The sequence below is a fragment of the Juglans regia genome, chromosome 7 (genome assembly GCF_001411555.2).
Source record: "Juglans regia cultivar Chandler chromosome 7, Walnut 2.0, whole genome shotgun sequence".
Classification (NCBI taxonomy): Eukaryota; Viridiplantae; Streptophyta; class Magnoliopsida; order Fagales; family Juglandaceae; genus Juglans; species Juglans regia.
In genome coordinates, this window is record NC_049907.1 from 8,185,937 (window position 1) to 8,330,115 (window position 144,179).

At 34.6% G+C, this 144,179-nt stretch overlaps 11 protein-coding genes, 1 non-coding gene and 2 pseudogenes across 13 annotated transcripts; 3 read left to right on the forward strand and 11 right to left on the reverse strand.

The window, feature by feature from the left end:
• Window positions 1-3,365: 3,365 nt before the first annotated feature.
• LOC108987429 lies at window positions 3,366-7,460 on the reverse strand. Its single transcript, XM_018960349.1, has 7 exons — window positions 7,326-7,460; window positions 6,538-7,249; window positions 6,112-6,237; window positions 5,728-6,027; window positions 4,852-5,622; window positions 4,521-4,750; window positions 3,366-4,325 (listed from the first exon to the last, which is right to left on the reverse strand). Exons 1-7 carry the CDS (start codon window positions 7,458-7,460, stop codon window positions 3,366-3,368), a joined length of 3,234 nt encoding a protein of 1,077 aa, XP_018815894.1.
• Window positions 7,461-24,617: 17,157 nt separating this feature from the next.
• Window positions 24,618-26,893, reverse strand: LOC109008385 (annotated as a pseudogene).
• A 1,046-nt stretch (window positions 26,894-27,939) lies between these two features.
• LOC109020603 (neurogenic locus notch homolog protein 1-like) lies at window positions 27,940-29,984 on the reverse strand. The gene is made up of 4 exons (XM_019003103.2): window positions 29,651-29,984; window positions 28,937-29,220; window positions 28,474-28,538; window positions 27,940-28,380 (listed from the first exon to the last, which is right to left on the reverse strand). Exons 1-4 carry the CDS (start codon window positions 29,833-29,835, stop codon window positions 28,162-28,164), a joined length of 753 nt encoding a protein of 250 aa, XP_018858648.2. The 5' UTR covers window positions 29,836-29,984; the 3' UTR covers window positions 27,940-28,161.
• Window positions 29,985-40,170: 10,186 nt separating this feature from the next.
• Window positions 40,171-40,946, reverse strand: LOC109020777 (E3 ubiquitin-protein ligase RHA1B-like). The gene has a single exon (XM_019003298.2). It carries the CDS (start codon window positions 40,806-40,808, stop codon window positions 40,257-40,259), a length of 552 nt encoding a protein of 183 aa, XP_018858843.1. The 5' UTR covers window positions 40,809-40,946; the 3' UTR covers window positions 40,171-40,256.
• A 9,477-nt stretch (window positions 40,947-50,423) lies between these two features.
• LOC109020778 (pentatricopeptide repeat-containing protein At1g80150, mitochondrial) lies at window positions 50,424-52,466 on the reverse strand. Its single transcript, XM_035691606.1, has 2 exons — window positions 52,290-52,466; window positions 50,424-52,039 (listed from the first exon to the last, which is right to left on the reverse strand). Exon 2 carries the CDS (start codon window positions 51,876-51,878, stop codon window positions 50,679-50,681), a length of 1,200 nt encoding a protein of 399 aa, XP_035547499.1. The 5' UTR covers window positions 51,879-52,039; window positions 52,290-52,466; the 3' UTR covers window positions 50,424-50,678.
• Window positions 52,467-54,216: 1,750 nt separating this feature from the next.
• On the reverse strand, window positions 54,217-60,085 carry LOC108982480 (signal peptidase complex catalytic subunit SEC11C-like). Of its 2 annotated transcripts, none has more exons than XM_035691608.1 (8): window positions 59,938-60,085; window positions 59,073-59,185; window positions 58,633-58,704; window positions 57,523-57,558; window positions 55,917-55,962; window positions 55,346-55,433; window positions 54,668-54,725; window positions 54,217-54,536 (listed from the first exon to the last, which is right to left on the reverse strand). In XM_035691608.1, the coding sequence occupies exons 1-8, from the start codon at window positions 59,948-59,950 to the stop codon at window positions 54,486-54,488; spliced, it is 477 nt and encodes a 158-aa protein (XP_035547501.1). In that variant the 5' UTR covers window positions 59,951-60,085; the 3' UTR covers window positions 54,217-54,485. The 2 variants fall into 2 exon arrangements, with proteins under 2 accessions (XP_035547501.1, XP_035547500.1); XM_035691607.1 differs by having other exon boundaries at window positions 59,881-60,085.
• A 682-nt stretch (window positions 60,086-60,767) lies between these two features.
• Window positions 60,768-65,241, reverse strand: LOC108982482 (annotated as a pseudogene).
• Window positions 65,242-66,437: 1,196 nt separating this feature from the next.
• LOC108982481 (pentatricopeptide repeat-containing protein At1g52620-like) lies at window positions 66,438-71,206 on the reverse strand. The gene is made up of 3 exons (XM_018953876.2): window positions 67,624-71,206; window positions 67,340-67,511; window positions 66,438-66,538 (listed from the first exon to the last, which is right to left on the reverse strand). The coding sequence occupies exon 1, from the start codon at window positions 71,204-71,206 to the stop codon at window positions 67,856-67,858; it is 3,351 nt and encodes a 1,116-aa protein (XP_018809421.2). The 3' UTR covers window positions 66,438-66,538; window positions 67,340-67,511; window positions 67,624-67,855.
• A 17,414-nt stretch (window positions 71,207-88,620) lies between these two features.
• On the forward strand, window positions 88,621-109,913 carry LOC109010009 (guanine nucleotide exchange factor subunit RIC1-like). Its single transcript, XM_035691548.1, has 23 exons — window positions 88,621-89,012; window positions 89,233-89,340; window positions 91,344-91,492; window positions 92,101-92,182; window positions 92,332-92,747; window positions 93,563-93,995; window positions 94,087-94,310; window positions 94,572-94,767; window positions 94,889-95,034; window positions 95,114-95,288; window positions 95,419-95,472; window positions 98,037-98,216; window positions 105,026-105,138; window positions 105,560-105,736; window positions 106,473-106,530; window positions 107,411-107,470; window positions 107,592-107,633; window positions 107,715-107,842; window positions 107,947-108,082; window positions 108,168-108,245; window positions 108,519-108,635; window positions 109,234-109,296; window positions 109,397-109,913. Exons 1-23 carry the CDS (start codon window positions 88,866-88,868, stop codon window positions 109,481-109,483), a joined length of 3,369 nt encoding a protein of 1,122 aa, XP_035547441.1. The 5' UTR covers window positions 88,621-88,865; the 3' UTR covers window positions 109,484-109,913.
• On the forward strand, window positions 91,037-91,102 carry TRNAN-GUU. Its single transcript has one exon. It is a non-coding gene; the product is annotated as a tRNA-Asn (tRNA).
• Window positions 109,914-112,506: 2,593 nt separating the features above from the next.
• Window positions 112,507-117,870, reverse strand: LOC109010007 (ferric reduction oxidase 2-like). Its single transcript, XM_018990703.2, has 8 exons — window positions 117,612-117,870; window positions 117,162-117,267; window positions 116,788-116,982; window positions 116,331-116,565; window positions 114,431-114,758; window positions 113,757-114,006; window positions 112,940-113,649; window positions 112,507-112,843 (listed from the first exon to the last, which is right to left on the reverse strand). Exons 1-8 carry the CDS (start codon window positions 117,826-117,828, stop codon window positions 112,704-112,706), a joined length of 2,181 nt encoding a protein of 726 aa, XP_018846248.2. The 5' UTR covers window positions 117,829-117,870; the 3' UTR covers window positions 112,507-112,703.
• Window positions 117,871-128,766: 10,896 nt separating this feature from the next.
• LOC109010008 (probable receptor-like protein kinase At5g24010) lies at window positions 128,767-130,630 on the reverse strand. The gene has a single exon (XM_018990704.2). It carries the CDS (start codon window positions 130,514-130,516, stop codon window positions 129,122-129,124), a length of 1,395 nt encoding a protein of 464 aa, XP_018846249.2. The 5' UTR covers window positions 130,517-130,630; the 3' UTR covers window positions 128,767-129,121.
• Window positions 130,631-132,763: 2,133 nt separating this feature from the next.
• Window positions 132,764-134,940, reverse strand: LOC109010006. Its single transcript, XM_035691399.1, has 3 exons — window positions 134,047-134,940; window positions 133,166-133,732; window positions 132,764-132,868 (listed from the first exon to the last, which is right to left on the reverse strand). Exons 1-3 carry the CDS (start codon window positions 134,938-134,940, stop codon window positions 132,764-132,766), a joined length of 1,566 nt encoding a protein of 521 aa, XP_035547292.1.
• Window positions 134,941-142,618: 7,678 nt separating this feature from the next.
• On the forward strand, window positions 142,619-143,801 carry LOC118348869 (protein FAR1-RELATED SEQUENCE 8-like). The gene is made up of 3 exons (XM_035691400.1): window positions 142,619-142,679; window positions 142,752-143,411; window positions 143,500-143,801. Exons 1-3 carry the CDS (start codon window positions 142,619-142,621, stop codon window positions 143,799-143,801), a joined length of 1,023 nt encoding a protein of 340 aa, XP_035547293.1.
• The last annotated feature ends 378 nt before the right edge of the window (window positions 143,802-144,179 follow it).

The window sequence follows — 144,179 nt, forward strand, 5'->3', positions numbered from 1 at the left end:
TTCAGGCAGATGCATTGACAGTAGATCATCTTGCCTCCTTGGAAAAGGTATACAAATAGCATTCCCTCTCGAGTTCATAATGACCATGTTGTCTGTAGCTTTGGCTTGAGAAGTTATTGTATCAATGTTATTGAATAAGTTACAAAAAAATAAATGTTACTGAATAGGTTACTGCAACTTCTTGTTTAAAATTATTTTTATTGAATATTGACCTTGTCCATATGCATGATTGCCCTTTGTAAAGATAGATACTTGGATATGTGTATGCCTTTTTTGAAATCTTACCAGTTCTTTCCTTTCTTTCTTGGTATTCCAGTATTCTATCACAGCTATTATGCCTCAGGCTTCTATTTTAGAAATGGAAGCAGCATGGCTGAACTCCATCAAAGCTGACTTAGTGGTACTTAGTTTGGGAGGTGACCGAAATTTTCTTTCTCATCTTTCTATTTATTATTGAAAGAAGTATCGTCAATTGTTAATTGCATCTTATTTAGTTTGGTTTTATTAGGCCATATTTGATTTGATTTGGTATAATTTCTTATCTCATTGTCAAGACAGAGACACTATCTTCATCAAGAAAATAGCAAAACTACTCCAACAATGACGTGCTTTAGGTGCATTGAGTTGCGACTGATGTTGACAAATTTCCATGAAAATCATTTGGAAAATCAGATAAAATACAAGTATGATTGTTTTGGGTCTTGCATATTCAATTCTTTTGCTATGAGCAAGAGAAACATTAAATTAGAGGGTAGTGCAAACGGTGGAGGTGGGGGACCCTAACAAATACCCCAAATAGGTTAATCGAGAATTAAAAAGAAAAAAGAAAAAAAAAAAAGGAGAGATGGCTACACTAAGTTGTTCCCATGTTTCTTGGCACAAAGCCATAAAAATGTCACTGCTTGGGTATTTTTAGTGCAACCCTGAGTTGGAGTGCCATGAAGTGCGCTTTGTAAGATCCCATATGAGATGGTTGTCATCGAACACTAAATCCACATTGCATACTCATAATTAAATATTCTTGTGGAGCTTCTTGCATGTTGGTGTGGTTGTGAGGTGAGGAAAGATGTTGTTGCCGGGTGGAGAATGATTCATTTGTGTTTAATGTGGTGTCTATGGCCGGAAAGAAATGTGAGATGTTTGAAGACAATGAGCGCTCTTTTGAAGATCTTTAAAACTATATCTTTTCTACTTTGAGTTTGTAGACTAAGATCTTTGTAAGGAATGATGAGAATGTACTAAATCTGTTTCTATTTTAGTTTTCCTATTTCCTGTAGTAGGAATTTCCTTTGTACATGGGCTATGCCTATTCGTGATAATAAAATTCTTGTGTATTATATAAAAATATTCTTGTTTTTCATCTAAGTCATAAATGTAGAACGAAGTGATACCCAAATAAGATCATAAACTTGATGTCTATGTTCGGTAAGTAACGCTGCCATACTACCAATTTATTCTAAACTTTAGGAGTCTTTTTAGTAATTGGGGAAGGGAGTTTTTGTGTACGTAAACACTTATTTTTTGTCATTTTGGGAATTTCTTAATGACCTTACCTTAGGAAGACATAAACCAAAATTCTAGACAATTACTACTTTACTAGCCTCTTGGCATCTATTTACCTTCTCCATTGTTGAGGATGTCTACATTATACTGGTGAGGATGTCGACATTTTACTGTCCTCTCAATGGCTGGGTTAGAAGATCAGGGAAAGTAAGTGCTTGTGGTGGAGTAATTTGTTACTTGTTCTTGAATTGAATTGGAAATCGTTTTCAAGTAACATGCTCAGTATTACTAACAGGGAAATTGGGAGTTAATAACATTCAGTAGATTTCTTTCTTTTTTAAGAATAGTTGCCAAACTTAAATGCTTTGGTGGCAGAGTGAAGGAAAAAATTGGGACTTTGCGGTTTGTATTTAACATTGAATTGTTCCAGGATTCCAGTCCAAGGATGCTTTGGTTTTTTTACCAAAGTTCATTTTGATTTTTCATACACCTCTATTTGTCAGCAATTGGGCTGTGCATTCCATATTAATGTACCCAATAATGGTTTAAATTGTATTTTTTAAAGAGCTCATACTTTCTTAGAAAATCTTGTGGAAGAATATTATGAGATGGTATACCTTTTTCTCAAGTCCTATGTTCACCATACTAAACAGTCATTGTTAACTCATCTCCAACGCTCGTGGTTGAGGCCTGTCCTCTACGGTACTAAACATGACCAAAAGGACTATATTTGCGTAAATTTACTTTTTGTTTTCATTCATTAAATTATTATTTTTAAACACATATTATTTTTATAAAAAAACTGTTTCACTCAACTAGGCAACGTGCTTTGCACGTTGTTCCTGACCTAGTATATATATATATATATATATATATATATATAGTAGGGTTTTCTATTTCGATTTACCTAGACTTGTTGTTTCTCTATAAATAGAACATAGTCCACGAAAATCACACTTCTTTGGCATCATAGACATTTTTGTCTTGGTTCTTTAAGAGAGGAGAAAAGGTAGAAGCTCATGGTTGAGTTGTCTCTATCAAAATAGAGAAACATTTCCAGGATAGTAGATCTATATTAGGAGATTTTGGTGAAACATGCCCTATACTTTGTGGTACCTATGTTCAAGGAATCAGGACGCTATGCAATTGTTTTTTTTTTTTTTTTTGAGAAATATCCCTTCTCATATGGCTTAATTGGTGTCATCTTTGAATTTTTTAGATTATTTAGAATTTAAAAATATTATTTTTATCATAAAATACGTTATAAATTTAAAAAAATGTATTTAAAAAACTTGGCATGAGTAGCCACCACGAGGCGGCCACATGTTTTTTGGTTGATGTTGATTAAGAAAATAATTAACAATATTAGAACTTTCACTACAAGAAATATAGGATTTTCCCACGATTTTTATATTCCATGACTACTGCTAGTGGGAAATAGTAGACTTATGGCACAAAACGCCCCTGTCGCAATAAGTTTTGTCATATATGACGAGATTTCGTGCATCTTTCATTTGAACTCCAACAGTAGCAACTGCCGAAGGATCGTCTAAGCGCCACCAAAGGATAGATGTTGAATTCCAGCAGCTGCAACCGCCGAACGTCGTCGACTCCTACAATCGCTACCGTAGCCACTCCATTTTTTCTTTTTCTGTCTTTTTTATTTTTATTTTTATTTTTTTTCTGGTCTGTTGATTCCATTTTCTATGATGGCATTCACAGAGTCTGAGAGATCACAAGCATGGGTGGGTTTCTTTTTTTTTTATATATAATGAAATACTTCTGCATACATGCATAGAGAAAGTATTCAAATACATAATACACCAAACAAGGTGAAAGAGACAAACAAAATAAAACAACAACTAGGGAAGGACACGCCCTGCATCCACTTCAAGTCTACTTCGAAGAAAATCTGGAGGATCATTCCACCACTGCAGCGTATCATCCACAAACTTTGCTTGACGAGCTAGAATATGTGCAGCCTCGTTACCATGTCTTCCCACATGCAGAACTTCAAAAGACGCAAAAGTGAACAGCATCTTCTTCACCTCATGGATTAAAATACTGCACCTATCCAAAATCTCCCCCCTTGAACATATAGCTTCCATCACAGCAAGTGAATCCCCTTCTAAAATCAGATGAGAAATACCCAAGTGAGAAATTAATTGCAAACCCCTAAGTGCTGCAAGCGCTTCTATATCTTCTACCTCATGAATACCCAACTCCCTTCTAGACATTGCCAAAACCATGCAACCCTTTTCATCCCGCAGTACAGTACCCACCCCAGAACAATTCAAGGCCTTAAAAATGACTCCATCTACATTCAGTTTAAAAGACCCACATGGTGGAGGTAACCAGCACAAAGTTGAAATCTGATTATGAACTTTAACATGCTGTCGAAGTAACTGATAGTTCTCAACATAATCAAGACAATTACCCACCACAACACACACATCAAGAGTACTGGTTTGCTGGAAAAACATCAGGTTACGAAATTTCCACACACCCCAAGCAATTATCAAGAATCGAGTCAAAATAATATGATCATTAAGGCGTATAACTGCTTTAACAGTAGTGACAAACCTAGAATAGCCAAATATCAACCTCAAATCTCTTCCAAAATACATTTCCCACATTCTAAGAAAATAAGGACACTGACAGAGAATATGGGAAACATCTTCACAAGCATCATGGCAAAAAACACAAGTAGAAGAACCCAGAACATGCCTCTGAAATAAGAGCTTTTTAGTGGGCAAACTATCCTTACAAGCTCTCCATATAAAATTTTTAATCTTATTTGGAAGCTGTAAGTTCCACAAAACCTTCCAAAAAGAACAAGGGTGATCTTGATTACTAGAACCATTCCCCAAAGCAGATTTCAAATTAAGGGCAAGATGATAAGCTGACTTCACAGAAAAAATTCCAGATCTAGTGCCACTCCACACTAATTTATCAACACCCCAATGTAGGAATAAATGAGTTTTAAGAATAGTTTGAGCCTCAAAAGGAAGAAATACCTGTTTGACCAAATCTAAATTCCACCAACTAGGAGTAGAGGGATCCATTAAATCAGCTACACAAGCATCCTCAGCAAGGGTATTGCATCTAGTAACAACATGTTTGGAATTCAAGTCAGTAAGCCAATTATCTCCCCAAATCTTGATGTTATCACCCTTACCAATACGCCATAAACTCTCCGCTTTGATAACAGGTTTTGCTTCAAAAATGCTACGCACACATATGACGGCTTTGAGCCAAGCATCGAAGATAGAAAATCAGTATTAGGAAAATACTTTGCTTTAAAAACTGAAGCAAAAAGAGACCCTTGTGATTGAAGTAAGCGCCAACCTTGCCTTGCCAATAATGAGATATTAAAAACTTCTAAATCCCGAAATCCCAGTCCACCCATAAATTTGGACTGACACATTTTTCGCCAATTCAGCCAATGTATCCTTTTTTCTTGACCTCTTTGACCCCACCAAAACCTTGCAATCATCCCCTCAAGTTCTTTACAGAAACCCCTTGGAATCTTGAAGCAGCTCATTGCGTAAGTGGGAATAGCTTGAACTACCGCTTTGATCAACAGCTCACGGCCAGCTTGTGACAATAATTTTTCTTTCCACCCTTGTAACTTTGCCCAAACTCTGTCCTTAATTACTTTAAAAGTCTGATAATGTGATTTTCCCACAAAAGAAGGAAGCCCAAGATATTTAGCATGGTGCTGAATATCTTGAACCCCCCACACATCTTTAATAGCACTTATCACACTTGGCTTTGTATTGCGGCTGAAAAGCAATTCTGTTTTACCCATATTTAACTGCTGACCCGATGCCACACCATAACAACATATCAAATTTTTAAGATGCTGATTTTCTGAAACAGATGCTTGAAAGAAAATGATACTATCATCCACAAAGAACAAGTGACTGACTCGAGGAGCATTATGACACACACTAACACCCTTTGGAAGATGCTGCTCTTCAGCTTGCTTCAATAATAAAGAAAGTGCCTCCGCACATAAAACAAACAAATAGGGAGAGAGGGGACACCCTTGACGTAGACCACGGGTGGGCTTAATAGGCTGGGTGGTAACCCCATTCACAGTAACTTTATACGAAACTGTAGTAATGCACATCATGATTAAGCAAATAAATTGGGAATTAAAACCCATACGCAGCATTAGTTTTTCTAAAAAAACCCATTCAACTCTATCATAGGCTTTACTCATGTCTAATTTAATAGACATATAACCCTTCCTCCCCCTCTTCCTCCTTCTAATAGCATCCACAGTTTCAAAGGCCACTAAAACATTGTCAGTAATCAACCTTCCAGGAACAAAAGCTGATTGGTTCTTAGAAATACCTCCAGGTAAAGCTAATTTCAGCCTATTAGCTAAAACCTTTGCAATGACCTTGTAAATCACATTGCACAAACTAATCAGTCGAAAATCCTTCAAATACTCAGGCTGTTTGGTCTTTGGAATCAAAACAATATTTGTAAGGTTTAAATCAGAAGGCATAACTCCTGAAACCAGTACTTGTAAAACAGAATTAATAACAGTATCACCCACCAAGTGCCAATATTTTTGGAAAAATAAAGGAGGCATACCATCCGGACCCGGAGCTTTCAATGGTTGCATTTGAAACAAGGCTCCCCTTATCTCGGACGCTGTGAACTCATGCACTAGATCGCCATTCACAGAATCAGAATTACAAGGCTGAACAACCTGTAAGACTGCATCAAAATCAAAAGGATTAGAGGTACAAAACAAGTTTGAGAAATAGCCATGTACCATTGGAAGCATTTCAGATCCTTCATGCAATACACCCACATCATTCCTTAGCCTGGGGATAAAATTACGTTGCTGCCTTTGAGAAGCCTTAAAATGGAAATACTTAGTGTTTTGATCCCCCTCTACCAACCATTGCACACGAGATCTTTGTTTCCACATCAATTCTTCCTTCTCCAATAAATAATTAATGTCATTTTTAACACACCTTATCTCATGTGATGGGTAGGATGAACAAGAAATACTCTGTAATTGTTCCAACTCCCTTCTCTTCATAGACAACTTCTGTCTAACATTGCCAAAACACTCCTTACTCCATTCAGTCAAATTATAACGACAATGCTTTATTTTGTCAATCAAGGAAGCATCAGATTCTATCGACCAAGCATTAGCAATAGCTTCCTCACAACCCCTTGCACCCACCCACATTGATTCAAACTTAAACGAACGAGACTTCCTGGAGATATTTTGCGTAGAAACATCCGTACTCAAGACCAAACAACTATGGTCTGAGACTGGTGTAATAATATTACAGACTCTACTAGTGGGAAATAATTCAAGCCATTCCACATTACTAGCAAATCTGTCCAACCTCTCATGAATAAGAGCATATCCCTCCCTCATATTACACCATGTGTACAAAGACCCTACAGTATCCATGCTGCGTAATTGACAATAATCCAAAGCATCACGAAAACCTCTCATCTGGCTAGCAGGTCTCTCCCTACCCCCGAATTTCTCAGACCTTTCCAAAATCTTGTTAAAGTCACCACAACACAACCATGGCCCATCAAATCGATCTTTCAATAGATGTAACAAATCCCAAGTATCCCTTCTAAGATTTACTTCCGGATGCCCATAAATTGCAGACAAATGCCAAGAAACACCAGAAATTGGGTCCGAAACAAAAGCATCAAAATGAAATTGAGAATAAGACTGTAAAACTAAATTTACTTCCTGTCGCCAGAAGAGACAATCCACCCGAACGACCAATGCTGCCCACTGTTAAGAAGCAAGAAAACCCCAACTGTACCTTAAGGAGTTCCATGCGAGAATGGCTAGATCGCGTCTCCATAATGAAGACGACATCGGGATCTTCCCTCCGAACAAGATCTCGAAGGGTTCGAACTCCCCGAGGGTTCCCAAGCCCTCGGGAGTTCCAACTCATGATTTTCATGAGTAACGACGGGGCTGGATCTCAGCCTACGCCGATGAGATAGGGACCTCCACCAGAGAATCATCTTCTCTTGATTTCTGCTTCTTCACCTGGGTTAGACCACCCGAATCAACAAAAGCCTTCGCATTCAACTGTCTTTTAGAAGGAGTCAAGTGGAAACGAGACACTCGCGCACTAGAGGCACGGTCCGCCCTTGATTGTCGCTGGTTCTCCTTACTAGAAGATGAAGACGCTGCTGCAAGAAGATTATCCTTCAAATGCACAAAAGGCATATGAGTTAATTTTGAAATGGGCCCCTGGTCCATACGAGGCTGATCCTCCTTCACAGCAAACAGTTGTTTAACCGACCCATTTCCAATAGTATACAGCAAATCATTGTCCGAAACCGTCAACGGTTTCAATGGCTTTTCGGTAACTGCCATTGGATCTTTCGCCAGCAAATTACTCCGATCATCATCTACGGGAATCGAGTTACCAGTACTTCCTTCAGTCGACAGACCCAAATAATTGTGTGCATGCATAGAAACGCTCCCCACCCGCATCCATGGACCGTAAGGAAATTCAGAATCTTCAGCATCACCTTTAATATTAATCCATTGCAGACAGTCGCGCTCCCCGTGTCCCAGTAGCCCACAATAATAGCAAAATTGTGGTAACTTCTCAAACTTAAAACGGACCCATACATAATCATTTTCTCCCACAGCAACCCGTTTGCCACTTGGCAAAGGTTTACTTATATCCAAGGAAATACGCACACGAACATATTCCCCCCACCCCGGCCTCGTCTCAATGAGATCAACATCTTCAACATCACCCAGAGTTCCTGTTATCTTTCGAACTGCCCGTGCATTCATCCCATCCAGCGGTAAATCATAAATTCGAACCCAGAAAGAAGCAAATACCATAGTTACTTTGGTAATCTGTAAAGTCCCGTCATAATCAGTACAAATAACTAGACTATTCCCAAACGTCCAGGGACCGTTAGATAGTATCCTCTCTTTTTCACCTCGCGAAGAGCAGGCTGCCAAAAAGAGATTTTCCCCCATGTCATAAATTTGAAAACTCCCCGATGGATGCCACAAATTCTTCATCATCCTTTTGAAAGCCTCCTTATTATAAAACTTCACAGACAAAAGCTTAAACAGGAAGCACTTTGTGGTATCAAAAGCTTTATTTAACTCCGTGGAGTCAGACAAGCGTATAGTTGATTTCTCTGCTTCAGATAAAGAAAAAGAACTCCAACGCTCCGTTAGATCATCCGTCATTGCAAATAACATAATATCACAAGCTGAGATACTAGTAAGAATGGAAACCCCACTCAAAATGAAAACAGAAAAACCTTTGCACTCACGACAAGATAAAGACTCTCATCATCACGAGAGAGAAAAATACACAAAACCAGAACCCAAATACGATTAATAGCGGTTATACAGAGAGGAGTCTCTCTTTCTTCATGGGTGGGTTTCTGGCCTCCATTTTTCTGGCCGTTGGTTTCTGATGCTTGTTCTCCTACCTAATCTGATTAGTCATGTTGGCCATGGGTTTTTGAAAGATAAGTGTCTGAAAAAAAAAATAGAGCATTGAGGAACATGGGAATGCTCTCATCCCAGACATGGCCATGGACTCCATTTTGCGCACTCATCTGTATCTGTGTGGCATCCAGGAAGGATTAGTCATGCCTTTTGTCATCTTTTGGATCGACATTGTTCGACTGCCTAATCTCTTTCAATCATCAAACTCAACTCTCAGCTATGTTATACATCATATGATTGTATTAAGTTATGCACATTTTCCTCTATAAAAAAAGGGCTTAATGAAGTTTGAATGGTCTTTGAGTGTTCTAGATGTTCTTATGCTACTGGCATTGATAGGAGAGTTCTTGGTGTTCATAAAAAAATTTTGTATGAAGATTTAGAGTGCGTTTGGATGTTGAACTGAGTTGAGTTGAGTTGAAATGATAAAATATTGTTAGAATATTATTTTTAAATATTATTATTATTTTAGAATTTGAAAAAATTGAATTTTTTATTATATTTTGTGTTGGAATTTGAAAAAATTGTAATGATGAGTTGAGTTTGGTTTAGTTTCCAAACGTACCCAGCTCAATGCAAGAAAGCCTACCAACTGTATGATAAAATTATAATTAGAATCTACACATGTACTTTTTTAATAATAAATAAATATTCAAATTAAAATTAAATAAATGAAAATGTCAAAATCATTATTTTAATAAAATAATGATAGATTTGTTGAATCTATTATTTGATGTTGTTGAAAAATAACTAGCTAAATTTATAAAAATGAATTTCCTAGCTGAATTTTGGCCAAAGTTTGTTGAGGCTAGTACTAGTGCTCTTAGTAGCACCGCTCCATTTGACCGCTAGGTCAAATTAGTCTATTTAGTTTTTTCTAATTTTTTTATTCATATTTTTTTTATCATTTTAAAACATTTTTAAAAAATATATAAAAAAATATCAATATACAAATAGTCACTTCCTTAATTATTAAATAAAGAAAAAAATTAAAATACATTAGATGTCAAAATGAGGAGCAAATTGAGTGGACAAAGTAATATTTTTCAATGAAATATTACACCCTAGAGGTCGCTTTGCAGGACACAAGATTACACCCTTGACTCCCTTCCAATGAAACACCATTTGAAAAAGAATGGTTAGAACAAATTTATAAATTCATTCTGATAAGAAGATAAGGTTATGGTTTAATTTTGTAAAAATTTTTATGTGTACTTTTTTGTAGAGAAAGTTGGTCGTGATAGAACTTATTTATTGAAAATTTGTTTCCAAATTTTTTTACGAGTAATGTTACTTACAATTATCTTTTTACCATTTCAAGATGTGCTATTAAATTATTAGAAACTATTTGATATATTTTAATTATATATCAATCATTTGATGTCATATAAAAAAATACTGAGAAGATGATAAATAGAATTGTTCAAATCGTTAAATATAAATGATGAAACGATTAAAAATACCAATAAAATTGGTCTTTAGGCTTTATGTATGGAATCAAGATCCTGATCCTTTCTTCCTCTCTCTTTCTATTTGAATAAAAATGGATTCTCATTCTTGATCAATTACAAAAGGCCATTTTATAACTTTATATTAAATGGATATTATATATTTTAAATACAGTAATGTTACATGACGCATTCTTATTTCATTTTTATTCCATTATGTAAAATGTGAAACTTTTATCACCTTTCGATTATCCTTTATTTTTTCTAAATAAATACTCAAAAGTTGACGAACAATGTGATCTCATCATAGAGTATGTATTCTAGTTAAAAAAGGGTGGGGTGCAAAAATGTGATCTCATCGGAAAACTCTCGGTCGGTCCGATTAGTAACCAATTCGGTTGATTTTGGTTCTTAAGAACTTAAACCAAATTGAAACCAGTTTTCAAAACATGAAAACTGGTTTATACCGAACCGAAATATACCCATATATTTTTAATTTTTTATATTATATATAAATATTTTTTATTTTATATTATATATATGTTATATGCTAATTAATATAATATGAAATGTTACTAATATAAACTTACTTTTGATATATATATATATATGTGTGTGTGTGTATATATATATATATATATTTCGTGGATAAATGCATTTTTGGTATAAGAAATTATAATATATATTCTTTTTTATAAATATATTTGATCATATTTGATCATATATACTTATATATTGAGCCTAGAACTTAGACTATGGTTAAATTTAATACCATACTAGTATGTGTTAATTATTATAATATAAATAGACTAATAATTTAGTACATATAAATATCATAGTATTACTACCATACATAATCAAATATACAAATAAGTTAGACACTAATATAATAATGTGTAATTAGACACTATACTCTTGAAATAAATTAGACTAATCAATACTAACAATTTAATTTAGTGTTGAAAAAAATTATAAGTACTGTTGTGGGAGAAATGGGAATATTCAAAAGGCCTCCAAAGTATTTTTAATATCCACAGGTGTCGTTGGACTTGTGACTCTTATTTTTCTTTGTCGATATATCATATTACATACACGACTCTAATACAAAAAAGAAACAATTTCCCATGCAATGTTTAGCATCTTGTCTTTTGTCAAATACTCTTTAAAAGTTTTAATATTGTTAATTATTTTCTTAATCAACATCAACCAAAAACATGTGGCCGCCTCGTGGTGCAGGCTACTCGTGCCAAGTTTTTTAAATATATTTTTTTAAATTAATTTATAACGTATTTTATGATAAAAATAATATTTTTAAATTCTAAATAATCTAAAAAATTCAAAGATGACGCAAATTAAGCCATATGACAAGGGATATTTCTCAAAAAAAAAAAAAAAACAATTGCATAGCGTCCTGATTCCCTAACATAGGTGCCACAAAGTATAGGGCATGTTTCACCAAAATCTCCTAAAATAGATCTACTATTCTGGAAATGTTTCTCTATTTTGATAGAGACAACTCAACCATGAGCTTCTACCTTTTCTCCTCTCTTAAAGAACCAAGACAAAAATGTCTATGATGCCAAAGAAGTGTATGATGTTCGTGGACTATGTTCTATTTATAGAGAAACAACAATATATATAAATATATATATATATCTGCCTATACTTAAAAATCGCTATAATATTACTATTCATTACTGTTCATCGTGAACAGTAAATTTAAATCAGTTTTTTTTTTTTTTTTCGTATGAATGCTAATGTGCGACGTAATACCGCAATCGTGCGTAGGGAATGAGAGAGAGAAAGAAAGAAAAAGTGAAAAAAATATTAATTTTTGAGTTTTAAATGATCAATAAAGAAGCTGTTTTTTTTTCCTCACATGGCTTTTTCGCATATCCTATTACTGTTTATTATATCATACACTAAAAATCAACTTTAATTTATAAAATACTAATGTTTTATCATTAAATAAATGATGAAATTTTACTGTATATTTTTAAAAGAAAAAAACTATTTAATTAATTTGAATTTTTAATATAATTTAAATTTCATAATAAATGATGAACATAAATAAATAATAATTTTATTCTTATACATTAGACTATTTTAATATTTGAAATTATACTTTATTTTTTTCTTCAATTTGACAGATGTGGCAAACGTGCTTTTTTTTATCAATTAGAAAATCTTACGCCATACAGGATTTTACACAAGTACCACTAATTTCAAAATAACCAAGCCATTTATAAAATACTAATATTTCATCATTAAATAAATAATGAAATTTTGTTAAATATTTTTAAAAAAGTATAACTATATAAATAATTAGAGTTTTAACATAATTTAAATATGATAATATTCTTAATTAACTAAAGAGAACTGCTACAACTAATAAAAAAGTAACCTGAAAATATGTCATGAATGTGTATTTCATTTTTTTATTTTTTTTTCTTTTTTTCATGTATTTTTTTAATCATCATAAACATTTTTAAAAAAATAAAAAATTTACAACATCATTGGGTCAGGAGGGAATTGACAATCTATCTCTTCCCAAACAAAATTATTGAGTTCGAGGAAGAGATTAATAGATTCTTAGGTTTTCATAAACTTTTATATATTTTTTAAAATATTATTTAAATATAAAATATTTTTTAATTTATTAATCTAATCATTACAATTTTCTTAAATATAAATTTTTTAAATTTTAAAACAAAAACTACATTAAAAAATTATATTTCAATAATATTTTAACTTTTATAATATTTTTATTTTAACTTTTTTTCTCTCATTTTCTAAAATCAAATAAAACATCTTAATCCAAATAATTTTATATATTACTATTCACAAACCATGTCACTACTATTAATACATCGATTCAAATCATATCTAAGGATATGATGTCTACGTGTGTTGTTTTTTGAAGAATGAGGCTGCTGCTGGTACATTAAAATTTTTAAGATTTAAATCCAACCCTTCATTTTACCACTTCTCATTTTTTTTTCTTCGGTTGGATTGCTTCAATTTATGCAATGAAGTACTATCACTATCACAAAAATTCTCCACATCTCTTTTCACTTGTTAGGTGCAGAAATTAAGTTCATAAAAAATTCTCTATATACTACTTATTTTACTTATGATTACGTTTTTTTTTTTATTTTTAACCCAAAACATATTTATATTTTATAAAATAAGTTGTTTTTCAACCGGGTAAATGTGCCTCGCACATTGCCCAACCGCTAGTATATATATATATATATATATATATGATGGCGACAGTTGACCGATATCTAAGAGACAGTCAATATATAGGGTTTCAAATCGATATACTGTAGTTTGATCATTCAATACCCATTTATGTTGATTTGACCTTTCATTTAGAATGATCGAGTGAGATTACAATTATATACCAACAATTGCTTACAAGAACTACTACTAGGGAGCGATCATGATCCCATAAGACATGATAAATTAAGGCTAATTCACCTTAGTGATAGGTTGTGAACCAGCTTATACGTACGCGAAAGTTATCAAATCATGATCATTTAGGCTTAGTTTGGATATCAAAATCATCTTAATCTATTTCATCTCATCATTATAAGTTTACAATTTTTTACATAAAATAAAATAAAGAATTCAACATTTTTAAATCCTAAAATAATAATAATATTAAAAAAAATATTTTAAAAATATTTTATTCTACTATCAATTTTCATCTAAAATCATTTCGTTTCATCTCATTATCCAAATCTCACCTTAGAGTCATTAAAACTTCAAGTCCCACAAATAAACAGCAACGTCCTAACATCATAGAAAGTCTTTCTAACTATCTAAGCCTATGAATGAATTAAGTTTATAAATCACTTATCATGGCATTACCATTGTCACTTGGAAGATTTACTTCATGATCATCGCGATGTATAAAATATTCTTCATAGTTCAACATGTTGACTATCTTTTGACCAATCCAAGATAAAATCACCCTGCAAAGTATTGTACAATTTCACATACACGTGTCCACTAAAAAAATCACATGCATAATCATAAATAATAATTACTAGGTTGATATATTAAACCCATACTCTAACACGATTGATGAGCTCGTGCTTCTCCTTGTCGTCTACCACACTCTAACTAGTATGCTGTATTTCAGCATGTACTCTTATAATCCAGCTCACTCGACTATTGAATATAGTGGCATTTTCGCATGATGGACCCCTATGCCCATCCATTATATGTAAAGGGATCTTACTAAACTTTCTCAACCTTTCAAATGTTGTATCCTTTGTAGGCCCTCGGCCTCGTTTTTTAATGGGTGGAATTGTATTAACGACATTAATAAACTTGTTAAATACATAGAATCATGGCTAAGGATTAAACAACAAAACTAGTAATCATACATGTGGTGAACATCATAACCTTTACCTACCAAGCCTGTGATGTTATCCCCCTCATTGCCGTCATGTTGTACATCGTGATTGGACTCTTCTACGCCCACCTCGGGTACTGCTTCAGTTGAGGCATCAACTATGGGATCTTCCTCATCTCTTAGGCTCCTTGTTGAAGGCACCAATTCTGGAACATCGTCAATAGGGGTTGATGCGATTAGCGGACATCTGTGTCGAAAATCTCGGCCTCTTTTTACTCTAATCACCATTGTTGTATCTCCTGTAATTACAATGCAACAATCAACATAGAATATGTAACATACACAAATATGACTAGTTATATTCCCACGACTACCAAGTTGTGTTATCTTTTTCATAATTACTATATACTCATAATTCCCCACCAACATCATTGTGTGAATGTTAATGAAAATATACATGGCTTCCTCAACTTACAAAACACTTTGCTATTGCATTTAAAGTCAGATTTTCACAAAAACAACAACATTTTTACAAATTTTCCAGGGCCCTAACACATCTCATGTCTTCTATTTTAAATAGTTGGTAATTCCATGCCATCTTAGCCGGCCCATATAGCATAAATATATCTACTATTCACTAGTCACCAATTAATATGATGGTTTTCACATGCAAATCCAGTGAACCCTCTTCAACTTATGTTCAACCTAGAGACGACATTGTATAATCACAATATCATTAACATTCTGGCCTCTTCCCCTTTGGAAGTGAATGTAAAAAACATTAAGGAAGTTATCACATTTTGTTCCCTTGTTAAAAAAAAGACTTCAGCTTTTTTAAAAAATGTGGAAACATAAATATCTGATCTGAAGCCCTCTACTCTAACAAAAAAACATAAAGTAAATATGAGATGTTTGCAACACACCATCCAGCGGGGTCTTCGACGAATAAAATATTTAAGCAAATATTTTCTACTATTTTCTTCTAATTAATCCTTATATTAAAACCCCAGTATCAATTTTCATACCTCAATATCTGTCAAAGTTCCTACCATATATGAAAAATTAGTCTTTAGAGTCAATATTCAGAAATTTAGCAAACTATATGCCTCTAGAAAATTCCCAGATTTTTGCCATTGTTATATCACATAGCAAAACCATGAAGAAAGTGTGTCTTTGCTCCGTAAAGGCAAGAATATGATTGTAGGGTTACAAAAAATGTACCTTTTCTTGTCTTTGTTGGTTAGTTCTTCAGCCAAATGGGTGAAAGAGTGTGGTGGAACTTGGGTATTATCAGAAACTGTGGTGTGCGTACTTGGAGTTTGGTCTGCAGATTCAGAACCCACTTCTAAATCTCCTTGCGTAATCACTCAGCCTACTGGAACCCAGAGCACCTTGTATGGACTGTCCTTTGGAACCCACAAAATACCCATGCACAACTTCTGTCACTTCAAAGGTCATAGACTGGCGCCAGTTCACCCACTCTCTAGGCTTTAAAATCCCACCTCTTCCAAATATTACTTTCCCGCGTATGCCTCAGAATGCATGTGGTCATATCTCACATTTTCTGTGATGCATATGGGGCATCAGAGGTCTTGTTAAGGGCTGGGCCAACCGTGAATTCGTGTACATTTTTATATTATCACAACAATCTCTTTAATTTGAGAAATACATTAATGAAGACAGCTGGCGTATATTTGGTACACATGTTAAGTATATGATAGAAAGTAACATGCAATTAAAAAAGACATTAACATTTCTATTACATGCACCTTCATATAAATCTTGATTTCTCTGCCCAACATGTATGTTTGTATCCAAAATGTGGGGAAGTATTGGAAAATGAATAGAATAAAGTGGGACCCAATTTCATAAAGATTTGGCCAGCCTGTTTTGGACACTAGATTTTAATTCTAATTTGTTAAAATTAAAAGTATTATCAACGTTAAACTATGCGACCTGTAAAAATCTTTAATGGGGAAGCTTTCTACTCATTCCGTACATTAGCTTTTTAATCGTTTACGATTACAAGAAAATAAGTTTGTTGATGTGTTAGTGTGTAAAGTATAAAATGTTAGTACTTTATACTGAATAAAATTTACTATATTTTTATTAAATTCATAAACACAAGTAGAAATTAGTCTGCCAAAAACATTTATAATTTTTTCTCAAGGTAGATTATATAAATAGTCCTTTCATCCGGCAAAAAGATTACCGAGGAAAAAAATTACTACCCAAAACATATATGATTTCGAGGGGTTCTTCCAATTTTGATTACCATAGTTTAGTATTGCATTTTCGATGTTCATCTCACATGGGAAATACTCAATATGATTGGATCATTACTATCTAACTGGATGAAAGTCACTTTGATAGAAACTTCCTGCATGTTGCGGTAGTTCTAAAAAATAGAGTCAAACTTTTTGTTAGAGTACAATCAAGAATTAAATTGCCCCATTGTTCAAATTCGTGTAACAGTGCCGAGATTGATTAAATGTATAGCGCCGGATGTGAGATGCGTACAACTCAATGTAGATGGTGGATCTTCTGGTAATCCCGGAATGTCGGGTGGTGGATCAGGAATTATTCTGGATGCACAGGGATGAGTGTTGATAGGATTCTCTCAATTTTATGGCCAAGCAACGAACACAATTCCCAAGTTATTATGCTTTACTTGATGGGTTACAATTGTGTCATTTGCTTGGAGTGAGATTTTTTAGTGGAGTCTGATTTGAATGTCGTCGTTGGTGGCCTCTTATCTGTATTGGTTTATGCCTTCCTTTTAACATGTCTCGTTCATGCCCTTTTACGCAATTATGAGTGCAAAATATTCTAAAATATACCATATGCTCCATGTTAACTTTTCATGAGTTAATAATACACACTTTGGAATATCTTTATTTGATCTAAGCATGAACATTTTCACAATTATATATTCCAATCCGCTTTATATTTGGCTTCTGCTCTGACAAAGTTGGTAAATAATTTCCACCATTGTCTTACAACAAACTGTAAACTTATTCCTAAATAGCATAGGCCTCAAACATTCCATTTAAAGCGTAAAATATCTATGTTTACCACCATTGCTTTAATACTTGAACTTCCCATATATAAAACTTTCCATATGAAATGGTATGGAAATGAATGTGTCTTTGCTTTAATACTATATAAATGGAGAACACCAATTCTATATTCCCATTGAGTGGCTGCAACTCCCTTATAGAAATGTTTAGGTCATCATTATTGCCCAATGCAGCAATAAAAATGGGATTACATGATTGACATCAATTCCTATAAAGTACCAATTGTGTACATTGGATTCATGTAAGAATTTGATGGACATGATAGACAGCCTAGAAATCCACACCAACCCATATAGAAGAAAAGAAAATTGATGGGTCTGATTCAACCATGTATATTTTAGACCCAAGCACAATATTATTGAAATCACAATTTCAATAGTAACTAAATTTTGTAATGTTGCTGGTGCTTTTAAGTTGTTATCGAAGTCATAAACTACTTGTATGGACTACTCAATGTGGTCCATTTGTAGATAGCTGGCTGCATTTAACTGCCATTCATGACTAGAGTTCAAGCAAACTAACAGTCAGCTAAAGCTGTAATTGTACACAACTATCTTCCATTGTTGGTATTATAAAGTTGCATCATTAGTCCATTTTTTTTATGTATCATATTCGGTTTTTCATTCATTACCAGCACTATCATTTGTTAATTACTAAATTCATGACTTGAAAATAGGTGTTCTCATGTGAACTGGATGATAGGTTGTAGTGATTGATATGTAGTTGTATCAATCATGTGTATTGGGTTGCTCCCCTTTTACTCGTGTGAAAGACATTTATTGTTAACAGAATGTGATGGTTGGAGTCATTAATAATTTAATTCAGTAAATTATGTTGGGTTTCTAAAATGCAAGGCAAGTCATTAGATTAAAATTTAGGAGCAAAGAGAGTATGGCTAGCATCCCAATATGCTAGCCATGCCATCCACATTAGAAACAAAGGGGTGCTACTCCAATAGACATGAAGACATTAGAAACACCTTAGTAGAAAATAAAAAGAAAAATATTTTGACATTGTATAATCACTATGTGCATTTCTCTTCCCGTGAATTAGCAAACTATAATCACATTGTAATCTCGCAAACTATGATAGCATGCATGCTGCATAGTCTTTCACTATTTGCTATCTTTTATTTATGTACCAATAATTTAAAAGATGATATATAAATATCCTTTTTCCTTACATTAAATACAAATCATGATTGTCAACTTGTAAACATGTTGACATTAGTTACTAAAAGTAAATTGAGATACCAATTTTCTCAGTTTACATATATCCCATTTTCCATGGGCAAAAACAAGCCCAGAACATGTCTCCCTACGCAGGTGTGCATAGAAGATGATAATCCATAGACACTTGCAAATGTGACATACAACAATGGAAACATTATAACAGTTAAATAGATTCATACCCAGGGCATTGGTTGATGATTTTAAAAAATCATTTAAAAATGCAATGCAAGTCATTAGATTAAAAGTCAGTATAGCTTAATATCATGTGTTATGAAATAATTACTATGTTTTTTAAATCATTGATTACTACTGTTGGTTGCCTGAGATGCTATCACTTAGAGCTCAAAATTGGCCAGCAAATTGTTAATTTTGTTAATTATGAAATCTTGATCACACAATGAAGTTTTGAGTTGCCAGAGATAGGAAGATATGACAATATTGGCCAGTGGATTGAACCTTGTAAAAGTGACGTGATACTACTTTTCATGGACCAATCTAATTACCATTCTAATTCTATATCATAACCGAGAGCACTAACAGACCACACCAATCATAAATGCCATCATGATAGAGGTTTCTAGGAAGTTATCAATCTAAAAACAGCTCTTTCATGGACCAATCAAATTACAATTATATTCCATAATATAATTGAAGTTGCATTGAGATACCCAAATAGAGGCCATTCTTGAATGCTTGAGAACAGTTTACACCTACAGTCCCAGAGAATGTTTCTTAGACAGTAATGAAGAACCTTTAGAATAAAACCGGTACAATCTAAACACATCAAATGTATAAGCAAGATAGAATCATTGAACTTTTTATATAAGCCCTATTTTTCCTATCCAAAAACCAATGCCAAAGCCATATATCCATGCACGTAGATGTTTTGATATTGCAGACCCCTAAAAAATTACAGAAGGGTCTCTATTTTGCTTTGTTCTACATATCTTGATTAAAGGACACTTCATGAAAAAGCTAGTGACGTCCACTAAACCTTATCTCATGGAGTTTCTTTGATTACTTTACATAGTCTGATTAATTAGTTTAAACAAATTTTAATAATCATGTCGATGTTGACAAGTTTTGGTTGGTAAAGTTCTCAAGAACCCCTGATATCAGAAGCTGTATTGTAGCCTAAAAATGCATACCTTATTTCAAGTGAGCTCCTAATTTCTAAAGCCTAGCTTTAAGTAATGATTCTCACACATGGAGCAAACGGTATACCTTTCTTCTCAACTAAAATAAAATTACTACGTTGATATCAGAAGCTGAATGCAATAAGTTATTTTTTTAGGTTACTTTTTTGCAAGTAATACTTGACATGTTACTACAGACCACTTGGAGTCATTCTAGTACATGCATGAAAAGGTATGTGAATAAAGTGTTTCATGGCACTTGGGTTTTGGAATTCTGCTAGCGATCGAGCTAGTTAGCTAGCTAGATTGATATATATGTCTCTCTCACTTGACAAATGATCGGCCACATGCTTATGCACGTTCATGGGAAGTCTTCAGATTTTACTGGTGTTTGAGTCATGAATTTATCTCCACAAAATTCATTATCTGCTGGTTTTTTGTCACTTTTTTGTGCTAAATCCAGTTTTGTTTTTTCTCACCTCATAAATCCCTCTTTACATTTTCTTATCCCTCTGTGGAGAAGTTTTCAAACCCAACCCAACCTTTCTACATAAATACTATGCTTTATGTTATTTTAATAATAGAACAATGTTTCTTCAAGGATAACACTTGTATTCTTATTATAAGAAGCTTGGTTACTTGTGTTAATTATAATTGCATGCTAAATAACTTAGAGATTTTATTTCTACTCGTTTCTAGCCATACTTCCAGAATCTCCTCAAGGTTTTAGATCAAAAAACCATTCTTCTCTGAGGCTAACAGTGGTGGTGTTTTGGTTAAAATCCACCTTTAATTCTCAATTTCTTTGCATCATGAATCATGATGCATTTAAAGGCGATGATGTTTGTATTTCTTACATAAACCAAGTTATATTCAACCAACTCTCACTCTCCAATGAATACATATAAGTACCTTTGAAATGAATAAGGTTTGAAAACCATATTCATTCATATATTACTAATATATTGCAACTTGCAGATTTCACTATATGGACACATTTGCTTTATCATTGCAAAGGTGCAATATAAGACTTTATTGGTTTAACCTTAAGGGCTAGAAAACCATTCTTTCTATTGTTGTATGTTGTCCAGTCTATTTTGCTATTTGATAGCATATTTACTGGAAGCCTTGTAGCAACTGCATGCAATATACTGTATAAACACCAGGCATGTTAGATAGAGAACACTCACTAAATTCCAGAGACTAAACACCAACATCAGAATTTATATATACTGCATGCAATAATGTCTTATTTCATCTTCATGCTTAACATTGCAGAGAAATTGATCTCCTAACTCCCTCCTCCAAAATACATGAACAAATTTAGTAAAGCTATAGAGAAGCTATTGTAGCAGTGCACATTTTGCACACTTTACGTGGTTTTTTTTTTTTTAACAAAACATGCTTTTAGTTTTGATATTCAAAAATGAGTTTTCTTCCTCATTTGAATTTGCCCCGCGAAAAACCTTCTCCCTCGCCCGTGTCTCCCTCATTCCAGCAGTTGCAACCACCGAACGTCGTCGACTCCTACATATATATATGTATATGTATAAATCTATATATATATATATATATATCTATATACATATATAAAGATTTATATACGTATATAAATCTATATACATAAAAAATAGTAATCTCTCTCATTCTCTCTCTCTCTCTGATTCTATATACATACATATATATATATATATATTTCTGGGTTTTAGAGAAGTGCACATAACTTGTAAATATGGTCTAATTAGCTATAAATCTCAGTATTTATGGACTTACTAATTTGTTCAAAAACTTATCGGGAGAAACTACTATTTGGCAGCAGCCACTACACACCCTAGCAAAATTACCAACTACTCCCTGCAACAAAACTCACGTGTTTCTCAGATTTTCACCCATTTGAATCTTGTCATCCCCATCTCCCAGCAGACCTCTCCCCATCCCCAGCCCGTTCCCGTCTCACTCTCCCCCCACCCCTCGTCTCGCCTATCCTTCCTCCCCCACCCAACCCAACCCAACCCCCGCGTCGCCCAATCTCTCCCCCAACCCTCCTTCTGCTCTGACTCTGCAACCATCCCTCTGCCTAGCACCTCACATTCTCTCCCCCAACCCTCCCTCTGCCCAGCACCTCCGTTGTCTTCGAATATCCCTCTACGCAGCACCCCCTCCAACAGGCTAAAGTATTTATTCTTATAAAATGCATTCAAAAAGGATTATATCAAATTCTAAGGTATGAAATTATAGAGTTTGATTATATGATAGCTTACGTTTAATATTGCATTCACTGTTACCACCATTGTTAGAGAAATGTTTATTACGTTTAGCCTCTGCCCTAGTTGCCCCTATTACCACCATTGTCTCTGTCTAGTGATAGATAATGACTCTTTTCTCATGTTTTGAGAAAAAAAGATTTTGGTTGATACTAACTCTAAACTTGCTGATATTCTAGAATGATTGGCAGGATAAACATTTCTGGCATATTGGTTTTTGAAAATTCTGATGCTTTAGGATGTTGGTAGATTCTTATCATTCGTACACATTTTTTTAAAAATTTTCTCATATATATCATAATGTGGAAGGCACCATGCAGTTGTGGTTTTGATCAACCTTCTAGGCATATTGAATAGATACAAAGAGTCTAGAAGTGCTACTTCATGATTAGGATCTCTTGGGTATCTCACTAATGCAATTAATTAACAAAAATGTGAAGTATATTCATGCCTAATATTGTGTATCAGCCCATATTTTACCATCGAAGCCCCTGAAACTTGTGTATGTGCTTCTTTTTCACGATTATAAGTTTACCCTCAAGATGCCAGCTAGCTGCTGTGAGTGTATGGTGATGAAATGTGAGGCTTGATTAATACATTTTTTTTAGTTTCCTTGCTTGTGACACTAACAGCCACATTGACATTTAATTGTCCATTCTCATCATTTTCACAAGGCCGTGGGAGGCATGTAACATTGCAGTAAAAAATGCATTTTTTATTCTGTAGTTATATTTTGGAAGCTTGCTCCCAAAAGGGAAGAAAAGCTTCCACTGGATTTTGATGAAGATGCATATAATTTTGTTTGATTGTACTTATCAAAAATAAAAATAAAAATTGTTTGATTTGTGTTGGTGATTTAGCTAAGAGCTGTAAGGTTTGGAGGTCCTGGTGGTGGACCATTTGACTAGATAAGGCTCTTATAAGCCTGTAGTTATGTTATGTTTGGAAGATGTGGGAAGATGTATTGCTTCGCGAGCATGAGTTTGTAAAATGGAAGAATGAAGTACAAGAGAGAGACAACTCTACGAAATTAAAAGCAAAAATTATTGTGTTTGTACTGGATTGTCACAATTGTAATAGTTTTTACTTCAATCTAATAAACTGCATGTAAATAGCATGTTGGAGTATATTGTTTTTTAATAGATCAATTGTAATGGTACTCCCCCTATGTAGGTTCATCATTTGAAATGAAAAATTGTGTAATGAAAACAGCTTGTGCACATCTCATGAATGATTTCAGTTTTGATTCCATTTTTGCTAATGGTGCAACATTAAGCTTGAGTGTGAGTGTTGTCGTAGCAGCCAAAGTCATTTTTTTTAAGTAATAACAAGATTAATAGTTCTGCATCATAAGAAGGAAAGGAAATCCAACTCCAACATTGAACCAAATTGGTGAATTCTTAATAATTAAACTGAGAATGGAAGTGAACATATTTCACTACGAAGACATAATTCTTAATAATGTCCAAAATAGACATCTGAGCATATCCTAAGAGTAACACATACTTCTACATTATTATGGAAGACACACAACTCAACAAAAACTAGGAGCCCACTGCCTGGTTGCATCATCAACATTCTTCACAACTGAATCTTTCTGATTCTGCATTATATTGAGGAGTTCTGCAACTCGAAGATGGGGCTGTGAGCCCATCTTTCATCTTAGCCAGAGTAAAGAAGTTCTCCGGTGTTATCCTACTTCAAATACCTAGTTTCTAAGTATCAAAGAAGTCTTTGACATGCTGATGCATTTTCTCCCATTGAAAGTGCTGCACAATGAGGAATAGAGCTGCATGCACTGAATCTGTTGCCCTCCCAAACCCCGATCTGGGCCTGCTTATATTTAGGATCTGTAGATGCTCCAATTTGCATGATTTTGTGTGTCAAAATCTGCAAATTGCTAAAATGAGTCATATTCTGTAACAAAGTTATAACCTAACTGGTTTGCAGACTTTATGCTTAGCAGATGCAATTATAACTGTTTGCCCAACTTCAAGTCCATTCAGACCAGCATGGATATTTATAGAGTTTGTGCAGAAAATCGCCAAAAGCCCCATATATAGCTTGTATATCCATCCTGTGACATCAGAAGATAATGGTAAGGTAGACTAGATGGTTAAACAACTAAAATAAAGCTAACAACTAGGATTTCAAATGTGACAAGAATCTACAAAGTCAGGCAGAAACTGCTTAACATAGTTAAACAACAACAACATTTTCTTCCCTTGGGGAAGGAGGAGATAAGTCACTGTTTAAAATCCATGCAGATGATGTATCTAATTGCTGAAGTTTGGTATAACAATAGTTGTATGCCAGCATAAGCCATCAACAAAGGAAGATTAGCAAATGATGGCAACAGTAATTTCCTGCTCTTCAAAGATTTCAAGGAAACACATAAGAAATTGAATCTAGCAATAGTTCAAGAGAATGCAGAGGAAACAAATGCATACAATTACAGAGCAGAAGCTATAGATGACTGGATGCTCACACTTTCCAAGGGACATCAAGGACATTATTGACAAATCCAAGTAATGTCATGAAGCAGATGGATCCAATGCTGCAATATTGTACTCAACAAGCCACTGCATCATTGATGTGGTAAACACATTTTTTGTAGTTGAAGCACTTCAAAATCAATAGATGTTAGAATAAGGGTACCATGAGCTTAAAGCCTCATATCACATGTTTCCCAGAGATTCTGTGTTTTTCTAGTGAGCCTCCTATAGTTCACCCAAGGGGACCACAATGGTCTCTACCTGAATATCCTGTACAGCTCAAACAAAACCAAAATTATCTTTATTTATAGTTATGGACTAAGAACATCCCAAGAGATAGTGAACTTACATTGGAATCGGATGTGAAGTTAGAATACTGAAATAAGATGGCCAAGACCAAGAAAACAATTCCAACAACAATACCCAATGACTCAGGCCTGCAACAATTTCGAAATACTATCATCAAGTTTAATAAGAGAAGTTAAACAGATAATTATGATATAGAGCTAAATGAATGAAAATAAAATGAGAGAACAATTAGAAGATAACACTAACTACACAGTAATTTCTTTCCATTGAGCTTTGCATTTTCCTACGGCAAGTTTTGGTGTAAAAGTTTTGCCCCTATGGGTTAACTTTCATAATCACCCACTATTACTAATAATAAGAAAAACCATGCAATCAAAAATTGATTGATTATTCATTACATCTTAAATTTACGCTAGCAACTCCCCAAACTATTAATAGCTGAACATAATTAGAACTGTTCCCTCAAGCTTTTCTTTTTCGATTGATAAAAAAGGAGAAACAAAGACACGAATACAAAGCTGATTCTAAGATCATTGTCAAATTAAAGAGCTCGAACAGACATATGAAATCCAAATCAAAAAATGGGTGAGGAATCTCATATAATTTCCTTCACACATAACTTTGGGATATAGCACAATATCAGCTAAAAAAACTATATTGAAAAGATTCAACTGCACTTCACATTAATAATGATGGAAAAGTGATACAAACCTAGAAATCATTAATGTTATATTTTTACAAGTAAAATCAGTAATATTATTGAAAAAATAATAGAAGGGAAAAAATTTGACACTTCATTAAAGTTAAGAATCCAACGGAAACCCTATTCATAAATTCAACCAGAATGGAAATTTAAAACATACCCAGCCGAAAAATTCAGTAAAAAAATCAATCTACAATGCATCCAGATGACAAAGTGAACTTACAACGAAAATCTAACATACTCCCGGATAAAAAAAAATAAAAAATAAAAAATAAAAAGAAGACACACGAAAATAGGAACCCAAAAGCGGAAAGCACTCACACTTTGAGAGTGCCTCCATAGGTACCCTTCTTGTTAGCATCGTAGCCAAAAAAAATTGCGCTTGAGGACGTATTTGGAAGCCACAGGGATCATCTTACGGGTGAGAAGAACCCAGCGAGGCTGACCCCCGCATTTACGAGGATTGACTTCTTGAGGTCCCTTTCGATCTTGTAGTGGTGGAAGATGAGGTATAAGTATGGGCTCAAAAGTAAGAGGGAGAGCTTCAGAATGAAGCCTGACTTTAAATTTAGTGGCGCAGTTGGAGGCTCCGTTGGAGTGGGGTCTTGAGATTTGTGTCCTGTGTTGGATGGTTTGCTAAAGCTCTCTTGCGAGCTGCCATGGCAGGCTGCTCCCTCTCTGTGAGACGTTCCTTCTCTGAGCTAGCACATCTCTGTTGTTGCTCTTTCGATTTCTACTTTTTAGGACCAAGCCAAAACGAAAGAGGATAGATTTACGTCGCTCGGTTTTGCTAGATAGAGAGACGGCGTCGCTGGTGGCAGTGGGCAGAGGAAGGTGACTCGACACGGGCGAGGGAGGAGGTTTTTCGCAGGGCAAATTCAAATGAGGAAGAAAACTCATTGGCGCCTGATCAGGAAGCTTCGACGCCTCCTTGGCGCTGGTTCTACCATTCGAAAGTTCTGAACCTACCATCTGGTGAAAATTCGGCGACTTTCCTGCACCTCCATAGAGCTGGAGTTGGCTATCGGCCGCCACCATTTTTTTAAAAAAAATTTAAAATTAATTAGTTTAAAAATTTAGTTTGGATATTTTTAGCTTATCGTTTGCTAAAAAGTTGATGGGTCATGTTCTTGATTGAAGCGCATGACTCATGCCCTGTAGTGAACTGGAGAAACAGTGCAGCCACCCAAAGAAATTCCCAAATGAGCCGAAAAAACGACAGAAAATATGCATATATTAGGCTAAATAGAAACAAGCACAGAAGAAGCTAAACTTGGAATAATTATGGGGGCCTTCTTCCAAAGAAAACAGCGAAACAACCTTAAATGAAAAGAAATCCTTTGTTGAACAAAGCCTTCCAATTAAGCAGATGAAAGAGACCCTCGAGAAAAATGGAAAATATTCGGGTGGGAGACAATCTCTAAGCGATCTGATACCATGTAAAGAAAGAAAATGTAGCAGTCCAGCAGAAATCAAAAGAATGAAGCATAGTGTTTCGACTTACAGCAATCTCTGCATGCTTTCTTCTGCATATTTCATTACTCTTCTTTATAGACCTACAAGAAAGAATATAGGCTATAGGCTATAGGCTATAGGCTATTACTCTTCTTTATAGACCTCAAGAAAGAATATAGGCTATAGGCTATATATAGCTGTTGTCTTAGAAAGAGCTGTTCAGCAGTTTCAGTGGCTTTGGACAATGGTCAGCAGGTTTGCATAAGGGTTCAATGGTGGTGATCACTACTAGCATCTACTTTCTTTTTATAAAAAATTTTCTGTTCATTATTAACAGCTCCATATTCTACATTTTATATCTTATAAAAAAATATTCATATATTCTATAAAAAAAACATACTCAGATCTTATAAAAAAGGTATAAGTATGAGATGTGAAAGTGAATAATAGTTGATGTAAGTAAATTTTTTTTCATTGAGTTATAGTGAGCCTAAGGCCCTAACGGATGAATTATTTGGATTTTGAAACGTTTAAAATCTCAAACCATAGCTAACTCAAATATTAAAACCAACTGGAACAAATAAAAGTCCTCAAGTACTATGAACTATAAATGACCCTAGGTGAATTTGAAACTAGTGTTGATATGCCGAGAAAAAAACATGATAATACAGGTTAAAGGTGTGAACGATCATTGTGAGTCACATCAGGGCCAATTGAATCATTATCATTATCGTCATCGTCATCCAATATGCCTTGAGTCTGCATTTGTGATAGTTTCTGGAATCTTGCTTTCTGTATGATCTCTTTCCTACTGCTTAATTTCTTTGCATAAATAGCAGCCCCTGCAACTGCTCCTGCTGAACATGAAATGGCCAACACCACCACTGTCCACTGTTTATATACAAAAATGCAGGGGCAGTCAGCTCAGAAAGCAGTAAAACAATGGTGAAGCCAATAAAAGGAGAGAGATGCCATGATACTCACATTTGTACTATTGCTGCTGATCTTTTCCCCTGGAAATCTGGGTGCTTTCGAATCTGTAGAATTATCTGCAACCATTTCTAGTATCTATAAGAAAACAATCTCTACCTTTTATAAAGATTATTATGCTTTTTTGGGCATAAATATCCTCATGCTCTTTCCTGTTATGTTGCTCTTGTTTACTGTCAATGCGTGCAATACATTTGAATGAGAATTCTTTACTTAAATGAAACATAAATGACAGCGTTCTGCAGTTAAGCTCGCTAAAAAGTGTCTGTCAAACAGTCAACTAGACACATTATATATTCAGGAAATTCAGACAAATTTTCTTTCGATTGAAATGACTTGTTAAAATCTTAAAAGGTTGATCCAAGGAATTTACATCTTAAGAAAACAAAACTATATAGAGTGAAGGATGAGAGGAAAAGTATGCCAAATGGATAGAGTAGACAGAGGAAAGATGTACCTGTTAGGGTTTTGGTAGTGAGAGAGCAATCAGTACTTCCTTTCCAATCAGGAGGGCACTGGCAAACATCACCTTCTGCTTCAACCAAGCATTCAGCCTCATGAAAACAAAAAATCTGACCACAAGGTGCCCCAGAATGCTCACAATGCTCTCCAGTAAACCCAGGAAAACATTTGCAGGTATAATTCTCACCCTGCACAATTTCCTCGCAATTCCCCCCATTTTCACACCAATATGAATTCGACCCATCACACATTGTCATTTCCTCCTCACAAAACTTACCCCTATAATCCAATATATCATAGAATTGATCACCCAAGTCACTTAGCTTGAAAAACATCCAATATTAAGCTCTATGTATATATAGAATTATATATATATGCATAGCCAATGCAAAACAAGAACTTTAAGATATGTTACAACCAAAGAAGATCAACTACAGACTAACTTGGCGATTGAAAAATGACTCGTAAATCACTTCATTTGAACACTCGATATCTTTTTAGGTGGTGGACAGAAACTAAGAAAGAATTAAAGAATTATACGCTTTCTATTTCTAAAGAGAGAAAAAAATGAAAAGAAACTCATTTATCTTTATTCTTTTATTTTTCCTTAAAACCTACCCAAAGTAAAAGCATTTCAGATATCTCCTTCCTATTTAAATCAATCAATAACCATCTCAAAGAGAATGGAGATAAATATCAAACTTTTTACCCGAGGAAGGTACGGTCACCGTCTAAGATGGTGGAAGGATCCGGAAAATTGCAAAGGCAAGCTCCAGTATTGTTGCATATCCCGGTTTTGCATCGACTGTCCTCGCATGGCAATGAATTCACAGTGAATGATCCAAGAAACAGTGAGAGTATAACGATCTGCAGAAGTTCTATTCCAATGTACATTTCTAGTAGATTGTGTCTGTGTACGAGAGAGAGAGAGAGAGAGAGAGAGAGGGTCTGGAGATTGTTCTTTCACATTTTGCTTATATTTGGTGATAAAAATGAGAAAGATCACTGACAGAGTCTTAGGGTTTAAGCAAAGGTACAGAGAAAGAGAGATTTCATTTGCTGTGAGCTGCAACTTTAAAGGAAAGGAAAGGGACGTTGAAACTGTCAAAGGGAGTGTCAGTTAAATTTACGGATTTGGGGCTTGAGATTTTTTTATTTCCATCAAAGGACGTGAGGGATTGAGAGTGGGAATCGGTGGTACTGTAAAGGATATTTCTGTCAATTAAAGAAAGTGGAGATTTCATTTTGGTGTTTTATATGAGAAGTCAAACGATGCATGTGAATAGTTTATCACGGTGTATGATTTAAGAAAGTCATCGAGACCAACGACTTCCGTTTCTCATGGATGAAAAGAGAATGGGTTGGGAGAAAAAGATAAATGTTTTAGTCACAAAGAGATTCCATAAAAGTAAACATAAAAATTGACGTGACTTGATATGTTACATCAGATTATAAAACTACTTTTATTATAAAGTAGATTTAACATATCATATATATGAAACCACGTCGGCTGAATTGTATAGGCTTCGATCCAACTCCAACTTCGACTTGTCGGAGCAGAATCGGATATGAGCTTTTTTTAACTTCATATTTAGCTCATTTTTAGAAAAAGAATTTTTTGTGGGTTTACAAAATTCAAAATTTTCAAGAATTAAAAATTAAAACTAAATAAGTTTTGCTACATATGAGTTGGTGTGTTAACTAGTATTACATATTATTATATTGTACTAATGTCTAACTTATTTATAATTTATTTCTACACTAGACTTATTTATAGTGTCTAATTACATGTTATTATATTTTAGGAAACTAGTAGTAAGTGTTAACTTATTATACTAAACTTATTTCAATACTAGTTTCTAACTAGTGTCTAACTTATTTCTATACTTGATTATGTATGATAGTATGATGTTTACATATACTAAACTATTCTTAGTCTATTTATAAGTATAATACATTATAATATTAGCTTATTCTTAGTCTATTGAATTACCTGGGATGGTTGATGGAGAACCTTTGTTCCCATAACCAAGTTTTGAAAGCAATCATTGGTCCCAACCTTTAAAAAAAAAAAAATGGAAATTTCAAGCATTAATATTTTATGCATAATAGTTACCAACAAACCAATATTCACTATCATATAACATTAAGATTACAATTAAACAAAACGGCAGGCACTCTTTATAAACAAAGGTTTGCTTCTTATTGTGAATTATTGTAATTGAATGATGATTGAAGCTTAAGCCGCATATATGAGTCAAGTAAAGTGCATAATCATCAGTATTTATGCTCAACTTAAATATGAAGCAACTGCCAAAAATGCCCCACACAAAATGAGCACTTTGTACTCTAATATTATGCTCAAATGTTTTCTTATGATACCTACAAATGACTCTTTTAAACAAAAGTAAAGGTCCATGGCCACTATTATTCATAGATTCATAGATGTAAATGCAATTATTAAACAAACTCAATGAGTCATGGTTTCATGTCATGATAATGTGAATTATCAATATTCAAAGGCTTTACACATGAAATATATTCATAATTTTGTCTGTTACAACAAGTAAATTGGATTTTAATACCAATCATCCTCTATTCATTCACAAAAAACCTAACAATATGCAAGCCAAAAGGGTAATTATTACTTGACCCGTTCCAAGCTTAAACTCAATTGGAGTCTCTTTCGAAGCTAAAGTTGAAAACAGTTTCACCTGTGAGCTGTGTTCCCTACAAATATAAGTGGCAAGTGGTAAGTATAATGCAAGTTTCAAAGTTATAATTTAACCATAGAGTAATTTTGAAATAAGCCCAACTAATTGTAGACCTTGCAATAAGAACCGAAAAATTTAGTATATGTAAACATACGAGCATATACATATGTGAGTGCATAAGAAATAAACAAGTAAACGTTTCTCATTATACTAAAGTTCCAACAAATAAAATTTATTCTATTCACCAGACAAATCTGCTGAAAGTAAACCTCAGCCTCAGTTGTTCAACTCCACCAGTTCGTGGGACAATTAACTAACTCAAGTCCCACACAGTGGTGTCTTGCGTGGCTGGTTGGCCAAAGAGAGAGAAAAACGGAGGTTGTGGCCGAGACGTGAGATAAACAAAAAGGAGAGAGGCGTTAGGGCAAGGTCTCACAGCGTGGGTGGTTTGGGGTTGCTAACAGTGATGCAGCTATAAATGTCTACGTCGATAGCTAGAGGCAATGCTACTGCTACTTGTTGCAAGCATGGGTTGGGGGAGGAAGAAGAGGGATCAAAGAGGGGGGAAAAGAGAGAGCTTTGGGATGAGGGTAAGGCCAAGGGGAGAAGGGGTAATTGTTGTCGAAGAGCAAAGATGAAGGTGGGGCTGCAGATGGTGGTGTGGCACAGGGGAGGGTGAGAGAGAAATCGGGATAAGGAGCGGGGGACGACAATGGGAAGGAGAAAGGAAAAGAAAGAAGAGGAATGAGAGAAGGAGAATTAGGGTTTGAGAAACAGATCCTAACCCACTTTAATCGAAGGGTGGAAATAAGAGTTCGAGTGCATCGAATGGATTCTCGTACGGTGATCTATCCGAACGGGAATAATTGTTATTTGCGAGGAAATTAAAACTCATTGCTAATCATGTGGTCGTTCATTTGCAACGAATTAGAAAACTCATTGCAAATAAGTTGTCCCAACGATAGACCTTCATTACAAATAATTAATTACAACAAATTATTAAGCTCGTTGCAAGTGGTTTTTGTTACCCATTTTCAAAAAATTAGAAAACTCGTTGCAAATTTATAAACTGCAATACCCTTTTGCAACGAATGTAGTGCCGCTGGTAATTATACATTTACTTGTTGTAATTGCAACGAAGGTATTTTAATTGGTACTGCTAGAAATAATTTTTTGCAGTGAAAGCTAAGCCGCTGCTAATTTGTATAAATATTTCATAATATGTTTTGTGATGGAAGCTTCAAGCTTGTCGTTGCTAATACCATTTTATTTTTTGCAATGAACAAGTGTCGTTGCTAACTGAAGTTTGCCTTTTTGCAACGGAACTATTTGTCGTTACTATTTGAGAAATTAATTTTTGCAACAGATACTTGTTGTTGGTAAGTGAGGAATTAATTTTTGCAATGAAAACTTGTCGTTGGTAATTTTATCTGTCTCTTTTGCAACAGAATATTGTCATTGCTATGGACATGAGGATTTGTTTTTTGCAACTGAAAGAAGTCATTGCTAATTGAGAAATTATTTTTTTGCAGTCGTTGTTAATTGAAGGGTCCCTTTTGTGACAAATAAATTTTTGTTTGTATTGTAATTAAAATCGTTGGAACTAAGTTATTATATCATTGGAAGAGATAGAAAATGACACTAATTTCTTGGCCAAAAATATGTTTGGAGGAGATCCACTACAAAAAAAAAAAAAAAAAGAGGCATTTAGGATAAATTATTCGTGACGAGAATGATCATTTGAGACAAAAACATACTCATTTTAGCAGGAAATAACAGCCAACAAATAAATTGTTGCTTGTAGTGAGAGAAGATCGATGAGTTTTAAAATGATCAGTTTCATGTATGAAAGTGTGGAGATCACTCTTGGAATTAGATTAGTAAACAAAAACCATCATTTCAAGTTCTTACTTGAACTTGAAGGTCTCAAATAGGAGAAAGAAAAATATATAGAATATATGGACTACTTTACACCTTTTTTTACTGTGTACACAGACAAATTTAGAAGTACTTTTTGAATATTTTCATCTTCCAAAAGAGGAAGTTATCATCCACGTCCTCGTTGCGTATATATGATATCATGTGCGTAATGTATTTGTATCTCTTATAATATATACTTACTACTTGCATTATTTAAAGAATATTATAAGTTTTTTAGTCAAAATAAAAGCTCGACCAGATCATCATATCAATCGGGTCGCATAGGTTGGTTAAAGCAATTCTAATCTATAACCTTTCAGTTTATCTTATCTAATCGCTCTTTATGCTCATTACCCTATCAAATAGATCATATATATTTCATCCATAACATTAAGATCAGGTCGAGACTCAAAAGGGCCCCATCTATTAATTTATTTGATTCTTTTTCTTTATTTTATTAATAATGGTCCTTCAAAATCATCCCACTAGTGTGATTATTAAGTAGTAGTACTTAGCTCCCCTTTAATTATTAAGTTTGATTTCAAGCATTTAAGAATATATTTTTTTAAGTTTCTATTCGGATTGTGGAATTTTTTTTTTTTTTTTATAGGAAATAGACGTTATTTCATTCATGAAATCGAAGTTATAGCTGTGACTAGTCAATACAGAGAAAAAACTCAAATTACAAGCCAAACTACTCATATGTGGGGAGCTTCTCCGTATACAAATTTCTTTGCGACAGACACTGTCTTAACTTTTAGGAACTCTCTACTGACAACTGGTTTTTCTGAGAATACCATTCTCTATAAAAAAAATATATATATATATAGAGATAACCATCCCCCTTCGAAGGAGGAAAATGACACAACCACCCCCATCCTCCAAAGGAGGAGAAGGACAAACCACCCTCATCCTCCTCCTTTGGAGGAGAAGGACTAGACCACCATCATCCTCAAAAAGAGGTGGAGATTCTCTTGCTATGGACCAAAGTCTAATAGCCTATTTATTTTATTTCCTAACACAAACAAATATCAAAACTACAGACACTTAAAAACACTGCAAAAAAAATGAAAAAACACTGGCCAAACGGCTAAAGTGGCATGTGTCTTACATGCGCCACTCTAAGAGGATGTCGGATAGTCGATCTTAAGGATACCAAAGTCGTTGGCCCCAAAATCACTGCGCATGGTAGCATCGCAAGCCTTCTCGCAGTGGCGCATGGAAGCCACGCGTTCGCAATGACCCACACGTGTGTGCTACGTGTCGCTCCTTTTTGCGCCGTATTTCGTGGTCTTGAAGATCGGCAGTTGATGAAACTCATGGTGGGGCACGTGTAGTACGTTGGTCATCGAAAAACCAAAGGTGGGCATTTCTCCTTTATTTGACTTGAAAAAAAAAACAAAACAAAATAGAGAAAACAAACATGGGAAGAAGAAGGGGAGGAGACACTGGGCTGGAAGGAGAACCACCCCTCCCCAAAGCTGATTTTGGGGTAAGAAAGAGGTTGGAGGTTCTCTCTCTAGAAGAATTCTAGGGCCGGCTATCGTGAGAGAGTGACATATGAACTATATATGTATATATATAATGTATTGGTGTTTTTATTTTTCTTTTTAATAATGAAATCGGATTCCTTTTTTTTTCTTAATTTTTTCAGGTGTTGCAGCATATGAGCCTTGAAAAAAACGTGTTAAGAGTTTTTATTAAGAGTTTTTTCTATTTATAAACTGGTGCATAAGACATATAATTTAAACCGGCCTATAAATAAAACTTTTCTTTTGCTCAAGTACATTTGGTATAATATATATTGAAAAAGAATACCCATAATCCATCGAACTCTTTATCAGATTCCCCATATCCTACACAAATTCTAGGAGGATTAGCTCTAAGATTTGTAGATAAGTGGATGTGCAAGACCAACTTGATGTTGACTAAATGAAAAGTAGGGCATGCATCGAGTTAAATAAACTGATTTCCATATCTAAAACCTTCTTAAAAATCCTGCTTTCCTTTTGCAGAATGATTCGCATAAGATCTCTCCATCTTTATCAACTTAATTTTAATTAATCATTTTTAATCTGTGCTTAGTGTTGAGGAAAAATCTCATATTGTTTATGAACAAAGTCTTGGGCATGTTTATAAGGAATGAGTAATTCTCTCTTGAAAAATCGGTTTTATGATATGAGTTAGGCACATGTATTTTTCATGGTATCAGAGCTGCCACAGGACGAATTGGGGCCCACACTACTTACCCTGTGACAATAATTAGGAAAAATATTGGCCAGCGCATGAGGAAAAGTGTTGAGGAATAATCTCACATTGCCTATGGATAAGGTTTTGGGCATATTTATAAAGAATGAACAATCCTCTCTTAAAAATCCGATTTTATGATATGAGTTAGACTCATGAATTTCCTCACTTAGTTGTTTCAAAGCTCATTGTAAATGTGTTTTTAAGCTTGATTTTCCATCCATCAATATCTTTAATGCATCCCCCTCTATCTGTAATGTGTGCAGTCCATTTCTCTCAATTTCTTAAACAATTAAAGCTTGAGAAGATAAAACTAGAAAGGATTTTGTTAAGTTCTTGTTTGAATTTGAATATCCTAAGTAGAAGAGAGACAATCATATAAAATGGATTTCTTATATTAAATATTTTAACACCAAACTATAATTTTGTAAGGATTTATGAAAATCTATATTTCACAATATTGAATTTGGTAATATAATATGAGACGTTGAACATACATATTTCTATAGCTATTTGTTAGAAATTTGAGATCTAAAGAAGGAACACGCTAACAACTCTATCTCAAAGGGTCTCGATCTGGATAGTTAGAGGCACAAATTATGTTGTAGGTAAAAATAATTAATCCTCTCATTAGTTAAATAAGTTTTCTAGCCATCATGAAAATCATAAGGGCATTTTGGTCCCATTCTAATTCATAATTTTAATCTTTTAATCAATTTAGACCTATATAAACTCATAGCTTCAATAGCGTATATGAGTACGTGTGACACTTGAAAGAATTAAAAATCTAAAATTATTATATTTATTATATATGAATTGTTAGAACATATTAAATATTGAGCAATGCTACGTACAGTCTCTATTTGGAGATTGCAATGCAAGCCTAGGCAATTTTATCTTTGAAATTTTTTAAAATTACAAAAATATCTCTCTTAAAATAATAATTTTTCTCATTTAATAAAGGGTATACACATACATTCCCCAAGTGGGGACTGCAAATATAATTTCTTTTAAATATTTGACAAATACTATTATCTTATGATAAATGATATAGCCACAAACTAACATAATTTCATATAATACACTAGATCTATTTTATAATAAAAAAAAATTACAATTTAACAAATCATATCAAATCACGTCAATTTATAAATTTAGTTTTATGTAATAGCTAAAATATTTCTCATATTTTATATAGGATTTTACTATACATCAGCCACTATTCATCTCCATATTCCATACCAGACAACTTTTTTTTTATAAGGTGTGAGGTGTTTTTCATAAAGTATAGGGTGTGGGATAGTGAATAGTAGTTGATGAGAAAATTTATTTTTTTATAAAATATTTCTCTCATTTTATTTAGGATTTTACTATACATCAGCTACTATTCATTTCTACACTCCATGTCTGACAACTTTTTTTTTTATAGAATGTGAGGTGTTTTTTATAAAATATAGAATGTGAGATAGTAAATAATGACTTATGAAAAAATTTATTTTTGTATATATCCATCAGTCTTGCTGCAAAGATATCACATTTAAATCAGAATTAAAAAGAATATTGATCCAACAAAACCTGCACAACCAAGATAAGTCATTCGAAGAGGTTTCCTTCTGGTTTATTAATGGCTAATTTTTGTGTATCTTATTACAGGTATAAAAAGCAGCAAAGGGGTTGTTCCATCACATGGCTTCTCTCTCTCTGCTGTCTGCTGTAGCTCTTAATTCGGCAGAAAAGCAAAATAAAAATGTATATTCAGTACCAGGGCTTAGATTCTACTGCTGACAATGTTACCTCGTTTTAAGAAACATTGGCAATGATATGAACAATCAATGCCTTACTGTAAAAAGGAAAAACAATCAATGCCTTACTGTAAAAAGGATAGAGATATCATTAGTTAGTGAGAGAAATGATATTTATAATTATAAATGTATAAATATTGTATAATTATTTTAAAAAAATAAATAAATATAAAAGTTATATAAAAATAAATTAATTTTTTAATAATAAATTATATTTTTTTTTTAAACGATTGTATAATATTTACATATTATACGATTATATGTAACATTAACATTAAACCTGGATCGTGTCAGTACCATTCAACAATAAACACGTCACATTTGATAGGAAGTCATGTTAACTAGAAAATTGATTGCATAAAAATAAATATATAAAATGACTTAATTTTAGATCTATTTTATTATTAAAATAATTTTATAATCTGACATAATGCATAAAGCTACATCACTTTACGAGTTTACTTTTATATAATCTATTTATAGTTAAAGTATTTCTCATTCAGAAATCTATCATGGGGCTAATTATGTTTAGTGTTATGGTTATCACAATTCATTTGACATATAACATGACAGATGTTACTTTGTTGTGAAATTACTAACATAGTAATCCTAGATATAGTTATGAGTTATGCAAATGATGCACACTCCTTTTGAAAAAGAAAAGTCTAACATTAAAAACTTCATTTTTTTTATATAAATCTTATATTTATCTTTTTTTTTTCAAAATGAGTGTACATGTTTGCGTATTCTATAACTGCAAATATCATTTCTCTTACTAACATGGTTTTGTTTTAATATTGTGATAAACCTAAGCAGTAGAAAAATATTGACAATGTCTAAATTGTTGTCACCAAAGAAGTACTAAAAAACTTGATCTTTGATCATTTGACAAATTATATGGTGCATTTAGGACTAAGATCCTCTTATGATTGTTGTGAAAAAACATATAAAACCAATAATTAGGAGAAATAAACCAAATGCATTCCATAATATTTATAATTATTTGTAAATATCTCTTCAACAGCAATGCAATTTTGTTGTTCACCCATGGTTGTTTTTTATGGTAATTCAATATAAATTGAAAAACTTCAAGATTTTGGCCTTGTTTGGTTTCACGTAGGGTTTGAACTAATCTCATCTAATCTCAACATGCAAATCCTATTCAAATACAAATATTTTTCAATTTCAAATTTTTAAATTTTCAACGTCTTCATCTAATTATTGTAACTTTCTCAAACTTTCAAACAAAATACAAAAAATAATTTAACTTTTTTAAATTCTAACATAAAAATTATATTATAACAATATTTTAACTTTATAATATTTTTATTCAATTTTTTTCCTCTTATTTTTCAAAATCCTATAAAACATCTCAAACTATTTTATTATTATTTATAAATTATTTCATTACAAATTTTTCATTTCCAACCCGTTTGGATACAAAAATGAGATGAAACTATCTCATTTCATTTTATTTCATCTTATTTAATTTTAATTAATAATTTTATTATAATTTACAAAACATCTCATCTAATATCCTATCATCATACTGGTGTAATCCTTGAAAATGATTCGAGTGGTATCATTAAAATCAGATCAGCTTGACATATTAAATCAACTGACACGGACCAGATCCGAAAAAACCGTCATTTGCCTGCCCCCATACCTCAATATTCCACAATTGCCAACAGCCCAACATCACATTATTTTTCTATAAAACTAACAAAAATAAATGAATAAATACTCTGTTCGATTATTCAGTACCCATCTATACTCACAACACTTGCCAATTATTTAACTTTGGGTTGTGCAGAATTATTTAATCTTGAGAGAAAAATATAAACTTTAATAGTTCATAATCATATTAATTATAAACTTATTAAGTAACATTAATGGAGTAATAATTCTGTCCATTGAGGATGATTTTTCAAAATCATATAGACATTCTAAGAATTTATTTACTTATTTTTGGTTTTGAATAGATATATCTAAGAATTTAGTCCAAAAATAACTAATTTTCATAAATTTCTTGAAATTAATTGATCACATCCTGAGTTATGATAGGGTGTTACCCGCATGGTGCGGAACCAGGTGAAAACATTGATTAACGTGAGATCTAGATACTGTATTTAACTCTTCCTTGATCAAAAGAAACATAATATTTGTAATTTATTAATTTTTTATTTTTAAATTCTATTATCAACTTGGTGTGTAGAGTATATATAATAAAATATTTATATGACATAATTTAATATAAAAAATAAATTTTAAATTTTATAAATTAAATCTTACTATTTAGATTATGAATGGTATACAAGCCAAACTTATATGAGAATAATTAATAAATTTGAGAATCTATGACACTATTTGCATGTTCATGTCATATCAAATAAAAGAATAGAAGAAAATCCACAGAAATAATTTTCCTACAATATAAGACCGTTTGTTTCATGAGAAAAATTCAAGAACTGTTTGGAATCTGAATTACAACTAAAAAGAAAAATCAACCGACTCTTTGTGAGAGCAAAAATCAATAACAAAAGAAATTCTAAATTCTCTAATTTCTTTTATTTTTTTGAATATTACCATTTTCTCATGCATAGATGTATATTTACATTACAAAATGTTCAATTCAATGACCCCCACCGTACAAGAAACCCTCGAACCGGACTGTATCATGACTGTACTCACTGTAAGGATCAGGCACACCGGAAGCAGCCCAAAGCCGTTGATTGATTAACTCATCGTTCATCTCCTCAGGCACAAACTGGGTCCTACACAGAGGACAGGTTTTCTGATCATGGTCCATCCATCGGTCCAGACAAGTCCGGTGGAAAATGTGCCCGCAATTCCTCAACCGTCTGATATCTTCCCCTCCCTCGAACTCGTACAGACAAACCGCACAGCTTTCCGGCAGGTCCCCGGGACCGGCAGACTCCGCGAGGTCCTGGAACTTCATCACGGGCAGAAATTCCTGGATCAGGAGCGCGGACATATGTTTGGGTTTGTGTTCGGGCATCCGGGTCGCGTCGTCCGGCCAAATTGCGTCGGTTTCGAGGAAGTCCGAGAGACCCAAGAAGTGAAAGAGCGAGAAAATAAGATTTCTTATGAAACCCAGAAGGGAAAGTGCCTGGAGAAAGATGTTTGGTAAGAAAACCTCACTGTACCCGGCTGGGAAGCCCATGGAGCTAGCTCGGAGGTAGAAGAAAATGGACCTTTTTCTCAACGAGAGAGAACTTTAGCTAATTCGCTTCTGTGAGAGAGAGATTTTATAGAGTTTTCACAGAGAGAGAGAGAGAGAGAGAGAGAGAGAGAGGGGTTGGAACTTGGAAGCTTCTGTTTCAGCTGCGATAATAAGAAGCTACAATTACAGGCTGTGAGTTACGGGAGGAGAGTGATATGACTGATGATATGCACGTGGCGGAGAATGATTGGTGGAGTGAGTGAAGGAATCTGAAATTGGTTTGGTGAGTTTGGGGAAGGCTGCGTATGCCGCAGCTAGTACGGGTGTATTGAGTATTAGTTGAGAAATTAAAGTAGAACAGTAGAACGTAGAAAGCAGCCATTTCTTGTACAAAGAAATAAAATAAAAAATAGAGGCAGCCAGCCATCATGGGCAGACTGTTTATAAACTCGTGCATCACGTGGTGTAATTGGGAAATTGTGAGGAAGTGGGTGCTAATTAATCATAGCCTATCATCTTGGTAATCATCTCTAATTGAGTAATTGAACTTGTACAAAGGATTTGGTTAGGTTTGTGACATAATTTCCAAGTTGTTTCTTGGCTTCAAAGTTACAAATATTTATATATATATATATATATATATATATATATATATATACTAGCAGTAGGTAACGTCCGAGCGACGTTTGCCCTTTTTTTTTTTAATTTTTTTTTTATCTAGTGATTGAAGAAGTGTTTTTTTAATAATTTTGTGAATTTTTTATTTTTTTAAAAAATGTTTATGATGATTAAAAAAATACATGACAAAAGGAAAATGAAAATAAAAAAGTGAAATACACATTCAAGACATATTTTTAGGCTACTTCTTCATTAGTTGTAGCAGTTTTTTTTAGTTAATTAAGAATATTATCATATTTAAATTATGTTAAAACTCTAATTATTTATATTGTTATACTTTTTTAAAAATATTTAACAAAATTTCATCATTTATTTAATATTCAGTAAAACTTTATCTTTTATTTAATGATGAGAAATTAGTATTTTATAAATTAAAGTTAATTTTAAGTGTATGATATAATTTTTAAAATTTAATTATCTATTTTATGTTAGTTTAAATTAATATTTAAACTTCTATCGTTTGATTAAATCTGAAAATTAAAGATGAAGGGTTGGAATTTAAAACTCAAAAATCAATATTTTTTCCTACTGTTCATAATTACTGTTTATAAACAGTAGCAAACGGCAAAAAACCATGTGAAAAAAAAAACTTTTGTTACTATTCATTTCATTACTGTTCATCTATGAACAGTAAATATTAAATACTGTTCATAATTACTGTTTATAAACAGTAGCAAACGGCAAAAAACCATACGGAAAAAAACATTTTGTTACTATTCATTACTGTTCATCTATGAACAATAAATTTATAGCCGCTTTTAAGTATAGGCCGTGATATATGTGTGTGTGGATGTCATATAGTAATAACTTGTCCTGTTTAAATTTAAAGATGAGTTGAAATAATTTGTGAGTAGTAGAATAAAATATTATTTTTTAATATTATTATTATTTTGAGATTTGAAATTGTTTATTATATTTTGTGTAGAAATTTAAAAAAATTATAATTATGAGATGAGATGAGTTAATGTGAGTTTTGAATCCAAACAGGGCATAATGTCTTCCACAATATTAAAAGTTTTTCTAATAAGTGATTCGGCTTGAGACAATGAGAGTTTAGGGTAAATGAGATAAGACGAGTAATTCTCAAAATTTCTCACAATTTTCTTTTCAAACATCACTGAAATATAAAATACTTTTCAATTTTAAATATTTAATTTTTTCATCTAATCATTATCTAATCATTATAAATTTACAATTTTAAAATAAAACATAAAAATCAATACAAATTTTTCAAATTTCAAAATAAAAATAATATTAAACCATTTCTTTCTCATTTTTTAAAACTCAAGAAAATATTTTAACTCAAACCATTTTATTAACTATTTACAAACTATTTTAATATTATTTATAGAATTATGAGATACTCCAAATATCCAAACAAGCACACTATTATTGTGACCATGAGAAACTAATTCTTTAATGCGTATTTAAAGATGTACATTACGAGGATCAATTCAATAAGGCTTTTAATTTACCAACTTTAGAATCCTAATATCCTGTCGAAGATAGTCTGACTGCCCCTCTCTCTCTCTCTCTCTCTCTCTCCAATTGATCTATTGCGAAGGAAAGAATTCGACTAAATTTGATAGATCCGGATTTTATAATATTCTGACCTAATGAACAATCAAACTATATCGATCATATATGAAAAATGAAGTTAACTAGGTTACGTTGATGTCTCACATACATTCAATTTAAAAAGTATAGTAATATTTCAAGCTTTAGAATAAAGATACTATCACATTATGAGAAGCTAGCCTTCTTTATTATTATTTAAACTTTATAACCTCAATTGAATTCTTTAATGAGTTTAGGCTTAATATCATTGATGTTACAGATATATTATATTATATGATTGATTTTTAAATTTTAATATATATTTTAAGACACTTACATGATCAATAATATTATATAGATCATCATGTTACGTACACTAATGCATTAGAAATAGTAAATAATCTTGCGAGATTATCTCGTTTATTTTTACAGATGAGATGAATTAAAATTAAAATTAAAATATTAAATAAAATATTTTTAAAATATTTTTTTATTTAAAAATTTAAAAAAATTAAATTTTTTATTTTATTTTATATATAAATTAAAAAAAATTATAATAATTAAATAAAATTAAATGAACTGTAAAAGCAAATTACCCATGTCTTACTTGGGGAGGTAGACTATATTCAATTGATTACTTCATGAGTTGAGTAATCAATTGAATTGAGGGAAACTTGCAATTATGATTTCAGATGTTGCGTGTCCATTTTCTATTGGCTAAGCTACTCTTTCCCAAACATAAAGCAACGATTTGTTCAGAAAACAAGGATTAAAGGGTGCATTAATTAGTGTGTGCAATTATTATTTGTTTCTGTCCATCTCACGCCTAATTATTATTGTTTGTACCGTTTGGCATCTTTAGATTCTCTATCATTTCACTTTAATAAAATATAAAATATAAAATATAAAATATCATTTCTTTCTTTTCATTAGATTCCACTATATATATATATATATATATATATATATATAAGAGCTTTGCTACACAACCTCCACCACACTCCATACTCCATACTTTTTTAAATTTTTTAAATTTTTAATATTTTTTTTAAATTTTTTTTTGAGTTTATTCTTTTTAAATTATTTTAAATTTTTTATTCATTATTTATATAATAAATATTTAATAAAAGAAAAAAATAATAAAAATTAAAAATAATGTGGAGTATGGAGGTTGTATGAATAGTAGGAGGTTGAGTAGATTTTTTGTATATATAATATCACATCTTTCGAGTGAATATATTGGTTTCTCCTATTAGTAATTTTCTTTTCTTTTTTTTTTTTCTTTTAGAACTTTTTAAAAAAATGATATTAAACCGTTTAAGTTCATATTTTTAATTTGACTATTTATATATTTTTATTTTTATTTTTCTACATAATAATTAAGAAATTGACTATTAACATATTGATATATTTATTAAATTTTTTAAAATTATTTAAAATAATAAAAAAATATAATTTACACTGGAGAGACACTAAGTAAACAAATTTGGATGATATAGTAGCACTACCCTTTATTCTTCTATGCCATCATCCCATTAATCTTCTTTTTCTTTCTTTCTCATCATGGGCAAATTCTTTATAATTGAACAACATATTAAATCAACAAACCCATAGCCTAAACATCGGAGAGATGCATAACATGTGTGTATTCTACAAATTGACGCTTCACAATCATTTAATATGGATAAAGTATTTAATACAATCACATAATTTTTTTAATAAAATAAATCCACAAAATAACATGACTTGATATGATAAGTTAGATTTATTTTATAATAAAAATAGCTTTACAATTTAACGTATCACATCAAGCTACATTAGTTTGTGGATTTATTTTTTTGGCTAAATCATTTTTCAATTAATATTGTTTGATCCATAAAATATATCGTTTGTTTTCACAACACTTCTCAACTCATCTCATCTAATAATTATAATTATTCTAAATTCTCACACAAGATAAAATAAACAATTTAACATTTTCAAATCACAAAATAAAAATAATATTAAAAAAATATATTCTAACAATATATTATTCAATTCTCAACTCTAATTTTAGCCCATCTCATCTTATCTACAAAAACAAACCAAGATCGGTAATCTAGCTAAGTCTCGAATCTTCCTCGACATTTTAGATAATCATATTTTAATTTAGAGTATAATGAGAAAGATCATGTGTAAAGGTTTTTTTATTAGTCATTTATTCTTAATTTTTACCATTTAAAAAAAAAACATTTTATTTTCAAAGATATATCGATCGATTATAGATGGAAGAATAGATGCAAATTTAACTTGATTAATATTGAAACTATCTTGAATAATGAATATTGGATATATATATATATATATATAATATGTATATATATACACACGCAAGATTCTCAGACTTGCCATTCTGCTACTGGTCTGGTCATTGCCATGCATACGAAAAACCCACGCTAAGGGAAAAATGAAAGGGAAAAAGATAAGAAATTAAAATTGGATCACCAAGGTAATAGATAACAAGGACCCGAGTGAACAGGGTGGGACATTCCCACTTCAAAGAACATGATGATGGAGGAGGACAAGGCCAAGAATCCAGGGTCCCCCATGAGACTAGGCCGGTGAGAGAAAGAGAAGATTAGACAGAAAGGACAGATATCGTCTGTGCATGTGGTGCCGCTAACTAATCCTGGCCAAAACAAGTGAATTAGCATCGTGCACCAGATATATATATATATATATGGCTGCATAGGAGATCCACATAGTCGCCATAATTCAATGTAAATAAATAATCAAATCTATATCTTCCCGTCGGTATTAGAACAGAAGTTTTGAGTTCAAAGCACTAAGCGCGAGCCTGACTGCAGTGCCAAAAATTTTGCTGGTGCCGGGCCATGCTTGGCCAAGACACTTCGAACTTTAGTTCAAAGTAGGTGTTGTTGTTTTCTGTACTAAAATTGGTCGAGCAGTTGTATTGATTAAACAAGGACAAAGCGGGGGTCCTTTCTGTTTCATCTCTGTCTTCTCCTCTCTCTCACTCTCGGGTCATGCATCCAGACCCACTGGCTCAAAACATTATCTTATCTGATCTCATCAGTTTTGTGGTTTCTATCTTCTCCATTGACCCTTGATTTGGATCTTCTAGATGGAGCCCTTTGGCTGTCCTCTTTACCTACCCTCAATCTCTATCATAACTCCCTTCTTTTCTTTACAAAAGTTGAAGTTGTGATCTTGATGCAGACATGTTTCCGTTTTGTGTCCATTCAAATGTCTATTAATTATATTTGTGGGTTTTATTCTCATGATTTTGCCAAAAAAAAATGATAACTAGCTAATAATATGTAAACTCATCCATCATGTCAACTCGTATCATGTACATATCATCATTTGATCTTTGATCGTTTCAATTCTGTTCCAGATGCATGCATGCAACTCATATGCAAGTAATTAAACCGTTCTTTTTGTTTATGGTTTTTCCTTTTGAGCATATTTATTGAAGAGATCGAAGTGACAACTTTATTTTCCAATCGTACTAGAGTCATCAAAAATTGTTTCTGTAAAAGTTGGCTGAATGAATTGGGGGTATGGGTGGGGGGTGTGGGAACAGGTTGACTTTTTTATTTTTTTTAGATGAGATAAGAGTTTCGAATTCCAGATCTCTATTTTGAAGACTGAGATTATGACAATCAGGTTAACTTTTGACAGTTTATAACTTTATACATTGATTTAGAGTTATTTTATTTCTTATATTTTATTGTATTTTTATAAATAAAATAGCTGACTCGGTAGCTTCCTGACGTGGCAGCTGCTGATAGGTCTGCCAAATCAGCAATCTTAAAAAATAAAAGAAAACGAAGAAGCAAGAAACAGAGCCATTCGAAGAAGCAGCAGTCAAGTTACTCTCCGGGTGGCTAAAGAAAAGAAAGAAGAGGAGTGAAAAACGTGAGAGAGACGTTGTGGTGTAAGTGATCGCAGAGAGAGAGAGAAGACTTTGGAAAAGAAAAAAGAAAAGGGAAATGAGGTGAATAGCTAAGTGGACGATGGACTCTATCAAATCCCTTCAGATCCTCACCAAGGCCATCACTGTCGGTTCTCTCTTTTTCTCCCCCTCTACACCCATATCTATACGTATTTCTGTAAATATACGTCCTTCTATACCTTTATTTAAAAAAAAAGCATGTGCTTCAAATCGTGTTGCATGAGGAACTTATTGGACTATGTTCTGTTCGATCAGGTGCTAAGAAAATGTGGGGAATAAATTAAAAATTGAAGCTTTGAAGCACGTGTATTACGTCTGATAATTCATACTTAGAAAATAAAGTCACGGGCTTGGTCCGCTTTTTGAGTGCTAACTCAAAAAACGCTTAAGAAATTGAGAAAGGAAAAGCAGAAGAATAGGAAGAGAGATTGCGTAGAATAATGTTATTCATTATTTTAATTTTTATTATTCTATGATATCGTATTAAATTATTAGAAACTATTTATTATATTTTATTTATGAACCTATCATTTAATATTATATCATGAGATAATGATTGAGATGATGATGATGATGATAAGAAAATAAATAAAACGATGCCAGCACACGTAATATGCAAGATAGGACAAGATCCAGCAAGCATGTAAAAGTAAACAGAACATGTCAATTCTTCAGTCAGATAACCAGTACAAACAGTCACCACTATCAACGAAATAATAAGCCTGGATGCCATCACAGACATCATAGATCACAGATAAATTAAGAGCAATAGTAAGGATTAAAAAGAAAGAAAGAAAAAACCCAACCCAAAGAACAAGCAGGCAAAATGCACCCAAGAAGATAAATTAACATGAGCAATTAGATGTTCGCTCAAATTTCAGCAAAATTTGGCATAATATTAAGTTTCCCCACTGAGATATTATGGAAAGGTAGATTAGAACTTTGCCTTCTGATGGATGTTCAAATTCCGAATCCACAAGCTCTGGTTTCAACAGGAAGTCTCAGGATTGCTCTCAAATGGTTTGACATTTACTAGAGTAGATATGAATTTACTAATTTAGACTATTTGGCTTTTTTCGCCTAAGGATTCATCTTAAATTGTTAGTAGTATTAATCATTAAATTGTCTAAGTTATAGTTCAATATCAAAAGAAGTCTGCTTCACTATCATGTTAAATATAAAAGCTTTGCTCCGTGAAGTAAAACAGAACGGAAATGGAATAGGAGCAGCTATTTGATTTCACTTCTCCTTGAATGGCAGCAAACTGCCTGCACAAGAACCATAACATAAACTGAGATTTAATTCAATATCAAAAGAAGCTATCCCTAAACTTCAAAATAAATTAATAAACAAATAAATGCAACGGTCAAATAAGAAATTGCCTACCAAGATTTTAACATGTAGTCGTGGAACCCCAAGAGTCTCTTCATACTACTATACATGTTTATCCATCAGATTACAGCAGAGCGACGAAGTCTGGAGAGAAATTCCATCTATGGATTCTTTTTCCTTTTCTCAGAATGACTTTGCCACGCCTCCATGTAGAAATTCTCGACTGTTTTTATGGTTCTTTTCTCATCATCTCTGTTTTTTCTTTTTCCATCATTTTGCGTTCTTCAATATACTCAAAGCTAACATCTATAAGAACAATAAAGCTTAGTTCTTTATTAGAAGTGGTTACACGCCCCATAAAATTGCTTCAGTTGAGCATACATTTTCAAGTCATCTATTTGTGGCATTTAGCAAACCAACTATATGCTACAGAACAAAATTTTAAATGTGAGAATTCTGTCCATTCTAAGAAAGACAAGCTCCAGTCGATAAACCAGAAACTCTTTTGAGTATTCAATTGTTCATTTCCTCCAAATGCACCATGTCAGACTCTATGGAACACAGCTTATAACTAGCTGGCCTTCTTGCCAAAAAATGCAAACACTTGGACAACCCAATTAGTGATCTGACAAATGTCACTCTACCCAAAGTAATGAGAATTAAGGGTCCAGAACTATGTGATGGATTCACTGTCACTTCACATGTAACTGCAGTTCACAATCAAATGACCCTATTAATGCACTCTGGATTAGTAAAGATCCTGCTAAGAGCAGCCGTCACACAGAGAAGCTACAACACCAATTTAGAAAAAAAAAATGAAATCAATGAAAGGCACCTATATTAAATTATCTATTATAAGGTTCTACAAGAACTTTTTTTTTTTTTATCAGTACATAAGAATTTTATTAAAAATAGGTGAAGCCAAAGTACACGGGACATATACAAGAGCCACACCTATGCATGACTGTCTAAAGATACAAGAACATCATGTACGTTCATGCCATTAAAGTCTATTACAATCAACCAATAGAATAAAGTATGAAGAAAAAAAATTCTAATCTCGTCCATTGTCCGTTCACAATCCTCAAAACTCCGACCTAGTACAAGTATTGAAAGCTATTTCTATTTCCATGACAAGGGCTATCACCCAAGTTCAAAAGGATTTAGTTCTACTTCTGACTTAATCAAAGCAGACAAACTTGCCTAAAATGTTATATACAGCCCAACTATTTTATCAACTATTCCTTTGACTTTCAGGATATGACCACAACATTGCAAAGCTGAATACTTCTAACCCGTTATAACTGTTAGTTATCAAGTCATAGTCAGCTATTATGAAACACCTTAAATTATCAGACATCACATGACATCCATTTCCATAAGCATCCTTCGACATAAGCATCCAAAATATAATGACAGTTACAGTGATGCAACTACTTGCGTCTTGACATAGGTATCAGAATGTCGGCAAAATTAGTTCACCTAGTGACAAAGAGCAAGCTAATTATTTACTGATTTTAGCATTGGATTGAAATCTATAACAAGGAATGAATTTCCTTCTTTGATTGACCACTCCCTTTGTTCACCATCGAAGCTGAAAAATTAACAAGAATGGGAATCTTGGGAAGTACCACCAGGATTGGGTTAACATCTAACTATGATGAACTATCTTCCTTTCAAATAACATAAAAGATTAAAAAAATGCAAGCTAATACATGTACGAAAATGCCAACACATGTAATAGTGGATGAACTTTATTACCAAAGAATTTCACTGCATGACTATTGATACAATATGATGCTACTATTCATGTTTGCTGCGGATAGTGTTCCATATCATATCAGGAGTCAATTCATTATGGTCCACGTTGACAGACATGAACTCATGCAAACTGCCACTCGTGATAAAAGGAATGGTATTGCATTTGCGGTATAAAAAGGCAGAAACAAAAAAAAAGACTAAACTTAAAAAATGAATGGCATTTCATGTGACTACAGTCAATGTAGTGCCCATAATACATACACAGGCATATGAGAGAGAGGCAGAGAGGGATTGCATAATGAACTTACAAAGAACATGGGCAACCGACATCCATCAAGAACTCTCCTTCATCATGAATTTATAGAGGTGTTACAACAAGTTAACTGGAGTAAACAGCAAGTGCCTTTGGTATGAATAAACCCGTTAAGATCCCATGTCCAATTAGTTTTGCAAATTTACAAATGAATTGTGTAAAAGAATACCAGCTCCAACTAAGCATTCCCCAGCTACATTTTTTTTTATAAGTAGCATTCCTCGGCTACATTAATCAAACTACTACAGGCTTACCAGTCCATCGTCTTACTTCAATACTTGGACAATGTGGATTTTAAAGCACCCAATTGGCTCGAAGAAAAAGGAGGTACCCTATTCTGAGCCAATGCCAGGATGACCTTTGCCTTACCAAGCTGCTCATTCTTCTTGAGGCCTTCAAGCAATGAATGAATGGTATCAATATTTGGAAACCAATTCTTTCTCATGCATTCTTTAGACATCCCATACGCCGAATCAAAATCCCCTCCCTTACAGAGATAATGAATCATGGTCTGATAAATTTTAATGTTGGGTTTGTAGCCCTTGGCATGTAAGGCAGAATAGACCCTTTTGGCCATTTCAAGATACCCAGCCTGGCAAAATCCTTTGATCACCAAATTATAGGTAACCTCATCAGGTGTGATTCCAAACTTCTGCATCGTAACCATTAAACCATTGGCTTGCCATGCTCGTCTCCTATTAACCAAATGTTGGATCCTAACATTAAAAGTTGCAAGATTTGGTAGACACCCCTTTAGCATCATTATATTCCACAGCCCATTACCAATCTCCCACCGGTTATCCTCATAAAATGCAGAAATAAGGGTTGTGTACGTAATCACATCCGGCTTTAATCCCAACTTTTCCATCTCTACCATGATTAAATATGCTTTATCCAAAAAACCCATATCGCAAAAAGCCTTTGTAACAATGTTAACTGAATAAATGTCCAATTCAACACAATACCTCACAGGAGCATCGTTAAGGAATTCCTCAATTGCTCTTAAGTCACGGGTTCTCGTCAAAACCTTAAGGGCAGCATTGAAAGATTTAACAGTCCTTCGACATCCATACAAATGCATATCATAATAGGTATCGATAGCATGTTTAGTCATTCCAGCCTTACCATACAACATTATGATCCTCACAACGAACCCTTCACGCCGACCCTGCGGAAGAGACTTCTGATGCTCAAGCAAATGCTCAATGTAATCAAAGTGGCCCGCACCAGCTAGCCTAGACACTGTATCCTCAAATGCAAATCGATTTTCAATGACAAGGCGATTGTGTGAATTGGCCTTAAACAAATGGAACAGCTTCTCAGGGTCCCGCTCGTTTTTAAGCTTCACAAGGGCAGGTTCTTCTAGTGGTTTCAAGTCTCGAATGAAATTTGATTCGGCTGCAAAACTTTCAGTTGATGCAATGGTGGCAATAGCATGACAGAATCTGCGAACGAATCGCAGAGAGAGCATATTCTAGAAATCTCCTCAGATTGAAACATATTCATCCATCAAAACCCAGATTCGATGCAGCAATGTCATTAAATTTCCCCTCTCTCGCTCTCCTCAGGCCGAAGTGAGGAACCTCGCCCTTCAATCCATCTCCGTCGGCCGAAGTGAGTTAGCACAAGAACCTGTAGTTAGGTTTGATGCAGTGAGCTTAGGCGAAAGGATGCCCTTTTAATTTTTATAAAAATAATTTAGTGTATTCTGAAATTAAAATTAATTTTACAATACAAATACACTATGAAATTAATTTTACAACACATTCTGAGCAAACAAAAAGCACAAGATTTTGAGGTGGGCTTAGGCAAAATCGACGACCACTTGCAGAGATTTTGAGGTGAGCAAGCCCAAGATTTTACCAAGTATTAAACCACTTACAGTGAGCTTAGGCGAAATCGACCACCAGGTGGAGGGAGAACACCGATTCACGAGATGAGAGAGAGAAGATGTTGAGGTGGGCTGGAGTTGAGAGAGAGAAAAGGAAACAGAGGAAGAAAACGAAAAGGAATGGGAGGGACTAGGTATTCGAGAGGAGGGCAATATTCTATGAGTGCTGTTACACAGAAACCATCTGCATGGCATTTAAAAAATTTATAATTTTTTTATTATTCTTAAATCTCATATTTCATAAATATAAAATATAAAAATAAAATAATAAAATCACATATTTTTAAAGAGTACTGCTAAAGCCACTGCTGGCTCTAGTATGTGTTTTTTGATGTGTTTTTTTAACAGTTATTTTTTATAGAAATTTTTTTAATAGTTTTAAATATTTTAAAAAATTAAATTAAATTTATAATATTATTAAAAAACACTTCCTTAATCATGAAGTAAAAAAATTATTAAAAAATAATTCCTTAATCACGAAGTAAAAAAAAAATTATTTAATATTATTATAAATTTTTTTATTTTTTTAAAATATTTAAAATTGTTAAAAAAATATATAAAAAAATAACTGTACAAAAAATACATCAAAAAACGCATGATAGAGCCAGCAGTGCCACCAGCGGTCGCTCTATCATTTTCCATTTTTAAATGGTATGTAAGAATATGAAACTTAAATATAAATTTTTTTAATATTCTACAGAAGCAACTATCGTAAACCGTGTTAATTTCTTACATATTCTATTTTTATTTTTACACCATTACCAATTTGAAGCTTTTTTCTAAGCTCCCCTAATCTCGCTAGGTTCCAGATTGGGAGTGACTGGGGTCGGGGGCGGGTTTTTCCTTCTCATCTCGGGGGCGAGGTACCTTGCCCCGCATGCTGGGGGCCGGGGCGGACTCCCAATTTGTCCAGCCCATCACCCACTTCAATAATGGATTACCTTCTATTAAGCTAAAAAATTATTCTAAACCCAAAATTGATCAAAAATACATTTGGAGACTCAAATTATATATTTAAATTTGCTAGTACATATCTTGTGTAAGTTGTAGTGTAATACAAGAGTATCACATTGCTTAAGTATGAAACTTGTATTGTCAATACACTCTATAAAAGGGTCACCCTACGACATTACAATTTACATAAAGTATTAAGTAAAAATTCTACTTAATACATATTGCTATATATAAATATAGTAAAAATAATAAATATTTATATATTTAAAAAAAAAAAAGATTCACGGTAAGGAAGCGTGGAGTGCTAAAATGATTGAAAGTGATTGGCTAGGACACATTTTGGCCTCGAATATTTCTCAAAGAGTACTGCTAGGATGCCGCCTAGTAATGACCGTTGGGCACGCCCCTAGGCAAAATCAAATGTTCTATTTTTTTTTTCTTTTTCATAATTTTTTAACATTTTTAATAAATAAATAAAAATATATCAATACATTAATAGTCACTTCTTTAATTAGTAAGCAAAAAAAAATTAAATACATTAGTAGTCACAATGAGGAGACATACTAGCATTATTCTTTCTCAAATAATTATCCTTTTATTTTTCGTTATTTTTTTGTTGCCGTAAATTTGTCCTTCTTGAGTTACCAATAATAATAATAATATGCAGTTACGAACAACAATAATAATAAGGACTTGTTTAGAAATAAATCTCATCACAAAATTCTCATTTCATTTCATTTCATTTCATCCGATCACTTTAAATTGTTTTGCTTCTTGCAAAAGTGAAGTTTTCTCAAAATAAAATAATTAAAAGATTTTAAATTGCTGTTCGTGCTGCTTATTTACTTGCAAAATATTAATGTTATTGAGATATCCATATTTTAAAACTTGAATGAAAATAATTTTAGGTGTAGAGCAAAACAAATAAGATAAGGAATAATAATACGATTGATGTAACAAAAGGCTTTCTTGAGTACCTTTCCCTTTAAAGTAACAAAAGCACTGTATCCTTATCCGGCCTCCCTGATCAGATTATTACAAGTACAACGCTTTGGTAAGTTGAAAGGACAAAACACAGGCTCTTAAACAACTATTCTGGTTTACTTTTATCATTAATTAATTAAAACTCGTCCAACATACAAGGCAAGGCAGGCACATTCAAGAAGAGGATAGCAGCCGCTTATGAACAGTGGTTAATTGGAGATCAACCACGACTTGAAATTGCTTCATTCTTCAATCTTTCGATGTTATGACGAGCAACCCCAATGCACCAATAAGAATATACTGCAACAGAGAAATGGCACATATGACTTCCCATACAAAACCAAATCAGGTACCAGAGGAAATGACTCTAAATCCACAGTTACAGATAAATGGAAATTACCAAAACTAAGCAAAAAGGGTTTAAATCAAACCTTGATAATTGGCTTTTCAGTCATGATAATCGTCACCCAGCCAACATAAGGTAGGAACCTGCCAGCAACATAAATGTAATCTAATAAGCAGTATGAAGATCTATTTTTCAAATTTGAGGGAAAAAAAGGTGCATCCTCTTTTTATTTTTTTATTTTGGATTCACTCTTTCAGCATGCTATTTTATCAAGATATTTTATTGAGTTTTGGAAAGAGAAAAAGTTGAATAAAAAATTATAAAATTAAAATATTGTTAGAATATTATTTTTTAATATTATTTTTGTTTTAGAATTTGAAAAGGTAGAATTGTTTTTTTAATTTTGTTTGAAAGTTTGAAAAAATTGTAATGGTTAGGTAATGATTAGATGAAAAAGTTAAAGATTTAAAATTAAAAAGTGTTTGTGTTTGAGTGATGTTTAGAAAAGAGATGAGATGAGATAGGTTGGATATGGGTTCCAAACAAGACCTAAATGATAATTTCAGAACCATGATACATCCAAATTGCCCTAGAAATATACCGTCTGGGGAGGATGGTGGTGTGTATATGCGTGCTGGTGCATTACAATGACTTCATGCATCACATGGTGTACATGGCAACATTGCATAGTTCTCCACGCTAACATGGTGCAAGTATAAGCCAAAAACATTCAAAAGATGAACAGTATTGCCAGAGTTTTTACCCTACAGCTCTGCCCACTATATGGTGCTGTTGAAGCCAGAGCTGGCGATGAGCATACAAAACCCTGTCATCATCCTTGTTACTATCTCCTGAGATGGACAATAATTCATAACAATGGAAGAACATTAGCATTATGGCAGATGATTCACAAAAAATACACCAGGCAATGTTATAATACAACTTGGTGGGTTTGGATAGACAGTTCAGATGACATGACATGAGATGTTTTGTTGAAAGTTCAATTAAATATTATTATAATATTATTTTTTGATATTATTTTTATTTTGGAATTTGAAAAAGTTGAATTGTTTAATATATTTTTGTATGGGAATTTGAAAAAGTTATAATGATGAGATGAGATGAGATGAGATGTTTTGTATATCCAAACTCACCCTAACGTGTTCAAATACAGCGAGAGAGAGAGAGAGAGAATGAATTATGTGCTATGAAAAACCCATGAACAATGACACAAGACCACCTCCACTTGTAACCCCCACTACGACCCTGAGAGGTTATATGGACCAGCTCACTAAATTCCAAACAAAATTGTTTAATTTTCCAAAATCTGGCACCTTTTGTAAGGACATCAACCTCGCCAGTATCTTGCCTTTCATGGACCTGTAAGAACAATAAACTAATTAGACTCACTAAACAACACTGATCATAACTCATTCATCTCACTAAAGAAAAGGCAAAAGCTCAGTAACAATGGAATGTGCAAAATGTCACTTTCAGTTAACTCCCAACAATTCTTTCTGCCTGAATGCCAAAAAAAAATGTCTCAATTGCACTCCTAGAAATTAATTGCAGTCCAGTTTTCTCCTGTCATGCAACATATCTTGTTTCACAATCCCAAAATCTCCTGACAAGAAATCTTTTTAAAACTAATTTCATAAGCAATTATAATGCCACAGACTGTATCATTTGTTTGGTGCATTATGGCTTTTTTTGGATAGGTACGCATAAAGAGAAGACCCAGCACTGTACTTAAGTGACTGTGCTATACAAGGACAGAGTTAACGTATCACAAACTGACTCCACATGCCACCCCAGTCAATTTGGCTTTCTTCCAAGTATCTCCCAACCCCAATTATTTAAGAAAATTAGGTTCAGTTACGAAAATATAGTTACTTACCAAAAAAAATGAACCCATAAACCAACCCAAGTTAATTGGAATTAAGGCTTAGTTAAGTTGAATTGAGCATCTGCTAAACAAGAAAAAAAGGGGCTGGGATGAGGGGAGTTTTTCAATAACCGAGAGAAGTTACCAAGTAAGTCAAAATTAACAGGAGCAAAAAAATGGGATTATCTTCATTTGAACTGAGGGCTAGTGGTGGTAACAAAATTCATTTTAAAGGGAACAAGAACTACAGAGTCAACCCTATGAGCAATAGCAAACATTCTATGGGTGTTACTCTATACCAAGAATGCAGATCAAAGCATCTCATGTTTTCATACATTCACCTAGCCCAATATTTTTGCCAAATTAAGCAGAACATTACATGCCACTAAGCACCATCATCTACATGGGTCAGGTGTCGACAGATGAATTAAAGCATCCAATTGAGCACTTTTGTTGGCTAATTTCGAATACACAGGATCTAACATACTTACTGTTGGGGAAATCAACACAGCGGAATAAGTAAAAGCAGAAATAAAAGAGTACACCCACGCACTCAGTGACATCAAGAATTTAACGTGGTTCGGCAATTGCCTACGTCCACAGAAAAGAGCTTCACTAATAAATAGTATAACACAAGAAAATATTATAGAGGAGGAGGATCACACTCCACTCAACTCAACTCTCTTCTTTTCTCTCAGAGCTCTCCCGACTCTCTCTCTTTTCTTTTCTCCTTGGGTGTGTCTGAGGCTCTCGCTGAGAGCCTCAATTTATAGGTAAACATATATCGCCTACCTATATGAATGCATTTATGCATTCAATATGTAACTGCAAATGCAGTTACTTGTTGAGCGCTGAGCAGCCGTTGTTGACTGCTCAGGCTCGGCATGGATTTCATCACTTACAAGTCAATAGTTGAACACGTTAGAGACCAACTTTAAGTCTACTTATACTCAATAAGAGTACACTAAGATGGAGATCTCAGTGAGCATTACAATAACATTTAATCACAATATTTCATCGAAGTCAATCATATAAGGTCTGCATAAAGTGTTTACCTTAATTACACGATGGACAATTGGAATGTCGCGACCCTGAAAAATTATATAAATTAAACAGGAAAATTATATATTATCACAAAGAAGAAAGAAAAAGGGAGAGAAGGAGAAAGAAAGCATCACATCTCAAGAACATAAATAATTACATAGACATTCATGCATGCTAAAACACTGCAAAATAGGAGAGAAATATTATCTTCATAAAAATAAAGATTTAATTGGCTTGCAAACCTTAGATTTTGCAGGTCAAAGTTGGTATTTACACAATGAACCAACTATAATGCATGTAAACTAAATAGTGCTTTATCTGGCCAAGAAAGAGTATAAAAGCAAATGCCACTTGCCCGTCAAAGGGAATCTCCCAGATCCTGTGTAAAAATATATAATTTATTCTTTGAGTGGGGCACATGGCTCAACAAGAATCAGTTCTTTAATATATACTCAAAAGATGTCCAAAACTCAGGTAAGACATGCCTGATAAAAAGCAATACAAGTAAAAATTGATCAAAACTTAAGAAATTCTTCTGCCCAACCTTATAACACCATATCTTACAAAAATTGCCCAGGGGATGCTTTAAAGTTAGCTTCATTTTATGGTAATATCATTAGTTACATGATTTCTTCTCAGTTGGAGAAAAGGCATACCCCTTCAGCTGCTCTATCTGATCCTTTTATTTATTGGATGTCTATACTGCGATCAGCATGACTAGGTAGACAACAAATGTGTAACGTCCCAATGGAAGGCCCAAAACCACATGGTCTATACTCCAAAATGACTACTCAATGATACAATTGGAGCCCCATTGGAACCTTATAAAGAGCAAGAACTTCTCCTTCCCAAACAATGTGAGATCTCATACATCACCTACCTATCCTTATCCTTATCATATGAGGTATCACAAAATGAAGACCCAACTGCATCATAACTATTCACTTCCTAAATGAAGCAATTATGCTAGTCCTCCATGTTCTGCGGATTAAAAATGGAGACGGTTCTACCCAGTGTGTTCGCTACTAGTTTAGAACCCTATCAACACTGTACAAACAAACCAAAAATCGTAATGAACTAAACTATGCAAAATAAAGGAAAAAAATTTAAAACAAACTTACATCAACATTGAAAACAACAATCTCCCCTGCACGAATAGGATCTTTGCTCATGTGTAAGAACAAGATGTCTCCCTGCAATAGGTTATAGTTTGTTAAGCAACTCAAGAAGCCAAGAACAGGATTGAACATGTTTATAGATACGTTTAAGATGGTACATTGCATGCATTTATGCAATGGCTTTCTCCCCCTTTGCCTTCTCATCGTAGAAACCAATTTTATGTGAATATACTTTGATAAAAAATGAAATAAGAAATGAGAATAGAAGAGATTTTTCTTCTCTTCCTTCTTTAATAATAGTATAGGGTATTACGCAATTATTGCAGAAGTAGTTTTACGAGAAAAAAGTAAAAATTCTAGATTCCAAGACACACCAAAACTACTCGATAAACACCATACTTGGATAAAAATAATTGAAACCTCCACACATTCGATTCACTTACCCTCTTGAAGCCAGGTTCCATGCTTTCAGAAAGTACAACAACAACAGGGGACTCACTGCCAGTGATACACATCAATGCCTTCCAAATTATTAATGCAGAAGTAACAATCATGCCTGGTGCAAAAGCATAACAACTATGTAAAGGAATTTTATGCAGAGAGGTTAGGAAACAACATCGACACTATGACGCCGTATTTTGTTCTGGGAAAGCAATGAAATAATGAGGAAAATGCTTAGAACTATCAAAAATTGAACGAGGTAATCATTTTATATTGCCTTTGCACATAGTTCAAAACACTAACTCGATCGGCACCCATCAAGTTATTCCCAAGCTTTAATATAAAAGCTTAACATTACTGATAAAAAAAAATATATATATATATATATATATATGTAAAAGCTACACATATCACGCAAAATATAAAACCAGTACGCTGTCTGTCTTCCTATTCTTCTGCTTTTCCTTATTTTATTAAGCGTTTTTTGAGTTGGCATTCAAAAAGCGGACCAAGCCCGTGACTTTATATTCCAAGTATGAATTATCAGACGTAATACAACACCTAGACGTGCTTCAAACCAGTAAGTTAAATGTATAGACACAGTATACATCATTCAAAGCTTCAATTTTTAATTTATTCCCCACATTTTCTTAGCACCTGATCGAACAGAGCATAGTCCAATAAGTTCCTCATGCAACACGATTTGAAGCACATGCTTTTTTTAAATAAAGGTATAGAAGGACGTATAGCTACAGAAATACGTATAGATATGAGTGTAGAGGGGGGAGAAAAAGAGAGAAGGGAGAGAACCGAGAGTGATGGCCTTGGTGAGGGTCTGAAGGGATTTGATAGAGCCCATTGTCTCACCTATCCACCCCATTTCCCTTTTCTTTTTTCTTATCCAAAGTCTTCTCTCTCTCTGTCTCTGCGATCACTTACACCGCAACGATTCTCTCACGTCTTCACTCTTCTCTTCTTTCTTTTCTTTAGCCCGGAGAGTTACTTGACCGCTGCTTCTTCGAATGGCCGTCTGTTTCTTGCTTCTTCGTTTTCTTTCATTTTTGAAGATTGCTGACTTGGCAGACCTATCAGCAGCTGCCAAGTCAGGAAGCTATCGAGTCAGTCATTTTATTTATAAAAATATAATAAAATATAAGAAATAAAATGACTCCATATCCAAGAATCAACACTAGTCAACCTGTCCCCAACACCCCCAACCCCAATTCATTCAGCCAACCTTTACAGAAACAATTTTCGATGACCCTACGATTAGAAAATTCTCTTCAATAAATATGCTCAAAAGGCGAAATTTATTCTTGAAGAATGGATTCGAAGGGCCTGTAAAAGATTCTCTAATATAATAATAATAAAAATACTTTGAGTCTTGAATTTAAAATTTAAAAAATTTTTAAAATTTTTTAATGATATTGTGAATATTTTATTTTTTTAAAAAATATTTATGATGATTAAAAAGTACATAAAATAAATAAATAAAAATGCGAGATGTACAGTTCGGAAAGTGTATTCAAAACCTTTTTTCGGAAAGTGAAATGCCGCTCTAAAAATATATATATGACAATAAAAATAAAATAACAACACGAATAATAATAATAATATTGAACAATATTACTATTTTTTCCATTCAACCAAAAAGGGACAACAATAATACAATTATATATCTACTGTGTTTTTTTTTGGATACATGGGAAGGAGGATTCGATCATTGGTTCTTTTAATAAGAAATCAAAGCGTGCCAATTGATCCAAAGGATCTTGACAAAAAACAAAAAGATGTTGAACATCTAATAAATCAGTACTGAGAGCACAAAATAGAATTACAAGTTCCAGATCAAGGGGGGAGAAAATATAAGCCAAATAATCCTTTGCTGAATATGAATGATCTACATTTATAAATCACTAAAACAAAACTGGCTGCTAAAAACCATCGCCACAGTCATCGTCTTAATTATTTGCATAAAGGTTTGTTCTCGACCCAAAATCCAATCCTTCACGATGGCACTGCAGACAAAAGAAGAGGTTTAAAATTCAGAAATAAGGGATCAAAATAACAGCTGCAGATGCTCTTGTGGCATGCATCCAATCTAACTAACTTATTCAACATAAATTTTTCTTTTAAATCCAATCTTAACAGTATTTTTGGTTGAGTGCTAAAGATTTTCTTACTATAAGTTAAGTATCAATTTGCTTGGGAAGCTCCTTTATGTCCACCTCAAACCTTGATTGAACCTGAAAAACAAAATGGTAAACTCTGAAATCAACATGAAAGCGTAACTGAAAGGAAAACAAAAAGATGATAATTTGAAATGACTAAGCCCCGGTTTGGATTGGAAACTCATCTCATCTCATCATTACAACTTTCCTAAATTCTTATACAAAATATAATAAACAATTCAACTTTTTCAAATCTCAAAACAATAATAATATTAAAAAATAATATTTTAACAATATTTTATTCAATTGATCTAAAATCATCTCAACTCATCTCTAAATCTACACGGGACCTATTGCCTGATTAAGGACATCTGAGTCGCCAGCAGATGAGACAAATGTAATTGCAAGCCCCTTGGTCCCAAACCTACCAGCCCTTCCCACCTGTGGAGATGAAGTTATGGCAACCCCAGGTGACAGAAGGGAGCAAATTCAGTTACAAACTAGTGACAATACCGACAAAAAAACACAGATCATTGGAAGTATGAAAGTACCCTGTGTAAGGTATGTATCAGTAGAATCTGGCATGTCATAGTTGATAACAATGTTAACACGCTCAATATCAATCCCCCTTCCATCTAAGTCTGTTGCAACGAGAATTCTTGATTGCCCCTCCTTGAAATTCTTGTAACGTTTCAACCTGAAGAAAATCAATACAGAATCAACCACCAACTAAGCCACTCACTCCACCGAGCAAAAAAGATAAAAGTGGATTTCAATATCCCTTACTACCAACAAAACTACTCTCTGCCAAGTAAAAAGATACAAGTCTCTCTCATTATCTAAAATTTTGATGCTAGCAATCTGATCATTAAAAAATGCTAGATAAAATTATGATCGAAAAGGAGTATAATAAACAAGGAAATAAAACATTTATGGAGGAATACATTAGCTGGAACCGAGAATACTGACAACATAGGGTTGGGGATCAATGGTGGGTGTAAAAAATCCAACCAAATACAGTTTCGACCAACACCCTCCCGATAAGTACCCTTTCTTTCCCTCCTCAACTCCTAGACTTGCGCCGATTCTAACCTGAACCAAAACAAAACCCAAAACACCCTCTCTCTTCACTGCTCCCATTTGGAAACCTCTCCCACGTGTCCACCAGATTAGCTACTTCTCACAAGTTAGCAATAGTGATCTACCGGCTTTCATAAAAGTAATCACATTGGCAAAACCCAATGTGTCCATTTGCCTCCCTCTCACCCCTTTCTTTTCCACTCAATATGGTGGGCCCAAAGGAAGGTTTTACAAACCTTTCCTCCTGAGCCATTCCTGAATGAATGCAGATAGAGGGAAAGTTACAATCCTCAAGCAACTTGTTCAGCTCAGCTGCTCTGTGGACACTTTCAACAAAAATGACAACTTGATTGAAGTCCAATGCATCAAGAAGATCATTCAATTTGCGGTTTTTCTCTGCTTCTTTCAATAAAATGTAGTGCTGCGCACAGAGAGAGAGGACAGGCATTAGTTGATGAGCAACAAGCAGTCAACTGATGAAAGAAATATTGCAACAATGTGTTGAAGATACCTGTACAAGACCATGAAGAGTCAACTTGGTCTCATCATCAACATAAATCCCCATTGGCTGTAACATTAGAATGAACCAATATCCTCACTTAGGCCCACAAACACTATCGCTAAATTAAATAGCCAAAAGTGTCAAGGATAGGATTGCACCCACAGAAAGAAGTGAAAAACAAGGAGAAATGAAGTGCTAAAATCATTGCACGTACTGCAAGTTCTGGGCATAATTACCTTCCCAATGGCAAGGGAAAATAAGAACCAAGCCACAACAGTACGATTGATACATAACCAGCAAAGCAAACACATTACAGGGAAAAGATATCAAAACTTCGAATTTTTATTACCACCAAAGAAAAGATGATGGTACTACCTCTTGCATAAATTTTTTGCACACAGGACGAATCTCCTTAGTTACTGAAAACATCATTACTTGCTTGTCATGAGAAGTCATCTTGAAGATTTCCTGCACATCTCTCCTCATGACTGTAAAAGATACAAGCATGTGGAGCACAAAAAAGAATACATAAGAAAACCATTTACAGTTAACTAAATAATAGATAGAGTAACTGAAACAAGATAATTGCAAAAAGATTCAGATTTCAGAATACATAAACAAGGGGCTAAGAGATGAAGAAGAATAAGAAGATGATCATACCTAGTGATTCTAGCATCTTATCACACTCATCAAGAATGAAATGCCTCAGATTCTTTAACCCAAGATCTTTATCCCTGGCTAGAGCCAAGATTCTTCCAGGTGTTCCAACAACAATGTGAGGGCATTCATTTTTCAACATATCCTTGTGAATCTTAATATTGACACCACCATAGAAGACAACAACCCTGATGCCGGGCAAATAGGTACCTGAACCTCTCAAATTCATGACAAATCTGTAGAAGTTATAAGAAAAAGAGAAGATATTATTACTATGTAAAACTACAACACTGAAAATCTCTCTAAAAATTCCAACATTGAGATACATGCACATGCAAAAATCATTTTTTGGATTCCATAGCACCACCGAGGGGCACTTATCAACTATAAGAATCAGTTGACCTACCTGGTAAGCTAGTTCTCTTGTGTGGCAAAGAACAAGAGCTGAAACTTGACCAGCAACAGGTTCAATCTGCTGAAGAGTGGAAAGAATAAAGACAGCAGTTTTCCCCATCCCAGATTTTGCTTGACAGATGACATCCATTCCTAGAATAGCTTGGGGGATGCACTCATGTTGCACTAGTGAAGAATTCTTCAAATAAAATTGCACCAGACGAATCCTCAGTAAGTATTAATGACCGTCCAGGTCCTTTTAATGGAAATCTTTAGCAAACCAGTTTTCTGGCCCAAATCATGAATATGGTAGTAGTAATTACCTGCAAGACATCAAGTACATCGAAAAAAACCATGTCAGCACACGTAATATGCAAGATAGGACAAGATGCAGCAAGCATGTAAGTAAACAGAACATCTCAATTCTTCAGTCAGATAATGTAACAACCCGACCCTAAGATTAGGATATAAGATAAGTTTTATGTATTTTTTTTTATATATAACTATAAATATTCTATTATTATTATTATTATTATTATTATTATTATTTTATCAGATTTTACTAGAGTTTTAGTTTGAATTTAAATCTTAATTTTTCCTATCTCCATTGAATCTCATCTCTTGATTTTATAATTCTAGCCTCAAACTATCTTAGACTCCAAACACTATTAACATTCTAGATAAAACTCCTAACTACCAAAAATTCCTTTTATCAGCCATGCACGTCTCTAACTTATTTATCCACTCACATGCACATGCACGTACGCCTCTCAACTCCAAACTCTATCCACCCTCCTGTGAACCACGATACCTCAGTTTCCCCTGCCTACAAAACTAACCCGAGACCCTCTAGTAATAAACACAACACAAATCTGCAGAGAAGGAAAACTCACGCACACAGAGCAACCCGAAATGTCTTCAACCTATCACGCCGCGAACCACCATTATCCACTTTCTTCTGCGGCGACTCCGTGCTACCCAGAACATGCCGACACCACCACCGGCTACCATAGAATACATCGGACCACCCTCAGCCGCCAAGGCACGCCGTAGCAACCACAGACGCACCTCTATTTTTGCACGTCCGAAACAGAGCATGCAGTCACCTCTTCCACGGTAGCCACCGCAAGAGACGCCGAACCACCTCTCCAACGACACAGAAAGTACTGACCAGCCCAACCCCGTCGAGCCCACTCCCTTCCGGTAAGCCCATCGCCGTTAGCCACCATTCTCTCCCTAGTGTTTTTCAGTTTGATGGTTCTCTCTCTCTCTCAGCGTAGCACCCCATTCCGAGAAGCCTCTGGTTGCGCCGCCTCCACTCCCAGCCACCCAGCGCCGCCGTCGCCCTCAGCCCTCTCTCGATCTCAAGTTACGAAGTGTTATTCAAGAAGAAACGCAGCGAGGTAAGTAATTTGATCATAAATTAGGATCATCACAGTTTAGCTTATGTATAAGTATTATTCAAGCCAGTTCATTTCCAGCCAATTATTTATGAACCACTCATGTCATATGCAAACATGTCATTTAGCATAACATACGATCATGTCATTCCGCATCATGTTCAGATTCAGAAATTATAATTATGTATGTATTATGTCATGCATCTCATATGTATAAAACACGTAAGCCATCTTAAATTCAAATGTAAGATAAGATTAGATCAGTTAATAAGATGATCATTCAAATGCATAGTACCAATGCAGTTCAGTTCAGGGTGGATGTGCAAGCCACAAACCCAATCATGGTCCACCATAGTATGCTAGAATACTATCAGCGATTCCCCTTGCTGCAGCGGGATGTGGGGCCTGTGCACAACCTTGCACACAGGGTTAAGTGTGTTGGCCAGTCAGATAAATCAGTCAGTTAGTTCAGATAAATCAGTCATACATAGTATAAGCATCAGCATGAACAGTCATGAATTTTTTTAAGCTCAACATGAAAGTTCTTATGAAAATCTTATGTTTATTACGTTTACGTTGTAATAGATTTCTTACTGAGTCATCGACTCATTTTAGTTTGTTTTCATGTTTTTAACCACCAAGGTGAAAATGATGATTACGAGTAGGCAGGCCAGGAGTAGAAGGAGCATTTTATTTTTAGTTCAGACTTTCTAAAATAAAACATGTTTTTATGACATGAATTTATTCAGTTTATTCATTTAATGTTTTTAGAAGACAATTTTATTAGACCTTTTTCCACATAATAAATTTCAGTTTTTCAGTTATGAAATTGAGATTCTCTTGCCGGGTTTATTTTATGAAAAATACGTGACACACCTAGCCTACGGAAAGGGGGTGTTACAGATAACCAGTACAAACACAGTCACCACTATCGTCGAAATAATAAGCCTGGATGCCATCACAGACATCATATATCAATAAATTAAGAGCAGTAGTAAGGACATTGGGAAAAAAAACAAACAAGCAAACCCAAAGAACAAGCAGGCAAAATTCACCCAAGAAGATAAATTAACAGCAATTAGATGTTCGCTCAAATTTCAGCAATTTGGCATGATATTAAGGTTCCCCGGTGAGATATTATGAAAAGATAGATTAGAACTTTGCCTTCTGATGGATGTTCAAATCCAGAATCCACAATGGCTCAAAGAAGCTCTCGTTTCAACAGGAAGTCTCTGAATCCCGAACTGTGAATCCCAACATAGCCCCTACAACAAATAATGCAGTGCCATTTGATTTAATTCCGGCTCCTGAAAAATGTCCCGTCTTTAACCCATATCAAAAAACAAATATGAACTACTAAGGGTTGTGGCTCAATAGTCTATGGATTGCTCTCAAATGGTTTGACATTCACTAGATTTTGAGTTCGAAATTAGATATGAATTTACTTTAGACTATTTGGCTTTTTTGCCTAAGTATTCATCTTAGATTGTTAGAATTAATCATTACATTGTCTAAGTTATCGTTCAAAGTTGGTTTAAGAGTGTTTGTGGCTTCCAGTTGTTTAGACGACTCTTGTCCAATTTCTAGCACGTCAAGTACTGCTGTGGTTGCTCCCTCCTATCTTTTTGCCCAGGAAAAAAAAGAAAACCAACAACAAACAAACAAACATGAAACCAAATGAAAATGTCCTCCATAGATGAAGAACGACATCTGAGTACATTGTCGTTTCCAACAATGTCACGTTTTAAAGTATCAAGTGATATCATTTTCCAGAACACTACCTATTTAAATGCATTTTTTTTTTTTCAAAAGCTCTGACTGCTTCACCTTTTATTTCATCTCAAAAAAGAAACATTTTGAAGAAAATATAAACATACCGACGGCCATTAAAGAACTCTCTTTGTCAATCTGCATTGTATGTCACATAATTATGATTCAGGGTTTCTTGAAGAATCGAGTACATGAAATAAATTAATCTATTCAATAATCCTATGCCTTGAATGTCTAGACATTCAATTTATTTGGCATACAAGCGAGATGAAATTAAAAAAAAAGGGGGTGCATACCTCAAAATTTGAAAGTCGAAGTCTGCTTCACTATCATGTTAATATAAAGATTTGCTCTGATATCGTGAAGTTGCCTTTGTAAAACAAGACAGTTAACATACAGTAAAACAGAACGGAAATGGAGTATGAGCAGCTATTTGATTTCACTTCTCCTTGAATGGCAGCAAACTGCCTGCACAAGAACCATAAACTGAGATTAATTCAATATCAAAAGAAGCTATCTCTAAACTTCAAAATAAATTAATCAACAGATAAATGCAACGGTCCAATAAGAAATTGCCTACCAAGATTTTATCATGTAGCCGTGGAACCCCAAGAGTCTCTTCATGCTACATGTTTATCCATCACATTACAGCAGAAGGTGTGTTTGAAACTCACATTGATGAAGGAGAGAGTAAAGATTTCGAGACTATCATATAAGTGGCTCATTAATATCTAAATGTAGTTCCAGACAATTGTGAGGCAAGATCCCCAGATTTTGACAGACCAAGATGAGGTCTTTCAGGTTTTACCACCTCACTGAGGCTTTGGATCTTCCACTCGTGGATCATTAGACTTCTTGTCTTCAATCAATGTCTGTACAATAAGTGGAGCCTCAGACGTCCTTCCTTGACTTGCGTATTGGTTTAATTTAAGTGAGTATTTGACAGCGGTTTGGAGCTCCTTTTCGTTCAAATTGCAGGCGATAATCTCCTTCCATTCCCCTGATCTTCCTTCCAAGCAAATTCCATGCAGCAGGGCAGTAAAAGAAACAGAATCTACAAGGAAGCCCTTACTGATCATCTTATCTTGTAACTGTAAAGCAGTTTTAACCATTCCATGTTGGCAAAGGCAAACGATAATAGAATTATATGTGGCAGTCATTTGCATCCATCCATCAGACATCATCATTCCGAAAAAGTCTAGAAATATAGACTTACTACTCTCCTGAAGCTCATTGCTTTCCTTGGGAATTAAACTGGGTGGAGTATTTGCAAACCCATTTACAAGATAATGAAACGTAACGTCATTGGGAACGCACTTGTTCATCAACATCAGTTCAAAAAAGGAGGCTGCTTTTGCAAGTTTACACTCCTTGCAAAACCTTCCAATAAGTATGCTGTATGTGACAACATTAGGTTCCAAACCACAAGATTGCATCTCTCTAAAAGTTTTTTCAGCTCTATTGGAATCTCCGGTACTGCAAAACCCCATAATGAGGGAGGTGTATGTGACCACATTTGGCTTCCATCTCTGTTTCAGCATCAGCCCAAACATCCTCAGTGCACCATCCAAGTCATTCTGCTTTATGTATCCGTCAATAAGTGTGGTATAAGTAAAGACATCTGGAGCATGATGCCCTTTCCTCATTCTACTGAGGCATGAGAATGCATCCTTTATCATTCCAAATTTGCAGAAGCCTTTTATCATGGCATTGTACCCCACAACACCAGGGTCTATTCCTTTTTCAATGGCGAGCTCAAATAGTTGCTTTGCTTCCTCAATGTCACCATTTCGGATTAATCCATCCACCAAAGTGGTATAAACGAATTCATCAGGTTGTATGTTTTGGTCAAGCATCTCAGCAAGTAGCCGCTTTGCATCGGGAAGCCTCCCTTTCCTGCAGAGTCCACTCATCAAAACATTGTAAATACCAGCATCAGGCAATACTCCCCTTTCCATCATATTGTCTCGCATTGTCAATGCAGCATCAACTTGCCCTGTAACAACAAGTCCATGCATGAGAGCTCCATAAGACACCAAATCGGGTTTTTCCCCTTCTTCCATCATCTTAATAAGCAAATCTGAGGCCCTTAAGTATTCCCCTTGTCTGCAATAGCCATGTATAAGAGGAGTATAAGTAAACTTGTTCGGCTTTAATCCCCTTTGCAATGCCTGCTCCAGAAGTTTTTCAGCTTCCTTAACCTTCCTCTCCCTACATGAACCATTTATCAGCGTATTGTAGGTTATAATATCCGGCTCACAACCACTCTCAATCATTCTCCCCATCATCGTCACTGCTTCAACTGTATGGTGATGCTTATTTTGAGCATCGATTATATTATTATAAACCTGAACATTAATATTCAAACCCCTATCTTTCATTTCCACCAAAAGTCGATCAATCACCTCAAAGTTCCCTTCTTTGCAAAACCCATATATCATAGCCCCATAAGTCTCCGATGTAGGCAAAAATCCCTTCAATTTCAACTCCTTGAAAAGCCTGCTAGCACTCTCAATATCACCTCTCTTGCAATACCCGTCGATGAGTGTATTGTAAAACACTACATTCGGGACACAATCCTCCCCCCACATATTTTCAATCAACTTCTTACCTTCGTTGGCCTTCCCTTCCTTAGACAAACACCTAACCATGATACAAGTGCTATAATTATCCACACAAGAGTTCTTAAGCATTTCATCATACACCTGAAATGCGATTTCAGTTCTCCGATGCTTCACAAGAACATCAAGCAACGAATTACATGCATAAACACTCGGAACACATTCATGCATTTCACCAGCCATAAAATAAAATTCAAGAGCCTTATCTACCAATCCAGAATCCGCATACGCGTGAATTACAGCACTTAATGCTTCAGGGGTCAGCTTTAGTTCATTAAGGTTCAAACTCTTCAACACCAATTCAATTTCCGAAAACACTTTAAACCTAGCTAAAAGCCTCAAAAGCGAAGAATAAGCATATCCATCGAGCGAACAACTATACGGTCGCTTTGAAGCCCAATCGAAGAACTTCAAACCCAGTTCTACATCATGTATTCTGTCTAAAACGTGATGGGCAATGTCCGAAACAAGGACTTGGGATTCGGCGAAGTGGATTTCAAGGGACTTCTCCCATTGTTCATGGTTTTTGAGGATTTGGACACAGTCTTGAACTAGTTTGACGTAGGGCCTGCAGGGAAATGGAGAAGAAGAAAAATAAATGGGTTTGGGTCTGTGAAGGGGTTTGATGCGAGAAAGAAGGGTTTTAGACATGATAGAGTTGGGGGCTGTTTGAGTTCTGCTAGGGAGCAGCCAATATTTTAATACACTGTCCATCTCCCGAAACATCTTGTACGCTTCATCCACATTTCCACCTTTGCATAGAGCCTCCAACAAACTATTATACGCTGAAACATCCACCTTACATCCTCGTTCGAGCATTTCATCGAACAACTTACGCGCCTCATTTGGCTCGCAGATATCCCCCCATCCTCCCATCAAAATGGTATAAGTTTTCGCATTCAGCACCAACCCACTCTTTACTTTATCAAAAAATTGTTGGGCCTGCCTCACGTGCTTCCTTTTGCATAACACATACAAAAGCTGGTCAAGATCATCAACTCCCGGCTTGATATCAAAATCAACCATTCTATTGAAAGCTCGAATCGCATCTTCCGGAAGATTAGCTCCACTATAAACTTTAAAAACAACCCAGAAAATTTTTGGATTAATCTCACAACAACGAGCCTTTCTTATTTCTATAAGAAAATCCCATAATATAGCAAACTGCTTACTACTTCCCAGGATATCAACCAAGATCTGATAGTTCTCAAAATTATGCTCTAAGCCCGGAATTGTTTTAGCCCAAAGAAAGAACCTGCGAGCAGAGAACCCAAGATTCTTGCACCTCTTCAAGACCTGCTCCACCAAGTTTGTAGACATATGAGTTGAAAATGTGTCGAGGGAGAGTTCTACGTCGTCATGAGGATTCCGATGGTCACCGAGTATTCGAGAGATCTCGTTGACAAGGTGTGGTAATGGTTGGTCTGAGAGAGGTGGAATGTGCGAAGAGAAAGGCCGGAGACGTTGGTGATGGGTTTTGTGAAGAAAGTGGAGGACAGAATACAGGGTTTTTGGTTCACAGGAGACTGACCTTGTGGCCATTGACTCGGGTTTGTCTGAAAATTTTACAAACAGTAAGAAGATAATTTAGGAATAGTTATGACATAATTTAAGTTGAATATTTTTTAAATTTTGAAGGATGAGAGAAAAAATATTAAATAAAAAATAATATAATAATATAATTTTATAATATTACTTTATTTTGTGATTTGAAAAAATTTGAATTATTTTTTTATTTTTTATTTTTTATTTAAAAGTTTGAAAAAGTTGTAATGATTAATTTAAAAAAATTATGTTTGAAAATAAAATGGAATGAGATGAAATGAAATCATATGAGAATTTTGTGTCTCATCTAAGACTCCAAATCTACTTTTAAATACACAAAAAATAGATTGGATTTGAGTGAAATCTTAACGCGAAATATTAAAAAAAACGTATTATTTTTTTAATTCTTATTGTTTTAAGAATTTATTAACCTTTTAAGTTCATTATTTCAAAAAATTATTAAAAGTGTTCATATGGGTTGCAAAATTTAGACCTACCTAGTCCATATACGAGTTTGAAACCGAGTACCCAATACCCTGGTCTTTTTTAAAAAAAATAATCAGTATCAAAGTTAAAAACTCCCCTCTCTCTCTCTGTTGCGACTAAAAAAACCCTAAGTCCTTGCCTCTATCATCCTAACCAGTTGCAGACCCACATTGTACTTGAGGGGGCCATGGCCCCCCAAAACTTTTTGAAAATACAACATACCCCTAGACGTTATACATAATTATATAGAAATAGAAAATGGCCCCCCTAAAAAATTTATAATCTCCATATGCTCTCTAAAATTTTCTAAAATTTCAATATATTTAGAAATGTCTCTCGTTTTTTCTTATAGTCCCAAAATTTTGTTTAATTTCTATATATTATTTATTTTCAAGGATGTGACCTCTCCAAGATTAAAATTAAAACTAATTTTAGGAAAAATACTGAGTTTATTAATATGGATCTAAAGTTTTTTGATATACAATATTAGGATTCTTAATATGGAACCCAAAGTGAAAATACAAGAAAAATTATGTAAGATCGATGATCTATATGAAAAATAGTTGAGAGATTTTATCCTCTAGACTTCATTAAGCAAAATGATGTTAGTAGTTCTAGGATGTGCAAGTCTCGCCCACTCCCTGTAAAAAAAGTAGATAAATTTAGGATCCACATGAAAAAATTATTTTTTAATGGTGGACCCCACTTTTTTTTTCAAATATAGTTCAGAGAGCTTGCACACCATACGACTATATCTAACATTACTTTTTTCATAAATGTGTCACACAATAAAAAAATTATGCTATTTAACACAATTGCTGGTTCCGCCACTGATCGTGACCCCGTGAGCTGTGACCCCATCATTGTCGCCGCATCTCTGTCGCCGTCAACCTTTCCCTCTAGGGCGTTGTTCACTTATTCGGGTACTCTCTCTCTCTCCCCTTCTCCTCCCCCTGTAACTATGATTTTGTGCGTGAGGAATGGATAGGGTAATCAATTGGTTGATAATGGTTTGGGTTGTTTATGGATTATGTATTGGTTGATAATCGGAGTTCATGGGTGTTGGTTTTCATGGCTTGTGGGCTCTAAGCCTCTGCTTTTCCTTTTGGATTTGTGTTGTTTTGTATATCTTTTATTTGCTGTTGAGAATAGTACTGGACCTTAATTGGCAGGGAGTAAGTACTCAAAGCTGAAGCCTGTGTTTTGAGTACCCCAACCCGTAAATTAAGCTTTCTAATATCCCCACAAGTTGTGAGCACCAAAGGTGACCAAATGCATTAATCAAATGTAATAAAAATTGCTATTGCAAAGAACAAGTAAAACTAGAAAGCTAAGATTGAAAAACAAAAGGATGAACTAGAAGAAAGGAGAAAGAAATTCTGTGAATTGGGTAAAGCTAGATATATAAGTATACATTGTAAACAACCATAATAATAGCCAAAGTTTTTATGTATACATATTAATGCAGATAGCAAACCATGAATTCTTTCCATTTATTTATACAGATAGCAAACCATTCTGGCTGGGAGGAATTATCTTATATACTATTCTTATCTTACTGTATTATTATTGGTATTGTTTATCAATCATTAGATTAGTTTTTGTTTTTAAGAATTAATAGCGCACTATATAACATTTTCGTCTGAATAAAAAAATAGCACAACCCTCATGATATGAGGTCTATACTGTTTTAAAGTCTTATATTGATAACATTAAATTACTCGCATTATGTAGTAACTTATTATAAAATTAGACCATGTAATTCGATCCGGTAATTAAAAAATATCTCTATTCTTTCTCCACTGTGTTTCACATGAATCAAAACTTACTCATTTCATATTTTAATAAAATTGTTCTAATGTCTGAATCTTTCATCTTTTTCAAATTTTTATCACAGTTGGTAGGTTCCCACCCAGCATGGTTTGCTATCTGCATTAATAAATGAAAAAAAAATCATGTTGTGATACATTTTTTTATTATAAGTACATGTTGTGATACACGGAATGAATTTGAATAATTTCCGTGCATGGATGATATAGATATCTCTTGCTAAATGTATTTCACTTAAAATTTAATTTGATTATTTATTTTGTTATATTTGATTATTTATTATATTGTGTTTGGTGATCTTTATTATTCAATAACAGATGGAAGAAGATTTTGTGAGTTGTAATGTCGGTACAATCTTAGGTGTTGCTGGTGACTCCTCTTCTATTCCAGTGGATATGGAGGAACATGGGAGTTTTTCAATCCCTTCATCCACATATACACAATACCCTACCCATTCCATCCTACCTTTATCCAAGAAATCCAAAAAAGTACCTAGTAACTAATCGGTGGTTTGAGAACATTTTACTAAAATGCAACCTATTGACCACGATAACTCAAAAGCTCAGTACAATTATTACGCTAAACTATATAGTTGTCACTGCAAGAATGACACTTCATCTATAATATACCACCTCCAGAATTCATGTGAAACTTCCCCTCTTCAAGTTAAAGGAGTTGGAAAAAGTCAATATTATAGTGTTAAAAATGATGTGGAGGGAAGAGTGTGTAGCCCACAAGGTCTACTAAAATATGATGCAGAAAAACTTAGATTATCAACCATTAAGTTTTTTAATATGTGTGAATTGCCTTTTAGGCTAGTGGCTGATTTATAGTCTCGATTTACTATGTCATCCCAAATCACTTAAAAAATAGATTGTATTAACATGTATAACGAAGAGAAGATACATCTAAATAAATTGCTAGATGGTCAAAGAATCTATCTAACCACTGATACCTGGACATCGGTGTAAAATATGAATTACATATGCATTACTGCACCTTTTATTGATTGCAACGGGAGACTGCATAAAAAAATAATAAAATTTTACCAAATTCTCAACCATATGGACGAAATTATTGGGAGGGTGCTAGACTTGGGGTTGCATGATTGGGAGATTAATAAGATTTTGACCATCACAATTGATAACGCCCCCTCTAATGATGTTGTTGTTGATTACATGAGGATGAGGATAAATTATGGTAATTGTACCATATGGGTGGTGAGTTTCTTCACATGCGGTGTGTTGCCCATATATTAAATTTAATTGTTATGGACCGTTTGAGAGATGTTTATGAGTTTGTAACAAGGATTAGAGATGCCGTTAGATATGTGAAGTCTTCGTTGTCAATGTTTGCCAAGTTCAAGGTTTGCGCGGTAAAAGAAAATATTAGTGGGATGATGGTTTGATTGAATGTTCTTACTAGATGAAACTCCACATATTTGATATTGAGTACCGTTCAAAAACACAAACAAGCCTTTGAACACTATTATATGTATGTAGATAATGAATTCGTGAACCCCACTAATGATGATTGGAAAAAAACACAGATTTTGTAGAGTTGCTAAAAATATTTTATGATGTTATATTGAACATTTCTGGTTCTTTGTATGTGACGACTAATGTATATTTTCAGGAAATCTACACAGTTGAAGATACATTCAATGGTATTATCACTAGGACCATGGACATAAATTTGAAAAATAAGTATGACAAGTATTGAGGTAGCACATATAGACTCAACTTGATTATATATGTTGTTTTTGTGCTTGATCCACGATACAAAATGGTGTCAATGAGGTTTTGATTGAAACAGTGCAAAGGAAATGAGTTGGCAGATAGGATAGAGGCCAACGTTAAACTCTTATTAAGCCGCTTGATTGAATAGTATAACAATTTTTATGTGACTAGTAGGGGGAGTTCTGATGTGGCTCAAGGAAGGCCAAACACTACTTCTACTTATATTACTACCTTGACTAAATTTAATATCAAGTTAGAGAAATACATTCAGTAGTTAGGGTTTATGGAGTTTAGATCGGAACTAGATAGGCATTTGTCGGAGGGGTGTGCACAAAAATACTCAGTTTTGATATTTTGGATAGGTAGAGAGTTAATGAAAAATATCTATCTAACTCAGTTTATTATCTATCTAACTCAATTTTTAATATTGTTTTAGATTATTATTTAGTTTCATCTCCAACAAAGGCTGTTGTGAGTCTCTATTCCCATTCATGTTGAAAAAATATAGAGTAAATATTTTCTTCTTGCATAATCAGTCAACTCTTTTATTTGTATGATCAACATATATGTGAGTGCATTAAAAGATATATGTGGGCTACTATCTATTTAAAGTTTGTTTATTTATTCAGATCATACAAATCTTGTATATACCTCTTGAGGAGTAAATGTTGTCGTCCTTCATAAAGGGATTACCTTACATATACATACAGAATCAATTGAGGTTTTCTACAAATTGTTGTCACATATATTAATTTTTTTTATAGGATAGACACATCAATTTTATTATAATCAATGTTGTCAATGTACTGAGGATTATATAATAATTTATCTACTTCTTTTCTAGTTGTAAAATCAGCTTGGATAAAAAACTGAGTAAAATTTATACAGAGACTAAGCATGCATCATCTTTTAAGAAGATTCGACCCTCTAGATTTTTTGTTTAAGAGGAACTGCATATCAATGGCTTTTGCATTTGACTAGTTAATTAAATTATCATTCTTTTTAAGAGATTGTGTTTTGTAATGTAATGTAATTTAATATGTAGTGAATTGCATTATTGCATGCATTTTACATAATAAATAATGAATTTTTTTTAAGATGCATTTAGTTAAAAAGGCAATAATTGTTTTAAATATAAAAATATGCTTTTGAATGTTTTTTCTTAAAACAATTGTAATAGAATAGAGGCTTTTAGATTAAAAAAAAAGCTTTTAATAATTATTTTTTCCTAAAAAAAATTTAATACAATAGCTTTTATTAAAAAAAAAAAAAAAACCCGGGTTGAAGACCCAGATTCTTTCTGGGTGTTAAAAATCCAGATTTATCCGGGTTCTACCTGGGTCATAACCCGAGTCGAAACCGAGTTCCGAGCCTGGTATACTTGGGTACCCGGTCTGGAACCCAATGAACACTCTTAGAAATTATACTTGTCGAGTAAGCTAGATAAAATTATATAATGTATAAATTCTACTTATTCTTTTTGAAAAAAATAGAGTCTACCATTCAAAAAAATTAAAATCCCGAATTTAACCATCTTTTTAAAAAACAAATGTACGAAATGCCTTAAATAACATATTTATAAATCCCATCATGCATAAGCCATGTAATTAAAGCAATGATAGAGGCACTAGTTTTTTTTTTTTTAATATTTTTATAAAGTAGCTTCTGATATAGAATCTTAAAAATAGCTTTAAAAAAAATTGTGTTGGCATTTTCTAGAATTTGAATCCAATTCTTTTAATTTTGCTCCTCATATTTGCCACTTTGTCCTTTGTTATTATATCCTCATATCATGATTGCCAAATTTCTTCCCCCCGCCAAAATATTAATACACACATTATTTGCTATATATGCCTTAAATCTCCTACTCCTAGTGGAAGCTGCCTTTTTACCTTCAATTAAATTAAAAGTAATGTTAGGTATAAGTCCTAAATAGATAAATTTCATATAAATTTATTGTAAAAAGTGGATCCCACTAATAAAGAATAGTTTGTTTTACACCTTTAAGGTGAGGTTCACTTTTTTACAAAGACTTGCATTTGGTTTGTCTATTTAGGATTTGTACAAATCATTTCTCTTAAATTAAATGATTATAATTACTTATGGAGCATGCGGCCTACACCGTCCAGTAGTATGTAGGTATCAAGTCTCATGGTTGAGTTTGTTACAAAAGATAAATGTTATATCATACATCAACATGTGATTTCTCATTTTTATCATTCTATTTAAATACACATATTGATATATGGTGTAAGGGATGATAAGTACAATTTTTCGTTACAAATTTGTTATAACTACCTAAGCTAGTCATACAATGAGCTTAGGTAAAGGTGAAGAGGTCGTAAGTCCTTCAATTCATGGATAAGGTAGTTGTCTCGAACCAGCTCAAAACTTACAAATTAGACTATGTTTGGTTAGTGAGGTGATCTAAGATCATCTCAAATTACCTCACTATTATTCACTATTTTTTACTACTATTCATTATTTTTCACTATTTTTTCATTATTATTCATAAATTATTTGAGATCACCTCAACATCCAAATATAAGGCTTAATTGCAATGAGAGGTTTTGTAGCTGGTCAATCAGGAATATACGAGGCATCCTTCTTTTTATTATTGTATTTTTAAACAAGTTTTCTATTTTCTTTAAGGCAATGGATGGAAAGTTACGGTGGTTGATTATCCGTACTGGTTGAGAGGATTTGACAAATGGACCAAGTTGTGGGTTTACGTTGTCCAATCCATTATTAGAGAAATTAGAGTTTCATGCAACTTCAATTAATCCGCTTCGAACAGGCATGCATAATGAGAGAAGAATGCAACACAAACAATACACTAAGATTTATGTGGAAAACCCTCCAGTGTAGAGGGAAAACCCACAGAGCAAATTCCGATCAAATCCACTATAATCATGACAATATGTTACATTGACTCAAGTCTTTGCCCAAAACTTGAGTACTGATCATATACAAATTGGGATATAAATAATAACATCAATAATAATCCATTCTTTGAGGAGCCACCCGACTATTATCATGACCAAAATCATCCTGACAATATCATCCCAATTTGTTTTTTGCCATAAAAACTAGATGTATCGCTAGTAGGCTACCCCTTTTCAATTTGAACTTTGGTCAACACTTTTTCTTTTTTCATTTCTTAAATTCCACAGTAGCCTCCTTGTTGCCAACACAATCAATCATCTTGCTCTGATATTGGGACCTAACACACAAATGATTCACACACGTATAATACAATCAATCATCTTATAACGAAAATGATTGTATATATTAATTCCACGCATTAAGAGTTGAGAAAATCAATTGCTTTCGAGGCAAATCCATTACTCCAAAATTTTCAATCAAAATTTTGCATATCAATAGAAGTTTACCTAAAAAGACTTATGGTACTCAAATTGTTAGCTTTACGTTTAAATTACATTTTCGCATGCCTCATAATGCTCCACATGATGAACGTGGTTTCTTGGCTAGCCTTATAGAAGACAATTTACTCCGATTAGGTTTCTCTCGACATTCCTGATCTGGCTTTGGCTCAGTTTGGAAGTCAATCACCTGAATTTTCCTTTTCTTATTTTCAATGTCTTTGTAAGATTGACGGAGCTTTCTTGTCGTTGACTCAAGCTTCAACTCTAAATCCACATCATCCAACGTGCTCTTTGACTCATCAGTGGACTTGGTACAACTTCTGAAATAATATTCTCACCTTTTGAAGCATTTTCCTTCAAAACTCCTTCTTTGAGTAGTCGAGGTTTCTGATGATCTAGACATGACTTATCAGGCTTAGGTGCGGTTTGGAAGTCAGTGCTCTGAATTTCCTTCTCTTTCTTCGCATCTTCAATGTTTTTATTATCATGATTGACTTGATGGAGCATTCCTTTTAACGACTCGATTTTTCAACTCCAGATGATTCAAATGATTAGTATTGGAAGTGTTCTTTGACTTATCGTTGACCTCAAATTCTAAAAATATCTTTCGGTTTGGCTTCTCAACTACTTTTTGAGCCACTTTTGCATGTCGTTCCTGTGAAGTACTGAAGGCTGATGTCTTGGAAGTGCACACAACTCCCAGTTGGGCTTCAAAACTTCTATGATCCTTCGCATTTGCTTACTGGTCCTACGTGGTTCGGGTTTGTTCATTTTATTTCCACCATCATCAATATTGTAAAAAAAAACTTGAGGATATTGATCCCGGTCGGGCCGAAGAGATCAACCTCTTTATCGAGTGGTGGACACGGAAGTGCACAATTCATATCCATGCTGTAAAAATCATATATAGCGAATTAACGATATTGATCGAACACATTAATAATCCACTAGGAGCAGTCCAAATCAAATATAACTCTCTTCTAAGAAGATTTAAAACTCAAAATCCAAACATACCAAGGATTTTAAAAATCTACAACGTGAAGTCCAAAGAAATTCAAGAATCTTGATCTTGAATTCTCAATTTCAAAAGAGTCATTGATTCTTGAGCAAATCGGCCTAGATCATGCAGCATAATAATGATATTAATATTCTTTAAGAACAAGGACTTAAGAAATCCAAGAATCTTGATATATATATATATGTATATGTTTGATCAGATAGACAAAGAAGGGAACTATATATAAATATAATCAGAGAAGCCAACCAAGGTTGAAGGACTTCGATCAAAGTCATAAGGGGAAACTTGTGTTCATTGATCATTCTTGCATTCTCTTTTCTGAAAATCTTACTGACTAAAAAATCTTGATATATATTTTTTAAAACAAATATTCTATAATACAGAAAATAAAGAAGTCATGCAAAAATCTCGATATTTTATGAACGACAATGAACATGATTTCTTGAAAAGTAAAAATGCTAACAATGATCAAAACTATGTTAGAAACCTGTTGTGAAATTGTTGGAATGTAACTGGGAAAGGGAAGGAGATGTAACAATAGGCGCTGTAATGGAAATCAGAGATGCTATGAGGTGTCTGTAAAAATGTTAAATAGAGTCACAAATTCTATTGATAAAAATGAGTGCTTCGAGGGATTCCCAACCTCATTACATATTTCAAAACCTTGACAATATTCCCAATTTCCTTCACTCAGTGCCATCTTTTCCTTATATCCTCGCAGGGATAACAGACTAGACAAATAACTAAACAACACGTGTAAAGTAAAATAACATATTATGAAAATAGACTACTACAAGGACCCCAACGACAAGTAAATAATGACCCCAAAATGCTGCATTGCATGCCCACACAACCTCCAGCAAACGACAATGCATCACGGCGGGATCATAACAATCTCTTTCTCTTAAAGAACCTTGTCCTCGAGGTTAAGAGTATTAATACAACTTGAGGAACTTGGGTACGCTTGTTGACATCTGAGAAGAATGGTGGCATCAAACCTTCTCTAGCCACACAATGCAGTACCAATCCCAAATAGCCACCATCTATTATGAAAAAAATCTTGGCACATACATGCTGCTCGAGATCGATGAGAAAAATATTCAAAATTGCCGAATGGATATTAATGTTTAGTAAGCTTCCATAAGGAAGGGGCTCAAACCAATTCTTTAATAGATTTAGCACTGTATGATCTAAGAATTCTTGTTGAAGCTGCTTCTTCGAAAGGACCTCAGTCAAAAGAGATAGTTTTTTGAGTTTATTCACAGCAAGCTTTCCCTATCATGTCCATCTCATATCATCATTACAAAATTTTCAAATTTGCACAAAAAATATAATAAACAATTCAACTTTTTCAAATCCTAAAATAATAATAATATTATTAAAAAATAATATTTTAACAATATTTTATTTAACTTTCATCTCATTTCAACTCACTATCCAAACAACACCTAAGAATCCAAACAGAGCTTTAATGGGAGTAAACCATTTGCAATTTCTTGCAAGAGAAATGATATTTGCAGTTATAGAGTGTGCCAGTATCATACACTTTTTTTAAAGAAAGTGAATAAATATGAGATCCACATGAAAAAAATTAATTTTTTAATCGTAAACCTCACTCTTTTTTATAATGGGTGTTTATCGATTACACAATTCATGAATATATCTAACATTACTCAACAAAGTAAAAACTATCTCACAACTCCAAATATGAATAAAGAGACTAAAATATGGATGAAGTTTAAAACGACAAAATCTTCTTTACCAACTTAAGCATCGAATAGTTCCTCCATTAACACTGAGCCACAAGTGGACATTGGTCATAGGTCTCCCAAAACTATTGAAAATTCCCTCCCTTCCTGAAATTTAGAAAAATCCTCAATGCCCCCTAAAATTGTAAAACCTCCTTCTCCTAGCTCCTCTAAATGTTTTCCTTTGCTCCCTTCCAAAATTTAAGAAAACTCTCCAGCCCACAAAATTAATAAATAATCTTCATAATGCGCATAAATTATACCAAAACTCCATATTTTCTTCCATGTTATTCCACAATAATAATTAAAGAAATCACACATTTTTTAAAGCTCAAAACTTGACCTCAAAGAATTTATACAAGAAAATTTCTATTTGTAGTCCTCAAGTGAGGACTGCATGTGCAGGCATATTATTAAATGAGAGAAAACATCATTTTAGGAGGGATAATTTTGTAATTTTAAAAAAATTTAAAGTTAAAATAGTCTAGGCTTGCATTGCAGTCCCCAAATGGGGACTGTACCTAGCATTGCTCTTTATAAAAGCCAACAAATATATATTCTTTTATTTTTTTTATATATTCTTTTGAAAGAAAATTGTTTTAGATTGAAGATGGAAAACCATTATTTGTAAATTTGTGATATTTCACTGCATGGACGCTCACTCACATACTTCAATTAATTTTTTTTTTGTCTTGGATTATATTTACAGTGTTGTTTTAATATTAAATAAAAAAATAAAATTGTGTCATATTAAAAATAAAAATAAAAAGTTGGTTTGGAGAAGTGAGATGATATAAGAATTTTGTGAATAGTAGTGAGATAATTTGAATTGAATATTTTTTGAGTTTTGAGAAAGGAGAGAGAAAAATTGAATAATAATTATTATAAAATTAAAATATTGTAAAAATATAGTTTTATAATATTATTTTTTTTGAGGATTTGAAAAAATTGGAATTATTTTTTATTTGAAAGTTTGAAAAGTTGTAATGATTAGTTTGAAAATTTTGTATTTGAATTATGTTTCAGAATAAGATGAAATGAGATCAGATGATAATTTTGTATCTCATCTAAGGCCTCAAACAAGCCCTAAATTATCATAACAATTATCATAACATTGGTCATTCGATCCCTGAGGATCTTGGCTTGGTCTTCGCCAATGGGCTTTCCTTATTCAGGACTTGTAGCAATGAGCCTAATTAAGCCTAAAGATGGATCACATCCTACATTTGTCAGAATATATAACAACCTATACATTTGGACTTTTTCCTTTTTAGTCCCTTTCTGCATGTTTGGATTCAAGATTGTGAGCTTGTTTTCAACACTGAGCGTACAAGTTTACAACTTAGCAAACTGTAAGGTCCCGTTTGGATATTGAGTCGAGTTCTTTATGATTAGTAGTGAGTTGAGATAGTAGAATGAGTATTGCAGGGCCCACCTAAGACAAGTTTAGATGTATTTGGATGTTAAGATGAGTTTAGATGTATATATGAGAATTTGAAAAAGGTTGTGGGTCCCGCGTGTAAAAAAGGTGTTGAATTGAAAAAGGTTGTGCGTTCGACTTGTAAAGAAGTTTTGAGTTGAGATGAATTTAGTGATTTGAGAGTTTGGTATTTGGATGCTAGACTCAGCTTAAAATTAAACTGAACTGAGTTTATCTTAGTTTAGTCCAAATTCCAAACGGAGCCTAATTCAAACCTTTATGTGTGTTTGTAACTTTGTATTTTCCTCGTAAAAGCTTCCATGTTAAGTCAGGCCATGAGCATATGATCATGACATAGTTAAACAACAATATGGGATCTTTAGAGCATTTTCATTTGCACCTCATACGCTCATTTTCTCCAAAATATCGGGGAGATTTTGGGAAAATGACAAGTTTCACCCTCACATATGGCTCCCCAAATTAGGGTTTATATTTGGGGATGCTACAGTAGATTCCTATATTTGGGGAGCTATTGTAGATCCCATTTTTCATTGTTTATTATTTCCTCCTCTGTGCTTTGTTCACCCTCCTGCGTTCAACTCTCTCTGACGCCCTACTAGCTACCGAGTCTCTTTCATGACCATTAACGACAGCCCGTCCGATCATTTCTCTGATAAGTTTCTAAGCCAACCCTGACATGCGCGCTCGCACACACACATTATTTCTCATGTTCTATGCCAGAGATAAATCAATGGTAAAACCTCTCTTGCTCTCGCACAAAATAAGTTGTGTTTGATTACGGAGCCGTATGACGAAATCTCATAGAGCAATTGCTTTGGGCCTTTGTTCTTACTTGTCTAGGATTTCTAGATATGAGATTTTGTTTGTAATTTGAAAATATTTGTGATAGATTGGTTTGGTTCCCATTCAGTTCTTTTCTATGTGATTTGTGCTATGCTCTCTACCTTGACTTTCCTGAGATTATTATTGGGTTTGTAGAGCCTGATATAATGTTGTGGCGACCCGACTTGATGACCCGACCTGACAAAGATTCATTACGATTTTTCGAGTGGATTTTCAATGATTCTTGTGCCATGGAGCGCTTGGCTTGGGCCAATAAGTGAAGCGTAGACATAAAGTTTTTTACTCTATATCTAGCACTGTTCTTTACTCAAGAAGTGTCAAGTAATAAGTTTGCTTGACATTCACGCGACAGGTAGCTCGAGTAAAGCAAACTAAGCTTAGACAGGGAGTTTGCTTTACTCTCGCTCCAAAGATCCCTTGAATAGACATTGGACAGAGAGTTCGCTTCAGGCGCGCTCTAGCGGACATCGAAAAGTGAAAATTAGGGCTTCTACCGTGTAACCCTATAAATATGCTTGTTATGAATAGTGTGGCCGACTGAACAATAAAATTTCACCCCAACGTATATTTTGTGATGAGCAATACTACACAATCTTCCCAACCTCCACACACCACATTTTTTTTAAATTTTTTAATATTTTTTTTGAATTTATTCTTTTTAAACTAATTCAATTTTTCTATTCATTATTCATATATTAAATATTTGATAAAAGAAATAAATAATAAAAATTAAAAAAATGTGATGTGTGGAGGTTGTGTATATTTTTCTTTTGTGATTCCTCACCATAATAAAATCTTCTGCAGCTCTGTGGACGTAAGCACGTTGCTGAACCACGTTAATTCTATGTCGTGTGTTTATTTTCTTGTTTACTTTTGCTATTTTTTTTTTTTGTTATCTTTTTCAAAACAATTTTGTGTGATTCTATAACAATTTCCACTGTTGTTTGATAAAATTTTGTAACTCAACTAATTTGGGTGAGCTCAACATGTTCTTTAGCTTTAATGTGATGTTTTGGCTTTGTTGTTGCTATGATATTTGGCTTTCAAATAGGGGTATCAAATCGAGTTAACGGGGTCATGTTCATGTCGTGTCAAGACATATATTATACTATATGGGTCAACCCTAACCCGACCAATTAAACTTATCGTGTTAAAATCACAAATTCTAACACGACCCATTAACATAACGGGTCGTGTAGTGTCAACCCGTTTTGACCCGTTTATGTAAATGAGTTGAACAAATACGAAATTAACCCGTTTGATCTAGTTAAGTTTAACATAATTTTATATAAATTTTAAAATTATAGTATCTATAAAAAATATAAAACTAACTACAAGTCTAAAATTACAATCCAAACAATAAAAGTATCAAAATTAAAATCTCAACAATTTTATTTATAGGTATAATGTATAATTGTAACTTTAACTTTCGTAACAGATTAACTCGTTATCAACCTGTTAAGCAATCGTGTCTTAACGAGTCAACCCGTTTTGACCCGAACCCTTTAAGGCTAAACTCTAATCCGTTTTTATCGTGTCATGTTCGTGTTGAGTTAACGGGTCGTGTCACATATTGCCACCCCTACTTTCACAATTGCTATGATAGGCAATTTATAATTTGTGAAGGGTTGATTCCTCCTTTGTGTTGTCGGGTTTATGCAACAACAATCATTCTCACAACTGTGAGTTATATGTTCTTGTGGTTTATGGATTGAGTATATGTGCTTGAGTTGCATATCACAAATTGTGAGAATGATTGTTGTTGCATCTCTTAATTTGATAACTCTATTGGTAAAGATCGTAAATTTGTTATTGGAATTGGGATTTTACAACTTATGTTGTTGTCATGTTGATATGCATGGATTGTTATTGAGGTTGTATTTGTTAATGGTTGAATTGAATCTTAAGAGTGTAAAATTAGCAGGTATTGTGAATGAGGCTCAATCTCTATGGCAAGGTAACCCGGATGACCATATTTTATCGTGAAAGTTTCACAAAGGAAATTGGGATTTGTAGCCATTCAAGCTTGTGATCCTTTTCTATGCCTGACCTTTGACCATTCTGAGCCCCCATGTTCTTGAGTTATACCATTAATTGATTTTAAAGTCCTTGGGAATATGTGGCAGCCCCTTATGGTTGAGAATTTTGTTGTTCTTTTGCTTTGTTGGTTGACTTTTCTTTTGTGTTGTGATATATTTATGGTTAACTCAACTATTCTTGATTAAAAATGGCAGCTCCTTGTGCTCAATAAAATAACCTATTTTATGCTTTTTTTCTTTAATCATTGATATTTGGCTATGGTATTTGACTTTGTCATTTGATTTTAAATCCTTGGGAATATATGGCAGCTCCGTGTGGTCGATAATTGATCCACTTAACTATGTTGTTTTTATTTTGCTTTGTTGGTTGGCTTTTCTTTTGTACTGTGATATATTCATGCTTAACTCAATTTTTTCTTGATTAAAAATGGCATCCCCTTGTGCTTAATACGATAACCTGCTTTGAGCTATTTTTTCTTTAACCAATGATATTTGTCTATAGTATCTGACCTTGTCATTTGGTTTTAAAAGTTATTTGGAATATGTGGCAACCCCTTGTGGTCGATATTGGTCCACATAAGCCTGTTGTTTTTATTTTGCTTCATTGGTTGGCTTTTCTTTTGTGCTGTAATATATCCATGTTTAACTCAACTTCTTCGAAATCTCATATTCCAGCCCCTTGTGCTCAATATGATAATCTGTTTTGTGCTATTTTTTCTTTAATCATTGATATTTGGTTGTGGTATCTGGCTTTGTCATTTGATTATGAAGTCTTTGGGAATATGTGGCAGCCTTGTGTGGTCGATAATTGATTCACTTAACCGTGTTGTTTTTATTTGCTTTATTGGTTGGCTTTTTGTTGTTGTTATGATATATTCATACTTAACTCAACTTCTTTTTGACTAAAAATGGCTGCCTCTTGTGCTCAATATGATAAGTTATTTTGTATTGTTTTTCTTTAATCATTGATATTTGATTGTGCTATCTGGCTTTATCATTTGATTTTGAAGTCCTTGGAAATATGTGGCAACCCCTTGTGGTCGAGAATTGACTCACTTAAGCATGTTGTTTTTGTTTTGCTTTGTTGGTTGGCTTTTCTTTTGTTTTGTGATATATCCATGCTTAACTCAACTTATTCTTGATTAAAATTGGCAACTCCTTGTGCTCAATATGATAACCTGTTTTGTGTTCTTTTTTCTTTAATCATTGATATATGATTGTGGTACATGGCTCATTTGATTTTAAAAGTACTCTTATTTATATACCAAAATATTACCTTTTGAAAATATGAGTGTTAAGAAAATGACAAAAATTATTATTGTTAGGAGAATGACAAAAATTATTACCATTGATAATTTTGTCGTTAGAAAATTTTACCGTTGGAGAAGGCAAACCTTGAAGAAAAATGTAATACTTTTGAATATATTATCATACCTGTTAAAAAATAATTTAAATTTTTGTTTAAAATAGTTCCTAGAGATCAATAGTTCAAAACAAAAGAAAAATAATAAAAGAGTGAGTAATTAAGATTGTGAAGGGAAGTGAATTAAAAAATAATAAAAAAAATATAGAAAAATATTATTTTAATAGAATATAGTAAGAACTGAGAGTGAGATATATGATATTTTGAAAAGATGAGTAGTTAAAATAGAAAAAAATGATTTCAAAGTAAAATTTGAAAAAACTTTTGGTCATCCCAATGTGGATGGTCTTAGAAAATGAAGAGAGTGAGACAACAATACGGGATCTTTAGAAAATGGTAATGAAACTTCTTTTATAAATTATTTTATAACAATATTTTAAATTGAAGATATTTTTTACGAAACAGATCAGCAAAAATGTCGTTATTTTTTAAAAATATCTTCCATATAAAACTAAGTTGTTAAAAAAAAATTGCTGAAAATGTTGTGTTTCAATCATTACTTAAAACTTCTACACCATAGCCAACATATAGCATAACATGTGAGTGTAGGACAATATGATAGCATCATTTGTGACGACATGACTTTATTGGTAAGCTTATAAAGAATGGTTTATCAGACAGTTTGACATGGACTGTAAGAGGTTATTCAGAAGGAAATGATATTCTTACATCTTTTTCAAAATTCAAATAAATGATACATTGATTTATGTAAAATAAAGTTGGAAAATAGTGATAAAAGAGTTTGTATCATTAACCTTCTCAAAATGCTAGTTTATGTTATGTGATATTAGGCTTGAAATATGATTTTAATTTATTAAATGTATTTGAGTTGTCAGTACGTGGTTTAGACTCCGTTTGGATATTGAAATCGTTTCATCTTATCTCATCATTATAACTTTATCAAATTTTCATATAAAATATAATAAATATTTTAATTTTTTCAAATCTTAAAATAATAATAATATTTAAAAATAATATTCTAACAATATTTTATTTAATTTTTATATAAAATTATATCATCTTATCTTATCTCATGATTTATACAAATTTAGAGTTTTATTTTTATTTTTGCCAGCATGCTACAACTTTGAAGTGCCTACAAGATGTACTTTCTTTGGTATTCACGAAATCTGTTTTTTAATTTTCTAAATTCTTTATTAATAATGAAATAGGGACATTATCATAATATCATTTAAAATGCAAAAATATACGATGGCACGAAAATCTCTGAAATCCAATAGATTATATTCTACCTTCAAATTGTAATAATTATTTCGAAATCTAATATTCAATACCTTTTGATGTCAAATTGTCAATATTGTCGATATTCAATACCTTTTTTTTTATTTTTTATTTTTCACCCAATACACGTAATGTGCAGCGTGTATTATGTACAGTAAAATACTATTTATATTTTCTCATTTCAAATTTCCTTAAAAAAAAAAAAAACAGATTAATTTCAAACCAAAAAAAGAAAATAAGAAAAGAGAGGAAAAAAACCCGAGAAATTGGGAAAGAGGAAAGAGCTATGGTGTTCAGAACTCGGTAGGTTGAGATCCAACTGAAAATGGGTGCATCAGTGTGTTTTAGTGATAGAAAATGTGTCAGATCTCTCCCAAATACCATAATCTCTCTTTGATCCAAGTCGTCTAAGTCCCAGATCTCTACCACACCGCAATAACCAAAATAGCAAATCGAAGAAGATGTATATGGCATATGGATGGCCCCAGGTGATCCCACTGGAACCAGGGCTCTGCCCCTCTTCCCAGAAGATCATCTACCTCAAGGTCAATAATCGCCTATTGCTAGTCGTCTCCCCCTCTCATATAGAGCTTTGGAGTTCTTCCCAGGTACCAAATTTCCTATACAGAAGGATATATGTATTTGTGTGTGTGTGTGTGTGCGCGTGTGCGTGTGCGTGTGTGTGCGCATGCATGCCTGCATGTGTGTGTGTGTGTGTTTATGTGGGTATTTGTTTTTTGGGTTTTTGTGGGTATGGGTTGTTTTTAATGTGGGCATGCTGAGTATGTTGGGTTTTAACACATTTTCCTTGTTGGTTTTGGGGTTTAGCACAAAGTAAGATTGGGGAAGTACAAGAGGGGTTCGGATTCGGTGCAACGAGAGGGGGAGAATTCGCAGGCTGTTTGGAGCCCTGATGCCAAAATAATCGCTGTTCTGGTAAGTGTTTCATTACTTACTGTCTACTTTTTTGTTTCTTTTTGTTTGTATAAATATGTTCTAATGATCTCACTTTGTCAAAACAAAAAAATGTGTTGTAAGGAGTCCAAATTGTGTCATAGAATCTACTGGCATTAAGTTCTCCTACATTGTGATGCTTCGTGGGAAGGTGTTTAGCCACTTTTTAACTGTACATACATCTAGACATTTGTTTGTATAAGTGCCTGTTTTGACTGGCCTGGAAATCAAATCCTTTAAAATCAACTGTAAAGTGGTGGGCATTATGTTGGGAAATGAATTCCCCGTGTACTTGGGCAACATCTGTTACTTGTTTCAGTAAGACTTTATTTTACTTGTTTTTTTTTTATAAGTAAAAAAATATTATATATCAAAGGAGAAACCAAGTACACAAAATGTATACAAGAAAACACCTTGTCCAAAATGACCCCAAAAACCCCTAAAGACCCAAAAAACCCGTGAAATAAACAACCCAAAATACACCAAACCGGTCCCCAACCTTTGTTTCTCATAGACCTAAAACTCTACCCGAACACCCAACCCCAAACCCTTGATTCCCGTCTTCACAATGTCCTTCCTTTAGACTTTATTTTACTTGTCAGAAGAAAGTGTTGGGAAATGAATGGACAAAGTGTTTACCATGTCAAATGGAATAGGGAGTTGGGATTTGGAGTTGGCTGTCCTGCGTTGTGCTGTTTATGTGTAGCCATGAGAGTTTGTGTGCACCTTTGGAGAGAGAATGAGAGAATTGAATTTTATTTATCACTTAGTTATTGGGGTTAAAATGTATACAAGAAAACACCTTGTCCAAAATGACCCCAAAAACCCCTAATGACCCAAAAAGCCCGTGAAATAAACAACCCAAAATACACCAAACCGGTCCCCAACCTTTGTTTCTCATAGACCTAAAACTCTACCCGAACACCCAACCCCAAACCCTTGATTCCCGTCTTCACAATGTCCTTCCTTTAGACTTTATTTTACTTGTCAGAAGAAAGTGTTGGGAAATGAATGGACAAAGTGTTTACCATGTCAAATGGAATAGGGAGTTGGGATTTGGAGTTGGCTGTCCTGCGTTGTGCTGTTTATGTGTAGCCATGAGAGTTTGTGTGCACCTTTGGAGAGAGAATGAGAGAATTGAATTTTATTTATCACTTAGTTATTGGGGTTAAAAAGTCTCCATACTTTTTTTTAATAATTGAGGCAGATTTTATTCAAAGCGCAAAGTGGCACTGCTCAAGTACACTGGAAATATACAATAGGGAAGAACACCCAACTATAGGGATGAAGAAAATAACACAATTCCCTAAACTCTAGGAACCTATGGGAGCGGAACCTGTTGTGTGCTTCCGTCCATACATAAAGACAGTCAAATGTAAGGGCTGTTAATTTTATTTCCGTCTTCTCGCAATCTTCAAATGTAAGAGCATTGCATTCCCAACAAATACTAAGTCTCCTTGCTCATGAATATTGTTTAAGATTTCATGTGACATTAGTAGTTAGAGTGTATCTGCATAAAACTTGATGCCATTTGTGAAACAGGTGTTTTAGAGTCAATCTGGTGTCCTTAGCTATAAAACAAGAAGATTCAATCTGGTGTGTAGGTGCCTGACTTGTATATTACCATATTTAACTGTTAATAGTAAAAATGGGAAGAAGTACAAATAGAAATAATATTTTAGCTCAGTTGGTTAGAGCGTGTGGCTGTTAACCACAAGGTCGGAGGTTCAAGCCCTCCTTCTAGCGCTTCCTAGCTAATGTGAGTGATTTTTTTCCAATATTATAATTATATATAAAAAAATAATATTTTAGTACACTATAAGCATTTTTTGACTGAAGTGATGATTATCTTGGCTAGAGGGATGTAACTTCATTTTCTATAGGGCTTCATGCACTTCATGTTGTGCAATTTCTTTCTTCATTCAGATCTAGCTCTAAAATATTTTCAGATGTCGCCTTGTTGCTGATATATTCTTTATTTGCAGACATCATCTTTCTTTCTTCACATTTTTAAGGTTCAATTCACTGAGAAAAGAATACAGATTGGAGGGAAGCAACCCTCTGGCTTGTTTCTTGCCTCCATATCTCTTCTTCTGAGTGAGCAGGTGCCTTTTCCAGAAAAGGTCCTTGCAACGTAAGTACCCTTTGACTTTATTTTACAAAAAATGAATTTCTATGTCAGATATTGTTCTTAGTCTCAATAAATTGGTGAGATATCTTTGGTGTTTACATAATTCCATCTGGTCATATAAAAATTATGCATTCCGTGTGTAATCAGTGGAATCAAATAGAAATAGAATGTAGTCTTTACGAAATGGAGGTATCAATTGATCCCAAATTTTGCATTACTGGCATAAAGTCCTGAATGGTAGTACCTTAGGCTTGATTTATGTTTCTCGAATAACTTGACTACATTGCTTAACTTCCATCTTTCTCTCATCCAAGTAGCTTGCAAAGAAAAACGAAAGAGAAAAGAAAAGTGATATATAAGTTCTATAAATGAAACATGGTAAAAAAAAAAGAATCTACTTGCTCAAATTTTCCATTGACATGAATTTTTTTCCTACCTTTTATTAGATAAGCATCTTGTCCCTTTACAATGGGGATATTTTTATATTGCGTTAGATATTGATATTGATGTTTAACAACATAATAGTTTTTAACCTTTATTTTAATGATGTAATCTTGTAAGCAGTTTTTCCTAGTTCTGCACTGATGTCTGGTAATATTTTTTCTTGCCAGGAGCAATATTGTGTGTGATAATAAACACATGCTAGTTGGACTTTCTAATGGATCTTTATATAGCATCTCATGGAAGGGGGAGGTAACACTAAAGTGATAGGCATAATCAGTTTTTTAGTTGTTTGCACTTATTTTTGGAGCATTGATGCTGTATCTCCTTTTCTAGAATTGAGTGATGTTTCACTGCTAGTTGTGTTGATCTGCTTACAATTATAGTCTTCTCCTTGACAGTTTTATGGATCATTTGAACTTGATCATGACCCACATGATAGCAGTGAAGTTTCTCAACCACCACCTTCTTTGGATAATGGCCTTTCTGCTGGTGGTGCTCCAGGAGTTGTTATCTCCAACCATAATATCTCCAAGAAGTCTGCTATTATCCAATTGGAGCTTAATCTTCCATTGAGGTTGCTATTGGTGTTATATTCTGATGGACAACTGGTGTTGTGTTCAGTAAGTAAGAAAGGTATAAAGCAAGCTGATTGTATTAGAGCTGAAAGAAAGTTGGGTTCTGGTGATGCTGTATGTGCTTCAGTGGCTTCAGAACAACAAATCCTTGCAGTTGGTACCAGAAGAGGGGTTGTTGAGTTATATGATCTGGCTGAATCGGCACCACTTATTCGTACTGTGTCTTTGTATGATTGGGGGTAAGCCTTGTATAATAAAATGAATAAAGTTAGGAAATTTGTGCCATAATATAACAATTACTGGTTTTACTCATGGTGCCAGATACTGAATATCCAGCAGCTTCCATAATGTACATTTACCTCCTAATAACATTCCTTTTCAAGTTGGGTTTATATTAACTTAGACTTCCTCCTTTCTTTTCATCTTTGTGTGATGGTTTGTACTCATGCATGATGTGTTTCTTTCATCTCTATTGAGTTGCAAGAGGGTTATAAAAAGAGTCGTACAAGTCTCAAGAGTTATGCTAGGACACCAAATGTGTCCAAGGAGGGGTTGAATCCTGTAATTAGTGCATTATAGCAGCTGGAGTGGAACTGTATTAGATCAGAGAAGTGTAATGTGGCGCATATATTAATCATTATTAGGCTTGATTTTGTGCTAAAGTTTGCGAATTTCCAATTTTATCGGTTTATTCAAATTGATCAACCATGGTGCTCCAGTGGATTGTGTATTTCTTATACTGGATGAGTCAATTTGATTTTTTTTGCTAGTATCTGCTTCATGTTGTTCTTTTATAGCAAACTAGATAGGTTTCATCTCTTGTATACCTTCTTGTGTACTTGGGCTATGCCTATTCTTATTAATACTACCGTTTACTTATATAAAAAAAATCTGCTTCATGTTGTTATTTGTTGTGAGAAGTCCAAAAGTTGACTGAGGAGGATTATTGACCTCAGCATTAGTTTGCAGTTTGAATTGAAGTCTGTTTCATATAAGCTTTGGTCTAGGTTGTAGTTCATGAGGAATTTTATGTCCTGGTGCTGTTAATTTGCAGATATTCAATGGATGACACTGGTTCTGTCAGTTGTATTGCATGGACACCTGATAATTCAGCTTTTGCAGTTGGGTGGAAGTTAAGAGGACTTACAGTCTGGTCTGTTTCTGGGTGCCGTTTGATGTCAACAATCCGCCAAATTGGTTTAAGTTCTGTATCTTCTCCAGTGGTAAAGAGAAATCAGGACAGTAAGTATGAACCTTTGATGGGTGGCACCTCGGTGATGCAGTGGGATGAATATGGATATAGGCTTTATGCTATCGAGGAAGGATCTTCTGAGAGAATTCTTGCATTTTCTTTTGGTAAATGTTGCCTAAACAGAGGAGTTTCAGGCACAACATATGTCCGTCAAGTGATTTATGGTGAAGATCGTTTGCTTGTTGTGCAGTCTGAAGATACTGACGAACTTAAAATACTCCATCTTAACCTTCCAGTTATGTTTTGACTTGCAAACTTGAAAAGAAAATTCCTCATTGGTATTCCTGAAATATGGATTTTGCTGATTAAGATTTTCATTGGTTCAGGTTTCGTACATCACCCAAAATTGGCCACTTCAACATGTGGCCGCTAGCAAGGATGGAATGTACTTAGCAGTTGCTGGTCTCCATGGGCTAATCTTATATGATATACGGTTGAAAAAATGGCGAGTATTTGGAGACATTAGTCAGGAACAAAAGATACAATGCAAAGGTTTGTTATGGCTGGGGAAGATAGTTGTCGTCTGCAACTACATTGACTCTTCTAACACGTGAGATGATTACCTGTATTTTTGTGTTCTGTTGAGTTAATCTATTCCAAGTTTGGTTTGGTCTGGTCTGTCGGAAATGTCATTAGTTTATAATTATCACTGTGTACTTGTTAAACTAAGGTAAGCATATTTGATTGCCATGAGTTTCCATTGCTTTGTCAGTACGGATTCTGTTCTTTAAGTAGATGAGAAGTTTTGTCTGTTTATTTTATGCTGCAGGACATCATTATAATTAATGCTGATTTAAAATATCCTTTGCAGGTATGAATTACTTTTTTATCCGAGATATCACCTTGATCAGAGCTCACTGCTTGGTCGTAAACCGTTGGTTGCCAAACCAATGGTGATGGATGTCTATCAAGACTTCATTCTTGTCACATATCGGCCATTTGATGTCCACATATTCCATGTTACATTATTAGGTGAAATGACACCTTCTAGTACTCCAGATTTAAAGGTAGAGGAATAATTGGAATAAATACTAATTTCTGCACTCCTGAAGTCTCAGTTTGTACTTTGAATGATAGTGCTTTAATGAAACTTTATTCTTCATTTTTAAGTGATTAAATGACAAACAGCTTTCTACAGTACGGGAACTATCAATCATGACTGCAAAGAGCCATCCTGCAGCTATGCGTTTTGTCCCTGATCAGCTTCCAAGAGAGAGCTTCCCAAATAATCATTTTTCTTCTTCTTCAGATTTGTTATTTAGAGAGCCTACAAGGTATGCATCCTCCTAAGTGATAGGTAGACTTTCATAAACCACTTTTGACATGCCTTTTAATGTATGTGTTCTATGCTAGATGTTTGATATTGCGGGCAAATGGGGACCTTTCAGTTCTTGATTTGGATGATGGACATGAAAGGGAGCTTACTGACTCTGTTGAATTATTTTGGGTCACTTGTGGTCGGTCAGAGGAGAAACAAAATCTAATCGAGGAAGTTTCATGGTTAGATTATGGTCACCGAGGAATGCAGGTAATTAATTGTAGAGATCTATGTTAGTGTTTATTACACTTCTCAGTTGTCATTTGCTTTATTGTTTACCTTGGTTTAAGTAATTTGTACTTGTCTGACATAGTTTCTTCTCGGAAGCTTCCTTTTACAGGTTTGGTATCCATCTCCTGGTTTTGATCCTTTCAAGCAGGAGGAATTCTTGCAGGTATGCATGTCTCTAAGACCATGTTGTGATCTTTTGGCAAAGAGTGCCAAACAGGGCAAGGGAGTTTATGTGTAACTTGTTTGTTTGTTCGTTTTGGTTTTGGTAAGTAAGCTAATTTTATTCAAAGTGCAAAGGGGCACAACCCAAGTACACGTTGAAATATACAGCAGGAAACATCCAACTACTAGAGGTATGAAGAAAAAAAAAACACAATTCTATAAAATTAAGAAAGCTAGAGGAACATGAGCTATAGTACACTTTGATCTAAACACGGAGAATTGAACATAATGGCTCGTAATTTTAATCGTTATCTTACAATCTCCTATGGTCTAAACATTTCATTCTCGCTATACACCCATCCTCCAATCAGCTAAATTGCTATGGATCTAAGGGGACTTTGCCAACATTCCATCAAGTCCAACACCAACTGGGGCATGACCCACTCTATCTGAAAGGTATGACATATCAATTTCCATAGATCCCTAACTGCCTTGCAGTGAAGCAAAAGATGACCAATGCTTTCTGTACCCTACTTACACATACTCCAACAATTCATTGCTACGACATTTGGCTTTCTCAAGTCATCCATCATGCCAAAGGATGTTATTCTCGATGGCGCCTTATTTCTCCAAATATTCTTCCAAGGAAAAGCATGGCCATCTTAGGTGAAGAGCACATGGTAGACAGACTTTTTCTTTTAATCAGTAAATAAGGATTTTATTAATGAGAAATAGGCATAACCCAAGTACACGGGATATATACAAGAACAATACCTAGGAATGATTAACTAGGGATATAAGGAGTTCGTGAATATTCAGACCATTGAAGTTTATTACAATTGACCAATGGAGTAAAATATTAAAAAAGAAAACTCTAAGCTCATCCATTGACCACTCTTGATCTTCAAAGCTTCTTTCGTTCCTTTTCCTCCAAAGACACCACCATTAGACAAATGGGGACCATATTCCATATTGCTGTGATTTGTGGATTACCACACAAGTCTCTCTAATTTGCTAGAAAATCAATTGCCTTCTTGGCATCACCCAAGCTAATCTCATTTTAACAATGAACTCATTCCATTAGATCATGGCAACCTCACAGTGGAGAAGTAAATGGTCCACAATCTCCCATCTCTTTTTGCACATGCAACACCAATCCATTATGATGTGTGAAATCTCCCTAGATTATCTAAAGTGAGGGTCTTCCCCAAGGAAGCCGTCATACGAAGAAGGCCACATAGCTAGTTTGGGCAGTAGAGTATTCTTAGAATACTCCAATACTATTTATTATTTTATTATTATTTTTTACATACTTTTTACTACTTCTTACTACTATTCAATATTCTATTATTACTTTTTCATTACTATTCACAGAATATCTGAGATCACCTCACTACCCAAACGCACAATTAGTATTCCAAAATACTCTTCCACGGGAATGGGTAGCTATTGTTCATAATGGGACTTGTTGAATGAACGAATAGAAAACTTGCCTTTCTTCAACGTACTCCATATGATCCTATCTGCCTCTTCCCACCCTCACTCTAGTAGAGTAGACAAGATTGCCAACTCAATGAATGCCTCAACTTCTCAATTTGTGCGGCTCTGAAGAAAGTGACATTCCATCGAGGAACACCACTAGACAGCTCTAGAAGATCCGCAACTGAGGTTTCTTGCTACCTGTGATTCCATCAATTCCAGGATAAGCTTCCTTGAGAGCCTTATCACTGCATGGTATGTGGTAGAAAGACTTGACCACAATGGTCTATCTTTTGTAAGATGAAAGGAATCCAGCATAAATGCCATCTTCACCTCCTGAAGAGTGTAAACGACTAAAGAACGAGGGGAGTATCTCCACCTCCCAGTCATGTGCTGCTTTGATAACATTCCATGGGGTCTATTCTCATAGATTTGCAAAAGTTCTGCTATCGACTCTGTACAGTGGGGGATGCCAAACAATGCCGGGAAAGCTATCTTCAAGGGCTGATCACCACACCACATATCGTGCAAAACCCGATCTTAGAACCACCTTCACCTCAAATCTAACACAACAAAAGTACCCCCACCTTGAAAGACCCACTAACCTCATTTGAATGCTAACCTCCTGGCCTTCTCACTCTTTTGTTTGCAACTTTTTCATATTTTGGACCTAGATGGAGTTAGTTCTGTTTTATGTTCTCATTCTTCTTTGATGCAAACAATATGGCTGTAGATGTTTTTACCTTTGTTTATGGAATACTAAGTTTTCTGATTTGAGATGAGATACTAAATGAATTTAATTTACCTATTGTTTGTGTCTAATGTGCCTAGTTCATTCCTTGAAAGTCCTAATGTTACATTTGCATCTTTAAAAATAAACTTGTGGGATATAAGTTACTTCAATTTGTTATTTGGTCAACGCAGCATTTGGCTTTGATGTAAATATAGATAGGTGTTTGTTTTATAGCGTCTTGTGTACTTGGGCTATCCATACCTATTGTTTTAAATTAGTGAAACTTATTGATTACTTGTAAAAAAAAAAAAATGTACCACGAGATGGTAAAGTAACTTGGCATTAATTTTTAGTTGGATCCGGAGCTGGAATTTGATCGTGAGGTATACCCCATGGGACTTCTACCAAATGCTGGTGCTGTTGTTGGTGTTTCCCAGAGGATGTCATTTTCAGCCTGCACAGAATTTCCATGTTTCGAACCTACTCCGCAAGCTCAAACTATACTTCATTGCCTACTTCGACACTTACTTCAGGTATGACTTTTGACTTTTTGTTAATGCTTTTAATAGGGACCCCACTGAAACTAAAAGAACATTATTCTTCTCCCCAAACCCATCCTCCTCCCCCCACTGTCTTTGCGATTCATGAGTTTTTTGCTTGTCTAATGCAACATCTTTTTTCCTTCTTATACTGACAAATTATATAATTGTAGTTAATGGTTATTGAACCCATGACCTCAGCCTCCATTCTATACTTATAGGGGAGTGGCTACCTATTAAGCTAGTGCTTAAGTGGCAATCCTTTGTAGATGCATAAATAATTTAACAATTAACATGCATGATACGGACTTCTGGCAACCAACTAGGCTATTGGGTGGTACTTCAGATATTAGCAAGGCCAACATCTAGGCAATTGCACTTCAAAAACTTTGCGAAAATCATAGAAAATATGGGGCTCAATATCTTTGAGGATGGTTACCTGGTTGGTGGGGATTTGACTTCTTTCAGGTATTGCTATGGTCTTAGAGCTGCAGTATTGTTTTGTGAAGCAATGCATTGTTTACTAATGCTCCTGGATTGTCAACGATAAAATTATTATTGGTTGGCCCCAACCTTTTCAATAAAAGGCAAGCTCTTGCATATTGAGTAATCATGAATGTCAACCAGATTATTATTACCTCACCTTGGGTTAGTTATTTAAAAAAAAAACTCCTATTATTCTTCTTAGTTTTCTGATTTCTAGTTTGTTTATCAGATGCTTGCTTAGCCAAATCCATTGCTTGTTCTTGTTGGAATATTAACTTGTACAGTAGTATTCATGAATATCCTATTTGAATAATCATGAATTACGTAGGTACTCTCAAAGTTTTCTATACTCCATACAACCAAAGTTTTCTCTCCATACAACTAAAATTTTTGTACAACCAAAAACTCTGATGAGGCCAGGTGGGATTAAGCGGTGAGATTATGACTGAGCAATGAGTTGTAGGGGTCGCAGAGTAGGATGGGGTTCAAAAGAAATCTAGCTATAGAATCTAAAGCATTTACTTTGAGGAAGGAAGGAAGCTCCTTGCTCATTACAAAAAGTAGTTGGAAGATAGTGAAGGAAGTGAGACTTGGGATGGTATAGGTGTAATGGTTTGCAAAAGCATTGGAGGAGTGTTTGAAGGGGGGACAAGGGATTTTTATACCACATCAAGGGAGGTTGCCAGGAGCTTCATTGCATAGAGGTGCTCAAATGCCAATGGCCCTTTCGTGGCGTTAGTAGAATACGGTGGGGGTAGAAGGCGAAATTTTATTTTTATATCGGAAGACATGGAGAGGACGAGTTGGAGGAGGATGTCAAGTGCGTTGAGGGAGGCCATTTTGGGGGAGGGGATTGTGTTTTTTAACACAGGCAGAGTATCATAGATACCGTTGACGATGGGGAGCCAAACACAAAGTCGGTCGTATAGGTGCAGACGACGGTGTTGGTGTAGTCCTGAGTACAATATACGTGTGGTGGGGCTGGCGGTGGTAGAACTCAACAACAAACCACGGTGAGATGCGTACAAGGTCAAGGGACGGAAATGGCCCAACACACTACTGGTTCAAATTGTGTGCACTAGAAGGGTGGTGGTGGTAGGCCCGTTTTCGCTCTAGCAGGAGATGACGTGCACAATACTCTGAAGGACATGCAATCCCAACTGACAGATTTGCAAGAGAAAGTGGCTGCTCTAATACGTTGTGTTGAGGAGGATAAGGCTATAGGCCTGGGCACTTAGGAATGATATTGGGGCTAATAAACATATGGGTGTAGGCAATAAAGCTGGGATTCAACCCGTGGGAATTAATAAGCACCCAAGGGACCTGGCACGATCTAAAGGGCCTCAGGCAGTAGGGTCGTCAAAAGAACATGAAAGGGCAAGTGGCCCAAAGGTACGTAGGGGCCCACAATCTGGGCTTCAACCCATAGGAGAAAACAAAGGGAAGGCCACGGTGGGTATTCGGCTCGTGTGGAGAGTTAGAGGTGGGGGTGTGGTTGGGCCTTCCATCGACGGGAGGCTCTTGACCTCGCCGGCAAAGATCCCGATAGACAGGGCCATAGCCACGGAATTGTCGATGGTGGCTCAGATGACGGACCTAATAGAGAGGGAGGTGTTGGTGGAAGAACCCAAAATTGATCTCATGAATGCTGCTCCGCCGGACGTCGGATCCTAGCCCAACTAGGATAGACAAGGCTGACATATAGCAAGGGCGAGTCTTCACTCGAGACCCAGGTGGTTTCCTTGCTGACGAAGGTGTCACGACATCTGGAAGTGGCCCGTATGTTGTTTACTGAAGCTGAGAATACATATGAGGTTTCAGAGGGGCTTTCTCAGATGTTAGTGCCTATAACCGACCCCTCTGAGTGGGATGGTAGGTCCAACTGTGTTGAGGAAGAGATGGGGGTGCCGTTGAATTCACAATGGACACCTAGGGACGAGATAAACATGGCTAGGGAGCCAGTACCCTTGAACTGCTTTCTGCCAGGGTAGTAAAGTGTCTCTGATTGGGTTTTACATGAGGTGAAGGAAATACAAAATTGTGTGGGAATTGAATGCGAGGGTTTTGAAGAACAATTCATGGCTTTGCTCACAACCATTGAAGATGGACATGTTCAACAAAAGAAATCAGGTTCTAAAAAATAGAGAGAACTACTTATAAAAAAAACAGAGGGAGCTCAAGAGATTAACTTGGTCTCTAAATTATGAGGGCAACTCAAGCAGAGAAAGAACCTAAGGGAAGGGAATAACATTGTCTTTATGAAGCCCAAAATTATTGCTTGGAATGTCCGAGGGCTCAACGAGGCAAATAAGCATCTTTGGGTGAAAAACTTGCTTCGTGAATGGAAGGCGGACATTATCTTCAAGAATGTTGAAGATAATTTTTTGTGGGTGTTCATTGGCATTTATGGGCCGATCTCAAATAGCAATAGAGGACTTCTATGGGAGGAACTAGTAGGAGTTCATAGTTGGTGGGACACACCATGGTGCATAGACGGTGATTTTAATGTTATAAGGTTCTCAAGCGAACGATCAGGAGAAAGTAGGATGCGACCTGCAATGATGGAATTTTTGGAGTGTATTTTCGACTTGGGATTGGATTGTGGTGGTATTCAAGGAGGGTGTCGGTATTTTAAATTCGAAAATATATGGTTGAAAACTGAAGGCTTTATGGATAGGGTTAGGCAATGGTGGTCCTTATATTGGATTCATGGCACTCCTAGTTTCATGTTGGCAGGTAAATTGAAAGCCCTGAAACAAGATTTAAAGTTTTGGAATACTCAGTCCTTTGGTGATATGGGTGATTGGAAGAAGTCCATGTTGGGAGAGATACAAGAATTAGAAAGGATACATGAGGACCGGGTCCTTTCCTTGGAAGAGTTATCTCAGAAGGCAAAATTAGTGTCAGAATTAGAGAGGGTTATGTTATTGGAGGAGATCTCTTGGCACCAAAAATCCAGAGCATTGTGGTTGAAAGAAGGCGATCGAAGTACAAAGTTCTTCCATAGAGTGGCCAACTCTCATTGGAGAACTAATACCATTGAAATGTTGAATATAGACAGCATGGTTTGTACAGAGACTCATGTGATTCGAGAGCATGTTGCTGATTTTTTTGAACACTTAACTGAACAGGTGGGATGGCGGCCAAAGTTCGATGGACTAGCCTTTGAGTCCATTGTGCCGTAGAGTGTTTCGTGGTTGGAAAGATCCTTTGAGGAGGTGGAGGTTCATGGTGTGGTGAGGAAAATGGTTAAAGATAAAGCACCTAGTCTTGATGGTTTCTTTATGGGATTCTTCCAAACATGTTGGGATGTGGTGAACGAGGATCTAATGAAGGTGTTTCAAGAAGTTTTTTTGGTTGGAAAATTTGAAAAAAGCCTAAATGTTACTTTTATTGCACTTATCCCTAAGAAGTTTGGGGCAATAGAAGTGAAAGTTTATCAATTCATTAGCTTTGTAAATGGGGTGTATAAGATCATATTCAAGGTCCATCGTCTGGGGGAGGTGTTGCGAAAGATCATTTTGAAACCCCAAAACACTTTTGTAAGGGGTAGGCAAATTCTGAACTCAGTTCTCATTGCCAATGAATGCCTTGATAGTAGATTAAAATCTAGCAATAAGGGGATCTTATGTAAATTGGATATGGAAAAAGCTTATGGTCATGTGAATTGGGATTGCTTAATTTATTTGCTTGGGAGATATGGTTTTGGGGAGAGATGATGTTCGTGGATCAGATGGTGCACCTCAATGGTGAAGTTTTCAATGTTAGTAAATGGCAGTCCAGTTGGCTTCTTCAACAGCTCGAGAGGCATAAGACAAGGGGATCCTTTGTCTCCACTTTTATTTGTCATAGTTATGGAAGCGCTTAGCAGAATGATCTCGGCCTTGGTTAACAGTGGTTTTGTGACTAGTTTCTTGGCTGGTGACCCCAATTGGGGTACTATTAACATTTCTCACTTATTGTTTGCAGATGATACATTGATTTTTTGTGAGACAGAACAAAACCAGGCGTTTGGTCTGAATGTGAACTTTGACAAATCAGAGTTGGGGCCAGTTGGTGATGTTCGCAACATCCGATAGTTGGCTAACATTCTTGGATGTAAGATTTATTCTCTTCCCAGGAATTACCTTGGTCTTCCGTTGGGGCAACATCACGGGCTAAATTGATTTGGGATACAGTGATTGAGAAGATTGAACATAGATTAGCTGGTTGGAAGAGATTGTACTTGTCGAAAGGTAGCAAGATCACCTTAATAAAAAACACTCTGTCTTATTTGCCAACGTATTTCTTATCTCTATTCCCCATTCGAGCAAGTGTGGCAACTTGGATTGAAAAATTGCATTGTGATTTCCTTTGGAATGGTATGGGGGATGAATTCAAATTGCTCATGTTAAATGTGATAAGGTATGCTCTCCAATTTCTTCTGGTGGGTTGAGAATTAGAAATATGAGGATCTTTAATAGGGCTTTACTTGAGAAATGGTTGTGGAGATACACTATGGACTGGAAACTCTATGGAAGTTGGTGATTGACCTTAAATATGGGAGGTGTTGGTGCGGGGGGGGAGGGGGTTGGGTTTACTTGTCATACTAGACTTATGTTGGGAGATGGTTCTAAAATTAAATTCTGGAGTGACCTATAGTGTGGTGATAATGCCCTTAAGGATTCATTCCCTTCAGTTTTTAAGATTGCTTATGAAAAAGAAGCTCTAGTGGCTGATGTTATGGTGATTTCTAGGGATCAAGTCCAATGGAATGTGAACTTTAGTATGGCTGCCCAAGATTGGGAAATTGGTAGCTTAGAGGATTTTTTTCGTCTTCTATACTCCATGAAACCAAACACTCAAGGAGTTGACAGGTTGTGGTCGATACCAACAGGTAAAGGCATATTCTCAGTTCACTATTTCTATAAGTCTCTCACACAATCGCAAGACAATCAATTCCCATGGAAGAAGATTTGGTGAAATAGGGCGCCTCCTAAAGCGAAATTTTTTGTTTGGTTAGCTTTTTTGGGTAAGATTTTGACAATGGACAACTTACAGAAACTGGGGGTGATTGCAGTAGACTGTTGCTATATGTGCAAGAAAAGTGGTGAGACTGTGGATCATCTTCTACTGCATTGCGAGGTTGCTAGAGCGCTATGGGATAATGTGTTCTGCAGGTTAGAGCTAGCTTGGGTCATGCCCGCCACAGTGGTTGAGTTCTTGGCTAGTTGGACAAATTGAGGAGGAGCTCCACAAATCACAGTTGTGGAAAATGGTGCTTATTTGCATCTTATGGTGCCTATGGTAGGAGCGAAATGACCTGACATTTGAAGACAAAGAATGCTCTATAGAGGAACTTAGATAACTTTTTGTTAGAACATTATTTTTATGGGCCATAGTTGTAGATTTTAATGGCCTTGGCCTTCATGACTTTCTTGTTTCTTTTTCTTCTTCCTAGATAGGCATTAACTCGTGTATACCATCTTGTGTACTTGGGCTAAGCCTATTATTATTAATACAATCGTTTACTTATATAAAAAAAAAAAAATAATCATGAATTGATTCGTCCATGAACAAGTGATTGCAAAGACTAGTTATGTATTTGTCACTGTTTTTCACCATGGTTATATTTGGAGATAGATGGCAACTAATTGACAGACACAGTGAGTAATTATTTATTTTTTGGTTGCTTTACTCGTTACAAACTTAACAATTGCCATTTTTATGCAATAACTGGTCATGATGTTTGTTTAACGAAGCAGGTACAACTTTATCAGGTTAAGCCAAACTCGAAAGGTGTAACACTTATTATTTTGGATTTTGATTACTCCATGATGAGGTTTAAAGTGCTTTCACCCTAAAGGAACTTTATGAAATTTATTTTTGGAGGGCTAGCGGAGAGATCACTCAAGCACTAACTCAACAATGAGCTTCGAGAATAACAAAAACTCTTATTCTCCTTATTATTGGCTTATAATACCTATTGTTGAAGAGTTCTCAACATCAAGCTGATGAAGTGGAGCTTCAGCTAGAATTTTGAAACCTAAAAATGATTCCATCAATGTATAATGCTATTGTACTTAATTTGGAAATTATGCTGGTTTACAAACCTATTTTGGTCCAAAAGTATACTTTAAAAGATAACATCTCCCTACTATAAAACATGTACTTTCTTGGGTTTGTCAAAAGGTGCCTCTCTAGTCCCTGGCTTGATTTTGTAGGCTTCATCCAATATCCCAAGTGGTGCCTGAAGTTTGTGTGATTTAGTAACAATGTTCTTTCGTATGTTTAAGATATTTTTACACTTTTAGTTCAGTTTGTGTGTCTGTCTGCAGAGAGATAAAAGGGAGGAGGCTTTACGGTTGGCGCAACTGTCAGCAGAAAAGCCTCATTTTTCACATTGTCTGGAGTGGCTTCTTTTCACAGTATTTGATGCTGAAATAACCAGGTATAGTAAGGGAAGGAAGTTAATCTGATTTTGAGCCTTGGTACTTCTCTACTGTGTGGAGTTGTAGAAAGTCAGTCTCCAAACTAGGTTCTTGTGGACTGTATATGAATGGGATGCGCTGCTCACTTTGTGGCCTTAGTGAAATTGACTACTAGTGCTCAAGGGAGCAGTAGGCTACTCAATGTGGTAGGCTCCTCCCTACTGATAAATCACCCTACCCTAAAGAAGGTAGAACTTGATAATGGGTCTTGAACCATTATGCCGACATGCCAGTTGGAACCATAATCAAGTTTTCTGTTTTTTGACATTGTCTGATGATTTTATCCTTTAATGATTTTACTTTTAGCATAATTTTATTTTTTGGGGAAATTACTTATCTTATAATTTCAACATATTGCTTACTATGTCAATTGCACTGCAGGCGAAATGTAAACAAGAACCACGTCTCAGTCCCTAAATATGCTAACTCTCTTCTGGAGAAGACCTGTGATTTGATTAGAAATTTCCCCGAGTATTTTGATGTGGTTGTAAGTGTTGCAAGAAAAACTGATGGTCGACATTGGGCAGATTTGTTCTCTGCTGCTGGAAGATCAACAGAGTTTGGTGTTCCCCTTTTAGTTTTTTCTAGTGATTTTTTTTAATATGTTTACTGCATGTTTGAAGTGTATTAGAATATTATATATACCAGAGGTTTTGCACTTTGCACCCCAAAGTGCATCCACAAACAATCAAAACTGGCACATTACATCCATAAACTATCAAATTTGACACTTTGCACCCTCCCTTAAAATCCAACGGTCATGATTTTGTTACGTAACCTATTTTTCTTTTATCTTTAGAGTTAGAATTAAATGAGGGTGTAAAGTGTCAGTTTTTGGTAGTTTAGTGGTGTAACTTGTCAGTTTTTGTAGTTCGAGGGTTCAATGTATTAGGTTTGGTAGTTTGAAGTGCAAAGCTTTGATAATTTGAGGGTGCAAAATGTGTTTTTCCCATTTACTTGTCAAAATGCAGTCTTGAAGTCTTTCAGATCTCCAGCAGATAGACTTGGTTAGCCAGTTCCCAGACTCAGCTTGATTAGTCCATAGTTTCTGCCTCATCAAGAAAAAGTTTTTACCTGGACATATCTTCCAAATTCCCCAACGTTTGTTGTCCTTAAGATGCCTCAATTTGCTGCTCTTATTTAAACTGATTTTTCCTCTTATACTAGCAAGTGTTGCATTTACTCTTATTTACACATCTCCATTCTTGAAAACATTACTGGTGTCATTTAAGCTATAAGCTCCATTTGCTCAACCAAGAATGTAAGCACTCCCGTTGTTTTTCCCATTGTTTAGGTTGTTTGAGGAATGCCTCCAGCGAAGATGGTACCAAACTGCTGCTTGCTATATACTTGTAAGAAACACAATGTTTCTTAAATAACTGATAAGCTTCTGGGTATTGAAAATTATCATGGTTTTGGTTCTTTTTCCTCATTTTTTCCATTACCTGTTTTTCTTTAGTACTGCTTGAGGTTAACTGTGAAATTGTCAAGGTTAACTGTAAAAATGAGGCCATCCATCTTTTCTTCTGATTAGAGAATGGTAAGCAGTTGAGCCCCACAATTTATATCTCCAATAGATGAGTACATTTTCCCTCTACAAACTACCACAACATTGTTGTTTACTGAGCTTGACTCGGTACAATTTGGAAATTAATTTGAAATTTTAGTATCAGTTACACCCTCCCCCATGGGTCAAAACACCATATGAGTTCAATGGAATTATACAAAAAGACCAAATTACCCTTCATTCCATTAAAAGACTTAGTTTTAATATTGAGGGTATTTTTATCCTTTTATGCATATTTTCATTGAAGTCAATGGTGATTTTTGACAGACAGTGTAACTGATGCTGAAATTTCAAGTTAGGGTCTGAGTTGCACTAATTCAAGGTTTAGGGGATAAGTGACAACTGACAATGGGGTGGTAGTTCGTAAAGGGAAGTGTAATTAACTTTACTTTAATGTAAGAGGTATTTTAAAACCTCTTCTGCTGTGGTTAGAAGGCTATGCATGAGATGTAAAAATATAAGTTCCCAATGTAATGAATTGCATAATCTGGTCAGAGGAAATATAAAAGTATCTTGTGCTCGGTGTACTTTCATGAGGCTTTTGGCTTTATTGAAATTATCTTACTTACAAAAAGAATATGGTGAGTGGATCTACTAAATGTATATCTGAAAGTTTCCACCTATCACTGTCATTTTATCAATTCATTTTGTCTTGAACGTTGCAGGTAATTGCTAAACTTGAAGGCGCTGCTGTTAGTCAGTACTGTGCTTTACGCTTATTACAGGTAGAGACTAGTATCTGGTTACAATTTTATTTCAGTTTTATTTTCAACCTTTGTTTTCCTCTTTTATTCATTCTTTTTCTTTAAGATTTATTTTTGACAATGATTGTTAAACCTTCTGCAGGCAACACTTGATGAATCATTATATGAACTTGCTGGGGAGCTGGTATGAGCAAGACATGATGATATGCTTCTATGATTGATGTATTTCAAACAGGGTATAGTAACTTTTTAATTATGGTTTTAGGTGAGGTTCTTGTTGAGATCTGGAAGGGAATATGAACAGGCATCTACAGATTCAGACAAATTATCTCCTAGATTTTTGGGCTATTTTTTATTCCGTACCAGTTTCCCGAGGCAGTCCTTGGAGAAAAGGTGGTTATAAATTGTTTGATATAATTTTCTATAATTCTCAGTCGGCAGCTTTGACATTCCAAATTTTACTAACTACACTTCTCTTTCTGCCCCTGTTGGAGCAGCAATTCAATCAAGGAGCAGAGTGCTCATGTTGCTTCTGTTAAAAATATTCTAGAAAACCATGCTAGTTATTTAATGTCAGGAAAAGAACTTTCCAAGCTTGTGGCATTTGTAAAAGGCACTCAGTTTGATTTAGTGGTAAGAAAGGCTTCTGTTTTTCTTTGTGTATGATTACGTTCTAATGAGATTTGATATTATGTTTTCTGATGACAATATATTGCAGGAATATCTTCAAAGAGAGAGACATGGATGTGCTCGCTTGGAGAACTTTGCTTCAGGGCTGGAACTTATCGGGCAAAAGGCATTACAATCTGAAAACACTCTAAATCTATTTATCTCTATTGTTAAAAACTTCAAAGCCGTATAGTCACAGCTTAGTTTCCTACATCAGGAAAACACTGATCATAGTGTACAGGTCTTAACTATAGAGGAAATGATTTGGAGACTTGAATATTTATGGGGATTTAAGCATAAAGCATGATAAACAGATACAGCATTTACTTCCAGAATATTCCCTTTTTTTTCATAACACAAATTTCCTCTCTTCCCTCACTGAATTCTTTCGTGTGCCCAGCTTCAAATGGATACGCTGCAGAGCAGGCTGGATGCAGAATTCCTTTTGGCTCATATGTGCTCTGTTAAGTTTAAGGAGTGGATAGTTGTACTGGCTACACTTCTAAGACGATCTGAGGTACAGTTGGATTCCTTTATACAAACCTTGGTATCTAATAAATATATGCATCTGCATTATTTGTTTAACATGTACTGGGATCAGTTTAGCCTTCATGAACTCGGAAGAACTCACAAAATAACTTTTTTTGTGGGGCAGTAGTTTCTGTGATAAGAACTTCCAATCTGGAACAGCAAGTATAACTTTGTGTTCACCCTGGAAGGGGAATTATTTGTGGAAATTTCGTAGTCTGACAGTTTTCTTTAGGGAAAAATGTATATAAATACAGTTAACTGAGTTTTTGTAATATATTTCGAGATTGTTTCTTGTCAACCTAGCATTGTGCCAGTAGAAAGGTCTTTGACTGTTGCATGTGCGGTAGTTTCTTGTAAACCTAGCATTGTACCGGCAGAAGGGTCTTTGACCTGTTGCATGTGCAGAAGGCCATTGATGCATTCTGCAGCATCTACACACATGCATGGGAGAGCGGCATATAGGTGTCATGGGGATATCCTGTTTAAGAGAGTGAAGTAGAAAGGGGTACTTAGATCTCATATCAGTTGGTCTTATGCCAAATCTGGACCCTTTATCAACCCATGTTCATTGTAAATTTGCGCAGGTTCTTTTTGATATTTTCCGGCATGATATGCGGTTATGGAAAGCATATGGCATTACCCTGCAGGTATTTGTGCCTCAAAGCTTTCACGATTTTAAAAATAATCATGCCATTGATCATTTGTGCATTTATATCTCATTGTCCTTTGTTGATCAATGATTGTTAGTCCCATCTGGCATTTGCTGAATACAATGATCTACTTGAAGAGTTGGATGAGAAACTTTCAGCAGTTGTGAATTTGGAAGAGAAATGAGGGCAGATTTGGATTTCCAATCTAAGCACTGACCACATATATGTTGCCAAATGAAGTATTCCGACGGTCAAATCCAGTACACATGACCACGCATCCATCAGTAAATGGAGCAGACAATGGGCACAGGGAAACACAAAAAAATCATGGTGACCGTTTGGTAAATAATCAATTCAATAAAAATGATAGTATTGATGGTCTCATTGGAATTACAGAACTGTTCATTCTTGTAGAATAGGAGGAAACAAACATGTGGAGACCTATGGGCAGTTCATTTCTAATTTTTTGATTGTTTTTTTTTCTTAATTATTTCACACTTATAATCTCTATACATATAAATGGCTTGTTCTTCTATTATCCGATTTGTGTATAGGATTTTATTCTCTCTAAGGTTGGAAACTAAATATATATTGGACGAGAAATTCCATTTGCAGTCCTGAGTGGGGGACTGCTTGTGCAGTCCCATTGATGAATGAGAGTAAAATGGAAAAAATCATCATTTTAAAAATGATATTATTGTAATTTTAAATTTTTTTAAGCATAACTGTATGTGCTTGTATGAGCAGTCTGGGGATTGTATGTAGACTAACTCATATTGGTTTGACAAGAGTTTTGTTCCAATTTCTCTTGATTCAGTATGAATTCTGCTGGTGTAGGTCTACTTGTTAATAGATCGATATGAATAATGATTCAATAAATATATATTATATTATATTTGTTAGGGGGAAAAGATTAGAGCTATAAATTCATAAAAAATAAAAAATAATGGATATGAGCTCGAGTGAGTAAGAAATAGAACATATCTATTGGTCAAGAACTTTCTCAATGCAAGAGGATATCCTAGGTTTTTTGTTTTTTTTAGCCCGGTTTGGATATAAGAGTGATCTCAATTATCTCAACTCATTTCATCTTATTTAATCATTACATTTTTTTAAATTTCCATACAAAATATAATAACTAATTAAACTTTTTCAAATTTTAAAATAATGATAATATTGAAAAAATAAAATTTTATTTAATTTTTAACTTTTATCTCATCTCAACTTACTATTCAAATGATACCTTAATTTCGTATACAATCTCATACTTTTTTTTTTTTTCCCTATATATCTTGTTGCATGCCCTCAGAATAATTACCTATACTTCTATTATATTAATATTGATTAATTTGTTCATACATAACATTACTAATGACATTGCTCAGAATGGTTACCAAGAGTATTTCCAGTGAAAAATATTGTATTTTCTATAAATAATGTTTCTATCCCTATAATTGAAAAATAAATTAGTTCTAAGTTCTCAACGTCTTGGGAATAAAATATTTTCAAGAACAAAAAATCTTGTTCTTTGAACTCAAACTTAATTCTTAAAGAAAAAAACAAATTTTCTATGATTTGTTGATCTCTACATCTCATCTCTATCCTCTATTCAATCATTTTCCTCCTCGTTGAATATCTCTTTTGTGAATCCTGTGTTGGGGAAATCCAACTTGGTGCGGGTGGTGGGATAGATACCCACGCACCCGAGATATGGCTGCGGCTACCACAGGATGGTCCAAAGGAGTCAAGGGGTTGGTCACACCCAATTGCATGTTCAATTTTTTTTTTTTTTTTAATTTTTTTAAATTTGTTTTTTGTTTTTAATTGTTTGTGGAGAAGTGTATTTTACATGCTGATGTAACAACTTTTGGTTAGAATGTGTAAAAGATTTTTTATGCCGCATCATGTTTTAAGATTAATTCACATCAGGATGTGAATTAATCTGAGAGAGAGAGAGAGAGAATAAAAGCTAAAGTAAAATTTCCTAAGATCAAGTTTGAAAGCTAGTCAAATATATTTCATTTCATAAAAAATACTAATCAACCTTTTTGAGTTTTCCAACTAATTTGAATTTTAAATTACATGCATGCATTCCCTTTATTTAAAACTAAGTTGTAAAAAGTATGTATATGCATCATTACTCAAAATTTTTATTTATTCATCAATGAATTTTGTATTATATGTCACTATGATCAGTGCTTTGACATGAATTGTGAAGTGGGAAATATTTGGTTGTACCAACTTATGATCAAGTTTGCTCCTCCCTCCCTCCTCCCTTTTGGCTTGTCCAGAAATTGTTTAGATTGTTTTCTATCGATTTTTCTCTAGTTTTTCGTCCATATCAAGGAGAAGTGTGGATCTATTGCCTTCTAACCCTCAAAGACCGCCATGAGCCTTACTGCAAGACTTCCTAGCCACTGATCTTTCAGACGACAGAAGCAAAATGAAGAAAAGAGTGACGCGTGAGGCACACGTACGGCTCAAATTGTGCTAGAGATTCATGCGCTGCTGCATTGAGGAGTGCTTGTTGCTGCCATGCGTGGCATTTTCAAGGCCAATGACCTCAAATCCTTCAGACTCGACCATCCTTCACTCTCCTAGTGTGGCGTGTGGCCTTCATGTGCCACCATAGTCCTGGACGATCATCCGTCGGCAATTCAATGCATCTCCAATTTGCTATCTTCCTACATACTTACTTTCCTTAACCAAGGATCGTGGGAAATAGGTAGTGGAAGTCTTCGGTAGCTAGTCCAGACTAGTAAAATGCAGAACACATCACTTCATTTTGCAACTTTCAGTCGCAGTATTACAATCCATTTCTGGTCTGTATCAAAATCGTTTCAAGTGACTTCCCATTGTAGGAAATGGGTGGGGGTCAAGTCATTGACCCCAAATTCCTCTTTATTTTATTTATGTCTTGTGTTGTATTTACTGTTTTGGAATGAATATTGAGACCTCTCACCGTATTGACTATTATAAACCGTAACTGTTAAATATATCCGTGCTTAGAAAGAAAAATAAATAAAGAAGTACTTGATTATGACTCTGTATGACCGAAAAAGTACTGTACCAGCCAAAATGGGTGTTTGCCTTTTCTTTTGTCTTTCTATTCAAAATATATTTGAAATTTGTCTATACGAGAGATGATCGATCAAACAGATATATTCTTAATTAATATTTTAACAAATAAAAAAAAGGGCCAGCAGATTGACAAAACTGATCCTCTCCATTTGATCCGTTTCATTTCAAATCAAGAGAATTTCAACATAGACGGCTACATGCACCTCCGATTATTGTATCGAACAAAAACACGAAGTTCCAACTTCTACCAACACACACACACACGCATATATATAGACACAACCTTAATTCTAATTTGTAGCAGAGCCAGACTTTTGAGGATTTCACCAAGTAAAGCTAATGGATTCAAAGTGCAGATTATCTGCAGAACCTGACGAACAAATGGCCGCAACCTCATTTCTCAACCTCTTCGGGCCTGATGCCAGAACTTTTATACTTGATCCTTGGGACCCTAGTAGCATTCCTGCAAGAGAAAGTACGCGTTCGTTGATAGGTGAAATGACCAAAATACTCCATATATAGTTTATGCTAAATGGATTCTACTGTATTAATCACTCACTCTTTAGGTCAGGTCTTCCACCAAAGTGCACGTTGATAGCTTGGGCAAGAGACTGGTGAGGGAGGCTTTCCAACTCCATATCATGATAAGAGCTCGGAGACCCCATTGCCCCTTGTTCCATGTTCTGAACTTGCTTAGCTTCAATGGCATTCTGCCTCTTGTTCCAAAAAACTGCTACACTGGCTATCATGGCTATGCAGAAGCACAAGACTAACATATTAATCACTGCTCTCCAAGAGCTCGAGAATATGTTATTGGTATTGTGGTCGATAGGATATATATAATAGCGAGTAATGATTCCCGTTAACAAAAGGAAAATGACAAAGGAAGATGCTATTATCATGCCAAGCCAAAGCCAGCTGTTGGGGCCTAAAATGGCAGACAAGGGTGCATCTGTTTCATGGGGCTTGAACCTTATGACTCTAAGGCCGGGCATTGAGTTATCTGTTTTGGGTTCTTCTTCTCTTGTTATGAAGGCTTCAATCTGTAGCTGCAGTTTGGAGATCATGTCAGAGCTGGCCGGTGTTGCAGAGATAGGAAGGATGAGGTCTAGCATGGTGAGGTCGGAGGAATTCTTGAATGCAGAGATCAGGATCACTTTTGGAATTTTGCAATTCATGGGCGTATTGCTCATGAACATGAGCTCTCGAATGATAGATATGAATGGAGTAATGCCGCTGCCTCCACTCACCATCACAAGGGTGTCAAACCTGCAGAATCAATCACTAATTAATAATTTTTAATTAAGGAGGTAATAAAACAAAGCTTTGGAATAGTTTCGAAAACAAACATGAGATGATGAATAATATTTTTTAACCTGAAAAAATCTGTTGAAGCCGGCCCATACGGTCCTTCAACCGAGACCTCGAGGCGATGGAGGGAATTATTAGTAGGTGATGAAAGCATGTGGTAGAGCTTCTTGGTCCAACTTCCATCGCCTTTAACAACAACGCTGAGCTTGTCATCTTCCAAATTGCTGTTGGAAGTCACAGTAAATGGATGCCACTGTAACTTGGAAATGGTAGGCACGTTTATGAACACCACGCTCAAGGGATTATATCTCAAGCCTGGCAAAAATTATCAAATCCAAATCTTACTTTAAAAAAATGCAAGACTCTCGATCATATTAATACTAATCAGGGGTGGAACTACCTTATAGCTTGGGGGGGCTTTGGCCCTCCCAAAATTTTTAAATTTTGATAAAAATTAAGTTTTAGAAGGTATTTTTATAAAATAGATTATATAAAAATTAGTATTCGACCCCCTCAAATTTTTTTTTTTTTAACTTAGCCTCCCAAACTAGATTTTCTGGTTCCGCCCCTAATACTAATCATGAGCATGATCTATTATTCATCTTAATTTTATCATCTTTAACCACGTCGACTAATATACGTCATGTGACTAATTAAAGCCGATAGATATATAGTAACATGATTTAAATGAAAAAACAACATTTGATACTAAATATTAGCAGGCATAAGCTAGCTTTACCCAAACTCTTGGCAAAGTTGAGTTCCAGAGTTTGACCAGGCAGAACTCGGGCAGAAATCAATCGAACATTTTGTCGTGACTGTAGAAACCTGAGGTAACGGTCGACAACGAAGAGGTAGAAAGAGGGCAGCATCATGGTGCAGAAGGTGAAGCCAACATGGAGAATGAAGAAGATCATGAAGAGAATGTAAAGGTAATGGGTGTAAAAGAAGAGCTCGAAGAATTTTCTGCGTATGCGAGGGAATGTTGTAAACCACATGGCTAATCCGGCTAGCAAGGCTAGCTCTCCTGCCACATTTGATACCCCAGTTTTTTCCCAGTGAAGCATCTGCATGCATGCGCGTTTCATTAATATCATCATGATCACAATGATCAAATTTCACAATATCCCAAGATAATTAAAAGAGGAAATTAAGGTTAACATTCATGCATTAATTAATTAGAAAATAGAATAAAAAATAAAGTTGAAATTGATCCATGATGACTTGACAGTACATGAATCTCACTAAGGATAAAGTGTTATTAGCCATGCATGCAGTTGGTGGCCAGGAATAATGAGCATGAGTTGTCCCAAGGCGATTTACATATCTATAGTAAAGTACTACTGTATATCACTTTCACAGGCTTGTTTAAGTTAGATGGGCATCATTACCAATTTGTGTGAAGTACTGCAGAAAACACAAAGCACTTTCCAATAAATATTGATGAAAATCAAATTCATGAACTCTCATAATTCATCGAATCATCTGGGTCCAACATCTATGTGGTGGTCCCAAGCAAGCAGCCATGAAAATCAAAAGAAAAGGAATAAAAAGCAATTTAGAAGCTCCTTCACTAGTAGTGCCGGATGAACAACCTTTTTGGACAGACCTAGTTTGACTTCACACACACTCACGAATATGGGTTGATGGTATATATATCGTGTGTGCGTGTCTATATGGCCTAAGCGCAGGCTCACTTACGCACGCGGCCTCTCAGGATGGCAGGACCATTTTCCTCTTTTGCAGAAACCCCATTCCTTCTGCTATCTATCCATGATCTGATCAGACAGAAAGAAAACAAAAAAACAAAACAAAATCCTGGGTACTAAGTATAAAGTTGATCTTCATGATCCACCATAATATATAGACGTGTTTTCTGCACTATTAATCTCTGGCTCCTACCAAGAAAGTCAACCTGCTGTAACAACCCAAAACCATTCAATTTATGAGCCCCTACCAAACAGTCTTGTCCTAGCTGAAACAGTTCATGATTTTCTGCATGGAAAACAGGTCATGCATGTGATATATCGACATAGCTAGGCACAACAGCAAAGCAATATTGACGCGTAAAATATATGTAACAGACGTCTGTCTCTTTGCAAACCAAACAAGGAAGCTAGCTAGGCTCACACTTAATTGTCGAGCAAAGCACTGAAGCCGAGTTTACGTACGAGTGGGTCCAACCATGCACTAACCGACCATACCATCACGATGATCATCATGTGAATACCACCGTTACCACTCTTTCAGCATTACTACTTTCGGTTCATGATCTTTTCATGACATGGGGAAGGTCGAACCTAGACGCATGCATCATCTCCCAATTAAATGTATTTCTTTTTCTGTTTTTGTCACCAAACAGGCCCAATGAAAAAAGTATCTTAGGATGTTCTGAAACAGCTACGTACATGCTAATGTATTGATCGTTGTATTAATCGACCAGTACTTTAATTTGTATTAATCTGAGATGGGATAATTAGTCTTGTACTTAATTGAATAATTACCCCCGGAATAATTCGATATATATATATATTAAGAAGAGGACAGTACCCAAATTTATTAATACGGATGATTATATCTATTGATCAACCTGCAGTACTTATGGTAATAAAAGGTTTCTGTAAATATTAATTAATTACCTGGGAAATGTTATTGGTGAGAGCCCAGTAGACAAGAAAACAAGTGCCATGAGCAGTGAAGAAAGTCATGACGATGTGACCAAGCCATATGTGGTACTTGATGCTACCCTCTGAGGTGAGGCCGAATATTGGCAGCACCGATGACCCTCGAGTCACCGGGAAGAAGAGAAATGCCAAACATAAGTTTCCGACCAGTCCTAGAATTAAACCTGCTGTGTCCAACTTAGATTGCCATCTGCACAAAGATCACGGAACAGTACAAAAGATCGATTTCAGTGGCCTCAATCATGAGAAATAAATTAAGATCTTTGTCAAAATTGACAATTAATATAATTTAATAATTTTAAATATTTCAATAAGAATAATAAATTAATACTAATAATAATAATATTAAAAAAAGAAGAAGATGAACACGATAATATTTCTGATCTGCAGGTCGTTCATCAGTACTACTTACACTTCCTCGCCGTTCTTTGCTGCTGATGATGGGGTGATTTTAGCGAATTTGTTGCGTAGATATGTTGCAAAAGACCAAACTAAGAGTGCAATGAACATGATGAAAAACCCCAGCTCTATGCCTGAAACTATCCCCAGAGGGCCTTTTACCAGCGCCGGTTGCTTCCAGGCTGCAAACTTATGATTTTTGCCATTGCTGCTTATCAAAACACATCATGATCATAGAAAACTGTATCAGGTCGAGTTTTCGTTCTTATATTCATAATAATTCGTGCGGAAAAAAAGAAAAACAAGCACCCCGGCCATTATTCTTTATTATCAGTATTAGTCATAAAAAAAAATGTACATGACATATATATTGTAGTACTGATCTACCTTTGCATTTTACTAACGTTATTCAATTTGGTTCCAAAATGGAGGAAGACACAACCCACGGCAGCAATAAACAGAACGGGAAAGGTGTAAATCAGAAGTGTTGCACCTGTGAATTAAGGCATATTATATGTAAAACTATTAGAATAATTATGATAAAGAAAAAAAGGGAAAATATTATAATTAATTGTCATCAAGTACACATCAGTACTGGAAAGAACTGAAATGGAAAAGAGAAATGTTTCGTCCGTTCAATCTCACAAAAATAAATTTATAAATTGATGTGATTTGATGTACGTGAGACATGAGCTTATAAACTTCATTTTGCAAGTGAATTTGATATATCACATTAAATCACGTCAATTTATAAACTTATTTTTATCAAATTCCTTTGTGGATATAACATTTATTAATGAAAAATGAAAGGAATATAAATAATATTGGATTGTAAACCTTCCGTCCCAAAATATGTGGAGTTAGTCTTTGATCGGATAGTGGGCAGCCAGTCTAGCTTGTATGTGTTGGTGGGCATCATGATCCACATCAAAAGACTCCCCAGAAAGACTGCCATCAATACCAGCCTCATGGCTGCCTTAACTTTCAGCATCATGATTTCTTCATGCGAAGAAGAAGAAGAAGGTGGCTTTTTGATCACCATGTTTGCATCCATCTCTCTCTATATCTATGATCTCTCTCTCTATTCTTTTTTATTATGTATGGGTAATGCGAGAGGAATTGCCCTTTTATAGGGAAGAATGTGTATATGATTTTATATATATAGATACAACAACGTATACATGAGTATATACTAATTTGGTCATGTGGGCAAAAGCAGCATGATTCATATCTTTTGTCCCAGTGTTAGAATGTCAGCCACCTTTTTTAACCACAGAAATCAAAGGGCCAGCCAGCATAACATATAAGACAGACGTCTGTACGTTATGCAAATTAGGAAATTAATTAAATGGTTTTTTCAATAATATATATTATTCTGAGATTTTTTTTAAATAAAGAATAAAAAGGAAAATAAATTATAATTAATTACATGATTCTACATGCAATGTGCATGTGGGGATTACTTATTAGTATGGATTTTATTTTATTTTTTTAAAATTTATTCATCATCTTAACTTTTATTATCATCCTATCATCCCATGATGTGACAGTAGATGATAAGTTTATAAGTAAAATATAATAAATAATCTTTAATAATTTAATAACACATCATAAAATGATGAAAAAATAATGAAAGTTGAGATGATAAATAGCATTATTTTTTTTTTTGGACATGCGTGTGTTTAGGGTGTGGCTGCTTGTGTTGTCTTCTGGCTTATTTGTGAAGCACACCTTCCACGTCATACTTGCAACATGTCCTATTTTTAATTTCGATTTGTACAATATATATATATATATATATATATATATATAATATCTTAGCTTTTAAGAATGATTTTTCCTTTTTAATAATCATCTAATATTATTATTTTTTATCTTAAATTTGATATCATCAATCACATCATTCAACATTATAATTCTTAAATTACATTGTATCAATTATTGTCCTCAAAGATAACAAAATTTACAACAAAAATAATCATGATTATTCCATTTCGACGCTAAAAGATTTTTGAGATGGAGTATTTCATACCATCTTGAGTCGATTCGAAAGCGACGCTAAAAACTAATTGTGACGTGGATCATATTTTTTTACGACGAATTTAAGTGATAAAAAACGGTTTTTCTTGTAGTGTCAATTATCTAATTTGATAATATAGTGAAGAATCGAGACTTTTGGAAGAAGAATTAGTATGCTGTAATGAGTTGTTTTGGAATACGAACATGTAATATTTAAGATTCTTACTCTATCATAAGATGCCATGTCACAAAAAATTAATGTTTTTATAATAATTTTCATATCATGATATGCTGTAATAAGTTGGAAATATCATATTATCTATATAATTTCGGGATTATCTAATAATTATCTCTATTTAAATTATGAATACGTGTGTAGTAATTCCACCGGTGATAGTGGGAGAAAGGCCAGCCGGATCGAAGTCGGATTAATGTGAGTTGACGATTAACACTTGCATGAACCTTGCGGTTGGCCCACGTCACCCACACGGTTGACACTTGGAACAGAATTTTGTCAAATTGTTTCCCATTCCCACTAGTACGTGCGAAGTATTATGAGAAATGATTTGTACAAGTTTTAAATAGATTATAAGTCCTATACAAGTTTTTGTAAAAAAGTAGACTTCACTTTAAAAAATATAAATTTTTTATTTATTTATTAGTGGAACCGATTTTTTTACAAAATACTTGTATGAGGTTTATCTATTTGGAGTTTGTATATAATATTACTCAAATATTAATCTTCTAAGGTGGAATGGAAACTGCACATCTTATTCTTTCTAACACCGCACACAAGCGCCAAAGGGATCTGATCCTTGTTTCTTTGATCTTCTCATTCTCCCCCATATATACTTACCAAAACTAACCCTAAATTTATATATGAATTAGAGGTGTAACCGGTTTGGTCCAATTTTTTATAAAATTTAATACTGAACCAGTAGGTACTGATTTTGTATTTTCAAAAATCAATTATGCACATGTTATCTTCTTAAACTTGTACTTTCGATTTTACAGGTTCTGGTCCAGTTCAATTCAATTTTTCGGTTTTAATAAAATGCATAAAGATTGAGAGAATTCAAAGTCAGACCAATATATTTTGGGCAACATATATAAAGATTGTCGTCTGGGAAAACTTCATTCGGACAAGCTTCTAAATGTAAACATATATAAAATAAAATGTTTCTGATTATAAGGCTTCGATGATTGGACTCAATACGACAACATATAAGGGCATGCATATTTCATGCAACTATTTATATATGATAGTATTAAATTACCTGAAATTAATAATATTTCTTTATAAAGATCATATATATGCATGCCAGCAAGAATATTTGTGGATTCGCTTGGGAATTAATTAAAACAGTTAAGAATATATATATATATATAATTTGTCCCCAAAATATGTTATTATATATATGAATAAAGATCATCATCTTTTATATTACTCTGTATATTATATATATAAATTTTATATAATATAAAAAATATTATATATAATATTAAAAAAATTAATTTAAAATATATAATAAAGTGAACCGGTCCAGTCCGGTCCTAAAAAGTATAGATTTGGAACCGGATTGGTACCGTCCGGTTTTAGAATTATGGAAACCAGTTCTGGACCGGACCGGTCCAAAACCGGATCGGTCTAACGGTTCAGGCCGGTCTGGTCTGATTTTCCAGTTAAATTTTACACCCCTAATATGAATTGACATATTGTTTTTTAGAATAATGCTAGCATGCCTCATCATTTTGCCTCCTCATTTTGATTGTTATTGCATTTAATTTTTTTTTAATTTTTTTTAGGGCTCGTTTAGATAGTGAGATGAAATGATTTTAGATGAGTTGAATAAACTATTGTTAGAATATTATTATTTAATTTTATTATTGCTTTAGAATTTGAAGAAGTTGAATTGTTTATTATATTTTGTATGAAAATTTAAAAAAGTTGTAATAATGAGATGAGATAAGATGAAATGAGTTGAAAGTGTTTTTGTATCCAAACGAGAAGTTAAGGAAGTGAGTATTAGTGTATTGGTGTCTTTCTTATCTTTTAAAAATGTTTAAACATGTTTAAAAAAATATTTGAAATAAAAAGCAAAAAAAGAAAAGAAAAGTGCAATTTATACTAGGATACACCAAGTGGGCACATACAGGCGGTAGAGCAGCACTACTTTATTTTTTAACCAACGATGCAATAAACAGTGGTACAAGAAGAAGGGGTGAGATGTCGCATTAATACAATGCTCGGGGAAAGAGTGAGTTAAATAAAACAAAAAATGACAATGAATTATAGGTTCAAAGCCATGTTGCTTAGATGAGTTAAGGAAGAGACCACCAAAAGCTGTTTGCATTGATCCAACAAAATGTATTAATTGATTGTGATTTCAAACAACAAACGATATAGAGACACTGCAGTTTACTACCTGTTGTATTAATTTTGTCGGAAAATTTCACTTCCACTACCTCCATATTATCCTTTTAGGGGAAACAGAATATAGTAAAATAACTATAGACGGAAAAAATGATCATCATCAGTATCAAATGAGCGTTGACAACTCTATCAACACATAGGGCTCACGAGTTGACAGGAATGGATTGAAGTTAGGTGCATTATGAAGATCTAATAAGGCCAAAGAATCCGCCGATGCCACGAGTATAATCGTTAGAATTTGCAGAATCATAGTGTCGCGTGTGACTCATGTACAACTTGGACAGTGCATGAACCTCATGTGCTAGTCAATCAACTGTGTTTGTTGGCCTAACTTGTATATTTGTGTCTGGAAAGTGCAGTAGTGTGGCGGGTGCATAGACTTGCCTTGGGTGGAAAGAAATAAATTAGATATTTTCCAACATAATAGAGAAAAAGAAACTAGAAAATAAGAGAGAGGGAGCTCCTCCCTTGCCCTAGCCGGGAAAAGTAGCCCAAGAACTCTTGGGCTTTTAGAGAGGAGAATTTTCTGAAGAGAAAGAGAGGGAAATTATTGTAAACTTTGCTCTCACATTCTCTATATCAAAGTGTTAAAGCTTACCTTATAAAATTTAGTAATTTACCTCGTAAAAAAAATTCAAAAATTATGTTTAATGATTATATGAAATTTCGGGGATGAAACTGTATGACATTTGAATTTTCGTAAGAAATCGTATTTATATTTTTGTATGGATGATGATGTATGTGTCTTTGGATTCTTGGATAAGTATGGAATAGCCCATTAGACTAAATTCTATTTTTAATGATATATGGATCTTTTAATATAAGGTTTGTTAGCCTTAAAAGGAAATATAGAGACTTGGCCTAAAGGAATAAGCCCATGGTGAGTGTTTGGTTTAGGAGGCCCAAGTTAGGTCATCGGACAAGGAGGAGGCGTCATTTGGCTTCTAGAATGAGTTTTTAGCCTTTTGAAAAAAGGTTAAGTTGACACTTGTCAATCACACATTGAATCCTTAGGTGAAAAGTTGAAGAAGCAAAAAGAGGAACGTAGGGTTTCAGTTTTGGAGTGTAGGCGCCACTTCAAGTTACCATGGACATATGGCAAGTTAGGACAAAAAGTAATTTGAGTTCCAAGATGCATCATACTAGAGAAGACAAAAAACATTTTCTAAAAGACTTTTTGAGGAAAAAAGAGAGCAGGTGACAGATGGCTACAAAGGGGAAGGGAAGAAATCCAAAAAGCACATAGGGAATGACACAAAAGGCACCTCAAGTGACATGGGGATTTTGGCAAGTCTAAGAACACATATACCCTCACACCACTTGTCAACCATGCACACTAGAAGAGTGTTTTGAAAGATTAGGGTTTTGAAAAAATTACCTTTTAACCTTTTGGTACTTTGAACCTAGACATAAGTGGAAGGGCAAAATGGAGAACGGAGGAAATGAGAGTCTCGGTTTTGGGGAGAGAAGGCCACACGACAACACCAACCCAAGCCACCCTTTGATCTTCCCCATGCAAGTCCCATCTTGAGCGAAAAGGGAGGATGCCACTTGTCTTGCATGCATTGGTTGGTGAAAAGCTTGGAGGAGCTATAGAAGGAGGTAGTCGAAAATGGGGGAGTCCTTTAAACAAAAAATTTTCTTGTTTTCCTAGTGCATTTCGGTCACCACCTTTTCTCTCTCTAGTCTTCACTTTTCCACATTTTCTCACTAGCCAAACACCATCACACCTGTGAGGGAAGGCCCACTTCCGAAGGACCTAAGCCAAGGAAAGCCCAACCACGAAGCACAGGCTCGGTCAAGATGGGCCCAAGTAGGGGAGCCGAAGACCTAGGGCGAGAGGATCGGGAAGTAACGTAAGCGCAGGCCTGGTCAAGATGGGTTTGTCGACTCAAGGTTTGAGAGGATCGGGGGTATGTGAATCAGCATGTCAAATTACAGGGCCGGGCAGACACAACATCATCATGTACCCGACCCCAGAGTTACGGATCTAGGCACGAGCCAACCCAGGTCGATGTTAGGAAATTTGGCTTGCGATGGAGCATTCCACGAGCCAAGGACTGCTCACCCGCGATCTGACATCTCCTGTCATGACAAAGAAGTGGTGGCCGCACAGACGTAGGACAACAGGCACAACGCGATCTCTCGCTAGGCTGTAGACTGACCCCCACTAAGGCGACAGAGAATGTGTGGTTGCAGGCCTGGCATCTGACACGCCACGATCTCCCTCAACTGAAAGGCCTGACTCAGGTATAAATAAGGGATGACCCTCTTACGGGGGTCTCTCGATTCAACCTACGTAACTCTTTTACTTTGCATTATATTTTTCCTCCTCCATCACCAGAGAACAACCCATTGACTTAGGCATCGGAGTGACCTCGGAGGCCACGGGAGCCTCACTTTCTTCATAGTTGCAAGCACCAGGGAGCTTGGACTTTGTGGAACTGTTCGGGCTACGAAACACAACAATAACAACACCTATCACCATTTTCGTGTATTACCAAGAAATCACTCACCATATTTCGAGTAGGAGCTCTACACTTGGAGGTAAGAATCACTTCACTTCTTTTCTTGAAGCACAAACACGCCCAATTGAAAAACTTATCGAGTCATTTTCGGTTTTATGGTTTTTCTCACACAACCACCCATTTTCACTCTAGACTGCAAAGAAGATGTAACTCGAAGTGTTCTTGATATTTTGAACACATGAACACGTGATCTAAGGTAGTGCAGAATTTGGTTTTAGCTCAAAAGAAAAACTAGGATTTTTGCATGAGAAAAAGATTTTGAAAATATCACTACACTTAAACTCATTCACATTTTCAGAATCTAGGATTTTTGGTGAGTTGATTTCTAATATGCTACGTTATATTTTTTAGATTTTGCTAATATTATCGTTGGACTTTTGTAAGTAAACTTCCAACCTATCTTTGATATTATTAGTATATATTATGTGAACTCTTGTTTGTTTACTTGCTTGAACGATGTGATTATTTGTTTGACTATTGCTATTATTTCATATGTGCATTTGGCCTATGTGATGCTATAAATATTTGTATGAAATTGTGGTTTGAAGCATGACATTTCATGATGTTATATTCGGCCCTTGTGTATTTATTCATGAAGTTGTTGCTAAAATCTAGTATTCTATGATGTTATTTTCAGCTAAGATTAGAAGTGATGAGATGCAATATCTTGTGAAGTATGATTAAGCTAAGTCTCAAATATGATACATGTTAGTTTCGGTTTTGCCTTGTACATTGGTTTTGCATGTTTGTTTGGACATAAGAGCTAATGGAAGCATGATATTATGAGTTGAATTGATGAAAATACATAGTTTGGAAGTCGTAGATGGATCGGCCAAGACATCTTTTGGGTTATAAAAATCTGTTTGGTGTTTGGATGAAGGAATAGATTATGTTTGCATGAAATTATCCTTGCTTATATGTTCTAATATTTATAAGCTATGATATGAGATGCATGCTATGGAATGAGCTATGTGTTTTGGTTTTTACATGTTGCATGAACAAGATTTATGTTTCGTCATGAGTCCATGTCACATGTCTAATGCATTTAGGTCCATGTTTTAAAAGAAAAGTCTACTTATAAAAAAAATGTTTTAAAAGAAAAATAAAAAATGTTTTATAACCCAAATGCTAGAATGAGGAATGCCCTAGTGGAACTCCCTATCTACTCTGGAGTGTCTAAAGTCAAGTGGAAATCTCTGAGTTGACGAAGTACAGTCGACAAATCTCGAATGGTTCTTATGGAAGGATACCAGAACGAGGTTGCATCTAAAGCTAGTGGGTGCGTATTACGGTGATCAAGAAGAAATATGCAAACTGCTGTAAAGGAATATGTTTATGTTTATAACGTAGTCACCTCGATCAAGTAAATTGTTAGTTGATGCGGTAACTAGCGGGGAACACACGGTACTTAGGGGAGCCATGAGATATCCATATTTGTGTGTGTGTGTGAGTGTGTATGTAGTATTAAAATAGCAGTCAATGTGAGGGGTTGCCACACTATTTAGGTAAATTAATTATATCTTACAATTATATATACATATATTATATATAAGGGTTTCTAATATTATAGTCATATCTGTTTTTGTGCATTTTTTTTTTATTTTGTGAAAATACATTTCTGGCGAGTACAATTGGTCGGAAATAAATTTTTTCGTCCATTTAACTTATTTGCGGCGATCACATATTGTCGCAAATACTCTATTTCAGCGAAAATAACCCACTGGGAATATATAGCAGCAATGATAATCTATAATCGTTGGAAAAAAGATATAGTCATTTGTGTTGATTTATTAAGTTTTTGCAGCGATAAATATCACCGCAATTGACTTTTCTCATCGATTTAATTGTAAATGGAAACGACATTTCAGGCCATTTTTAATACATTTGTAACAAACTAAAATCGTCAAAAATAGTATCTTTTTGCGAAGATTTTTGCGTATTGCTGAAGTTGGTCAGAAATGGCACTTTAATTTTGTAAAAAATGCAGCGAATTAAAAATCACTAAAATTGATCAAATGCAGCAATTATTGGGAATATTTGTGACAATTTGAGCGTTGAAAAACGTCTGATTTCTTGTAGTGTATGTGAATGATATGATATGAACAAGACATTTGAGCTCCATGATATGAAATAACATGATATGCTATGAAATGATATGACATGATATGTTATGCATAAATATTATGATATGATATGAAAGAAATGATAAGGAATTATGAGACTTGTTCTCAATACAATATGTTATGACATGATGTGAATTGGCATGATATTTTATGATATGAACAAGAACCCGAGTTCAAATGATATGAACATGTGTTAAGAGCTCAAAAGATGAAAAAGTCATTTTTACAAGAAAATTCCATGATGCATAAGTCAAAGTTTTATGTCAAACGTAGATGTCCATGCATTTGTTTGTGTTTGCTTTTATATACTTATGATATATGTGGTATATTGTTTGTGTACTTGTTGAGATTTATTGAAACCTCATTGTGGTAGTTTTCACTACCATTTCCCACCCGAAATGATAGAAGTTGTAACAGGTACTTCGAATTCCTGAGAACTATGAACCTAGACGGTTCTATGATAGAGGACGAGTATACTGTACAAACTCGTTACGACTATACTCTAGACGCATTGAAACACACGACCTCGCTTCTCAGGAAAATTCTAGCTAGTAATAGTCAGATCGAGATTGATGACACGATCTCCCGACCATCCAAAATTTTGAAATTTTGGTGGAATATGGATCAATTGTCTACTTTTCTTGAGCGAGCCTCGAAGGCCTTGACTGACGCAAATGCAACGGTGGAAGATTTAGGATTGTTATCATCCGAGCCTTAGAAATCCCATGAGATTTTGTGGTGTCTAACTCCTGATGGGACAATAGTGATGAAGAAGACAAGAACCTAAGATGTTTTGTGGGAAAACTTATGACTTAAGGTTTCAATTTTTGAGGAACAATGTTTTGATGGATCTTGTGTTTTGGGAATGGTTTAAAATACACTATTTTATTTTGGAAGTCTTTTGGAAAACACAACTCTTATTTTGAAGTGCTTATGCTATATGAAACTTTGGGATATTTGCCCTTATTGGTACCATATGTCTTTTTATTTTGCCACCGTGCTTAGGTTAGAAAAAAAAAATCGTTGTAATTTTTATTCCATACTGTTAGATTCTAGGTGTCTTGCATCTTAACTGTCATATACGAGGGGTATGTAGACTTATATTATATGTCCCGATGCATTCAGTCACCGTCAAATCTCAAACAGGGGCTAGGGGCATCGCAAACTGCCAGGAGTATATGTGGTTGAGCCGTAACCTAGAGTCTATAGGCAAACTTCAATGAAAAGGCTCTGGCTCCTAGAGGACGGTAACAAAATTAGTTTATCCTCGATCCTTTGGATGTGTACTTTCAGTTTGAATATTGTTTTTCAAGTTGTTGATTACAAGGACTAGTTTGTACAAAAATGAAAATTGTAACATAGGAGAAAGGGTTTAGTAGTGGTCAGACATAAGTAGAGATGGTGTCTTGGATATTTGGAATGCCTCTCTAAATAAATCCAAGAGGAGCTTGTGTTTAGAGGGACTTGGACCTTGGAGAAAAGAAACATTTGAAACTTGTAAGGTATTTTTCCTCGAGGCTATGAATCTTCAGGGAGCCCATTCGTACCTTGTTCTTTTTTCTTTTTGTAAATTATTTCTGCTAGCTGCTTGAGGGCCCAAAATCGATAAGCCTATGTTCAATCAACATGCCAAGAAAACTGAAAGCGCAGGCCTCAAATACCCCCTAATCCCATGTATACCATAACGGCATGATCTCACCAATATAGACATTTATGAGATCTTTTCGTTATTTCAAACTATGTTGACAAACCAAATTATCAAAATACCTATGCTTTAAATTAAATGACTATCCATTTCATTTCACTTAAAATGGAAAAATCATTATCCCAAGTCGAACATAAGCCACTGCAAGTCCAATACACAGTGAAGGGTAGGTGGATAAATCGTAGAAGACTATAGGGTTCAAAGAAAATGGTTTTTCATAAGGATTTATTATTTAAAATAAGGAAAATGATACGCATACAACTATTTATGCTATTTGGGATAGCATACAACTATATATGCTACTTGGGGTATCACAGTGTAACACCTCAATGGAAAACCCAAATCACATGACCTATATTTCAAAAGGACTAGTCAATAATACAGTTGAAATCATATTAAAATTTTATAAAGAGCAATAACTTCTCATTCCCAAGCAATTTAGAATCTTATACACCACCTACCCATATTTTTATTATATGTGGTATCACAATCTACTCCCTTTAAATTCTCGACATCCTCGTGGGGCAGTCTGTCGTAGATAACATGGCTCAAGTCTCACATTTCTCATTGACTAATCCTTTTGGAGTATAAGCCATGTGGTTTGAGTTTTCCATTGGAGCATTACACACCGAACTAATGGTAGATTCTAACTCCAACTCTAATTGTACATATTAATCTGTTGCAAATTTCTTAATGGAGAAAACTTGGAGGAAAGAATCCAATTTCTATCTAATAACTACTTTTGTTTGAGCATCAACTATAGAAAATTGGAGAGATTTCCCATAATAGTATCCAATTGTATCATTGACTAGTCCTTTTAGAGTATAGGTCATGTAGTTTGGACATTCCATTGAGGCGTTACACACCGAACTAATAGTAGATTCTAACTCCAACTCTAATTGTACATATTAATCTGTTGCAAATTTCTTAATGGAGAAAACTTGGGGGAAAGAATCCAATTTCTATCTAATAACTACTTTTGTTTGAGCATCAACTACTGAAAATTGGAGAGATTTCCCAGAAAAGCATCCAAGTTATTCGAACCACCCTTGTAACATTAAGCAAACAAATCTGGTTCAAGCATACCGCAAACAGAATTCAGATAATCCCAGATGTTGAAGATTCAGAATGGATAAATATGGCACCATTTCATCCCTACAGGCTTATTGAACAACCTTAGGTCTCTTAGGCAAAATCTGGGGAAGCGTTAGATATTTAAGACCTTTGACTCTGAAAGTTCAATACAACGTTACAAAATAACAATATGATACATACCAATTACATGAAGCTCTTTAAGGACTTCAAATTCAAACTTATACTTGCCTTCTTCTAGCACAGAAAAACAACAGGGAATTCTACTATCCCTCCTACAGACCCCCCTCCCCTTCCCAAAAACCGAAAAAAAAGTGATAAGCACTATACTAATTTTCTATGGCATGCGAAAGTTTTATGTTACATAAACCCTTGGGACTCTTTAGAGGCAAGCCCAAATACCTCTTATTACTTATAAAAAAAAAAAAAAAAGGCTGTGGCTAGCCCTACTTGACATCAGCACCAGATGCATCTGTTGGCAATTTTGACCATGTCAGAGAGTTCTTTAACCCAGTCATCCTCCTACGCAAGAGCATAGATAGGCTTACCAGCAGACAAGCAGCAGCTACCAAAGGAATCAAAACACCAATATTTCTTTTGGGCCAACTCTTCAAAACCAACTCTGCAGGCAACTTGCCAGCAAGACTGCCCATCGAATTATTCAACTTCATAACCTCAACTGCATTCAGCATACCAACAATTGTATATGGCATGCTGATATTCGAAGGCCCAACACTGACACTCAAAACCCCAGAGGCATCTGCATCGACAACGAAGTCAGCATAGAAGGGAGAAGCCAATACATAATTGGTAGCTCTCGACAAATCCAAATCTTTATACGCCAAATTCCCATTAACATACACGTTGAAATACAGCAAACCGAGTGAAATGCTAGCAATATCACAAAAATGCAACCGAACAAGATACTTAAACCCTCCAGTCACGGGAAACACCCATGTAATATTGACATCAGGAACTGAAGCATTCGTACTACGAATCACTCGGGCAGTGTTATAGACGTTATCAGGAGCAACCTCACGGCTTGCACCTCCCATCTGATACCAAATTCGACCACTAAAATACACCCTTTTTGACCCAAAGCTCGAAACCAAGAATTCATCATCGGGAATCCAAGTCCTCCACAAAGTATCGTTAAAAGGGGTCACTTTAGGCCCTCCCACACTGACCCTATGCACAACTTCAAGCGCTTGCATAGCCAACCCATCAAATTCGTCAGTTTTCTCAGAATTAACATACTCGGCCGTATCTAGGATTAAATCTTTAGGCGCAGAGAGCACTTCAAGTGCGTTCACAAAAGCAAATTTAGACTTTTTAGCGGGAATAAACGTGATTACAAGCTTTTCAGTATCAACCCAGATCAGGTACTCCTTCACCCTAGGGCTTACTACCTCCCCGCCGATAAAATCGCTCAGAACCACAAACCCATTGACCAAAACGTGAAATTGCGCATCCCCAAAATCAAATTTCGAAGAATTGAGCTTCTGGAAATGGAAGCGTACCATGTGGGTCCCTTTTTCTTTGATCTCAAACTCGTACCTGGAAGGCCTGGTGAAGACCCTGGCCGATTGATAGATTCGGGGAGACACATCATGAGGGTTCTCGTTTCTGAGCGAAGCGGACCGGCTCGAGTGGAGTGAGTACGAGTTGCGACAAGATGCGTCAGAAACAAATCGGCGATTGTCCACGACAGAGTCCACGATGGATCCGCAGTCGACGAGGTAGTTATCTATGGGGGAGAATAAGGTGTAAGAGAGAGCTGAGAGGGTACCGAGAGAGAGTAGGAGGAGAAAGAAAACAAACTTTCCATGCGGAAACTCCATTAGAGAGAGATTGAGAGCTGAGCTGAGAGCCTGAGAGGCCAAAAGTTTGGGGTTTGTGATAAGCTAGCTCGCTGGGGAGGATGAAGAAATGGAGCGAGGTTACGAGGTCCACGCGCATTGGTGTGACTGACGAAAACAGCCTGGCAAAGTTGCGCAGGACGCGCATCAAAGCGGGACCCTCCACCTTTCAAAGTGGGATTCACTTTAGACGACAATGAGAGGATGCCGTTTTTGACGGGGTTCAAGTCCACACCGCACAATTCTTATTGTTGAATAGATATACAATTTTTTATTACTTTCTATTATATGAAAATCATTTTTATTATAAGATAATAAATATCATTTTTTTTATAATATCTCACAAATTTACTTTTCTTATTTATATTGACTAAAGAAAAGCAAACATTTGATCTAAGAATAAGTTGTAAGTCTATTATTACTCTTTTTTATATTAAAAATAGTTGAGGTTTCGAATTTTTTTTGTTCTTGAAAAGTAGAAAAGTATCACCATTCTAAAAATTATAACTTTTTTTTTTATTATTATCATCATGGGTTTATTAAAAGCTTGTTAAAACATGTCTAATTTTTTTTTTTTGAGTAATTTAAGGATATTTAGATCTTAAATTTATTTCAAAATTCACAAAATATTAATAGAGTCACCACAAAAAAACTGTTTATTTGCTGTTATTTATTTATTTTTTATAAAAATTATTATTTTATGTCAAAATAAATCTATTCTCGTCACAAATAGATATTTTCATCACGAATAACTCGTCGTGACTAGTTTGTAAAATTTTCTTTAAATTATAAGTTCTTACGCAAAGTTAAAGACCTCGAGCAAAAGAGAAATAAACCCATGAATTGGGTTGTAAAATATTTATACAAATATTAAAAAGACCCACTTCATAGGTCTCTCTTCTACTTCAAATCTCTTTAGACATCTTAATTATAAAGTCGGTATTAGATCATGTGTTTTTTTTTTTATTGGGTTAAGAGGGAATATAAAAAGAAAGAAGGGGAGAGGAAAGGGGATTAATGGATCATGGATGCGTCCAAAACTACAGAAGGTTAGCTCTCATGTAAACAGCGAGTGGTCTTACGCGGGACTTTGGTAGCCAATCAAAGACAGAAAACGAGGTCTAGTGGATGTCATTATACGTGCAAGAGTCAAGAACTCGTTTTCTTTTAGGTTAGGGGCTAACCCAATTTTATTTATTTATTTATTTCATTTTTAGGAATTAAGTGGACACTTATTTGAGAATGTCTCTAAATAATCAAATTAATGAAACCTCAAACAAATTCTTGATAATTTTCACATTATTGGAACTCACTTGAAAATTAATGCAACATAATCTTGTGTATATAAATAGAGAAATTCTATTTGCAGTCTCACTTAGAGATTGTATCTACAGACCCTCTATTAAATGAAAAAAAAATATTATTTTAGGAAGAATATTTTTATAATTTTAAAAAAATTTTAAAAATAAAATTATCTATACTTGCATTGCAATCCCTTTTAGGAACCTCATATAGATAAATATGAATTATGTATTGATTCGTTCACATTAAGGATAAAACATTAAAAATATATTTCAATTCCAGTACGTCCATTTGTATGGATACTTAAGAGACGTTTGGATTCGAAGATGACTTGAAATGAGCTGAGATGAGTTGAGATGGATTGTTAATAGTAATGAAATGAGTTGTGAATAGTAGTGAGATTTGTGAATTAAAGTTGCTGAATAATAATGAATAGTAATGAAATGAGTTGAGATGACTTGCGAATCCAAACGTCTCCTTAATCTTTTCCTGCCGCCTTCTTAATTGTGTACAATTTGCACCATATATGTGTTAAAAACATGAGTATACAAATAAGATCAGAATGATAGAGTTTTCAGCCAAATTAACCTATTTATAATATTTCGCATGCTGATATAAATTAAATAATAAAATTTAACAAGTGTTAATTTCACATAGTATCTATTTATATTATATCTTAAGTTCGAACATTGATTTTATACTCTATCCAATTTAATTAAATATTTTATCATATGTCTAGATTAATCTTACATGATATTCAAGGAATTGAGATATTATGGAAAAATTATATAGACATAAGACATATATATTGGAGAAAACATTCTACAACCTAATTTAGAGGAAAACTCTATTGGTTATAAAGGAATCAACTTAGTAATTAAGAAGACAGTAAAAAAGAAAAGAAAAGAAAAAAAGAACTTGTTTTTGTCAGCGAAATTCAATAATTTCATCCTCACTGCATTCTCCCACGTCAATAACCATTGTGCCATTGTCCTGAGTCGGCAAGATCCTGCAGCAGTTTCTTCTTGGAGACTGCTCAAAACACAAAAGAGTAATCTAATTAGTTATTAGTTACAATCAATATGCAGTTCATTGTTATTAATTAAGCATCTAATTAATTTGGTCCTCAATTTGAACATCTATTCATTTTTTTTTTTTTTATTTAGAGGAGGGAGATTTTGAACTCCAGACTTTCATTTTAGAGACTGATCAGGATTATGCCAACCACATGCCCTCGGCCAATTTGAACATTTAATTAAATTAACCATATATATGCAAAAAATTTTAAAAAATAATATAAAAAAGGATTAAAAAAAATTCATCAATTACCTTCTCCCATATATATGGGTTGGGCTTCTTGTAGACCTCCACTTTATCAATCCGAGAAGGGTCCTCCATTTTCCAATTACAGTGTGGGTGTGGACTTTTATCAAGGGAATAGACACTAAATATTGTTTGATTATTTTGTGCATCATCATCACATGATGCGGTAGTAGTGGCGGCTTTGGAAATGTAATACACAAAGGGGTATTGACAGGGGCTCTTGCCGAGGGGACGAGTGTTAAAGGCAAAGCCTTTGTAGTCAGCTTTGGGGTACCAATTGTAAAAGGTTCTGGCTGGAATCTCTAGCTCTCGAGCTGTCAAAATGCCCCGAAATATCTGAATTGCGTAGCCCCATGACACAGATACCGTCCATCTCCGAGTCTTGTCGTAGCAAATGGATTGTTGCATGAGCCCCGCTGAGTCTAGCTTCATGGGGAGCGTCAGGCGTTGGAGGGCTCGGGATCGGTCCATATGAGGGAATATCGGCTCAATCACGTCTAGGTGGTGGAGGGACACCAATGGGGCAATTGGGTGCGCCGCAAGGAGTCCGAATATGTTGCCGTATACATCAAACTGAAAGTACAATTAATCTACCAATAATTAAGATCATGCAAAATTCATATATATATATATATATGCATATGATCACTGGTGTGGAGTGGAGGGTGTGTCCTAGCTCTCTACCCAAATTTACGAGTAGAAAGACTTCTATATCATGTTATACATGATCACCTCTAGATTCCCAAGCAACGTTGCTTGGGAAAAATAAGTTAAGCTGATCATTGCTCTGAAATATGTACTGGACATGATGATGAGAAGTAACACAGTATATCTTGCATGTATTCTAAACAATTAGCAAAAAGAAGCAAGTGATATGAAAGAATAACCTGGTGAAATCCTTGTTCCTTGGTGAGAGGAACACCAAGCTCGGCCATGCAAGCCTGAATCCGATCATCCGATCCGTACAAACCTGGGTATCTTTGTATACACCTATCCTGCATTTTTTCAAGCGCCTTTGCTAATCCATAACTAATAGCAAACCCACCACCACCATACGCCATATTGTACGAAAATTGTATGTTCTGCAGATGACTCTCGGACGTGCTACCAATATAATAGTAGTGATTATGATCGTATTTCTTTAGAACTCTGACCAAATTGTCAGGAACAAAAACAGTGTCATCATCCCCCATCACAAACCACCTCACATCCTCCAAACCCAGCCTCAAAGTCTCCGAAACTATGCGCGATATGCGTATCGCCGACCCGTGGCCTTCTAGGTTTTTGTACGTGAACTTCGAGGTGTCATTGGAGATCTTCAATGGCGGTAGAAGTTTTTCTTCATCAGCTTCTGTTTTGACATGCTTGTCCAACCAAACAAATCCACGCGTTTCGTTTGGTCTCCACCATATCTTGATGTAGTTTTTCCTATGATCCCAGAGCTTGGCTGAGGCTCCAATGCCGAAAACTACGTGGGAGAGGTTCGTTTTGATCTCTGGGGGTTCATGAGGATCATGACCCTGATCAGTTCTTGGCAGTCCGGGCGGCGATAAGATTATGTCGGATCTGTGATGAGTGGTGAAATCTTGTTTGGTACAAAAACAGAAAAGATCCACGAATCTTAGGGAGCAAAAGACGTATATGACAGGAATCAAGAGGAAAAGGAAGGCCAATGATTTTAGAACAGACCAAGTCGTGCGAAGTTTTTCTGAATTTTTTGTATTGGTTTTCATGGTGTAGGGTATGCAGAGATTAGAGGCCGGTGCATGAAGCTTTTTCATGGCGTACTAGGGTTTACAGATATTATTAGAGGGGAGGGTTTGAGAATTTATGAGGTGATCAGATATATATCGATATGAAGAGGCTTTGTAAAGTTGAAGTAGCCCTCTGAAAACAGAACTCTTTTCTACCGAGTTATCCAATTCAAGTTGAACAACGTAGTTTAATTAAGTTTATCCAGAAAACTGAAAATAATATATATGTGCTATTTTCGCGTGGGAAAAATAGTTTCAAATCCTTCCCCTACTATGAGAAAAACAACGGAAACCACGTTTAAGCCCATAAACAGCTAAGAATTGGGTACGTATATACCTATCCACATGAACATTTCATCTTATGTACGTCTCTCTCATTGAATTAATTAGGCATACGATTGGAGTGGATTAATAAAGGGAGTAAGTTGAAGTAATTAAGACATTCTATGAAATTACCCAAATAGCGTAGTGATCTCTCCAAATACTACAGTGAATCCGGCCTTTGCATGCAATGTTTTTCACGGTATAGGGTTTATATATATTTGCATTTTTAGGGTGTACGATTTCTTTGAAAAAATTGATAAATTTGAACATGAAAAACTTTTTTTTTTTTAATAGTGGATCCTATTTTTTTTTTTTAAAGAAAGTACTTGTATGAGACTTATACAATCTAAAACTATATCAAACATTACTCAATTTATATTTAATCACTTTCTCTACTTGAAAAATTGATTTACTCGTGATTGTGGGTTGCAATTTGTGTTTGCAGGTCGTGTTTGTGCCACGTCAAGTCATAGATATTCGACTATATGGGTTAACCCGACCCCAATCCCGACTCGTTAAGCTAAACGTACGTGTCAAATTTTTAAATCCAAACCCAACTCATTTAAATAACGGGTCGTGTCACTCGTTTAATAATTAATTAAAAATAGGTCAATATGACACGACTTATTTAACTCGTTTCATGTAAATATGTTGAACTAACACGCATAATCTATTTGATATGATTAACATAATTTCACACAAAAGTTAAAATCTATATTTATTAGTAGTCACAATATCTGAAAAAATAATAAGACTATCTACTAATAAAAAATATTAAGATTTTTTAAATTTTAACTTATAATAAAACCAACATTACAAAGCCCGCAATAATAAATATGAGTATAGATCTAGAATTACAATTCCAATAATAAAAATATAAGTATATTGAGAAATATCAATATTACAAACTAATAAAAATATAAGAATATTGAGAAATACCAATATTACTATATAAACATATATAGTACTATTCATCTTAAACTTATAGGTCGTGTTATGTCACTACAAGAAAACTGCTTATTTACGATTAGTTAATTCTAACGAAATGACTATTTACAACTAAAATTAATTGTAAAAAATCTTTTGATTGCAATAAATTGGTCACAAAAGTTCATTTTTCTTGTAGTGCGTATTATCACCCTACCGACCGTGACCTAGAATTATTTTGACAAATTATTATGCGCAGTCTTTGGGTTTGGTTTTTTTCAAACTAATTTCCCGTGTTGAAACAGTTCTAAAGGATTATTGGCTTTAGTTTAGTGACGGAAAATGCTAACGTGACGCATACATTGATACTTGTAATGTCATAAACAATATTCATAGAACGGGCATATCTTCTTTCAAAAATTTTATGGATCATCATTTTTATATTATATATATTTTTTATTCGTTTTCTTATCATATAAAGATGATAAGTAAAATAACTTATAGCAGAGAAAAAAAAATTTAAACATGTGTGATTTGCGTTGTAGGCAGCTGGCCGTATAGGAAAGTTCATGATCTTCTTCGCACATAGCTAGCATTTAAAAAAAATTAAAATTTCCCGGTCAACATGTTAGGTCAACATAAATATTAAAAGGTAAAATAAATTGAAAAATCAACTAAGTCAAATATAAAAATACCCAAAAAAAAAAAAGTAAACTTCAAAAATGAAAAAACTAAACAAAAATTCATAAACTAAATCTAAGAAAAATAAAATAGATAAATTATAAACTAAGAACAGAAAATAGAGAACTAAATTAAAACCAAAAAACTAAAAAAGAAAAAAACAATACATTAATAAAAGAAAAAACTTTAAATTAAAAAAAAAAAAAGGCGCCACTCTTGAGGGATTGTGAGTAGGGGTGGCAAATCATGTTTTTGGATCGTGTTCGTGTCATGTCAAATTATAAACATTTGATTATATAGGTCAATCAGAACTTGACTCGTTAAGCTAATTGTGTCAAATGTGTTAAACCCTAACCCCAACCCATTTAGATAACGGGTCGTGTCACCTATTTTGATCGGTTTAAATGGAGTGAACTAACACACATAACTCATTTGACCTGATTAATATAATTTCACATAGAAATTAAAATATATATTTATTAGTAGCAACAATATCTTAAAAAATATATATCAATATTTTTTAAATTTTAACATATAATAAAATCAATATTACAAATTATATAATAACAAATATTAGCATAGGTCTAAAATTACAATCACAACAATAAAAACAATAAAAGCATAAGCATACTGAGAAATATTAATATTACAACTTAACAATAATAAAATTTAAATTTTGAAATAAAATCTAAATGAGTTAAAACATGTTGATTTCTTGTTAAGTGGGTTGACCCGTTAATAAATTTTGTCTTAATGGGTCAACCTGTTTTGACCTGAACCTGTTAACATTAAATCCAAACTCGCTAATTTCGTGTCGTGTTCGTGTTGAGTTCACAATTCTTCTCACATATTGTCACCCCTAATCGTGTGTGAACACGAAGGGCACTTGGTTTTCTACCGTTTTAGTTTATTATTTTACAATTTAGTATTTCTTAAAAAAATTGTTTATGAATTTAATTTAATTTTTTATATTTTTAGGTGTTTTATTTTTAATTTAGTTGTTTTTTTAAATTTTATTTTCTGACTTTAAATTAAATTTTATTTTATTACTATTTTGTTTTTAAAAAGGATGATAGTATGCCTCTCAAATATGTCCATTAAATGTGCTCACTCATATATTTTTATTTATTTTTATTTGTTCTTAATGATTAAGAAAGTGGCTATTAATGAATTTATTTATTTATTCTTAATAGTTAAGATGTTTAAAAAATATTTAAAGAAAAAGAAAAAAAAACAAAAAAAAATTCATTTATACTAATGTGCATATTTAAGATGCACATTTATGTGCACCGTAGTATTCTTTTACTTTTTAGCATTTTATGTTTCCTACGATTTGACTGTGCTTTTATATTTTGTTTAAATACTGGCTGCGTATATAGGAAATGTGTCATTTTATAATTGATTATGATCAAACAAGTATGTAACATGTCAATATTTTTGTCAATAAAATAACATATTTTTAACAAATGGATCAATTTGGATATAAAAAAATGATATTTGCAGATTAAGGTGTGCTGGTCCCACACAATCTTTTTGAAAAAGGAAAATGATACTTGGCCTCACGATTTTGCCCCTCAAAGTTATCATTTTGGTATTTTAATTTTTTTTTATAATAGTTAAGTAATTGACTATTAGTGAAGTGGTGTATTTTTTAAAAATATTTAAAAGAAAAAAAAAAGGTGCAATTGTACTAATGGTAAGTTTGCGGAGGCAAAATTGTAGGGCCCATTAGCAACACCATTTGAAAAAAAATGGTAAATCTAAGATCTATAAAAAAAAATTATTTTTTTAATAGTGGATCTTACTTTTTTTAAAATGAGTGTACAAAGTCTTCACACTTCAAAACTGAATCTAGTATTACCCTTTAGATTAATATCTAGTACTTGTAACAGGTTTCACATTTTAAAAAAATGATCTTATGGACACATTTGATTCAAGAGGAGTTGGAGGTGGTAGCTACAATTGCAAAAATAATTTGGTCAATGAGGAATTCAATTACACATAGAAAGGGCTTCGCTCACCCAAATATGCTTGTCAAAAAGGCTGAGGAGGAGATACATGCATTTAGGAATGCTCATGTCACTCTTATGTCCCCTAGACCAAATATATCATAGGTGGCTCGATCCTGGGAGAAACTTCCAGCAGGAACCTATAAAGTCAATTGGGATGCAGCCTTAGATAAGTCACAAGGGCAGCCCTAGTTTCTTAGAGAGAGAGACTCCTCATTCTCTCTAACCCCCCTCCCTCCCTCATCTCTAATTCCTCTCATCTCTAGTTTTCTCATTTTCTTTTCATTTCTTGGTGTTTTTCAGGGTTAAGTATGGAGGAAGGCCGATCTACTACTCTCCGGTGTCTGGTGACCACCACGCACCCCACCGCAAGGTTCCCAAGGCACCGATCTTTCAGATAGACGAATAATTTCATTGAATGCAACAACGCGTGTATTCCACGTGCCACCACTCAAGGTGTATTTTTGCCGCCACGCGCGACCTTTTTGGGTCTAGGACCATTGGTTACGTTAGACCTGACCGTCCGCCATTCCCCCGAGGGTGGCGTGTGACCCTTCACACGCCATCACAGTCGATGTTTGTATTAGTTTTTTCCTCCAAGGTTATAAATGCAGATCTATATCTTTAAAAAATGTAATCCGTTATTTTACTCTTTTTTTAATTTATGTAATGTCTTTTGTTTTTTTTATAAAAAAAATACATAATCTCTTGGACTTTCTTCTATAGAGTGTATCATCAATTCTGTTTTAGACGAAGTGTGGAGTTTGGCTTACTCTTCTCATTCTTAGATGAAGTATGAGATTTGATTAACTATAAAGTTGTACTATCTCTCAAACTATAAATTTATAGAGATTTACAGTATTAGACGTGACCATGTCAATCATGAGCCATGTCTATAGGCATTGGGCCATAGTCAGGGACTCGAAAGGGCAAGTGATAGCCACTTTTCGAGCATGTATGGTGCTGCCTGCAAGTGCTTTTCTTGCAGAAACCTATGCATTTATGATGTCTACCAACTTCTGTCAAGACCTTGATCTAAGTCAGATTATTCTTCAAGGGATGGGCTTCAGGTGGTTAATGCACTAAACAAGGAGACAATAGATTGGAGCCAGATTGGTTTTCTGGTAGAAAATACAACAATATATACTGCTGAATTGATTCTCAAACTGGTCAGTCCAACATGTCAAACGTGATGCTAACACTGCTGCTTATAGGCTTGCTAAAGATGCCCTAAACCTCTATGAAGATTTGATAGACACTATGGAAGTTCCAGAATGTATTTGTAAAACACTTCTTCTAGGGGCAGTTGTGAACTGCAAACGGCGCACAATCGGCATCTAAAATAATACTTTTTAATTCCCACGTGGATTAATTTTTTTTAAAAAAAGAACAACCGAAAAGACTAAGAAGAGAAATGCGGGAAAGTGAGCTTCTTCTTCAAGCCAGTTTTCAGACTTCGAATGTTCTGAGATTGCCGTACGGAGAAAGTGGAAAAAAGTTTCTTTGCTTGTTGAAAGAAAGTGGAAAAAAAACTGGGAATCATCATCAGTTTGAATATTTTCTTCTGAAAATGACAGTGTGGGTCTTCGGCATCTTCGTCTCACGGTCTTCATCTTCTTCTTCACTCTACTGTGTGGGTTTTCATCTTCTTCTTGACCATGTGGTAAGAAATCATAGTTTGGATTGTGCTTTGAATGTATTGGATGAATATCCTCAGTTTTGAAGCTACTTTTTCAAGCTTGAAACCATGTCTAAAAATGTATAAAAATGAGTTTCGGTTTCTCAAAACAGAAGCTATTTTATGACTTTGAACTCAAATAACATGCATAGTAGTTTCAAACCACAAAGAATGGTAAAAACTGGAAATCACTTTGCACATTGGTTGACGCTATTACTCTCTGATTACCACTGTAAATTGAAGAATGGAAAACTTTTGTTACTTGTTTGTAAAGCGAGTACGCCTCCTCTGGTTTGCCACATTTGGCATATGCATCTCTTTGACTTATATATTATTTTCTCATAAGTTGGGAAATGCAGAACAGCTGCAAAGACTTCTTGGGTTTTTTTCAACTTGTGTTGCTTTGCATATAAACTAATCAAAGAAGCAATTGTGGCAGCCTCCAGTCTACAGCCTAGCTTGATCAATTGACCTGTAGTTTATGCTTTAAAAGCATCACCTGTGTAGAAATAAAACGAGAAGTTGGTTCATTTCAACAGATATAGATTAAAAGTCAACAAGCTTTTACTCTTAGGCCCTTGTGTTAGAGACGTTTGGATTCGAAGATGAGTTGAGATGACTTGAGATGGATTGTGAATAGTAATGAGATGAGTTGTGAATAGTAGTGAGATTTGTGAGTTAAAGTTGATGAATAGTAATGAATAGTAGTGAGATGAGTTGAGATGAGTTGAGATGAGCTGAGATGAGCTGAGATCTCTTTCGAATCCAAATATTAAAAGAAACATTAATCAACCTTACTTGCCTTCTCTAATGAAGTTCTTAATAAACTAGTTCACAATTGACAAGCAACTAGCAGTTGCAAGCAACAACTTCAGATGTTTATTTTTCTCATTTTGTTTTAGATTTTACAAGTTTGAAAAGTCTAAACATGAGCTACTTTCTTACTCCTCACATAGGAAATGCAATATTACATGACGTCTTATTAAAGAATATTTACATGTTTTTATCAGATTTGCTGCTTGCATTTTTCTTTACATGCTCATCCAGTGTTCTCTAGTTCAAGACCGATAAACTGAACCAAGACCAATAGATACATGCAGTACTCGGTGGTGTCCCACAGCACATACTGTGGTCATCAATTTGCTCAACTTGAAGACCAATAAACCATGAACCAAGTGACACATCTTCATTGGCATACTTATGCAATATAGGCCTGCAATAAAAACCAGTTTCCAAAGATCAGCATCTTTGTTTCAAAAGGAGAAGTACATGTATGTTTAAGTCTAGAGCCTATAACGTCCAAAGATCAGCATCTTGTTTTTTTTTTTTTTTTAAACAAGGAAAAAAAATAGTGCCTTATGTTTGATTTGATCCAACTCAAGGTTTTCTTAACACAGTTTTCGGTCAATTTCACCTAATGCACATAACTTTGAAGTCCTAATGAAATTTTCAGAATATCTTTTTGACCTAGATGAAGAACAAAGATAATGCCAACACTGAATAGAACATCTATGAAGATGAAGTCCATGGCTCTTAATAGGGTAGCTAACTGATAGCAAATTAGGCAACTTCCATATGAAAAACATACTGGTTGATGGAAATGTATGTGGCTAGATCCTTTGAAATTGCATATATCTGCCCAGTTTCATGTCGGAAGTATTTATTCCCCTCTTCTCCAAATTTCCAGTACTCTAGTAAGTTGATACTTGACATCTATAGGGAACAAAGGAACTTAAAATATTAATATAGCATTGCAGATATGAAGCAACGATTAACATATAATGAAATATTAACAATTTCATCATTTTTGTGGGAAAATTAATCATTCTTGTCCATCATTTTTGCTCCTATAAAAATGGTTGTACAATTTTTTTTTATACAGCATGTCAACATGTAAAAAGGAAAAGAAAACCCATCTCTCTCAACACCATCTAGCTCAAATCCCTCACTTGTGGTATGATTCTTAATATTTGATAGGAGTTTCAACTTGTAGTTGCTAATTATCATTATTATTGTTATGTTAGGACATCCCAACAACTGTTCCAAACTTTCCAAATTACATGCACGGTTACGGAGTAGGGCCTGCATGGTCTCCGGCTTTTATCACATATCCAAATGCATACCAATGTCCAAGCAACATGCAGATGGTGATGCAACTTCATTGTTTGTTTTTTTTTTTCCCTAATTTTTGGAAGTTTAATTGATTTCTTTTTTAGCAGAATACTGGTTATCCATTTCAATATGGGATGAGACCTCCGACTCCTCCTATGGCTACAAGCTCGGAACAACTGAAAGATTAGAAGAGGATACACCCGGGTGCAGGGAAACTGAAGCGCCTTGTTTCTCCTCTAGGGTTGGTGAACAAGGTGAAGAGGATAGGCTAGATTTAGGGGAAACTGGCGATGGCACTGCCGAGATACCTCCGTTAGACCGAATGGATGGTGGTGATATGATGGAGGAGCCAAAAGCGGAGATGGAGTTTGATTTTTTTGAGGAATTAATGAGCTATTATAAGATATATGCTAAGAAATGTGGGTTTGGATCCATGACACAAAGGAGTGAAAGGGATGACGAAGGGAGTGTCAAATATGTCACTCTTGGTTGTGCCCGTGGGGGGAAAGCTCGGAATAGGACAATGAATGTCGCCAAACCACGCCCGACAGGAAAGACTGACTGTAAGACAATGATTAATGTCTTAAAAGTTAAGAGGAAGATGCGGTTGACCACAGTTCATAATACCCATAATCACGGACTGAGTCCACAGAAATCTCGTTTCTTCCGATGTAATCGCGAAGTTAGTGAGACTGTAAAAAGGGTACTTGATACTAACGACCTAACTGGCATTCGAATGAACAAAAGTTTCGGATCTCTTGTTGTGGGTGCGGGAGGATTTGAGAATCTCCCATTTTTGGAAAAAAGATTGTCGCAATTACATTGATAAGGCAAGACATCTACAACTTGGAGCAGGTGGTACTGGAGCACTTCGAGACTATTTTTGTAGAATGCAGTACAAGAACCCCGGATTCTTTGCCTTGATGGATTTAGATGATGATGAGAGGTTAAAGAATGTCTTTTGGGCAGATCCACGCAGTAGGGCAGCTTATCAAGATTTTGGTGATGTGGTAACATTTGACACCACGTACTTAACAAACAGATACGGGATGCCCTTTGCTCCCTTTGTTGGTGTAAACCATCATGGGCAGTCCATTCTCTTGGGAGCAAGGTTAATTTCTAGTGAGGACACAGAGACTTTTACTTGGTTATTTTAGACTTGGCTGCAGTGTATGGATGATATAGCCTCGCCAGCTATTATTACTGACCAAGAATGAGCAATGAAAAATGCTATTGCCATTGTATTTCCAAAAACCCGACATAGATTTTGCCTTTGGCATATATTAAAAAAAGTTCTCGAGAAACTTGGCTCCCATTGTGCCTACAAAAGTGGCCTGAAAACTCAATTGATGAAATGTGTGTAATGACACTCAAACTATTGAAGAATTTGAGAAATCGTGGGAAGAGGTAATTAGCACGTACAACTTGGAAGAAAATGTTTGGTTGCAAAGTTTGTATGCTGAGCGCACACATTGGGTACCAGTATTTTTTAAGGAGTATTTTTGTTCTGGCATGAGTACAACACAACAGAGCAA

Excerpts from the sequence above, each read along its gene's own strand:
- LOC108987429 (XM_018960349.1), bottom strand. The coding sequence starts at position 7,460 with ATGAGTTGGAACTCCCGAGGGCTTGGGAACCCTCGGGGAGTTCGAACC. Across the intron at positions 6,238-6,537 it reads GGAGTTGGAACAATTACAGA|TCTTACAGGTTGTTCAGCCT; the intron begins GTATTTCTTGTT and ends ATTTTGATGCAG. Across the intron at positions 4,751-4,851 it reads CTCATTATTGGCAAGGCAAG|CCGTCATATGTGTGCGTAGC; the intron begins GTTGGCGCTTAC and ends CTTGGCTCAAAG.
- LOC109020603 (XM_019003103.2), bottom strand. The coding sequence starts at position 29,835 with ATGTACATTGGAATAGAACTTCTGCAGATCGTTATACTCTCACTGTTT. Across the intron at positions 28,539-28,936 it reads CACTACCAAAACCCTAACAG|ATAATTCTACAGATTCGAAA; the intron begins GTACATCTTTCC and ends AAATGGTTGCAG. Across the intron at positions 28,381-28,473 it reads TCAGCAGCAATAGTACAAAT|TGGACAGTGGTGGTGTTGGC; the intron begins GTGAGTATCATG and ends GTATATAAACAG.
- LOC109020777 (XM_019003298.2), bottom strand. The coding sequence starts at position 40,808 with ATGGGCTTCCCAGCCGGGTACAGTGAGGTTTTCTTACCAAACATCTTT.
- LOC109020778 (XM_035691606.1), bottom strand. The coding sequence starts at position 51,878 with ATGCTCTCTCTGCGATTCGTTCGCAGATTCTGTCATGCTATTGCCACC.
- LOC108982480 (XM_035691607.1), bottom strand. The coding sequence starts at position 59,950 with ATGGGGTGGATAGGTGAGACAATGGGCTCTATCAAATCCCTTCAGACC. Across the intron at positions 59,186-59,880 it reads CACCAAGGCCATCACTCTCG|GCATGATTGTTACTTCTGCA; the intron begins GTTCTCTCCCTT and ends CTTTTGCACCAG. Across the intron at positions 57,559-58,632 it reads TTGTTGTTTTCAATGTTGAT|GGTCGCGACATTCCAATTGT; the intron begins GTAAGTTTGTTT and ends ATAATTTTTCAG.
- LOC108982481 (XM_018953876.2), bottom strand. The coding sequence starts at position 71,206 with ATGGCCACAAGGTCAGTCTCCTGTGAACCAAAAACCCTGTATTCTGTC.
- LOC109010009 (XM_035691548.1), top strand. The coding sequence starts at position 88,866 with ATGTATATGGCATATGGATGGCCCCAGGTGATCCCACTGGAACCAGGG. Across the intron at positions 94,768-94,888 it reads CTAGTACTCCAGATTTAAAG|CTTTCTACAGTACGGGAACT; the intron begins GTAGAGGAATAA and ends AATGACAAACAG. Across the intron at positions 98,217-105,025 it reads TACTTCGACACTTACTTCAG|AGAGATAAAAGGGAGGAGGC; the intron begins GTATGACTTTTG and ends GTCTGTCTGCAG.
- LOC109010007 (XM_018990703.2), bottom strand. The coding sequence starts at position 117,828 with ATGGATGCAAACATGGTGATCAAAAAGCCACCTTCTTCTTCTTCTTCG. Across the intron at positions 116,983-117,161 it reads AACGTTAGTAAAATGCAAAG|CAATGGCAAAAATCATAAGT; the intron begins GTAGATCAGTAC and ends TTTGATAAGCAG. Across the intron at positions 113,650-113,756 it reads GCTTCAACAGATTTTTTCAG|GTTTGACACCCTTGTGATGG; the intron begins GTTAAAAAATAT and ends TTGATTCTGCAG.
- LOC109010008 (XM_018990704.2), bottom strand. The coding sequence starts at position 130,516 with ATGGAGTTTCCGCATGGAAAGTTTGTTTTCTTTCTCCTCCTACTCTCT.
- LOC109010006 (XM_035691399.1), bottom strand. The coding sequence starts at position 134,940 with ATGAAAAAGCTTCATGCACCGGCCTCTAATCTCTGCATACCCTACACC. Across the intron at positions 133,733-134,046 it reads AGGAACAAGGATTTCACCAG|TTTGATGTATACGGCAACAT; the intron begins GTTATTCTTTCA and ends TTGTACTTTCAG. Across the intron at positions 132,869-133,165 it reads ACCCATATATATGGGAGAAG|TCTCCAAGAAGAAACTGCTG; the intron begins GTAATTGATGAA and ends TGTTTTGAGCAG.
- LOC118348869 (XM_035691400.1), top strand. The coding sequence starts at position 142,619 with ATGGTCTCCGGCTTTTATCACATATCCAAATGCATACCAATGTCCAAG. Across the intron at positions 142,680-142,751 it reads GTCCAAGCAACATGCAGATG|AATACTGGTTATCCATTTCA; the intron begins GTGATGCAACTT and ends CTTTTTTAGCAG. Across the intron at positions 143,412-143,499 it reads TTTCGGATCTCTTGTTGTGG|GTGGTACTGGAGCACTTCGA; the intron begins GTGCGGGAGGAT and ends AACTTGGAGCAG.